Source organism: Molothrus aeneus, chromosome 4, assembly GCF_037042795.1.
Source record: "Molothrus aeneus isolate 106 chromosome 4, BPBGC_Maene_1.0, whole genome shotgun sequence".
NCBI classification, from domain to species: domain Eukaryota; kingdom Metazoa; phylum Chordata; class Aves; order Passeriformes; family Icteridae; genus Molothrus; species Molothrus aeneus.
This window is the reverse complement of record NC_089649.1, coordinates 71536255-71658635: the sequence shown is the minus strand read 5'-3', so window position 1 is coordinate 71658635 and position 122381 is coordinate 71536255. Positions and strand designations below refer to the sequence as shown.

The 122381-nt window shown below is 41.5% G+C and overlaps 1 protein-coding gene across 1 annotated transcript; it reads left to right on the top strand.

Annotated features, from left to right (window-relative positions):
- The first annotated feature begins 23788 nt into the window (after positions 1-23788).
- DNAAF9 (dynein axonemal assembly factor 9) lies at positions 23789-104351 on the top strand. Its single transcript, XM_066549162.1, has 37 exons — positions 23789-23871; positions 37245-37324; positions 44380-44499; positions 45310-45434; positions 48751-48847; positions 50707-50813; positions 53722-53799; positions 55126-55224; positions 55985-56040; positions 57025-57160; positions 59222-59303; positions 60245-60281; positions 62884-62971; positions 63407-63483; positions 63773-63817; positions 64655-64700; positions 65002-65113; positions 68234-68304; positions 69236-69286; positions 70105-70192; positions 72402-72505; positions 75092-75238; positions 77851-77939; positions 78148-78243; positions 78537-78654; positions 79441-79529; positions 81603-81779; positions 83607-83732; positions 85676-85713; positions 90934-91069; positions 91416-91502; positions 92943-93049; positions 93727-93801; positions 93953-94155; positions 95746-95811; positions 96134-96227; positions 97660-104351. The coding sequence occupies exons 1-37, from the start codon at positions 23789-23791 to the stop codon at positions 97770-97772; spliced, it is 3543 nt and encodes a 1180-aa protein (XP_066405259.1). The 3' UTR covers positions 97773-104351.
- Positions 104352-122381: the final 18030 nt, after the last annotated feature.

The following is a 122381-nucleotide window of genomic DNA, read 5'->3' as shown; positions in this document are numbered from 1 at the left end:
TATTACTCATATATATAATATTTAAAATATAATTATATCTATAATATATCCGTTATATATATTGTAGGTGTAATTATATACATAATGGAATAGAATATATGTAATTATACATATCATAGATATAATAATATATATTTTGTTATATATAATTATAGATATTATAGATATAATTATATATATGTTATATATATTGACAAATACATATAAATATAAAAATATTTTATATAAATATAAATATATAAATATAAACATGCATACATACCCACACACACACATGTATATATATATTTACATATTGACAAAATTAATATAGGTAAAAATTTTCTTCAAAACAAAACGCCATGTCTGCTGTATTATATACAGGATTTTATCATATAAGAAAGCTCTGGATATAAAACCGTAGGGTTTGAAAGGGCAAATGTAACTTCTGTATTTATAAATTAAAATGATAAAAAGAAAAAGAAGTCCGGGATGGCGGCTTTACTTCAGTCGCTGCTGCCACCACGTGGTGAAAATGAGAAACTGCAGCCCCCCCCATGACTCAGTGGCACTACAACCAAAAACAACCATAAACCCCACAAAAACCCTCCGAACCGAACAAAAACCGAACAAAATCAAATCATAATAAATCAGAATCCCCCCAAAAAGCCGAATCCCCGTTCCACCCGTAATTAAACGTGGGATGGAACAAAGCGAACAGCGCATGCGCAGTGGAGTTCCCAGCTCAGTGCTGCCGCCCTGTGGCCACACTCCGGTACTGCAAGGGGGCGTTGTGTCCCGTTTATTGCGGATTTTAGGGGATAAAATGAAGATTTTGGGGATAAAATGAACATTTGAGGGATAAAATGAACATTTGGAGGATAAAATATGAGTTACCTGCGCTGGGGAAAATGAAAACATTGATGTAAAATTGAGGAGATTAATAGGTGATATTTTGGGGGGTAAAATTGAGGTTATCATTAGGGGATAAGTAGGGAAAGTTTGAGGGATAAAACCTGTAAGGCATGAAATGAACATTTTTTGGTGGGGGGATGTGAAGTAAGCTATAGGGGACAGAGGGAACATTTTGGGTTTAAAATCTGAGGTAATCTCTAGAGGACAGGCATCAGTGAATTGGTCAAGGAGGCAGGGGTGATATTTAGCACAGAGATTGAAGTATGCTGATATTAATTTTTAATATATATAAAATATATATTTAAATAAATAAAATATAAATATATATAATATAATTTATTTATTATATGTATATATATATTAAATATATATATTTAAAGGAAGCATCTGAAAACACTCCACAGAAGGCTGCAAAATCTGGAAGTCAGGATAAATTGTGACTTCAGTTCCTGGTTCTGTAATTAGGAAATTGCTCAGGTGTACACAGATTAATTTTTTATATCCTTTGGCTCTCCTGATTGAGGTAAAAACATCATTCTCCTCCCTCCCTTAATTGCAGGGTCAGTATTTATTTTTTTATGGCTGGAATTTGCAGAGGAAATTCTGCCTGGAGTGTGCTTCCAGAACATATTTGAGCTCGTGGTTTCTGCTGCCTGACAAAATTCCTGAGCTGCTTTTGGGATTTTTGGGGAGAAATTCAACAGGAAACGTTCAATGACGGCAGAAATGGGACAGGATGGAACAGCTCTGTGATGCTTTAGCCTTGGAAATGGAGATAGTCCTTGGATGTTCCAAATATTTACTATAATGTTAGAAAAAACCGCAAATAATCACTGGGAATTGGAGCCCTCGACTCCTGCAGTTCCCACTGCGGCCGCGAGCAAGGAAATTTCTGCAATTTTCAGGTTTTCCAGCCGGCGTCACTCCTGGGTCAGGCAGAGCCCTCCCAGCCATGAGAGGATCCAGGAGGAGTTTCTGGCTCTGTGGAAGGGCAGCACTTCTTAGTTTTTATAACTAAGTTTTTTTAGATTTTTTAAAATATATACATATACATACATGTATCCATATATATTTTTTATTTATTCATATATATATTTATTTATTTATAGGTATATTTATATTCATATTTATATTCATAATATATTTTTATAAATAAATATAATTATATTATATATATTATGAATAATTATATTTATTTATTAAATTTTTAAAATGTTGCTTTTGTTTTCATTTTTTATTTATTTATTTTCTTTAGAAATTTATTAATACACATATGACATTTATTTTATTTCTATATTTTATAGAAATATTTTCATATAATATAATATAATATAATATAATATAATATAATATAATATAATATAATATAATATAATATAATATAATATAATATAATATAATATAATATAATATAATATAATATAATATAATATAATATAATATAATATCTATTATTATATTTATAGTCTTATTTATTTTTATAATATATTTATATAGAAATAAAATATATTATATTATATTATATACAACTATAAATATTTATTTATTAAATTTTTAAAATTTTGCTTTTATTTTCAATTTTTATTTATTTATTTTCTTTAGAGATTTATTAATACACATATGACATTTATTTTATTTCTGTATTTTATAGAAATATTTTCATATAATATAATATAATATAATATAATATAATATAATATAATATAATATAATATAATATAATATAATATAATATAATATAATATAATATAATATAATATAATATAATATAATATAATATAATATAATATAATATAATATCTATTACATTGCATCTGTGATTATGATATATATGATGTAGTATATATAATATATAATACATAATACAATATATTTTAGATATATATTACAATATATATGCAATATATTACATATATAATGTATATATATACACATTATATATGTAATCTTATATATAATATATAATATGATATATATAATATTATATTATATGATAATAGTATTTATTAATATAATATACATATATATAGTATATTATATATTATATCTATATTTATTTTTAAAAATAACTTAGCTTTATTACCGATTTCATAATCTTATAACCTTTTATAATCCAAAATATTTTGGGGGTAATTTCCCCCCTTTGTTTCCTTTCCCCGATGCTCTGAGGTGCCTCTGTGATACCCTGAGCTCCCTGCTCTGCTCCTGTGCTGTGTCCTTGTCATGTCAGATCTCACATGTGACTTCTTGAAGCACTCCAGAAAGAGCAAAACTTCTTTTTCTACTTCAGAAAAAGCAACTTTGGCCTAAATCTGTAAAAAGTTCCCACAGCAGACTTGCTAAATTAAATTTAAATATTGTTTATTTGTAATTGCCCAAAAGCATTCTATGAAAAATGCTTTGGTTTGGAAGATGTTCCCTGGCTTGGATCTCCAGCTGAACTCTGAGCTCTGTTACCTCTGGAAAAAGCAATTTCTGCTCCTAATCCCATCCACCCAGTCAGAACAGAGCAGAGCCAAATCTGATTTTCAGGTCCTACAAGACCCACGCAGGGCTGGCCCTGAGAAAAGTGTTTGTTTTACAGAAATAAAGAATTAATTAAATTCACTCTGCAACACAAGATCCCTGTGAGCACATGGACTGAAATTGCTCATAATATTTTTGCATTTTAAATTAGCCACTTTATGAATTATGCAAAAGGAAATGATTGGCATTGGCAGCTGATTCTTTAAAATGCAGTGTAAAAGAAAAATTACTAAAAATGCACCTGAAATCCACCATTCCACAGCGCTGACTCTGCTCAAGGTTTGAAATGCTGTTAGCAGTGGGTTTTGCCCAAAATTCCTCATTTTCCAGGTATTTCCCTGTCTTATTCAGAATTATTTATGGTTCCTGGGCACTTGCAGATGTTTTGAAGATGATTTTAAAATAAAGATTTTAAACTTTATGCTCTAGATGAGGCATCCTTGAAACCTGACCCTGTGAAGAGGTGGGGACAGAGTTTGACAATGCAGGACAAGGAAGCACAAATTGTTCATTAACAATTTGGTTTAAAAACTAAATATTGAAAAAAACCTCATAAAAATCACCCTTATTTTTAAGAGAAATCTTTGAATTTCTGCTGGAAGATGCTGGAGGGGTTGGTCACTCCTGGATTTGGTCACCTCTGGTTTAGCTTTAGGTGAAGAGAGCTTTTGGAGAATTCCTCCACCTTTCCTTTTCCTTGAAATTCATTTGAGTGTTATTCAAGGAACAGTGTTGGAGGTCACAGGAAATTTCATGGAATGGAATGAAACAAATTAAAATAAAATTTCACGGAATTATATGAAATGAATTTTTGTGCAATGCAACGAAATAAAGTGAAATTTCATTTCATGAAAGGAAGGAAATTTCATTTCACTTCATGGAATGAAATGAAATGCAAGGAAATTTTGTGGAATGAAATGGAATGGAATTTCAAAATTTCATTTCCTGACAGGAAATTTCATTTCGTTTCATGGAATGAAATGAAATGAAAAGCAATTTCATGAAATGAAATGAAATTTTGTGGAGTGAAAGAAAATAAAATTTTAAGTGCCATTCTATTTCATGAAATGGAATGAAACTGCATGGAATGAAGGGAAGTGAAGTGGAATTTCTTGGAATGAAATTAAAATTTCATTTAAAATGGAACTAAATGAAGTGAAATGAAGCGACATGAAATTTTATGCAATGAAATGAAATGAAATTTTTTGAAACGGAATGAAGTGAAATGGAATTTTATGCAACGAAATGAAATTTTGCAATGGGGCTGCACTGCTTCTGCCTGAAGGGGAGGGCTGAGTCTGAAACTTTCAGTTTAAAGCTGGGTTTTGTCACTTTAGGACACGAAACAGAAAGACACAGACACTGGATTTTCTAAGGCAAAAAAGAGGGAAGTTTAATTCTGACTCCAATATTTACAGATTTCCAAAGTGACAGTGCCACCTCCCCAATCACACTGGACAAACCAAATTTCTCCTCCTCCATAAAAGAACGCGACCCAATAAGTTATTTACACCAAATGCGTGGGAAAGTTCCTTACAAGAATGTAAACGTCAGAAAGCTTAGGAAAAACTTAAAAAATCAGGGGGACAGGGTTTGAAGGAGAAGAAATTCCTTCCAGTGAGGGTGGGCAGGCCCTGGCACAGGGTGCCCAGAGCAGCTGTGGCTGCCCCTGGATCCCTGGAAGTGCCCAAGGACAAACTTGGAGCCACCTGGTGAAGGTGTCCCTGCCCATGGATGGGGTGGGACTGGGTGGGATTTGAGGTCTTTTCCATCCCAAACATTCCCAGATTCTCTGCTGCGTCCATGCTTCCCTGCCCAAGTGATTTCATTATCTTTGTGGCTAATTAAGAGGCTGTTGGTGTCACTTTTGTGCTCAGCCACAGCCAATTCACCTTTTGAGTTGATTTTGCCTCATTTTTGTGCCTGGCTAAGCCAGAACAGCTCTGATCCCATTAACTTCATGCTCTGGAGCACCCTGGGCCAGTGAAGGTGTCCCTGCCATGGATGGGGTGGGACTGGGTGGGATTTGAGGTCTTTTCCATCCCAAACATTCCCAGATTCTCTGCTGTGTCCATGCTTCCCTGCCCAAGTGATTTCATTATCCCTGTGGCTAATTAAGAGGCTGTTGGTGTCACTTTTGTGCTCAGCCACAGCCAATTCACCTTTTGAGTTGATTTTGCCTCATTTTTGTGCCTGGCTAAGCCAGAGCAGCTCTGATCCCATTAACTTCATGCTCCATGTACCTGGGGAAGATAATGAAATTACACCCAGGGATTTAACCTGCCCAGAATTTAATACTGGGAACTGCAGCTCTTCCTGTTGGAGGAAGCAGGAAATGAACAAGAAAACAAACAGGAAAATAAATATATTAGGATATTAAAGATATTTATTTATTTTATTTTAAATTTATTTATTTATATATATTACATTTATTTTTATTTATCTATTTTTATATAAATATTTATTGGCAGGCAGCACATTCCTGATTCTGCTGTAGCCCATGAAGCCTGGCTTAAGGGTCACCCTGTGCATCAATATAATCAGAATTTCCCCTGTGCCAGATCAGGGTTTGTGCAAATCACATATTTCCTTATCACATAAATCACATATTCCCTTTTCCACTGCAATATCAACATCCAGTGTTGTTCTGGGCTGAGCTGGTGCCCAAGCTGTGCCTTCCACTGGGTGGTGTTCACAGGGGTCCCAGGATGAGGGAAGGGATGAGAATCTTAACTCCATGTTTCAGAAGGCTGATTTATTATTTTATGATCTGTATTATATTAACAGAAAATGATCTATTAAAACTATACTAAAAGAATAGAAGAAAGGATTTCATCAGAAGGAATAGAAAGGAAAGGAATAGAATGATCATAAAATCTTGTGACTGCTCACAGCCTCGACACAGGTGGCTGTCATTGCTCATCAAGCAAAAACAATTTCACATGCTGGGTAAACAATTCTCCAAATCACATTCCAAAGCAGCAAAAACATGGAGAAGCTGAAGCTTCTCAGCTTCTCAGGAGAAAAAATCCTGGCAAAAGGATTTTTCATGAAATATGTCAGTGACAACATTCATGGATGTGTTTGGAGAAACAGTGACTTCTTTTGTGCCTCCCCTAGAGACAGAACTCCAGGTGAGGGAAGAATCCCTAAAATACCAGGAGGAATTTTGTTCACCCTCTGAGACAAGGACTTTGCACATTCCAGTAATTTATAATTTGCCATGGAGAGAAATCCTGGCTTTCTTCCCACAGGAGGAGCAGGGCAGGTCCTGGGCGCTGCTTTGTGCAGCACGTGCAGCCTCTGACCCTAATCAGGATCCTGATTTATGGGATCATGTGAGTCCCCTGATTTACTGAGCATCTGTCTGGGATCTCCTTACAAACCCTGCTGCTCAGGGCTGCCTTCACACTGAATTTACCAGTCTGGGGTGAGCTGGCTCCGATAAATTGGCACAGGGTCTTGAAATCACAGTCAAACGTGATGGATGGATGGATGGATGGATGGATGGATGGATGGATGGATGGATGGATGGATGGATGGATGGATGGATGGATGGATGGATGGATTCACTCACTGCCTCCCTTTTTTTGTGGTTATCCCAAATTCATGCCTTTAAGAGCAACGCTCATAAAATAACAAATGCTGTCTCCATGTGGATGTAATTAAAATCCAAGCATGAGCACACAATTATGTGAAACTCCTTTCTTCAGCTTCCAAGCCCCAGGAGGGCAGCCTTTAGGTCTGAGTTTCACTGCTGATTCGCTGTGTCTTGAGTGCCTGGCAGGTTGTTATTAATTTTAATGACTTGTGTTTTCCTGCACTGGTGTTGGCAGTGGTGAGCACAGCCTGCAGCAGTCTGGGTGTAATTGCTGTGCAGATCCTGGCAGCAGAGGAGGAGGGAAATACATGGACAGATGACAAAAACCAAGCAGAAAAGCTGATTGAGCCTGGAGGAGGAAGCAGCTCTGTGAATCCTTTCTCTGTGAGTCCAAACCTCCCTTCCCAAATCACTCCAAGCCCCATCCAACCCAGCCTTGAGTGCTTCCAGGGACATCCCTTTGATTTCTGTGCACATTTCAGAGAAGGGACCTGAGCAAGGGCCTCCAGCAGGTGAAATAACCCCTCAGGTTGATTTTTTTTGGATCATCAGTGTTGGTTTTTATCCCTTCCTGTTGGTCCTGGCAGCTGGCAATGCCTCCTTGTCACCACACACTGCTCTTAAATCTTCTCCTCCAGGTTTGGGGCTCCCCATTTTGGACAGAAATGTAATTTCTCCTGCACTTTTCAAGCAGCTGGGGATGACTCCTGTCACAAACGTCATGGTCACTCCCAGAGATTCTGGGATAATTCCAGGACCTGGAATCTGGGAATTCCTGTTGCAGTTATAGAACATCCCTGTGTGACCATTCCAGGGCAGAGAACCTCCAAAAAAAGGGCAAAAACCTCTTTTGCTCTGGTCTCAGGGCTCCATTCTGCCTCTGGCTACATCTCCTGCTGCAGCTGAAAGCAAACTCCAGGTTTTGCCTGGATGTAGAGGAAAGGGACAGCAGGAGCAGCAAAACTCAGCAGACCCAGAGGAAGAACCTGCTGCAATTAAAACCAGGACCATGTGGTAATGGTTGTTACTTCCCCAGCTCAGCAACAGCCACAGGAGGTGTGAAAATGCCAATCACTTGTTTTTAGAATTTAAAAGTTTAATAGTAATAAAATGATTATAAAAATAGCAATGTAATTTGAGTAATAAAAATCTGGACAATTTGGATTTAGGACAATAAGAGGCAATAAAAACAAAGAGTTACAGACAGTCCAGGTACCTCTTTCTGGGCAAAATAAGCCCAAAAAAGGACCCACGTTAACAGAGGATTAACCCTTAAAAGCAACAGCCTGTTGCATATTCATACACCTCATACATGATGCATCAATTCCATTCAAACACAGGATTCTGTCTGGGCAGTGTCAGCTTCTTCCTCTGAATCCTGACAGCATCTTCATGACTGAGCAAGGCAGGAAGAAGTTCATTTCTGCTGATAATGGAGCAAGAAATTCTCTTTTTCTGAAAGATTCAGGTGTCCTGTGGCTGCTATCTCAGTGCAAGTACTTCATTCCTCTCTTTTAAAAAAAGTCTCTTACATAACATAGTTTCTATTTTAACATTTTGTTATAACCTAAAACTATATTTAACACACCACTTAAGAAAATTAATACAGCATAACTGTCACCATCATATTTTCTGAAAAATCCCTTTGCCAGGATTCTTCTCCTGGGAAGCTGAGAAGCCTCAGAGAAAAAATGAAAACAAGAATTATTTCATTTGCTTCTCCTGTGTTTTGCTGTTTTGGAATGTAGTTGGACATTGTTTATCCAACATGTGAATTGTTTTTATTGAATGACCAATCACAGCCGGCTGTGTTGGGACTCTGGAAGGAGTCACAAGTTTTCATTATCATTCTTTGTAGCTTTCTGTCTGTATCCATTCTCTATTCTTTAGTATAGTTCAGTATAGTGTTATATAATAGAATAGAATATAAATAATAGAATAGAATAGAATAGAATAGAATAGAATAATGAATTAGAACATGGAGTCAGATTCATCATTCCTTCCTTCGTCAGGGCTCCCTGCAAATACAATAAACAATCTCTTGTTCCAAGGTCTTTTAAGATTAAACTATCCAATTAAGAACTGACACCTAGATTATTTTCCCTTTTAACCCAATAACTGATTCCTCAAACCCCTCAATGTGGACTTTTCTGACCAATTACAAAACACCACATGTACAATAATACCAAATGTATTATGTTAGAAAGTTATGCTGTATAAATTTTCTTAAGTGGTGTGTTAAATATAGTTTTAGGTTATAACAAAATGTTAAAATAGAAACTATGTTATGTAAGAGACTTTTTTTAAAAGAGAGGAATGAGGCACTTGCACTGAGATAGCAGCCACAGGACACCTGAATCTTTCAGAGAAAAAGAATTTATTGCTCCATTATCAGAAGAAGCGAACTTCTTCCTGCCTTGCTCAGCCCTGAAGATGCTGTCAGGATTCAGAGGAATAAGGTGATGATGACCAGCCAGAATCCTGTGTTTGAATGGAATTTATGCATCATGGATGAGGTGTATGAATATGCAACAGGCTGTTGCTTTTAAGGGTTAATCCTCTGTTAACGTGGGTCCTTTTTTGGGCTTATTTTGCCCAGAAAGAGGTACCTGGACTGTCTGTAACTCTTTGTTTTTATTGCCTCTTATTGTCCTAAATCCAAATTGTCCAAATTATGATTACTCAAATTATATTACTATTTTTATAACCATTTTATTATCATTAAACTTTTAAATTTTTTTTAAAAACCCAAGTGATTGGCGTTGTTCACATTTCCTGTATTTCCTTTCCAAGCATTCGCATCCTCCTCCTTCAGAGGCAGGAGCGGGCGGGCCGTGCCCGGGGAGCGCTCGCTAATGAGATCAGTGGTTTGTTTTCATTTAATGGGCTGCCGGAGGCCGTGCTGGAGCTGGAGAACCCCGGGCCCCTTTGTTTCAGCTGTAAATTGCCATTTAACTCGACAGCTCCGCTCCCATTGTTGGCCGTGTAAAGATGGAGCGAGGTAAAGGAGGGGATGAAAAGCTGGGGGTGACACCAGGGAGAAAGGGAGACAGGGTCAAAGCCAAGGGCAGGGCCGGGAGATCCCCCACGCCCTTCTCCTGACAATAGAGCGATTTATTTCTGTTGGAAGACACTTTTTTATCCTAATTTTAGCTTCCTTTTAGCTGGTAAACAGGGAGTATGATCGCGCTGGCAAGAATAGGAATCGCGTCCTCGCAACCCCCGCTTGCAGATAATTTCAACCCGGTGTTCAGCCCTTCTTGCTCACGTTATTATTTTACAGTTAGCAAAATCAGAAGCAATCAAATCTCATTTTGTGTGAAAAACGCGTATTTTATGATTGGCTTTTCGCAAATATTAAAATGAATATTATATATGTTATGTTAGAAAGTGATGCTGCGTTAATTTTCTTAAGTAGTGTGGTAAATATAGTTTTAGGTTATAACAAAATGTTAAAATAGAAACGATGCTATGTAGGATACTTTTTTAAAGAGAGGACTCACAGCGAGATAGCAGCCACAGGACACCTGAATCTTTCAGAAAAAGAGATTCTCTTGCTCCATTATCAGCAGAAATGAACTTCTTCCTGCCTCCCTCAGCCCTGAAGAGCCGTCAGGATTCAGAGGAAGAAGCTGACACTGACCTGACAGAATCCTGTGTTTGAATGGAATTGATGCATAATGTATGAGGTGTATGAATATGCAACAGGCTGTTGTTTTAAGGGTTAATCCTGTGTTAACGTGGGTCCTTTTTTGGGCTTATTTTGCCCAGAAAGAGGTGTCTGGACCGTCCCTAACTCTTGGTTTCTATTGTCTCATATTGTCCTAATACAAATAATTATTACTCCAATTATATTGCTAATTTTATAACCATTTTATTACTATTAAACTTTTAAAATTCTAAAAACACGTGATTGGCATTTTCACATTTTGCATCCCCAGCCCTTCCCTTGTCTTATTGTGTTGCCAGCACAACACAGAGGAGCAGGAAAAAAATGAAAAGAGCATCAACACGAGGGGCTTTGTGGAGTTCCTGCAGATGCTCTCCGGGCAGCTTCACCCCTCCTCCTTTTTTAGCTCTTGTCTCGCTTTTTCTCAGTGCCCTGCTCTGCACAAAGCCCTCCTCGGCTCCAAACCTCTCCCAGCTGGTGGGGAAGGAAGGGTTTGTCATCATTGTCCCCAGCTCTGTCCGTGTGGCTGCCGTGCCAGGCGAGCCCAGCGCTCTTCAGACAACAAAGAATATTCACAGAGATTTTTTGCAGGCAGCAATTTGGCATTTTCTTTGCTCTGGTGCAAGACTGGATCATTTCTAATTATCTGGTATTGTGAATTGTGTCTATTTTTGTGCAGGGAGACAGCAGATTTCCCTATTTATTATTATTTATTTATTTTTTATCTTGGAAAATAGCTTTTCCTTTGTCTCTCCAAGAACAAAGAAACGTGAACACACGATTTAAACAGCGCTGAGCTGAGCCCATCCCCAGGGGGAAGGCGCTGCCTTTAATGGGGTTACACGCAGCAGAAATAAATTTGGCCAGGAGTCTGCAATGACTGCCTGAATTAATGGAAAAAAGGGGGTTCTTTGGAGCAGGCTGAATAGCCCAGCTGCAGCAATTATCTCCTCACTCAGCAGAATGACGACAAAATTAGTTCCAGATATAAAACCAGGCAGCAGAGGCGAGACACCCACTGGGGATTTATTTCCCAGTTAAGGACACTGGAAGTTCCCTTTCCATCCATGTCTCCCATTAGGGATTTATTTCCCAGTTAAGTCACCCACCCAGGATTTGTTTCCCAGGTAAGGATTCTGGAGGCTCCCTTTCCATCTGTATCAGCCCCCCAGGATTTATTTCCCAGTTTAAGGACACTGGAGGTTCCCTTTCCATCTGTATCACCCATCAGGGATTTATTTCCCAGTTTAAGGACACTGGAGGTTCCCTTTCCATCTGTATCACCCATCAGGGATTTATTTCCCAGTTAAGGACACTGGAGGTTCCCTTTCCACCCTTGCTGGTGCCACACGCTCATGGCTCCCTGCGGTTTCACAAGAGACAGGGAGCTGCACACCAATTTGTGCAATTTCATTCCTTTTTTTTCAAGGATTTGGCAAAGTTTTGTCCCAAATCACCTCCCTGTTCCCCAGTTCCTGCCTTTAAAAGTTCCCAGTGTGGTTGAGCCTTGTCGTGGTCATAGCTGGGGGTGCAGGGAGCAGCTCCTCACACCTACAGCGATTTACACAGATATTTATCCATCTTTTGGGATAATTATCCATTCTAGGTGGTTTATTTGGTTCTGGGGAAAGCCAAATATGAGACTTTTTGGCTGGACATGCCCCAGCCATGCTGAGCCCCAGAATCCCTCTGTGCTGAGCAGATTCCCCAGTGTGGGCAGCAGGGGAAGGGGGGATTCTGCCCCTGTGCCCTGCTCAGGTGAGATCCCACCTGCAGAGCTGCCCCAGGTCCAGCAGCAGAAGCACCTGGAGCTGCTGGAGCCAGTCCAGAGGAGGCCATGGAGATGCTCCCAGGGCTGGAGCATTGGATGGTGGGCGAAAAGAGACTGGTACATTAATTTTGTGGTTTTATTTTAAATATCTACAGGGAGGACATTTAAAAAAAAAATTATGATAGCCTCAGTAATATATAATATAATTATATATTAAAAATAAAAATATAATCTAAATATAAATATATAAATTGTATAATATAAAGATATAAAATAATTAAATATAACATGTAATTATGAAATATATAAATATACAATATATAATATAATTGAAAAAATATGATATATAATATAATTATATTATTATATATAATGTATAAATAATATATAATATACATTATATATAATATAGGAAATATCTATACTATATTATAATTAAATAAAAATATAATTAAAATTATAAGAGATATTAATAATATATGAAAATAGATATTATATATAAATATAAAATATGATATAATTAAACATTATAATTGCTGGAGCCAGTCCAGAGGAGGCCACAGAGCTGCTCCAGGGCTGAAGCCCCTCTGCTCTGGAGCCAGGCTGGGAGAGCTGGGGGTGCTCACCTGGAGGAGGGAAAATTCCAGGGGAACCTCAGAGTCCTTAAACGAGCTCCAGGTGAGCTGGAGAGGGACTGGGGACAAGGGATGGAGGGACAGGATCAAGGGAATGGCTTCCCACTTCCAGAGGGCAGGGTTAGATTGATAGTAGAGAGAAATTCTTCTCTGTGAGAAGAATTTTATATTTATAATAGATAAAAGATCTAGAATTATAATTAAAATAAAATGATCATTAAAATTATAAGATATATTTTATTAAGAATATAAATATTACATAGAAATAAAAATTATAATATAATTAAAAATTAAAATTGCCTCCCATTGAAGGAGGTTCAGAAGATGCTGGGAAGAAAAGCCTGTGATTTATTTCAAGAGGGCTTTTCCCCCCCTTTTCCTCCTGGTACTCCGAGGCACGCAGAGCTTTGACTGGAATGAAAGCCTTGATTGCAGTTGGGCTTGTGAGCCCTGCACTGCTCTGTGAGCAGCTCCCAGGCAGCACTTTGTGCATTGTGCCCCTGTAAAGAACCCAGCTGCTGCCACCGGGTGTCACACAGGGCTCCAGGACAGGGCTGGCACTGCCCTGTCCCCGAGGAAAGCTGGCAAGGGAGAACCTCAGCGCTGGGAAAAGCCCCCGGGAAGGGATTGCCCAGCGGGCTCAGCGCTGCGTTACTCAGGTGTGAAAAACGCCAGTCGCTTGTTTTTAGAATTTTATAAATTCAATAGTAATAAAATCGTTTAAAAAAAGCAATATAATTAGAGTAATAAATATTTGGACAATTTGGATTAGGACAATACAAGACAATAAAAACAAAGAGTTACGGACAATCTGGGTACCTCTTTCTGGGCAAAATAAGCCCAAAAAAGGACCCACGTTAACACAGGATTAACCCTTAAAAGCAACAGCCTGTTGCATATTCATACACCTCATACACGATGCATCAATTCCATTCAAACACAGGATTCTGGCTGGGCAGTGTCAACTTCTTCCTCTGAATCCTGACGGCTCTTCAGGGCTGAGTGAGGCAGGAAGAAGTTCATTTCTCCTGATAATGGAGCAATAAATTCTCTTTCTCTGAAAGATTCAGGTGTCCTGTGGCTGCTATCTCGCTGCAAGTCCTCTCTTTAAAAAAATATCTTACATAGCATAATTTCTATTTTAACATTTTGTTATAACCTAAAACTATATTTACCACAGAACTTAAGAAAATTAACACAGCATAACTTTCTAACATAACACATATAATATTCATTTTAATATTTGCTGAAAGCCAATCATAAAATACGCATTTTTCACATCAGGGAACAGGAAAATTGGCGGCCTCCATCCCACACTGCCCATCACAGTCACAGTGAGTGGCATCAGGTGACAGCCACGAGCCTGTGGCTCTGTGTGATTTCAGGAGGTGGATGCTGTCTTTGGGGTGAAATACCAAAAATCATCACTTCCTGTCGAGTCTTAACTTCTTTTCGCCAGGGTTGGGATTAAATGTGTGAGATGGTATTTCTTGTTTGGACTCAGATGTTTGTTAGTTCTTATCTATGTCACAGTCCCACAAACCCTGAGTTCTGCAGCACTTCATCAAACTAAAAATGGAGCCCCATCTCTCTCTCTCCAAGGCCTTTTAGGGATAAACTGTTCAACTAAGAAATGATACCTGAATTATTTTTATTTTTAACTCAATAACCAACCACCAGTGCCCGCATTGGCCCGCTTTTTTATCCAATTACACAAAACCACCCAAACCCATGGAGGAGAAGGTGAAGAAGAAGGACCAGCCCCTGTCCTAAAACATCCATCTTGCTTTATATATATTACTGTATTCTAAAACCTTAAACTCTGAGTTTTGCACCCTATGATATTACACATTTCTATTCAAACTCCACAGCCACAATCCCAGTTCTGTCATTCCATTTTGGAAGCTTCTCCACAGCCTCAGGTCAATGCAGCGTTCTCTTTGGGGTCAGAGTCTGTCAGCACAGAACGTCTGATATTTTCAGCATCCAGGGTTCCAACAGCTTCCCAGCAAGCCCCGTCAGCCTTTTCCCAGATGGCAGAGCTCTGGGAATCTCTCTGTGCCTGTTCAGAGAATATTTTAATCTCAGCTGCTGTTATTAGTATTATCACTGCTAATGGTAATCGATAAATTAGGGGCAATGGGATTCCCCCTGCTGAGCCTCAGCACTTTGCAAACACCCGCTGGGAAAGCCACTCCTGCTGGAATCGCTGTGGAGCCACCTGGGATAGCCCTGGGGGAGACAGAGAGCTGTAAATCAGCCTCTTGTAGAGGCTGGTGTTGGTTTAGTGCAAGGATAAAGAGCCCACAAAGGCTTTTGTGCTGTGGGTTAGAGTGCCACAATTCCTGCCAATGCTCGAGGGATGAGAAATCAGGGATGCTGCCTTTATCAAATCAGATTTTTTTTTTCTTGTGAAGAGCCCAAGATGTTTGAATTTGGCCCATAGCGTGTGCCACAACATGGTGAGGTTGGCAAAGGTGAAATAATCTGAAATATTCCAGGTGACAAGGGACATGATGAGAGGAAACAGCATCAGGTTGCTCCAGGGTGGGTTAGATTGGATATTATGGAAAATTTCTTCATGGAAAGGGTTGTCCAGCCCTGGCACAGGCTGCCCAGGGGTGGAACCACCATTCTTGGGGGGATTCAAAAGCCATAGGGATGTGGTATTTGAGGACATGGCTCAGTGGTGAACATGGTGGTGAGTTAGTGCTTGGACTTGGTGATTTTAGAGGTCTTTTCCAACCTCAGCAATTCTATGATTTGATTCATCCCTGCCCAAGTAGTTCCTGCTTGTCCCACAGCACAGACCAGTGGCTGTCCCTGCAGTAATTTGGGGAGAAAACTGATGGGAGCCACCAAAAGGGGCTGGGATGATGCAAGATTTGAAGTTTTTTGAGTCATGGAGAAGTAGGTCCATCAAACCCTGACCCCTCCAACACTCAGCACTCGGTCCCACAGCAGAGAGCAGACAAAAAGCAGATTTTGGGCTCTCATTTCCTAAGATGAGCCAAAACAGAGGTCACAGGAGCCTCTGCAGTTCTCCATGCCCCTGCTGTGGCTTCCCAGGAAGCTCTTCACAGTGGGGTCTTACTTCTACATCTCCCTTAAGTTCTCTGAAGATTTTTTAGCTCATGAAACACAGCAAAGGCTGCTGGCCAATGCTGGAATGGAGTTCTCTTGGATCCTCTCTTTTTCAGTAGTGATTTCCCCAGCACGTTAAGCAACAGGTTGGAACATTTCCCTTTCCAGCTGTCCTAGACAGGGAGAGAAGATTTTATTACTACCCCCAGATTCACAGCTCTTTGTGCCTGTGTGCTTTCCCAAGCTGTGTGTTTCACAAGGATAATTGGGAAGGGGGAAGCTCTCCAATTGGGAAGCTTTCCTTCCCAAGGCTTCATTAAATGAGCTGCTCTGTTTTCCTTGCCTGCAGCTGCGAAAGCGCCGCGGACTGAGAGGTGGAGAGTTGACCAAATCCAACATTTTTCTGTGTGGATTCCCTCCCAAATCTCTGTAACTGCATATTTGATTTGCAGAGGGTGCTTTTGTGGTGGCCTCCAGGCTGACCTGCTCGGAGCAAGCCATAAAATGAGCTGGGTTCCTCTAATTTGTCTTGGTAGTGGAGGGACGCGGCAGCTCGTGAGCGCGGAATGCTGCCAAATCCAACGTTTTTCCATGTGCATTCTCTCCCAAATCTCTGTAACTCCATATCTAATCTGCAGAGGGTCCTTTTGTGGTGGCCTCCAGGCTGACCTGCTCAGAGCAAGCCATAAAATGAGCCGTGTTCCTCTAATTTGTCCGGGTAGCGGAGGGACGCGGCGGCTCGCGAGCGCGGAATGCTGCCATGCAGAGAGGCCTTGCTGAGAACATCCCAGTCTGCCTCTGGTAGAGCTCCAGGATCCATGCTGAGCATCAAATCCATGATTAAATGGCTCCAGGGGACACAATGCGTTCGTCCCCATCCATCATTGAACAAAACCTGGGAGCTGAGCCCGGCATGGTGCTCTGGCTGCTGGCTTTGTCCCAGCTTTGTCCCTGCTGGTTCCCACAGCCCCTCCACCAAGCTGTGAGCTCAGCCTTCCTCCCTCTGGAGCGAGGCAGGGTGGAGGAGGAGGATGGAGTGCTGCTGGTTGTAATTACCATCACCTTTGTTTTCATGGATGAGTGAAAATGAGTTTAATTTCAGTTTCCGCGGAGGGTGAAGGGAATCTCTGCTCGCTGTTTGTTGACCACACTCCTGGATTTCCACTGGGCAAGCCAAAAATCTGAAGGGAAAAAAACATCTTTCCAAGTGATCTCATTGTTGTTTCCTTCCCCTGGAGCCAACAAACAGAGTGCACAGTGAAGTGGTCAGCAAGGTACCGCTCCATCGGATATCCAGGAAATGCTGCAGGGAACCAGCTCAGGATCTGCATTTTGTCATGAACGAGGCTCAAAAGGGGATTGAGAGGCAGTGGTGACTCTGCAGGGTGGAAATCAGTGATGGAGCCTGAGGACATAAATGTTCTTTGGAGAAAAAGGAGAGGTTCAGAGGATTTAGGTCTCTGATCCCACCACAGCGCCAGTGGTTCCCTCCCCTTGCAAAGGAAGTGGGAAGCACTGGAATGAACATGGAGGTGAGTGGGAAGCTCTTGGAGATGAATCAGCAGCATGAAAATCCTGCTTAAATGAAATGCTGACAAAAGGAGATGAAAAGCTTAGATGGATTTTCCCTTCCTGACATGCCTGGCATTCTCAGCTCACATTTCTGAGACAGAAACATTGCAAGCTGAAAATGCAGAGTCCAGGAATGCAAAATTCCCGCTAAGGAGAAATTCTGGCTGATTTCTGGGAAAAATGGTGGGTGAAAGATGAAGGGAAATCCTCTTAGAGGGAAAGAGATTCTGAGGGTCTGTTTGGAAGAGGAAAGAAATTTTCATGGAGAAATTTTCATGGAGAAATTTTCATGGCTCGTTCATGACAAGGGCCTGGAGTGCCAGGACAAGGGGAACGGCAGAGGGGACATTTAGATGAAATATTGGGAAGAAATTCTTTGCTGTGAGGGTGGTGAGGCCCTGGCACAGGTTGCCTGGCTCTGCTCATAGCAGGGAGGTGGAACAAGATCATCTTTAAGGCATCTTCCAGCCCAAATCATTCTGGAATTCTATGATCCATATCTTCATAGAAACCCTATTCACAGCATGAAGCAAGGGAGTTACAGCAAACAGAAGCATCCTGGCCAATTTACTCTCTTGATCATCTGTGGATGCCTTAGGAGGAGCTCAGAGCTCTCCAGGACCACCAGCTGAGGAGCTCTGCCCAGCATGGAGAAGCTTGGAGATGCTCCTCCCTTGCACATCCAGCCTTTGAAGCTGCTGCACTGCCTGAAGTCGCAGCCTCTCCCCAGGCCAACAGGCAGAGACTTGAGAGCGAGCTGGGGAGCTGCAAAATCTGCTGCTGCTGGCTTAAATCAGGTTTTAAGCAGTGGATCCTCAGGCAGGGTTGAGAGGAGGCTCCTGGAAGGGAAGCACAATGCAGGGAGGGATTTGAGCTCTGGAGGAAGCGGGATGGGAGAGGTGGGAAGTTGTTCCTGGAGATAAGGAGATGCAGGGGAGGCCACACAGTAAATGCTCTGGGGCCTGGCTTTCTCTGCTCATCTGGGGCTCAAAAAAAAGAAGGAAAAGGGAAAAAAGATGAGTGTAGGGCTGGTTGGCTCCAGGAGGTGGTGGTCACACCCCTGGAATGCTGAGGGTGGCCAGGGGGAGGTTTTGGGCAAGCAGTGGGAGAGGAGCAGATCCCAGGGAGATCTTTGAGGTTTGAGATACCAGGGAAGGTCCCAGGGAGGTTTCAGTGTCTCCATCCTTGGATGGTTTCAGAAGCAAACTGAAAACAGCTCAGAGCAACCTGGTGTGACCTCATGGGTGCCCCTGCTTTGAGCAGGAGGTTGGAGCAGAGACACCCTGAGGTTCCTTCCAACCTGAATTTCCCTCTGATCCTAAACCATATCCAGACTGTTGCTTCTTTTGAAGAACTTTTCCAGAGCATCCAGGGTGTTGGGGAAGAGACACCAGCACACCCCTCACACCCCTCCAGACAGCAATTTCCTGATTTTTTGCAGACCAAATGCCGTGCTGATAAATCTGGTACGGCCAAAGAAGACAGTCTTCAAGTCCCTTCCAACCCAAGTTACTCCACGATCCTATAGCACCTGGAGATGTCCCTAAACATGTTGAAATGAAGAAGCCATGACATCAAATCATTCTCAGGGGCAGTGGTTTGTTCCCCCACCAGGCATCAAACATCTCTTTGCTCCATCCACTGTTGGAAAAGCCAAAAGGAACTTCAGCAGTGACCTCCACCAGCACCAAATTCCTGCCTTGCATGGAGCCAGTTTGCAAACAGAAAATCCAAAAAAATCCTTTCTATTTGCTGGTCACCCTCAGCCCCCTCTATTTCTTAGCCAAACTCTTCATTTACAAAGAGCAGTGGCTATAACAAAACAAGTCTGGGTAACTCAGGGTCAGCACTGCTATTTTTTGAGACGTTTCCTGTGCTTGCAGGATCTTTGTGTGTTGTGTCTCCATCACCTCCTGCATCTCCACCCTGTGTTTGATGGGTGTGTGGTGCCAGATTCAGGGTGGTATAAACAAGCAGATCTCAGCTTGTTGAAGTAACTCACCCTTTTGTTTTCTTTGACCTGGGGGCTGCTTTTTTTTGTGGTAAGAGTAAAACAATAATTTCAGGGCAGAGAAAATTTTAATATCTCTCCTCCCAAAATAGCACTAGAGAAGAATGAAGATTTTCTAGCCTGAAGAACTTGGATAGATGGAGTAGGAGGCTTTTTATAGCCATCATAATTTATTACTTAATTTTCCCTCCCCAGGTAAAAATGGGAAACTTTTCAAACAGTCTCATTTTATTCCTTTCTCTTGCTATTCATAAATTTTTCAGTAAGAGCTCTGAAGGCAGCAAGTCCATTCTCCGAGTGAACATCCATTGCCTGGAGGGTGGACTCCTCTGAAACATTCATGGGATCCCATAAATACAACAGAATCCCATAAATCCGAGCAAAAAGGAAGAAAAACAGTTCTTATGAAGCACAGCAAGGGACTGCCTTGTTTGTTTACTGTGCAAGCAGAGCACAATTCATATTTTCTCTCCAAGAAATCGGAATGATTTCCTTGAAAGTGCTGTTGCAGTAGGAAAATAGCTCCTTGATGCTCCAGAGGGATAAGGAAAATGCAAATTGAAAGCCCTAAAGGATGCATCCTTGGCTCTTAGGATGCTGAAAGTGGGATTTCTGAGTCATAAAGCTTTTCTGTTTGGTTTTATTTGGAGCTGCTGACTCTGGGGTTATTTCTGGCGTTGCCTTTGCCCATCAAGGATGGAGACAGGTTTTCCCTTGGTTCCACCACCCTGGGGAGTCCTGGATGGTTCCTTAGTGTGCACCAGGATGACAAAGCCATCCCACAGCCCACATTCCCAGCAGCCAATGCTTTCCATGGGGAAGGGTTGTGCAGGTCCCAGTGGGATGGGATGTACCAATCAATTTTTAAATAAAATTCAGCCTCCAGCCTCAGTGAGCAACCATCATCAGCCCAGGATGGGAAGTTTAGTCATTCCTCATGGATGGGGGAATGAAGAACCTCTCCAGGTGCACATCTCAGGGTGAACAGCTAATTTTGGCCTCTCTGTGAGTACAACATTGTTTTCTCCAGCAGGGATTTGCTAAAAATAAACAGGTATGCAGGGAAGAGGGTGTGCAGGCAGCTGTCTCCATGGGGAGACGCCAACTCTGAGGTACCCAAGCTGAAAACACAGCGAGGATCAGCCCTACCAGCTCACACGAGCAGACTCAACCCACATCTGCTGTTTGCTTTTGGACAAAATCTGGGTCAGCAGGACCCACAAAGGAACATCAGCAGCAGCTTTCCCCCTCTTTCCAAACCACTCTGCCTCCTCTCTTCCTCTCGTTGGGAATTGTTGTGGGTTTCATTCAGCTTCTGCAGCCCTCAAAACGTGCAACAATAGTGGGATAGGGAAGCTCAGGAAGCTGGAGAGCAGGAACAATAGCTGATGTCACCTTCTTTCCCCTTCCACCTCACCTCACTCCTTCTCCAGGAAGCCTGACCTCTCTGTTGGGTGTTTTCCAGGTTGTTGACCTGATTTGTCATCCCAAGGGAGACACGAGGCTGCAGGCCACAGCAGTGGTGTGAAATATCTCCTCTTGTTGGTTGAAAGAGTTTTGGGGGTAAAATGTCCCTAAAAATCCCATCCTGGGAGTGTCCCTTTTCCTCTACCACCATGTGTTCCTGGGGCTTTGGAGTGCCTGGGCAGGCCCATGGAGATGAAGAGGAGATGGAAGGAGCCAATACAGCACTCAGATGTTGCAGGGGAAGGACGTGCTGTCAGGACATGTCTCCTTCCCTCTGTGGGTTTTGGATGTAGAGGGGGCTTGGGAAAACCTTCTGGAAGCTGGTGGTTCATGGAGTGGCATGTGACAACCAGCAGGAGCTCTGCAGGACACTGTCCCACTCAGCAAATGACAAGAGGAGCAGGAGAGATGCATTTCAGGATCCTTCTAGAGGAAAGCCAAGGCTTTTTAGCAATCCTATCCACTTTTGCTTCCAGGCCTTCAGCTCCTGTTGGTGATGCTGCCTTAGCAAGCTCAAAGTGTGTCCAGGGGCTCAAAAAACAGGAAGAATTTGGGATTGGGATGGTGCCAGCTCCTTGTCAGCACAACCTGTGCCGTGGGGACTTGTCTGGACATGGAACCATCAGAATTTCATCAAGGCCAGCTAAAATGCTTCCCAGTGGCTGCAGGGCAGCTGGGCCATGGCCCAGAATATTTATTTATCTTGTCTTTGCTCTATGGCACTGAGCAAAGTCCGATTTGGTTTTTGGGGAAAAAAGGAAATAACACTTTGGAACGTGTTCTCACCTGCACCGGGTTAAAAGTGAGGTGGGAGTGAGAGCCCCTGAGTGTTTCCCACTGGATTGGGATCCTTTGGGAGGGGAAAAGGAGCTTGCTCCAGGCAGCCCCGTGTCTCCATCACACCCCAAAGCTGCAGATTTTGGGCTTTACACCGCTGCTGGCAAATACTGGTGTAATTAAAATAAGATGCAGACAAGGGGTGTTATCCCACTCTCCACCAGGGATGAGGAGCTGGGGGGATTAATGGTGCAGGGAGCTGCTCACAGATTAGCACTGGGGGATGGGGATTAACGTTCTGGGGGGGAATGAGAGCCTCCACAGCATATTCAGCTTTCCTTGATGCTTACTCAACCTCTGGTCCTTCCCCCAGGGGTGGGTGGTGAGGCAGGAGCATGCAGGAGGAGCAGGATGTGTCCCCTCAGCTGAGGGATGTGGGATTAATGGGTTTCAGCCATGTGCCCTTCAAAGCCTGGCTCCAGATCCTTCCCTGAGTTGTGATGACCTCAGTCCTTTATAGATCCACGCAGGTTTTCTGTGCAGGACCCAAAATCCCTGCTCCTGCTCCCTGGGAGTTGAGGGGTGCTGGCTCAGTTGTTTGGCAATGGTGACACATCAGTAAAATAGGAAAAGACTGGGGAAAGGGGGTCAGAGGGCAGACAGGGCTGGGATCTCTGGGCAGAGCAGGCAAAACTCCCTGAATTTCTGGTGTAAAGAGAATAAAGGGTGTCTGTAAGGGTGGTTGTGCTGGTTATTAGGACATAGCCAAGCACAGAGGGGTGCTGGTTGGAAAGGGGGGATATTTTTTGGGGATAACACAAAAAGGACCATGTGGGGTGCTGGTGACACCCCAGAGGGGTGGCCAGATGGGGCTGTGGTGGTTTTTTAGGGAAAGACATCTGGGGAGGGATCCCATGGGGGGGTGCAATGCTGAGGGGACACAGGGAGCCAAGGCATGTCTGTGTGCTGTAGGGTGTTTTTGGGGACAATACTTTGGGGGTACCAGGGTACATCACTCTGTGGAGCTCCAGGACACACCATCCCTCAGGGCTCTGCGGAATGTTGGGGGTTTTTGTGTCCCCCTGCTCCTCCAGGCTCTGTGTCACCCTTCCCTGGAGGGTTTTATGTCACCCATTCTTGGGGGGCTCTGTGTCATCCCTCCTCAAGGGTTTCAGGGGGTCTCAGGGGTCCCTTGTCCCCCCTCCCCGGGGTCTCACGGGTCCCTTGTCCCCCTCCCCGGGGTCTCAGGGGGTCTCAAGGGTTCCTTGTCCCCTCTCCCCGTGGTCTGAGGGGGTCTGAGGGGGTCTCTCAGGGGTGCCTTGTCCCCCTCCCCGGGATCTCAGGGGGTCTCCGGGTCCCTTGTCCCCCTCCCTGACATCGGACGAGCCCACGCCTCATCGTGGGCGGGGGGGGGGGGGGACGACATCAGCAGCGGTGGGGGCTGGACGCGCCCAAGAGCGAGCGGGGGGGCGTGAGGGGTGTGTGAGCAGGGGGCTGGACTTGGACGAGCCCATTCCTGCCGGAGGGGTGAAAAACCTCATCCTCGCTATGTTTACTCCCAGCTAGGGCCGCTATCCAAGAATTCCTAACCGCACTTCCTGCGAGAGGAGAAAAAACTCAGGATAAATCCAGCGCGGACAGAAAAGCTGGGAGCGGAGGGAGCAGTGCGGGTGTGCCATATCCTTTCCCCCCCCCGAGCCGAGTGGTGCGCGCGGCGCGGGGCGGGGCGCAGGGCCGCAGTGGCGGAGCCGCCCCGTCGCTCGGGCGCATCGCGGTCGCCATGGCGCTGTGCGGCCGCTCCGCGCTCCTCCCGCCGCCCCCGCGACACCGGCCCCGGCCCCGAGCCCCGGGGCCCTTCGTCAGGTACCGGAGGGGACAGCGGGGAAGGCGAGGAGAGGGGTGACAGCCAGCGCCAGGGCTGCGCTGAAGGGGCTGTGGGGTGGGGAAGCGGTGTGCGGGGTGGGGGTGTGTTGGAGGGGCGCTGAAAGGGGAATCTGGAGGGTTTTGATGAATTTAGAAGGAATTTGATGTGCGAGCATCTGAGGTTTTCACAGCCGTGGCCCTGCTCGTGGAGGAAATAGCGTTAAACGCCGGTTTGGGGGCGTTAGGGTGCGAGGGATGGGGAGCGCAGCGCTTTGGAGGCGCTGGAACAGAGGGGATGGGGAGAGGTTTTAAGCCTTAGGATGGCGTCTTGAGGGCTTTGATGTGGGAGAATTTGGGGTGTTCGCAGAGCTGAGGGTGATGATTTGGGGTTACCATAGGGTTTCACACCTATCGAAGGTGTTGTGGGAAGGATGGGGGTGGGACAGAAGGGAGGGGACATTCATGAGAGGTTTTCCGGCACTGATCTCTGCGGGTGTTGCGGGCGGATTTGGGATCTTTAAAGGGATTTGGGGGGCTGCAGTAGCATGTGAGGGGCTGGGAAGGAGAAGGAAAGCATTGGCCATGCTGGGGACAGGTAGATTTGGCAGGTGGCTGCCGGGAGGGAGGTACAGGACGGCAGACAGGGCCCTGATGTGACCTTGTGGATGGAGGGATTGTCACCAGCAGAATCCTGCAGAGGAGGAGGATGTGTGGGTGAGGAGCAGCAGGACATCCCAGGGGGCTTGGAGCAGGGCTGCTGTGCACAGAGTGGCTTTGGGGTTGTGTTTCTGTAGGGGATAAACCTGGGACTGGTTTGGGAGAGGTCAGCATGGGCTATCTTGGCAATAAAAGAAAAAAAAAAAACCAGGAAAAGTGAATTTTAGTGATTTTAGTGTAGGGATAGCTGAGGTTTGGGAGGGGCTGAGGGATTATGGAGAGAAAGAAGAGGTTGTATTTGTGTGGGGGGTTGTGGATACAAAGGTAATAAAATTTCCTGAGCTCTGAAAATATGTTGGGTAGGGCTTGACAGGAGCTGGGGTGTGGGGACATGTGAGATGGTGGCATTGGCTCTGTGGGAGCTCAGGTGTCAGCTCAGGTATCCTTAGGTTGCCAGAGCTCTGTTTCCTTTTGGAGACTTAAAGTGCACCCATGTGTATGATGCTGCAGCCCATTATTTAAATGGTTTGAATAGAGGAAACGGCCTCAAGGTGTGCCAGGAGAGGTTTAGGTTGGATATTAAGAAATATTTCTCTGCTGGGAGGATTGTCCAGCACTGGAATAGGCTGCCCAGGGCAGTGGTGGAGTGGCTAGAAATTTGAAAAGCAGTTAAAACCCATTTTTGTGGTGCTTAGTGACGAGGTTTAATGGTGGCTTTGGCAGGGCTGGGGTAACAGTTGGACTCGGTGGTCTTGGAGAGCTTTTCCAGCCAAAATGATTCCATGATTCTGTTTTCTGGTACCACAAAGGACAACCCAGGAACTGAAGTGCTTGATGCTTTCAATAGTTCCAGCACAATACATGGAAGTATTCAGCAGTGGGAAGCCAGATAATCAGGGAAGGGAGACCTTGCACGTGAATTGCAGACAAACACTTGGCCAAGCTACCTGGCTCTGTGCTTGCTGGAGATTTTCAATTAAAAAACAAACAAACAACGAAACCAAACAGCTTTTTATCTGAAGTACAAGAAGGGAACAAAAGCATTTTCACTTTTTGGAGGATTTGCCAGTGAAATGAGGAACTCTGCTGTGAGAGAGAGAGAGAAATGGAGGTTGTTCTGCTTGCTTGAAACACGTGAGCACGGCTGGTTATGTTCCCTCTCTCCCTTTCTGAATTGAAAATAAGGCAGAAGGAAAAGTGACCTTTTCAAATAATCTTTTTCACTGAATAAATTAATATTAATTATTTAGAAAGAGCTTGGTATTTTTTTAGAGCTGTAAAGTATCTAAAAATTCATGATGGGTAATGAAATGCCAAGATGGTTAAAAAAAAATGCTGAAAGAGAAAATGGTTTCCACTCAAGCCTTCCTCTTCCTGAGTGATTTTTGTAATCTGAGACCCTGTTTTAGAGTTGTCATGAGAACATTCAGACTCTGAACATCTGCAAGCTTTTGAGATGCAGCAGCAACTGTAATTTGGTGCATTTGTAGGAGTCATGTCATCTGTTAATTTTTTTTCCTCCTTGACATTCATTCTTGTGCAGTTCTTTTTTAAATTTTTTTTTTATTGTCAGGCCAGATGGAGGCCAGTGTTTGCAATAAATTTCCCAGGCAGTCAGCAGATAGCAGGCAGTTAATAAAAATAACTTAAAACAAAACAATCTGTTACCCTCCCCCGCCACCCCCAAGCTCCCAAACAGGAATGGAAAAATTCTTCAGACTATATAAAGACTAGAGAAAGGGCCAGAGATAATTCTTGGAGTTCTTCCACATACTTGAGAGTCTTGGTCTGCCATGTGGCACCTTGGGAGCTGGTGACCCTCAGCATTGTAACAAGGAAAGAATGGGTTTGCAAATAGAAAGAAAAAAATCCCTTAAGTAAGAGAGGAGTGCTGCCCAAAAAAGGGGAAGTGTTTTTGGGAGGTGATGTCATCTTTCCTGTGTTTGGTGGGGAGTGAGTGTTTTCCTTGTGAATGCAGCCATTTCTGAACAAAAATCCTATGAAGTGCTTGTTTTAAATATCTGCATCAGAAAATTAATGCAGATTTGTTCTGTTTCAGAGCACTCTGCACCCACCCAATCTGAATTACCTTTATGTAAAACAGAGTAAGCAAATCCTCATTATTCATTATCCATGGTGCTAACATAATACAGATGAGTTCTCACCATGTGTCCATGTGGGGAAATGCAAAATGAGTCCTTGGGTTAATTTTTCTGTTGTCTCTTCCTCTGTGCTTACCATTCTCCTGCTCTGTTGTTAATCCCATCGTGGTTAAATATGTGTTTTTTTTGTTTTTTCCATGAGTGGGGTATTTGGGAGCACGGGACCAAAGAGTTGTTGTGGTTTCCCAAGCAGTTTTTGTAGGGGACTTGTCTGTGATGAAAGATTAACAAATTTTTCTGTTGCCTGTGTGTTCCTTATGTAATTATGCTGAGGTTCAGGATTTTGTAAGAGCACAGTTGCACTGGAATTAATTTTTTTTTTAAAGAATGTGCTGTATTTTAGCAATGCAAAGAGAGAGCTGATTTAGCTTGAAGGAAAAAAAGAGAAGCAACCCCCATTCCTTGAATATAGATGATTTTCTGCCACCTCAGGGAAATAAGAATGCTTAGGGTCTACTACAGTGAGAATTGAGGGGTGTGGAACCATTTGCTTGATGGGAATAAAGAGGAAGAAGGGAAATTTGCCAGGGGAGGAGCAGAGCTATGGTGTGGATCTTTCAGCTGGAATTCTCCCTTTGTGATCATCTCAGCATCTGATTTGGAGCTTTGTGCCCACGTGGCTGCAGAGGTTCTGGCCCAGGAACGAGCCCTGAAGGTGATTTTAGTCTTGAGGCACTGAAAATCAGCTTTGATTTCTGCCCAAGTGCCAGGCAGTGCCCTGTCCTTTTAATCAGAGTGGATGATGGCAGAATAATCACCCTGGAGCTGCTGCCCTTTGTCACCTTTTTCAATTATTGCCATTTTCTCAGCTGATAATATTTTTTGGAAGGGAATAGTTGATGCTCTCCATAATGTGCTGCAGCATAAGAAAATGAAAATACAGACATGGTGTTTGTAATTCAGCCTGTTAAACAGAGAGAACATCAAGGCTGAGGGGCAGCCCATCATTTATAAATATCCTCCAAAAGTTTGTGATTGTGCAGAATGACATCAGGCAGTTCCACATGTTTAGTAAGGAGAGATTCAGGCTTGTTCCTATGAGCTTTGAGGTCTCTGGATTTGATCCTATAAATGCACACAAAATTAAAATTGATCTATCTATGTCCATTTTTTTTCTCACTGTTCCTAAAAAATTACTTGATGTCCTATTTATAATCAAGATCCTTAAGCAAATTTCTCTCCCTATGTAGAGAAATTTGCAAAATAGGTGGAAAATTGACATATATTTTAAGGTGGGTGAATGTTGCCTTTTACTAGTGCCAAGCGGTGAAAGAGTTATTTTGAAATCAATGAAATTCTGAGAGTCTTTAGCTCAATCTGACTTCTGGTGTCTGTTTTCACAGCTACAGTGAGGTGGGGATAATGTCAGGCTGTGGGAAATCCAGGAAAATCCTGGACTCTTAATACAAGCAAACATTTCTGATAGAAATCATCAGGTCAACAAAAGACTCGAAATAAAAACTTGATTTTTCAGGGACTAAAATGGAAACAGATGTTGACAACAGTGAATTAACAAGAATTGAGACTTGGGAGAAAAAAAAATGTAATTTATCATTCTATTTTATTTATTTATTTATTTATGGTAAATTTGGCTGTTAATGGTAAAACCATTGACTTTGGTGGGATCTATTCAAGGTGAGGATTTCTCCTGATGTGGGGATATCTCTGATTTTCCCTGGCTTCCATCCAGCCTCGGCCACGTGGGGCTTTTTAGGGCTGCCAAGCCTTTGTGGGGGAGGAGCAAAACATCTGCCAAGAGGAGGTGAAACGCGGGGAAAGCAGCGGAATTTCAGCCTTTGTCAGCTGAATTGGGCACAGTGAAACACAGCTGCAACCTGCCAGGCTGTGGGAATCCTCTGGGAATTGGGAATCCACCAGGAATTGGGAATCCAGCCCTGCCAGGCTGTGGGAATCCACCGGGAATTGGGAATCCAGCCCTGCCAGGCTGTGGGAATCCACCAGGAATTGGGAATTCACTGGGAATTGGGAATCCAGTGGGAACTGGGAATCCTGGGGAACTGGGAAATCACTGGGAATTGGGAATCCTTTGGGAGTCCTCTGGGAATTTGGGAATCCAGCCCTGCCAGGCTCTGGGAATCCTCTGGGAATTGGGAATCCAGCCCTGCCAGGCTGTGGGAATCCTCTGGGAATTGGGAATCCACTGGGAATTGGGAATCCAGCCCTGCCAGGCTCTGAGAATCCTCTGGGAATTGGGAATCCACCCCTGCCAGGCTGTGGAATCCTCTGGGAATTGGGAATTCACTGGGAACTGGGAATCCAGTGGGAACTGGGAATCCTCGGGGAACTGGGAAATCACTGGGAATTGGGAATCCTTTGGGAATCCTCTGGGAATTCGGGAATCCAGCCCTGCCAGGCTGTGGGAATCCTCTGGGAATTGGGAATCCACCAGGAATTGGGAATCCAGCCCTGCCAGGCTGTGGGAATCCACCAGGAATTGGGAATTCACTGGGAATTGGGAATCCAGTGGGAACTGGGAATCCTCGGGGAACTGGGAAATCACTGGGAATTGGGAATCCTTTGGGAGTCCTCTGGGAATTTGGGAATCCAGCCCTGCCAGGCTCTGGGAATCCTCTGGGAATTGGGAATCCACTGGGAATTGGGAATCCAGTGGGAACTGGGAATCCTCGGGGAACTGGGAAATCACTGGGAATTGGGAATACTTTGGGAATCCTCTGGGAATTGGGAATCCTCTGGGAACTGGGAAATCACTGGGAATTGGGAATCCTTTGAGAATCCTCTGGGAATTTGGGAATCCAGCCCTGCCAGGCTCTGGGAATCCTCTGGGAATTGGGAATCCACCAGGAATCCCAATCTGGGGATTCTCAGCTTCTTTTTCTGCCTCTGTCAAGGTGGGGCTGAAGGCACTTGAGATGGTGTTTTGTGTTCAGGTTTAGATCTTTATTATTTCTTATTTATATTACAAGTCCTGAGTTCTACAGCATTCATCTAACAAGGCATAAAATGGCTCTCTGTCTTTTGTTACAAGGTGTTTTAAGGCTAAATTATCTAATTAAGAAATGACACCTAAATTATTTTGGTTTTTAACCCAATAACTAAGCACTCATGTCTGACAACGTGGATTTTTCTGTCCAATTACAAAATATCACCCAAACCCATGGAGAAGGTGAAGAAGAACAAGCAGCCACCGCCCTAAAACCTCCATCTTGTTTTTTATATATATATTACTGTATTCTAAAACTTGAAACTCCAAGTTTTCCACCCTGGTATTATATATTATATATTATATATTATATATTATATATTATATATTATATATTATATATTATATATTATATATTATATATTATATATTATATATTATATATTATATATTATATATATAATATTATATATTATATATTATATATTATATATCATATATAATGTATTATTTATAATATATTATATATCATATATTTTATATATTATATGTTATATATTATATATTATGTTTTATACATTATACATTATTTATTATATATTGTATTATATATATTATATATTGTATATTAAGTATATATTATATATTACACACTTCTATGTTATATTATCTATTACACACTTCTAATCAAATTACACACCCAGAATCCCAGTGCTATCAGTCAATTTTGGAAACCTTCTCCACGGCCTTAGGTCAAATAGAATATTTTCTTGTGGGTCTGTGCCTTTCAGCACAGAAATTTAAAATTCTCAGCATCCAGGATTCCAACAGGGATCAATGCTGGTGGTGCTGCCTCAGTTCTGGATTACCACGTCAAGAAAATGCAGCTTGCACTCAGGTTAAATCCAGCCAGCAGCCAGGGGAAAAAGCATTGTGGGAGAAGAAACAAGATGGAAATTCAAGCACCATGTGGCTTTCTTGAGGAAATGGATTTGTTCTTTGTGATTGAGAAAGGCACAGTTGTTAATATTCTCTTTATTTGCCAACAGACGTGCCTTGCAGCGCCGTGGCTGTTACCAAGCTGTGACAGGCTGCCTGTTGTAAAGCGAGCTACTTTGCATAATTAGTGTGAAGACGTGAACAGATGAGCACTAATTCTTAGAAGTTAATGATTGTCAATTATCTCCCCCTTTTTTTCTTCTGGATCTAGTCCAAGATTAGTGGAATATCAAGTACCTCAAGGTACAGTTCCTTAATTGGCCCAAGCACACTTTATTGCCAGCTGTCACCCCAAAATGTGGCTTTGCTTTTTGACCTGCCTCAATCAGCAGTCAGGTCAGCTTGCTGCTGTTTGAAAGCATTATTTTCTTTTTAATTCCTGGGCTGCAGGTTGTTTGGATCCATAAGCTGATCTGACCTGACACATGGCTTCCAGATCGTTAGTGCAGACACAAAGGGGGTGAGGAGGCTGAGACTGTCCCTTGCAGAGCCAGGAGATTTTATCCTGCCTTAAACCCACAGAGAAATCCCAGCTTCTGCTCAAAAATGGTGCAAAAATTCCCACTTCACCTATTTCAACTTCTTACCTGCTCCAGAAGTTGCCTCATAGGTGCATAAATAACTTCCAGCTCTTGTCTTGCCCAAAGCTTGTTGGAACCCAGGATTTTGGAGCTTCCTTAGGACCATGTTTGCAAACACACCTATATTTTTGGTTTTTTCAGCAGCAGGTTCTTTAGGTTTAACTGTGGTTATGTAGATGGTGGATCCAGAGCCACAACTTCCAGGGAAGCATCCCAAGGCCCACAGGTTGGTGTGGAGGTTGTTTCCTTTTGAATTTGTGCTGCTGGAGCAAAATGAAAAGGAGTGCTTGTTTTGGAGATGGGAAAAGTCATGGATTTTTGTTCCCAGGACAGTCTTTTTGTTTTTGGCAGATGACTGTTTAATGTGAAATCCAAGAAAATGCCTTTATTTTCCCCACTCTGACTTTATACACAGTTCAGCCTGTATTGTTTCAAAGCATGTTGTAAGAATTCTAATTATTCTCTTCCCTATTTCTGAATGGCATCTTTCTTCAGGCACACAGCTCTTCTGTGTTTAGTGTCAGCCTTTGAATATAATGATTTATCCACACTTGAAATGACATTGAAAATTTTTCTGTGAAGGACCTTTTTCAAAGAATTCTCTCATTCTCTCACTTCTTAAATAAGGCAAGGAAAATTATTCTGCTAAATGTCTGTTTAATATTAAGAATGAAAGAAATATCTTTATTGGACATAACATCTTACTGTGAAATAATGAATGTATAATTTGCTCTGTGCAAATTACACATTTTATGTCATGACACACAGCACTGACATGCAGATTTACCTGGCAGAAATGTGTTAGCAGCTTAATCTGAGATCTTTAAGTATTTTTAAGAGCTGCACCAAAGTTATAATTTATTTGAAAAATAATGAATGTAATTTGAGGGGAGTAAAATTGCTAACCTAAAAAGCTAAAATAAGGAAGGAAATGCCCAATCTGTGAGGATTCTCCTCCCCCAATTCTTCTTCCCTTTTTCTGCTCAGCACTTGAACTGATCAGAAAATGCTTCCCCAGAGCTCAAGAAGACAAAAACCTCATTTATTTTGCTTTCTCTGCTCTGGTCTTCTTGTACAGGCCCATAGCACTACTTCTTTTAAATGATAAATGTGTTTTTTTGGGTCACTCTTGTGTGGGAGCCTTTGAAATTAAAATTTAAATATCTTAGGAATAGCTAACCTTGTTTCATAGGTAATGCTTTTTAATAAAATGGAAGAAGTCTTTCCCCATGAGTTTCCATAGTTGTTTTTTGTCAAATTGAGTTCTAACCATTTTTCTATAAGTGATCAGTACAGGTAGGGGGAGAAATGGTGAGAAAATCAAGGTGTGTGTTGCTGCTCTGTTTATAATGCATAAGAAGTTCTAAAAATGTTACAGGTCCTTAAAAACCTGTTTTTGTCTGGAGAATTAAGTTTGCCTTCACTGTTGACATGAGTAGCAAAAGAATAATTGCATCTTGGTTTTGAGGAGCTGAAGGAAAATCTCCTTCGTGTGCCTTCAGCATTTTTTCCTGTTGACTGTTTCTTTCTTTCCTCACTTTGAGCAGGAACAGGAACATGCATCCTCTGATATGGAAAATGTTTTATTAAAAATCACTCAGGGAGCTGCTTGCTGTGTCAGTGCAGAAGGCCTTGGACATACTTCTCCTTTCAATTTGTCCTTCAGATCCTTTCAGAAATCATGGAAATAATTCCTTTGCAGGCAGGTCAAGAAGCATTTTGAGAAGGATTTCACTTATGGACAGCTTTGTACAAAAAGTTGCTTTCATGTTTTTGGTTTTTTTTTTTCACAGAGGCTCCAGCAATCCTGCAGCTGCTCCTCAAATAACTGTGGGCTTGTGTAATTTGTGTTGCTGTTTCCATACCAACAAATGAAATAAGTCCAATTTGTGCCCACAGTGAAGAGTCTGGGGATTTTTTTTTTCTGCTCTTTATCTCGTGATATGGGAAGTATAAAAAGATGAGCTCTGAATAGCTTGGAGTGAATCATCTGTCAGCCAGCTGCTCTGGGCTCCTGTTTAATGATGGGATGGAAATTTGCCAGAATAAGATAAAAAATAATTTTGTGTAGCTGTGAGATTCAGGTTTAGGTGAGGTTTGAAAGAATGACTAATTAGGACTTGTTTAAATGTGCAGCATAAAGTTCATTGTGGATTTCCTGGCATCACCCGTGTGGGCAAACATCTGATTGTACGTGATTAAGTCTTTGCTGTCATCAGTGGCTTTAATTTCTGTTTCCATATCTAGGAGTGGATCAAAATATCCATCCATCCATCCATCCATCCATCCATCCATCCATCCATCCATCCATCCATCCATCCCTCCATCAATTCCATCCATCCATCCATCCATCCATCCATCCATCCATCCATCCATCCATCCATCCATCCATCCTCCATCCATCCATCCATCATCCATCCATCCATCCATCCATCCATCCATCCATCCATCCATCATCCATCCATCATCCATCCATCCATCCATCCATCCATCCATCCATCCATCCATCCATCCATCCACCCATCCCTCCATCCCTCCATCAATTCCATCCATCATCCATCCATCCATCCATCCATCCATCCATCCATCCATCCATCCATCCATCCATCCATCCATCCATCATCCATCCATCCATCCATCCATCCATCCATCCATCCATCCATCCATCCATCCATCCATCCATCCACCCATCCCTCCATCCCTCCATCAATTCCATCCATCCATCCATCCATCCATCCATCCATCATCCATCCATCCATCCATCCATCCATCCATCCATCCATCCATCCATCCATCCATCCATCCATCTATCATCCATCCATCATCCATCATCCATCATCCATCCATCCATCCATCCATCATCCATCCATCATCCATCATCCATCATCCATCCATCCATCCATCCATCCATCCATCCATCCATCCATCCATCCATCCATCCATCATCCATTCCACCCATCCATCATCCATCCATCCATCCATCCATCCATCCATCCATCCATCCATCCATCCATCCATCCATCCATCATCCATCCATCCATCCATCCATCATCCATCATCCATCATCCATCCATCCATCATCCATCCATCATCCATCCATCCATCATCCATCCATCCATCCATCCATCCATCCATCCATCATCCATCCATCCATCCATCCATCATCCATCCATCCATCCATCCATCATCCATCCATCCATCCATCCATCCATCCATCCATCCATCCATCCATCATCCATCCATCCATCCATCCATCCATCATCCATCCATCCATCCATCCATCCATCATCCATCCATCCTCCATCCATCCATCCATCATCCATCCATCCATCCATCCATCCATCCATCCATCCATCCATCCATCCATCATCCATCCATCCATCCATCCATCCATCCATCCATCCATCCATCATCCATCCATCCATCCATCCATCCATCCATCCATCCATCCATCCATCATCCATCCATCCATCCATCCATCATCCATCCATCCATCCATCCATCCATCCATCCATCATCCATCCATCATCCATCCATCATCCATCCATCCATCCATCCATCCATCCATCCATCCATCCATCCATCCATCCATCCATCATCCATCCATCCATCCATCATCCATCCATCCATCCATCCATCCATCCATCATCCATCCATCATCCATCCATCCATCCATCATCCATCCATCCATCATCCATCCATCCATCCATCCATCCATCCATCCATCCATCCATCCATCCATCCATCCATCATCCATCCATCATCCATCCATCATCCATCCATCCATCCATCCATCCATCCATCCATCCATCCATCCATCCATCCATCCATCCATCATCCATCCATCATCCATCCATCATCCATCCATCCATCATCCATCCATCATCCATCCATCATCCATCCATCCATCATCCATCCATCCATCCATCCATCCATCCATCCATCCATCCATCATCCATCCATCCATCCATCCATCCATCCATCCATCCATCCATCCATCATCCATCCATCCATCCATCCATCCATCATCCATCCATCCATCCATCCATCCATCATCCATCCATCCTCCATCCATCCATCCATCATCCATCCATCCATCCATCCATCCATCCATCCATCCATCCATCCATCATCCATCCATCCATCCATCCATCCATCCATCCATCCATCCATCATCCATCCATCCATCCATCCATCCATCCATCCATCCATCCATCCATCATCCATCCATCCATCCATCCATCATCCATCCATCCATCCATCCATCCATCCATCCATCATCCATCCATCATCCATCCATCATCCATCCATCCATCCATCCATCCATCCATCCATCCATCCATCCATCCATCCATCATCCATCCATCCATCCATCATCCATCCATCCATCCATCCATCCATCCATCATCCATCCATCATCCATCCATCCATCCATCATCCATCCATCCATCATCCATCCATCCATCCATCCATCCATCCATCCATCCATCCATCCATCCATCATCCATCCATCATCCATCCATCATCCATCCATCCATCCATCCATCCATCCATCCATCCATCCATCCATCCATCCATCCATCCATCATCCATCCATCATCCATCCATCATCCATCCATCCATCATCCATCCATCCATCCATCCATCCATCCATCCATCCATCCATCCATCCATCCATCCATCCATCATCCATCCATCATCCATCCATCCATCATCCATCCATCCATCCATCCATCCATCCATCCATCCATCCATCCATCCAGCCATCCATCCATCCATCATCCATCCATCCATCCATCCATCCATCCATCCATCCATCCATCCATCCATCCAATATAAATTGAAATATTCCAGATAAAAAGAACAATTGAGGGATTCAGAACTGAAACATTTGACCTAAAAAGGAATAAAACAAATGCTGGGGACTGCAGTGACATTGTGCTTATCACTTATCCTTTATCACTGATGTTTGAATTTCACTTAGATTTGCCATAATGGAAACCTTTCATGTGCATTCCTTCTTTCAGAAAAAGTAGAGCATAATAATTGTACTGTTGCTGAAAAGACCTATTTACTTTTTTACTTGGCTAAAATAATGCTGAAAATAGAAATATTTGACCTTACTTTATTGTTTGTTTGAACTGCTCATAAATTTAGCTCTGTTTGAGTGTTTCTGTGAGAGACATTTGTTTCCTGGAGCTGAACAGCTCATATAAACAAGTCTATAAACAAGAAATCCCATTCAGTAATATCAACAGTGAAATTTCTTGTCTTTTATCTGTGTTTAAACAAACTCCCAGAATGTTGCCTGGAAGCACAAATTGTGTTGCTCTCTGTGTGGCTGTTGTAGCTGAAAGATGCATATTGGGCAACTGAATTAAAATTTATAAAATGAACTTTTCACCTTGATTATAAAAAATCTGGCTGTTGCAGATGGAATTTTTGCCTGGTTTAAAGATAAATATTGGACAGGTGAATTAAAATTTGTGTAATAAATGACTAATTTTGATGGTAAAAAACCTCAGCAATACTTGGCATTGTTTCATTTCTCTTTTGAATATTTGAATTGATGATCTTGGAGGTCTTTTCCAACCATAATGATTGTCCTGATGGTGCTGGAGGTGCCAAAACTTTTTACCAAAATTTTTCCCAAACCTTTTTCCAAACTGTTGGTGGGATATTGGTGTACCCCTGGCCCCTTCTGATGTTACTTTGCTTTTTCTTCTCTGATAGAAAAGGGAATTTCTGCTGGCCAGGTGAGAGCAAACCTGAGCAGCAATTTTTGCCAGGTTGGAGATTACCAGAGCTCATGAATTTAAGGAATAGTTAAAATTCCTGTCTTCTCTCAGTGCTGTGGGCTTCATCTTTTAGTGGGCAAAAATATTCAGGAATGGCTTGATTTAAGGTCCATATCTCAAGGGAAAAAAAAAAAAAACAACCCAAATTGAAGTGTGTCCATTTACTTTCAGTAACAAAGAAAACAAAGCTGGCTCAGCTCTTCAGCCTCCCAGTTTGACATTTCACAGCAGTGACCTTGAGGACAAATTCTCTTTTTTTTTTTTTTTTTTGCAGCTGCAGCCGCCTCCGAAATATTCAGAGTATTTTGACACAGAGCAGCAAATCTCAGCCTGATGGAATCCTCTGCATTTTAGGTTAGTGTTACAATTTTTGTTCTCATTGTGCTGATAAAGATACCACGAGTTTCAGAAAGAAGAAATTCATCTTGTTGCTGCAAACCCCAGCCTGGCTTCTCAGCTGATGTTACACTCTCTTCTCCCTAAACAATTCTTCATTCTGTTTACTAATTTTGAGCAAAGAATTTTCAACAGTGGCCTAATAAACCTGGAAAGCAGTTAGGAGTTAGATGTTAAAAATTCATGTGGTTTCAGTGCTTTATTTCATCTGGGATTGGGAGAAAAGGGCAGCAGGAAATAAAGGTGCACGTGCAAGTGTTCTGTGGGAAAACAACAGGGGTTTTGTATTGCTTTAATACCATTTCAGTGATTCTTATTTCATATTATATAATCAGTGTCAAGATCTTAAAGGAAAAATGCAGACATTATGATTGAAAACTTCAGTCCTTAGAGAAAAGGACTGAGGAGTAATTGTTTAAATCATATATTGCAGTTAAATAGCAGAAAGGTGATGTAGCCCTAAAGAAGCTCTGTGTAGGAAGTGATACCACAGTCTGGGTTTTAGGGTTTATTCTGTTTTTTAATGATGTAGCAAGAGAACTTAAAGCTCATTTACTGGACCACAGCATAAAATTTATAAATGGATATAGAGATGTCACCCTGTTCTTCTAAAGTTCTTCTAAGCCTTCTAATGTTTACAATTTTGGAATGGAGTTTCTCACGTACATTTCATGTAAATAATGATTGTTTTGCATTCCTTTCTAGAAGAGGAGGGAATTGATGGAATGTTAGTTTGACCAGTCTGGTTAGAGAGGTGGCAATTCCATCCTCCAATCCATGGTCACTTTTGGAATTCTATAAATATCAAGGTCCAGAAATAAATGTACTTTTTTTAACCTTAAACATCTCAGCATTTGAGTGTCATTCATGTAGTGTTGTATTATGACATACATACATATATATATGTATATATAGATATAGATATATATAGATATAGATATATAGATATATATATCTATTAAATAGCTGATTTATAAGAGATATTAATTTATAAAATGTATAAATATGAAGTGTTAACTGCACATGACCCTGCATTCTCTGGGGTAAGAGGTTAAGTCTCTGACTAAGTAGTAACTGTACAGCCAGAAGCTCTGTGAGGTCACTGTGTCAGCCTTCCAGTGAAACTTAATCATACAGGATAAACTCCTTGGTTTCTGCCTTTGCTGCTAATTTAACTCCATAAAACATGTTAACTAATGATGACACTGCAGTATTTTTTAATTATTTTGAACTCTGAGACTGCAGAAAGTCCCAGGTAAGGAACAGTCGCTGAAAACATGGCCCAGCTTTAAGGAAAGCAGAGGAATTGCTGTGTGTAATCCTCAGTGTTGTGTGGAGGATTTAATTCTCTTCAGAAGAACATACCTCTTCATAAATTCCATCATGAGGTATGGAAATACGGGAGGTGTGTTTTGTTGGGAGATGTGTGCTTTGCCCTGATCTCTCAGCACCCACAATGGGACTCTTGTCTGCTCTGGCCTGGCTCCTGTAGCCTGCAGAATTTCTGGCATAACTTCCATGAAACAGGCATGTCACTGTTGTAAATGCATTAAATCTGTCATCAAACACAAGCTTCTGATGACAAAATCCATGTAGGTTTACATCCTCTTGACTTGTGTGGAAAGTGGATACTCACAACTAAGGTTTTGTACAGGCAGTGCATGTTGTGTTTCTCTTGGCTGCTTTTCATGGCCTGCAGTTAATGCAGTTCCCTCACCTCAACTTCAGTTTCATATAGGGCTGGGAGATAAAACCAGAATAAAGTTCCACAGCTTTACTTCAAGTTCATTAATATTTGTACTGAAATTAAACCCAGCATTGTGAGAGCCCAGAGAGAGATGAGAACTGGCCCACTGTTGATACAGGCATTTAAATGGAGTTACAGCTGATTTTTAAAAAGAATCCTCTAATCTGATTTTGAAGGGGTTGCATGGTGACATTCCTGCATTCTTTGCTGGGGAGGAAAGGCCTCACAACTGACAAGAAAAAGGAATTTGGGGGTTGGCATGTCAAATGGCTTTAAGAAGCTGTCATGTCTCAGCTGAGTGTGTTGCTGATCAAACTGATCTACTGAAATTAAACTGGACATTATTTTCTATGATAATGGTGTTTCTTGGCATCTTAGCTTTCAGCAGAGATTTTCAGCTCCTGGTTCAGTTGCTGTGATTTCTGTGAGCAGGGGGTGTCTGTAGCTACTGGAGCTGTAGCTGCTCTGATTGTGGATTAAATTGTTTCACCATTCACCTCAGCTGAGCTGCATTTTTGCAAATATTGATATTTATTTTCTATTCTCCTCAAAGAGTGTGGGGATAATTTCGAGGCTTTCCAGTATTTATTTTAATTTGGTTCTCTTCACATATTGCTTTTTTAGATTATAAATAATCTAGGTGATTTATTTAGATCATATATATTATATAAATATATATTAGCTATATAATCGAAATATATAATATATATAAGTATAACATGATATGAAATATATAATTATATAATACTATTATATATTTTATAATAAAAATACATAATAGATAAAATTATATATTAAAATATTTAATAGATAAAATTATATATTAAAATATATAGTATTTATGATTATATATGTAATTGAATTATATAGTATATAATGCATATAATTATAATGTTATATAATACATATAATTATGGTATGTTATATATGATTATTATATATTAAATATGGTATATTATATATTTAGATTAGATATAATCTAAATAGATAATATATAATATATATAGTTATAATATGATAATAAATATATAATTATATAATACTATTATATATTTTATAATCAAAATATATAATATATAAAATTATACATTAAAATATCTAATAGATAAAATTAAATATATATAATATATATATTATATATTATAAATTACATATATATATGATTATATATGTAATTGAAATATATAATATATAATGCATATAATTATAATATTATATACTACATATAATATAATTATGGTATGTTATATATTATATATTAAATATGGTATATTATATATTAAGATTAGATATAATCTAAATAGATAATATATAATATATAAAGTAGAATATATTTATAGAATGTATTTATATGATATATTTATATAATATATATAATGTAAATAACTAATCTAGGTTATTTATAATCTAAAAAAGCAATATGTGAACAGAACCAACCAAGATAATGTTCACATAATCTTTTTTAGGTTATTTTTTCTCCATTATCTCCATCTCACACAGAGCTCTCCCTGCTGGGGTTTCTCCCACATTCTGAGAACCTTTAGCCCATCACTCTCATTGTTCATCCCATTCCCTTTCCAAACAGAGACTTTTTAATGATTACTCTGCAGCAATTCCAGAATTTTGTTGCTTTTGGGCCAATATCTGAAGATAATGTGTCCATTCCCTCCATCCTCTTCCTCCTGCTGTCCCCAGGTGCATTTTGCATCCCTGGGTATCTCACACCCACCTGATTTTATCCAGCAGACAGATTTCCCCCCCTGCATTTGGCCAGAATGCTTTTGTGAAAAATGCATATTATATGGTTGGTTCTTTGTAAATATTAAAATGATCATGTTGGAAAGTTATGTTGTATTAATCTCTTTTTGAGTAGTGTGGTAAATAGAGCTTTTAGGCTATAGCATAATATTAAAATAGAAATTATGTGATAAATAGAGCTAAATAGAAATTAAATGTGATAAATGAGATAAATAGAAATTATGTGGATAAATAGAGCTAAATAGAAATAAATGTGATAAATGAGATAAATAGAAATTATGTGGTAAATAGAGCTTTTAGGCTATAGCATAATATTAAAATAGAAATTATGTGATGTAAGAGACTTTTTTGTAACTGACCCAAGACATGGAAAAGATAACCAAGGAATTCTCATTGTCCTCTCTGGATGGAGATACAACAGGATTCCAAGGACAGAATTATTGCCTCCTTATTGGGAAGGCCCAGACTCCAGGGAACCAAGGCAATTTACAAGAGGAAGGGGGAAAGTTGACAATAAACAGAAAAATCCTCAGTTTGAAAGAAATTTTTGCATCATGTATGAGATATATGAATATGCAACAGGCTATTGCTTTTAAGGGTTAATCCTTTGTTAGAGAGCTCTGCTTTTTTGGGGCTTAGTGCTCAGGGAGCATCTGTAGAGATCCATAATTCTTTGCTTTTATTGTCCTAACTCTGCTTGTCCAAATTCTTATTGCTCTGATTTTTTTTTATTACCATTCTTATAACTATTTTATTACTCTTAAACTTTTACAATTTTAAAACAAACGATTGGCTTTTTTCACACTTTCTGCCAGCTTAGCAACCCGAATGGGCTCTCTGAGGGGCAGCTGAGCCCTGCCTGGGGAGCAGGGCAGGAGCCTCAGGCTCAGCCTGACTCAGGGTGTGCTCACAGCCCTGGCCCGGGCTGGGGACAGGAGGGGGAGTTCCAAGCTCCCAGCTCAGCTGGAGACAGGCCTCGGGCTTTCCTAATGAATGGCCTTGCCCATTGTTCTGGGGAGGACTCCTGATATGCTCTTATCTTGGTCATTGTTTCATTTCCTGTTTGTTTTCTGCTAGCTGTATCTGTTCCTTTAACTCCATGTGTTGCTGTAGAATAGCACTAAAGTCTCAGTGTGAAAGCTCCTGTCTGGACAGGATACTTGAAAGGCCCAAGTAAACCACAAATTCCAAATATTCTGCAGAATTCGTGGTTTTATGTTAAACAATTACATTCCCTCTGTGGCTGTCAGTGCTCTTCAAGCAGTAAATTCACCCATGTCCTCTATTATAAGAGTTAAATTTGTCAGCTGTCCCCCTTTAAGATCTTTTGTTTTGTCTTCCCCTCCTTCTGTCATTAACTGAAAAAGCAGAGTTTTGACATTTGGCTTGAAAGATCTTCCCTTCTCTAAGCTGCTGTACCCAGATAAAATCTCAAACTCTTCAAGTGATGGTGACATCAACTTTTTTTTTTTTTTTTTAAGTGGGGGTAGTTTCTCATTTTTCTTCTGATCTTCCAGAAATTAGAATCACAGAATCATAGAATGGTTTAGATTGAAGGGACCTTAAAGCAGTTCCAGCTTGGTGCCATGGCCAGGGACACCTTCCACTGTCCCAGGTGGCTCCAAGCCCCATCCAGCCTGACCTTGGACACTTCTGGAGATCCAGGGGCAGCCACAGCTGTACCAGGGCCTCCCCACCCTCCCAGGGAACAATTCCTTCCCAATCTCCCATCCATCCCTGCCCTCTGCTGCTGGGGAACCATTCCCTGTGTCCTGTCCCTCCATCCCTTGTCCCAAGTCCCTCTCCAGCTCTCCTGGAGCCCCTTTCACAGTGGAAGGGGCTTTGAGATCTTGCTGGAACCTTCTCTTTTCCAGCTCTTTCAGTCTGTCTGTGCCAGATTATTTATTGCTCCTCTGAGCCCTCAGAAGGTGCCTCAGTTAGGCAGGTAATCAGTGGAACAGATTATCCTCAGGGGATTGTGTGTGCTCACTTCCCAAGGCTGCAGCTGATTCCATCGAAGTGGAGTTTCCTAAAACAATGGAACAGTTTCTTCCTGAAAGAAGAGAGTTTTCTTGTTTGGAACTAAAATCCCACATAGGCACAAGGGCTTTGCAGCTATATTTTGTATGTTGAGTCCCACTGAATTCCAGATTACATTGGTGTGCCTGCTTTCATGGGGCTGAAAATATAAATAAAATAGAGGGACGCCTATGAATGAGAGATCAGAAACAGCAGGAGAATGAGGATTCCAAGATTTATGGCTGGAAAAAAACCAAAACCTTTGAGGGCTGAGAAAGCTGGGATAGATGTGAGGCAGCTTTCCACCAAATCTCAGATATCTTGGAGTACATGTGAGCTACCAAAGCTACTGAGCAAACAAAGAGTTTGTTAAGATGTGGGATTCAGTAGCTGGATGCAGACACATCATCTGGTTAGCACCCTAAAGCTGAAACACAACATGAAAAAGGAGCATAAACAGGAGAACCTGAGGTTTGTTCCAATTTTTGCCAAGTTCAGGTGACTCTTGACTGGTTTGGTTTCCAGTTCAAGTGCTGAGACTCAGATGTTCAGGCCATGTCATTACATTACCAATGTCCTGATCTCTCTTTTAGCAGTGCTAAGAAATCCTATTTTGTTGGCAGCCATCCCACTGTATCCTAATGTAATAAATCCAAATTTGTTGGCAAGGATTCCACTGAATTCTAATATAACTTGGTAGGAAAATTTGCCATAAGAGGAATTTTTTTGGCAGTCAGGACTGGTGAGCTCTGTGAAATGTGGGTGGCAAGGATGCTGCTTTTTGTGCACTTGTATTTGTTGGAAAAAACTGGGTTTATTACATTAGAATTATGACTCTGACTGTCATCCAGAGGGATGAAGATTGATGAAAATAGTTTCTAAATCTGTGACCTCATTCCTTTCTTCTTCAATTTATCTTCTATCTCTTCATGCTCCAGATCTTCAGTTCTTTTCATTTAATTTTCCCAAGAACCAGGAAAGGTTTCCTTGGAAGCTCTTTGTGCTCCATATTTTTTGTCAGAACATCTTTTTCACAATTTGTCACAAGTCTGCAGTGGCTCTCTGGTGACTCAGGGATTGCTCTATAACACTGATAAGATAATGTTTAATCATGTATTCTAAAGCAGGAGATTTGGGTCACAGGATTAGTTTGTTAGGAAGCTTCAATCAAGAACATATTAATTAGAATGCATCCTGCATCCAGACAGATGTTTGAATTACTAGAAAAAACCAGAAATTTGAATGCAGAAAACAATATATTTAAATTTTTTAAGGAATACTCATGGATTTAGGTTAAAAGGGGGATGTCAGCATGTGGCAGTGATCTTGCAAAATCTCCTTTTCCCCTACCCTGTTCTCTCAGTGTGTTCAGTTGGGGAGTTGAGTTCATACTCCTGCTTTAAAGCTTAATAAATTGAGGAAGAAAATAAACTTTTCAGGTGTGCAGTGTTGGGACACACACCAATTCTCCTGTGGTTTTGCTTTTCAGGGATAGACAGTCGATACAATGAAGGGTGCAGAGAGCTGGCAAATTATCTGCTCTTTGGTTTGTACAACCAGAACAACAATGACTTTGAAAGGACAGGTTTTCCTGAGGAAGTTCTGGATGGTGAGTAATGTTCTCAACATTTTTTACCTCTTCTGGACAGAAGATGAGCAGAAAAAGGGGCATAAAAAATAAAAAAGAAAAAAAAAAAGGTTATTAAGTCTCAAGTTGTCTGTATATGCCTGAAAATATCTTCTTAGAAACAATGCTGAAGGACTCATTTTTAAACATAAAAAGATAAATTGTGGAGCATAAAACATATGAAATATATCTCAAATGTCGTAAACTTACACAATTACAGCCCGTTAGTTCAGTCAATGTGTGTAGGTACATGTTATTAATATTATGTGATCACACCTCTGCACTTCTGAAATACTGGAGCTCTTTTTTATTTCACCACATTGACTCACCTTTGTCATACTTGGAATGTGCCAGTCCCTGTGATCACAGCTTGTTCTTCTTCCCTTATTTGCATGAAACTTTTGGTTGTTGGCTGTGGTGTTGATAGTTTTTACTTGAGGCAGCTCTGATGTAACATCAGGCAGGAGCAGCTGGAGTTTAGAATTCTGGAAGTGCTCTGGGAAGGCTCATCCTGAGCCTCTGGACTGCACAAAGGACAGGCTGATGCAAGTTCTGTGCAAGCCTTGGGAATTCCCCCCCACTTTTCTGGAACAGTTACAAGTGCTCTTGTGCTTGGAACTCTCTGTGGCTGCCAACTGCTCCTTCTGCTTGTTTGAAAGAAATCAGGAATTGCATTCAGATAGCTGAACAATTTTCTTTTTTAATGAGGTGCATAATAGAAAAAATGTTTTCTCTTCAGTTTCTCTTGTGTGTGGAGTCCTGATGCTGGAATATTTGTTGTGCTTGTTGCAGATATAATCATATTAATAAAACCTGACAGTGTTCATCTGTACTGCAACCCTGTGAATTACAATCATCTTTTACCCTATGTGGCACACTGGAGGAACTTGCATTTCCACTGTCTGACTGAAAATGAGGTAAGTGAAAAGTGAATGCACACAAGATTTGCTAATGAACTTGTTAATGAACTGATCTTTAAAGTGAAACTTTTAAAAACATTCTTTCCAGAAGTCTTTTCTTCTCTTTCCTCCTCAGCAGGGGAGTGATATGTGTGTACATCTGGGTATTAAGCATTTGCTAAAGTGTGCAACAAGAATATGTTGTCAATACTTTCATTTGTTGGAGTGTGAGGACAAATTGCTCCTCTCTCCCACTAATTGCTGTTGTTTTGACCTGAGTCAGTGATCTTTTAATGAGGAGAAAAAATGTGGGTTGTGAAAAATGCAAAATGTGAATCAGGCATCACAGTCAACGCTGAGATTTCCCACATCAAAGCAAAAGCACTGTTTGCATTGGCTGCCAATACTTTTAGAATATTAGGAAAGATGGGCTTAGTAAGTCCTTTAAAATAACAAAACTTCATTATGTATTTTCATTTTAACTATTAAATCTGTCTTGTTGAGAACTGTTGACCTCACTTCCCCTACATCCCATGACTGATGCGAGTTTCATCTTGAACTTAAAAGTCAAAGTATTCTAGAAAAAGCCCATTTATTGTTGTGAAGTATTTTTAGAGGAGTGGAAAATGAAAATACTCTTTGTCTGGGTGTAGAATATGGACCTTTTCATTCCAGTGGAGACTGGAAATGCTTTTTCCTCCATTGAGTTCTGTGTAGTTTCTTTTCTAAGTCAGAATTGTTCTGAATTCTGCAGGGAGTGGGTTTGGAGCCTGTGGTGAGGAGTGAAGCTAGGGGAAAAAGGAGTGGGAAAGTCAGGGAGAGAAACTTTCTGTTCTCTTGAGTTTCCAGCTTGGAAGTGATGGGGCTTACAGTAGACTGATTGTGTTTTTATGTGTCTGGTTGATAGCTTAGATCACAGAATTAGGAAATAATTCAGATTACAATTGAATTGTAATCTGAATTATTGAATCTCTGGAGATCATCTTGTCCACCCTCCTGCTTCAGTGCTGAGATCAGATCAGATTTCTCAAGGCTTTTTTGCAGCTGGGTGTTGAAAGCATCCAAGGATGACTGCAGAACCTCTGCTGGCTGCCTGCTGCATTTTCCCACTGTCCTCCCAGTGAAAAAGTGTTTCCTTTTGTCAAGCCCAAACCTGATTGTTTTAAATCAAAACTTTTCTCATCACCACTGTGGAGAGCCTGACTTCACCGTCTCAGTAATATTTTGGTGGGTTTGGGGTGCAGATATTGAGCAAGCCTGGATCTCTCCTCCTGGGACAAGGGCTGCATCCCACTGATTGTGGTGGCCCTCCACTGATCTTGCTCCAAAGTTTATGAATACCTTGTCCACGGATCCCAACATTTGGTGTGGATACAATTCCAGGAGTGCAGCAGAAAGGGATAATTCTTGTTAGGCTAGAACAGCTGAGCTCCAGGTTAAAACATGCCCCAGCAAAACCTGAAGCCTGGCTTCACAAGGCTTCTTTGTTGCCAAAATCCTTGCTGAAAAGGCAAATCTGATGCTGGGAGAACATTTGCACTTTGGAATCAGGAGCAGAGAAGTTCTTACCACACAGTTGCCAGTGCAGCTGCAATCTCAGCTATTGAATTTTAAGCTTCATCTGCTTATGGGCTTTGATATGATTTATTGTGGTAAAGAACCTTAATCACACAGTGTTGCCTTGAGAAAAATGATGTAACTGGCAAGGTGAACCATGTGCCTTGTTCTTTGTGGAAATGAGGGGAAAGGTTTGGTTTTGGAAGCTGAAAATACAGTTCTACTTCATTGCTGTGTGGTGTGAGTGAGCTGAGCACTTCCAGTCACATTCCCAATGTATAAAAATTGCCAGTTTCTTAGATTACTGCAGAAAGACAAACAAAACCTTGCTGTGTCAGGCTTTAAGTGCATCCTGTTTACAGGAGAATAGCCTGCAGTGACTTTTAAGCAATTACTTTAGTGATAGAAATAACTTCATAAAAATGAAACCAAAAAATCACAAGAAATTTAGAAATAAATAAAGCAGTGCTGTACCTGGCTCTGGCAAAACACAAAGCTTCTCCTTCCTACTTGCTTTAACTAGACCACAGGAATTTAGGAGAATAGCCTAGTTATTGGGTAAAAATATCCCATATTACTAAAAAAATGCCCATGTTCAAAGTGGCCAAATAGGATAAAATACAGAAATTTGCTGTAGTAAATTTTGGGGTACCACAGTTGAACTGGCTGCAACAGCAGATCGTGAGCAAGCCTTTAGCATCTTGCCAAAACCCAAGTTCTTGTTCCAATGACATTTTTAAGTCTTGAGAAACTGGCAGTTGTTTGGGGCTTGGCTTTGAGCTGCAGCTTTGATCTGACTTCATGGGATTGAAGGAGGAACACACCACAAAGGAGCTGGGGCTGCAGCCTAAATTCAGGCTTGGCTTAAAAGAACTTGTCCTTAAAAGAAATGTGTTGGGTGTACCCTGAAGCTCACAAGGAGTTCATAATCATGTCATTTGCCTTGATAAGAAGCTCAGAGCATTGCCCATAAAAATAAAATAAAATAAAATAACATAGGCAAAACACCTCTGCCTTCTGATCTTGCTCCAGAAAACGAGTGGCTCTTGAAGAAGCCAGCAGGGCTAAAGCTGTTGGTTCCAGACTTGCTGCTAAACTGCTTTTCAGCTCCAAGTCAGTGTGTTTGCAGCTTTGTGTTCTGTTAGAAAAATGACTTTAGTGGGATTTGTCTCTCCAGTCTGGTTTTTATGCTTTTCTGGGTTAGGATATTTGCTCTTCAGTCTGCTCAAGTCTTCAGACAGTGTTGCAGGAGGGTTTTTCCTCTTCTTGCTCCCTTCTTTTCTTGCAATTCACCTCTCCCTCAGACCAAAACTGGTTCTCCTTGCCTAATCTGTGACCTGGGGCTTATTCTGTCATTGATTTTCCTTGCTCAGTGCTGTTTAGCTGGTAATACAGTATCTTATTTTAATTTCTTTCCCCTCAGTGGCACGTTTTTCGTGGCACATCAGTTGGTATCCTCACAATGACTTTCATCTTTCAAATCTAGATGTTGAAAGTCTTCACTGAAAGCTGAAAATAAAGTCTATAATTATGCCTTCATATGTCATGATTAAAAACCTTGCTTTGAAGTTTGATTTTTTTTCCCATTTCCATTGGCTTGAGTCCATCCCTGCCATGATGGGATTTCCAAAATCCCAAAGCACCTCCCAGAAATGGGTGCTTGAGCTTCAGGAGGCTGTAGGTGATATTTTAATGCTTTAACTGCTGCATCTTCTCTTTCCTACCAATCAAATCAGGGCATGCCTAATCCAATGTGATTTGAAATGGCTTCTTTCAGTATGAAGATGAAGAAGCTGCAGAGGAATTCAAGATTTCCAGCTTTGTGGACATGGTCAGGGATTGCAGCCGCATTGGGATCCCCTACAGCTGCCAAGGTAGGGTGGGTGATGCTCAGAATTGTTGGGTTTTGGGGGTTTTTTAATCTATTTTTTTGGTTTTCTGGGGGTTTGTTTTTTGTTAAGGTTGGGATTGAAGGTACTTGAGATTGGTATTTCACATTCAAACTTAAATTTTTAAAAAAAATTATGTTACATTTTGATAAGTAGTGAGTTCTGTAATATTTTACTAACAAGGCACAAAATGGCTGTCTTTCTTTACAAGGTCTTTTAAGGTTAAACTATCTAATTAAGAAATTATATTTAAATTATTTTTATTTTTGACTCAATAACTAATGTTTTGTGTCCTGCAATGTGGACTTGTTGTCTAATTTGAAAATATTACTTAAACTCATGAAGAAGAAGGTGAGGAAGAACAACTAGCTACTACTTTAAAACTTCTGTCTTAGCTTTATATATATTATTATATCTTAAAACTTTTAAATTTTCTACTTTGTGATATTACACACTCTTATTCAAATTACATACTTGTAATTACACACTTGTAATTACAAAATCACAAATTACAAATTACACACTTGTAATTACACACTTCATATATATTATTATATTTTAAACTTTAAACTCTAAGTTTTCTACTTTGTGATAGCACACACTCTTATTCAAATGACACACTTATAATCATAGTGCTGTTAATCAATTTTGGAAGCCTTCTCTACAGCCTTAGGTTAAATATAATATTCTCTTGTGGGTCTGTGCTTTTCAAAACAGAAAGTTTAAAATTCTCAGCATCTAGAGTTCGAACACAGAGAGTGGAAGTGTTTTTGCACCCTGCAGCTTCAGGGAATGAAGATTTCCTTGCCTTAGGAGAGAAATAAGGATTAGTAAGTCATTAGTTTCCTTTTAGCATCTCTTCCCTTAAGAGTTGAATTTCTTTCTGAGAGCTGGATGCCCTCAGAGTTCATTTGGGGAGCGAATTCCCCCAGTGTGAGGCAGAGAAATGATTTGCATTCAGAGCAGTGTCTTGAGCTGCTGCAGAACTTCTCTGTTCCCATGGGAGCTCCAGATAAATCCTTCTTTATGGAAGGGGAGAATAAACATTTCTTTATGCAAGTTTCCTTTTTTAGAACTGAAAAAAAACTGCCCTGCACGGCTTCCTGTTGGGATCTGGAGCCAGCCTTGAGCCTCAGCAGTGTAATCTTGCATTCTTTTTTAATTCCTAATTCTTTATTGCTTCCCTTAGGGAAGGCTGATACGCTTTGACTGCCTGAAAAGTCATTAATGGAAGTGCCAGGAGGAAGTTTTAATTTCCCTCAACTTAAAATTCTGATTAAATGGGGATGATGGGAGAAATTCCTCCCTGTGAGGGTGGTGAGGGCCTGGCACAGGGTGTCCAGAGAAGCTGTGGCTGCCCCTGGATCCCTGGAATTGGATCGAGGGATCAGGATCCAAGCCCCATCCAGCCAAGGCCGGGTTGGACAGGGCTTGGAGCACCCTGGGACCATGGAAGGGGGAAAATGGGATGAGCTTTAAGGTCCTTTCCCACCCAAACCATTCTGGGATTCTCTGATGTTGTATTTCAGTATTTACTTAAGTCCAAGTATTTGATGAACTGGAGTAAGCAGAGCTCCCTCTTTATTATCTTGAATTTTAATTGTTAATCAGCATGTAATAGAGTTTGCAAGGAGATGTGGAATATCCTGAGAAAAAGGCACAAAATTCAGGGTGTAGGGGAGCTTCTAAAATTGCTGTCTGCACAAAAACCATTTTTCGCTTCAAGATTTTCAGCTGTACGAAAATGGGATTTTTCTACAACCGAATCTGTGAATCCCAAGAACTCAGGGAGAGCTGAAATGCCAGGATTTGTGAGGGAATTTGTTACTGTGCTTGCTTTGCAGGCCACCTGCAGATATTTGACATGTTCATCGTGGAGAAGTGGCCGATCGTGCAGGCCTTCGCGCTCGAGGGGATCGGGGGCGACGGCTTCTTCACCATGAAATATGAAGTGAGTGCCTCCCTTGCTCGTCTCCTTCCTGAGGCACAGCTTACTCATGGGATTATTTTGTTTGCAGAGCACTTCTGGAGATGATCTAGTCCTGACTCACTGCTCAGGCGAGCTGCTAAATTGGATGGAGGTTTTTGTGATCTTGTAAAGCTGTGGCAGGATGGGGAGCCTGTGGTGTGCCTGAGGTTCTGTCTGGGTTACACAGCACTTTGCCTGGACATGATTTGCAATTCTCCCCAGGCCTCTGCTGTGATTTAGAGCTCATTTTCCCTTTCCTTTTTCCTTTCCTTTTCATCTCCTTTTTCCTTTTCTTTTTTCCTTTCCTTTTTCCTTTCCTTTTTTCTTTTTCTTTTCCTTTATCTTTTTCCTTTATCTATATTTTTCCTTTTCCTTTTCCTTTTCCTTTTCCTTTTCCTTTTCCTTTTCCCTTTCCCTTTCCCTTTCCCTTTCCCTTCCCTTCCCTTCCCTTCCCTTCCCTTCCCTTTCCCCTTTCCCCTTTCCCCTTTCCCCTTTCCCCTTTCCCCTTTCCCCTTTCTCCTTTCCCTTTTTCCCTCTTTCCCTTTCCCTTTTTCCCTCTTTCCCTTTTTCCTTTTCCTTTTTGTTCCTTCCAGAGCCACCTCTACCAATAACCAATTTTTTTACCCCTAATTTTTTAGATGGGTTCTAGAACTTCAAGAGCAGAGCAAGAGAAGTTGGTTAGTGACAAACACCTTGAGATGAGCTCAGAAAATAAGAAAATACTATTTTTTTTTGGGTCACTGGTTTTGACTGAAGAGATGCATCCCCTTCTCTCCCTGACATTTTATATTCCTGGGTCATCATACCCTGCTCAATAGGGCAACAATCAGGATTTAATTGCAACTTATGTCATTGATTTGCCCATTTATTAATTATGCTCTGAACAGCATTTTCAGATGACAGCTTTGCATTTCTGTGCTTGTTTAAAGCTTCTTTGCTTTCATTTTTTTGAATCTCTGCCACAGCAATGCAGATGTTCTATTTTTCTTATCACTCCTCCATTTTTTACAGCCACAATGGGCTTTTGTCTGACTCCTGATAGCTGGAAAACCTCCAGAGAATGAATAGTTCCATTTTTAAAAGTCTCATCATATCTATAATTGTACATGCTTGCTTAGAAATATTCTCTGGGAGTTCCTGTGCCTTTCTGAGCACTGTTCTCTTTCCACTGGGTGGAAAATTTTAAGCTTTCTTCAGGGCTTTTCTTCAGGGTTTTTTTGTCATTTCATCACTGGTGCTGTAACACCTCATGGTGTAAAACCTGCCCAAAGCATTAAACAGATGAGATCTTTGGGGAGGGCACCCTTCTTGATGCATAAAACGAGTTAATGAAAATTTCACTGCCAATTCAGGAGCTGTTTGGATCTTTACCTGCCCTTTAACTACCCCAGTTCATTTCAGAAATCAGTAGAGGCTCTGAAAAATAATGTTCAGACAGGGTGGCACAGGCAGAACCTGCCCTGTGTGATCCAGGGAGCTGATTCTGTCCCCAAGCACTCCTGAGTGCTTCAAAAGGAGCAGGGAAAATTCTTGGACTCCTTTTTTGAGAGCAATCATGTTGGGCTCTGGCAGTCCAGGCAGCTCCAGCTGCAGTTCTTGTTTGCTTCCTCCTTGAAATCATGAGGGGATTTCAAATGGGAAGTGACATTCTTAACTTTGTACATATTTGTGTGGTTCTCTGGCCCTGAGGGGGGAGGAAACCAGGCTGGAAGTGCATTTGGGATCACTGTAAATCATCTAGAAATTTATTAAAAGGGGAGTTTTTTGGTGCATTTTTAGCTCAGACTTTCCCTCTGAGATTTTCCCTCTGCTGTGTGTGTTCTCTTAGATTGGAATATAATTGAAGGATGATAATTCAGGATTTCTCCCAGCCTTTTAAAGGCAGTTCCTCTTTTATTGGAGAAATCAGAGTTGTTCATGATGCTGTCATTTAGAAAATGTCCTGTATTTATAGGAATGGAATGGAAGTGAGCTCTGGGAAATCATTATTACATGAATACCTGTAAAGCAGTGGGTTAAGAAAATTCCAGCCAATGTTGCATTTTTAACTGAGTGAGTGATGGGGAACCCTGTAAATGCAGAATTATTCAGATACCAGTGTCCCTTAAGAATATATTTTTAAATATTGCTCTCCATATGCATCTCTCATATGCATAATCTGTCATTTAGAAAATTTCCTGTATTTATAGGAATGGAATGGAAGTGAGGTCTGGGACATCATTATTACATGAGTACCTGGACTACCTGTAAAGCAGTGGGTTAAGAAAATTCCAGCCAGTGTTGCATTTTTAACTGAATGGATTATGGGGAGTAAATGCAGAATTATTCAGATACCACTGTTCTCTTAAGAATATATTTTTAAATATTTTTCTCCATAAGCATCATCCCGGTACTTGGAAGAAAGTATTACAAAGGTAAAATACTGTCTAAATTTAGTATTGCAAAGTTAAATTTAAATTAAAGTTAAAAAGTTAAAGCCTAAATTTAGTATTGCAAAGTTAAAATACTGTCTTAGTCTAAATTTACATCAGCTTGGAGCAAATATTGGCTGATGCTCAGGATGAGTAACCCTGGAATTGGCTCTTGATTTTCTGTCTTAACTCAGACAACTCATCTTGCCCTTTTGCCTGCACCAGCTCATGCAGTTCTTTGCTATTAAATTGAAAAATCTTGTGAAATGATTTGTTTGGAGGATGCAGAGAAAGCTTTGCACAGAGTCCAGGCCCTCGCTGGTCAGCTCTTTTGTAACAGAGTGGAAATATTTGTGAAATTGGAGTTAAGGAGCACTGGTAGACAGGGCAGGGTTCCCCAATTCTGCCTCATCTTAAACCCTAATCTGTGCCTTTCTTTGTGGTGTTTTTCACAGAAATGTGTTTAAAATCTCTTTCAGTTAATGGATGTCAGTGCTGATTTATGGAAGACCTACAGCAAAATGGATCCTGTGTCCTTGGAGGATTTGCTTTTTGAGGTAATGCAGGTGAAACCTTCTGCCTCAGCTCCTGCTTGGTGTAGCCACAGAGGAAAAGTTTGATTTTGTTTGGTTTTAATTAAGTTTATGGGCTTAATTTACAGGCTCTGCCTGCTGTTGCATGATTTATTCCTTAAATCTACCACAAACTCTGCAAAACACTAAAATAATTTGTGTTGCTTTCTTTGAATTTATTGCTTTGTCTGAAAATCTCCTGCAAATTTTCCTTCATGTCATTAAACCATGTACAAAATACCTGAAGTTGCTGTGGTTTTGTGTGTCAATCCTCCTTTTGCAGCAAGGAGGGTTAAAAAAAATCCCCTTTAACACAAAACCGTTCTTCCAGGAGAAAAAAAAATGCATTTTTCAAATGTTTTGTAGCTCCTTTAAGTGGGGAACAGTGACACTCAGTGGCTGCCCTGATGCTTTGGGAAATACAAACAGAGGGAAGAAGGGATTTCCACATTAATGCCAGGCTCTGATCTCAGAGCTAGAGGAGAAAGCATTGTATCAATATTAATATTTATAATTTATATGCCATTTATCTTTCATTTACATTTATTTATATTATAATTCATTATAATTATTATATAATATATAATGTATATAATATATATATTATATAATATATTATATATAATATATAATATTATAGATATATAATATATATTATATTATATATAATCTATATAATCTATATAATATATATAATTCATAATTATTGTGGATGCATTTTGAATAATCTATTTATATTATAATTTAATAATTTATATTTGTAATTTATTAAATTAATATTTATACTTTAATAGTCTATATAATTGTATAATTCTTGGTATATATTAATTTTTAATCTGTTCCTAGCTTGATGGCAATTTAATATGTGCAAAATTCAGCAGTAATTATCCTTCATTAATAAAATATTGGTAGTTCTCACCAATTTGGTTGCTCAATCAACTGCTGTAAAGAAAATTAAAATATCATAGAGTTTTTACAAGACTCTCAGTTTAAGTAATCATTCTCTGAAATTTCACTTCCCCTCTCTGTGTGGAAGTGAGATTCCTGTTTGGGACTTGTCCTACACTCTGAGCAGACATTTTTATTATACTTTGATGTTTTCAGCCTGAAAGTTGTTGTTAAATTGACTTAAATTTTCTGAAAACAATAAACATAAACCACATACCCACAAAAAGATACCCTGAAATCCAGCAGAATGTCCTTATCCTCTAAAATATATTTATTTTCCTAAGCTTATTGTTTCATTAGTCTGTATTCCAGTCTGCATTGCCTTCATTTCTCTTGAAGTAATGTCAAATATTTTCCTTCTAGGATTTAATGATTTTTGAACATCAGTGGACCAACTTTTTTGCTAATTTTGACACTGAAATCCCCTTCATTCTGGAACTCTCCGAATCTCAGGCTGGGGAGGTAGGCCTGCTTCAGCAATCCTCCACTATCTGTGCAGAAGGAAAAATTACTCAGCGTTAATTTGAGTTTTTTTTTTCCCTCTCCCATCTCACTTTTCATGTTTGAGGGTTAAAACCACATAATTTGAATTTTTTAAAGTCACCACCCACCTTAAAAATCCATGGTATGATGGCTTAGGACTGCAGGGGAAATTCAGTCAAGTGTTTGCTCCCTGATAATTCAATTTCTACCTGCACAGGAGATATTTGTAGGTAGATTAACTTGCATTTGGATGGAATCTGGTATGTGCAGGGCTGAACAAGTTGAATTTGCACATTTCAAACCTCAAACATAACTGAGGGGGTGACACAGAGCATGGGAGAAAACAACAGAGCATTTCTGGGGGTGGCTGTTGCTTTTTGGGGATGCATTTTGAAACCTTTTGATACTTTTTGAACATTTTGATGCTTTTTTGAACATTTTAATGTTTTTTTGAAGCATTTTGTTGCTTCCTGTGGGATGATGGAAGGTGTCCCTGCCCCTGGCAGGGGGTTGGAACTAAATTTAGAGCTTTAAGGTCCCTCCCAACCTCAATCATTTAATGATTTAATGAAATGAGAGATTTTGTGGTGTTTGTGTTTATTTGTGGAGGTTGGAAGCATTTTCTGAGGGTTCAGGAGTTTTCTCTGAGAAAGATAATTCAGGTTTAATTAATGAGAGGCTATTTCACACTTCTTTCCATGTACTTCTTAATAATTTTTTTGTTTTCAATTCTTCCCAGCCCTTCAGAAGTTATTTCAGCCATGGCATGATCTCAAGCCATATAACAGATAACAGGTAATTATTACTCATTATTATTATTATTATTACTACTCATTACTCTCTCTGGTGTCACTACTACCTCAATATTTTATTTCCATATCCCTGATGCCATAATGTTTAAAATTCTTTTTGATATCACCTCAGTAGATCAAATCTCATTCTGAAAAAAAGCCCTGCAAAGTTCCTTCGTGTCCTGAAAGGATAAGCTGAATTTTCCCAGGGTTTAATGCTGGAATTTTTACCTATACCATGAAATTTTGTGCATTATGATCAGTTCCTTCCTTGTTCCATCCCTGGAAAAAGTTGCTTGAGGCTTGGAACAACCTGGGATTGTGGAAGGTGTCCCTGGAATGAGATGATTTAAGTTTCCTTCCAACCCAAACCACCCTGAAATTCTCTGAGAGAGTTTTAAAACAAAAGTTGTTGTTTAGCTGAAGGTTCTGTTGCAAAAGGTTCTGTTGCAAAATCCACATTGTGCTGTTGTGAGCTAATCAAGGTTTGTTCAGCTAATTCAATCTCTCTGCACATTCTGCTCTATTTGGAGTAAAACCAGTGCAGTTTAATGCCCTTTATTGCTGGCAGCATCCTCTGGTGTTTGCATTGCATTAAAGAAAAGAAAATCTTTGACCTCTCCAGCTGAGTCTTGGGCCCAAAGCCAGAACTAAACCCAAAATAGTTTTGTTTGTTTCCAACACAGTCATTTCAGGGCTTTTCAAGAGAGTAAATTTTAAACTAAGCAGCTTTTCAAGGCAGTTTAAGATAAAAGAATATTTTAAGAGCATTTAGGAACAACCTTGAGATAAGTTCATTGTATTTGAAAGAAATGATCAGTTTATAAATGCAAGAAGATTTTTTTCTTTTGAACTTGCTCCTTTCCCCGTGAAGCTTTAGTAATTTTTTATTACAATAATGAGAAATTCAGCAGTTGAAAGCTTTGATTTCATTTGTTGGTAAAATTCCTGCAAGTATTTTGGTGTTGATTCCTTGTCTCCTCCTCAGCCCAAGCAGGCAGCCCTTTGTCCTGTTTGGCAGCCACTCCACAAAGGAAAACTTGAACACTGGGAACTTTAATTTTCCATCTGAAGGGCATCTGGTCCGAAACACTGGCCCTGGTGGAAGCACTGCCAAGCATATGGTAAGGCTTTGGAGAAGTTATCTGAGATTTTAAACTATATTCTCTTTCTCTTTGTATATATTTTGTGCTTGTCTTTCATGAGTTAAATGCCTAATTCTTCTTAACATAAAGCACCTCAGCAATCCATCAGGTTAAGGAAAAAAATGTGATTTTTCTTGCTCTTTCCAAGTGGAACCAGACTGGATTCTTAATCAGAGATTGCTGAATGAGTTCAAATAATTTATTCTCTGGAAAAAGACAAATTTTACTGTAAGTGGGTGGGGGAGAGGGAAATGCTGTTTGTGTCCTGGCCAAAAAGTGAAAACCTGTGATACACTTAACTGTGACCCACAGATTCTATTTTAACCACATTTATTTGACCATTTCTTAAAAAAGAAACAAAAAGCCACTTTTTTTGGATAATTTCTTTCTGAATAAACCTAGGATATACCACCACATATCCAAATTCCACTGTGTGCTTCAACAACTATTGACAAGACTGTGAAAAACCTTTCATAAAATTCCAGGACTGCTCTGCTGAAGTTGCAAAGCTTTACTTATTTCCACTTCCACGTAAAAGCTGGGTTGTTAAACATGCTTTTACTTGTTTTGTTAAACTTGTGCTTTTACTTTTACATTTCCAAGTAAAAGCTGGGATGTTGAACATGATTAACTTGTTTCCACTTCCCAGGAAAAGCTGGGTTGTTGAACATGATTAACTTGTTTCCATATCCAAGTAAAAGTTGAATTGTTAAACATGATTAACTTATTTCCACTTCCCAGTAATGTTGAGTTGTTGAACATGATTAACTTATTTCCACTTCCCAGTAAAAGTTGAGTTGTTGAACATGATTAACTTATTTCCACTTCCCAGGAAAAGATGGGTTGTTGAACATCCTTTTACTTGTTTTGTTAAACTTCTGCTTTTACTTTTACATTTCCAAGTAAAAGTTGAGTTGTTAAACATGATTAACTTGTTTCCATTTCCCAGTAAAAGCTGGGTTGTTAAACATGATTAACTTGTTTCCATTTCCCAGGAAAAGCTGGGATGTTGAACATGATTAACTTATTTCCACTTCCCAGTAAAAGCTGGGTTGTTGAACACGATTAATTTGTTTCCATTTCCCAGTAAAAGTTGAGTTGTTGAACATGATTAACTTGTTTCTATTTCCAAGTCAAATCTGGGATGTTCAAGATAATTAACTTGTTTCCATTTCCCAGTAAAAGCTGGGTGGTTAAACATGTGCTGAGGTCCATCACCCCAGGGATTTGGGATCCTCTGGCTGGGTGGCTCCAGAAGGCAACTTGGCAGCGAAGGAGGAGAGAGGTAGAGTGTGGAGAGAGCTCCCTGCTGCCTCCAGGGGCTCTGGGAGTGCTGTGAGCCCTGAGCAGGTGGATGTGAGAGCATGAGTGAGCCCCTGAGTTGATGAGTTTGTCAGCATTTCATGTGCAGCTGCCTCAGGGATGGATGGACGTGGGGCTTCTGGGCACAAATCACGTGTGCAGAGCCTGAGAAAAGAGTGATTTTGCATTTTGGTGAAATCTCATCCTCCATTTGCTGCTTTTAACATTATTTCTGTCAAAACACTTTCAATTCTGTCTTTCCTTCCCTTGTTAACAATAAGATACCTTTGCAAATGCAAGTACTGTGTTATTGTGATGTACTTGCTCCATCTGTTGTCCTCAGATTCTGATGCTGTTCTTAAAAAGGTGGTTTATTTACAGGTACAGGTGATACTGTTTTAATAGGGTGTCATGAAAATAGTAAATAAGACCAAGTGCCAGCCTAGTTATGGGAACCTGACCCACTTTCCTCTTCATGAAAAGAGCAGTTGACATAGGAAATTGAAAGCACAAGTCAGAGCTCATCTCCTTTCCAAAGTCTTTCAACCATTCAGGTCAAGTCAAAAGTGAAATAGACCTTTGAAAACGTAAGTTGCTTTTTCACAATCCAGTTCTGTGTTGTAACCTTCTGTAGTCTGTCAGTGCTTAGAAGACTTAAGGGGAACGTAGTTAATTGTTAATTCTTGCACCAATTTGTTTTACTGATGTCTTTTGTATCTCATTAATACTGACTGCTAGGTAGTGCAGTGTGTGTCTCCAAAGGGACCTCTGGCTTGCTCAAGGACCTATTTTTTTGGAGCCACTCACATTCCTTTCCTGGGTAAGTGCATGAAATACACCAAGGCAGTTATTACCTCTGATTCCATGAAAATTGGTAGCACTTAAAGGTTTTGCTTCCTTTCTAAGTGGTAGATTCTGTAGCCAGTGCATGAAGTCATAGCAGATTTTGTGGGTAAAATCTGTCAAATCTGAGTTTTGAACATAAAATCTGTCAGATCTCAGTGTGCAGACCCTTTTAAAAGTATTAAACAAAATTTAAGTCCATGTTCCATATGGATTTATAAAAAAAGAGTCTCCAAAATATAGTAATTCAAATTGGGAGTTGTCAAGTAACTGAGAATTTTTAGGATGAAGGAAATTCTTTCACTTCTGTCTTTTATCCTCAGTGTAATGAGTTACAGTAGCTGTATTCCCAAATAAAAACAAGCCATGTAAAATTTTTAAAAAAATTTTCTTATGTATTTTAAATGGCTGGAAAAATCTATGGATGAAGTTAGTCCTTAGGGTTTTCTTGAAAAAAAAATAATGCTATTAAAAAAATATATTATATGTAATATATTATCTATTATATATGTATTATAATATACTTATAAATATATAATATAAAATATTTATATTATAATATAAAATATATTATAATATCTTATATATTATATATTAAATTTATATTACATATATATTATATATGTAATATAAATTTAATATATAATATATAGATATATATAATTTATTCATAATATATAAAATATATAAAATAGATAAATAGATATAAATATATAAAATATAAATATATATATTCTGGGCTCAGAGCAGCTGAAGAAAGGCTGGTTGGAAAATTGGAATTACAGCCTGTGTTTGCCTTAGTAGCATAAAATACTGGATCAGTTCCATGTAAGATGTGCAGCAGAAATGCTCTCAGAGTGCTTAAACCAAACCTTTTTTTATTATTATTTTTGTTTTATTATTTTTGTTTTAATACAGGAAATGACAATGAGATACACAAGCAAGCTGAGCAAGTGTAAGCTGCCAATTTTTGATATTATTCCTTAAGTCTTCCCTCTTCTACCTCGTGGCAGGAGGGGAAACCTGCTTTTAGTGGCTGTTGGCATTTGCAGGGACATTTTTATTCAGAATAATGTGCATGGGGCAGGGTTGCAAAGGCAAAATGCTTGTGGGGAGTTTCAGTGGGTACATGGAGAGTTGTTAGGAAAGGAAATATTAGTAAATTTTGCTCAAATTGTAGTAAAAAACATAATCTTGAATCATTTTTAAAGATACTTTATGTAAACCAAGAGGAAAAAGTCTCTCACACTGTAGCATCTTGCACACATAGAAGAAAAAGTAATTTTTGGAGCAGTTTCATGAACAATGTGGAAGATTTCTGATGCTCAGTGAAAATGCCAACAGGGAACACTCAAACCTGTGAAGGAATTCACTGTGTTCAAGCCAGATCAAACTTAATTTTTCCTCAAATTTGGGAAGCTGCAAAGCTTCTGCACATTTTAACCTTCTCAAAATCCCACTTTGTTTTTCCATGTTGATGTCCACTTTTGTGCATGTTGTAGATTCCTGTCCAGCTTGGAGAATACAGTAGAAAATCTGCTTTGGTCCTGCTCTCTCTCTTGATAAATCAGACTTTTCCTTAGAGATTTTTGTCCTCCTTAGTAGTTGGGATCATTTTAGGAGCCTGTTTTTGCTTCTGGAAAGCTGCATGACCTGGTAGCAAGATACTAAAAATATTAAAGATGTGTCAGTACCGTCACACTAAATACTGTTGACTTTTGGTAATTGTGAGAGATAAAAATGGAATTACTGCACTGAGCAGCAGAATTTCCTTTCCTTTAGAGAAAACTGAACTTCAACAGGTGTTTTTTCTTGCATCTACATACTGCTCATTTTTTGTCCTCCTTCAAAAATCCTTTGTATTAAATGCATTTTAATCAAGATGAGTAGAGAAGCTCTAAAGAAAGCAGGGGTTGATAAAGGCAGTAATTAAAAAATAATATCTTTTTTCTTGGAAGCATCCCTGTATTGCTTCAAATAATCTAATTTCAAACAACAGTAGTATAATTGACTTTTTTGACAAACCTGAACTCATGATTTTCAGCTTAGTTTACAATTGTGTCCTGCTTCTTACAGTTGTCAATGTTTTATAAAAAGTGAAATAAAAAGTATTTTATGAACACTGTTCATTCCAAATTTCCCTGTACTGATTGCCTGGAGTGCATAAACCAAATTTGAAAATTGAATGATAAACTGGGATAAATTTTGTGGGTTTATTTTTATTTAAGAAAATGCTTCAAAAGAAACAAAAAAGAAATCCTGTGCTGGTTTTTTTGGGTTTTTTTTTTCACTGCTAGCTTTAAAGTGTTAAAATGGGAAGAAGAATAAGACAAAGGACACCTCACTGGGGTGTTTTCTTGCAAATATAAATGTGAATTTGAGGGAAAATAGGAGTGGTTACAAAGTCTGGAAGAACTACAATATAAAGGAATTACATTGCTTTAATGCAGTGCAAACATGCTAAGTGCATATGAAAAGACAGGAAAATACAACCCAGAAACCTGGAAATATAGTGAAAAAGCTGAATTTTAAAGTCACTTGCTGCTGTTGGGGATGATCCAAGACAAGCTTTGGTGCATTTTGAGGTTCCTCCACGTTTGGGATCTTCAGATGCTTTTTTTCCATCTTTCAGGAATGCTTTGCCTTTGGCTTAAATGCTGTATCCTCTTTCCTCTCCCTCTTCCCTCCCTCAATATTGGCAGTGGAGTCATGAGAAAACTTAAAATTTAGGGAGTGATTTCGTTGATCTGCTCATTTTTTAATTGTAATTTAGCAGGAAAACAGAGGCTGAGGTTCCTTGGTTTGGTTTTTCCCCTGTGGTTCTGGAGCTGTAAATGTCTCAATAGCTGAAAGTCACTCCTGGCTTCTCCTGACTTTGGTTTATTTCTTTACAATTTTCTCAGTCCCCTATTAAGAAGGGAATTGGACTAAGCTGGGATGGAGATTTCATGGAATTGTGGAATGGTTTGGGTTGGAAAAGATCTTTAAAGATCATCTCATTCCAATGTATTCCAAATTCTGCCAGGAGAGGGAGGGACAGCAGGGACACCTTCCACTATCCCAAGTGGCTCCAAGCCCTTGGACACTTCCAGGTGGCCTTGGACACTTCCAGGGGTGCAGGAACAGCCCCAGCTTCTCTGGGAATTCCATCCCAGGGCTCCCCACCCTCCCAGGCTCCATCCATCCCTCCCCCCTGTCCATGTGAACCCATTCCCTCTGTCACCCCAGACCCTGCATTTAGGATGTGATTCTTAAACCCAACTGCAGCAAAAGGCAACAGTAAACCAGATTTTTTATTCCTGACTAATAAAAGCACCAGGCACATTTATATCAAGAGTTATTTCCTTAAAATATCCTGTAATTTGAGCAATTTCCTCGCTCTAATTTCATTGTCTTAAACAGAAAGCTTAACTATAAAACTACTTCACTTATTCCAACAAAGATCCCTTCCTTATTATTAAAGGAGTTGTGCAATGAGAGGAAAAAGTGCTCCTTTAAAGACAGGAGGAAGAAACCTCTGCCTGTCCAGTAAATGTTGTGTTTGTATTTCTCTTCAGTACGCTGTTGTCGCAAATATATTCTGCTGTTGTAGAGGCTGTGCTTGCTGGCATTGAGTGCTATGCTAAAACTTCCACTGAATCCAAGGTAAATGAAGTTGGTAAATGAAATTTAATTGTTCTCTCTCTGTAATTGTTGATTGGGATTGCTTGCAGTATGAGATTTACGTGCAAACCAAAATGAAAACCAAAATAAATTCTGTGTTTTGCTCAATGGAATAACACAAGGTTCCTACTCTGCCCTCCAAGCAGGCTCTGAATTCTGTTTAAAAAAAAAAATAAAATAAAAGAGAGATTTCAGAGTGTGTCTAATTTTACCCATCTCCAGTTGGTTTTCCATCTTCTCATGAATTTTCCTGACCTCATAGTAAGGAAAATGAGATCTGTGAAAAATCAGATTTTAGCCTGGTGCATCAGTGTGTTACTGTTTAGTGTCTCCTGTTGGTCTTAGGGTGCTCCTGGAGCTGCTGGGATTTGGAAGGGGATGGGAAAGGATATTTGAATTTTTATTTCCTTTTTTCAGGCAAAGGAGGTGGCAGAGCAGGTGCTGCTGTCTGTGTTAGACACCCTTGGCTTAGCACAGCTGAAATCTGCTTTACGGTGGGTATTTCCAGAGTTACTCAGTGGGCTTCTTTGAGGGAAAAAATATCAATTCTAAACTTGAAAAAATATGAATTATAAACTGAAAAATATTAATTTTAAACTGAACTTGCCTGACTGCCAGATTTCAAGACTTCATAATGCATTCATCCTTTAAAAATCACTATAATTATTCCATTTTCCAATTTTCTTAATCACTTCTTTTGCTTTAAGTCTGTTCCTGCTTATTTTTTTTTTCCATTTAAAAATATAAACCACACATTTCACCTGTACAATTTCTATTCTACAGCTCCAAAATTGCTTTTCAAATCCAGGCTGTGAACAACCATGGCAGGTTTGTATCACTGTCTTACAACTTCTTGTTATTAATTACATTATGTAATTAATTATGTAAACAACATAATATATTAATTATATATTAATTATGTAAACAACATAATATATTAATAATTTAATATATACAATATATTAATATATAATTAATTATGTAGTTTACATAATTAATTATATATTAATATATTGTATATATTAAAATATTAATAATTAATTAATCTTGTTATTAATTACTTTATGTAATTAATGATGTAAACAACACAATATTATGTAAACAACAACAACAACAATAATAAATTAATAAGAACAAATATCATAATATCATTATATTATCAGAATATAATAATATCCTAAGAACAAATATCATAATATCATAATATAATAAATTACATTATTATCTTGTTATTAATTACAGTGCTTTACATACACTAATAAATAAATTTTTCTCCTCTTGGAACTCCTGCAAAAACCCCTGTGTTTGATAATTTCACACAAGATTTGCTAAATGCTTTTGTGTATGAGGTAGTTCAGTGATTTCAGATCTGTAATTCTGTGGAATCTTAAAAACATTAAAAGGAATAAAAAGCAGTTGAGCAGACTAATTTTTATTAACTGTTAATGAGTAGAAGCACCATAAGCTCATGAAGAGTTTCCTTTGGAAATTGCTTTTAACTTAGTTGATATCACAAACTTGTGCTTATTTAATCCCCACACTAATTGACTGGAATGACCTGCACAAAGAAGTGTTTATTTGAAAATAAAACAGCTCTTTTGGTTGCTGTGGAGTCCCAGAAAGATGATCTAACTTTTAAATATTTCATTATTATTGTTGTTCTAGAATTACTCCATTAGATAACGAGGACAGCCTGAGTTTGATCAAAACGGTAAGAAATAATAATTTTTATTTATTTAATTAGAAAATAGAGCTCAAGTGCTTGTTTTTCTGGGGCATACTGAGATTTTTATGTGAATACAAGTGTAAGGAGAAAGATGAGAGAGATTTCAGATGCTGGATCAGGTTTAACAAGAAATCAGAATTCAGAATAAAACATTAACACAGATTTATGATCAGGCTTTAACCACAATATAGAAATACTGGTTTAGGATGTTTGAAAAATACATATTTTGCTTTTTCAATTGAAATATTTCAAGTTTTTCTTCCCTCCAACTGCTGGATATCTGCAGGCATCCATGATGGTGTTTGACATTCCTGACCTGCTGACAGGAAGAGGATGCTTGGGATCTGTTGTGTTTTCAGAGTCCTTCCTGACATCACAAATACAGGTCAAAGAAACAGGTGAGTGGTTTAAAATCTAAAGTTCAACACCACTCTTGTCCTTCTGTGATGGGAAAGCCAAAGGAATTCCAGTGGGTGCTTTTGCTGTTACCCTGATGGGTTTGGAGCACTAAGAGCAAAGGAAGAAGCTGTGGAAAGATCAGAATAAATCAGGATTTCTTTGGGACTCTGGAGCAGCCATGGAAGGATCAGAATAAATCAGGATTTCTTTGGAATCCAGGAGTAGCCATGGAAGGATCAGAATAAATCAGGATTTCTTTGGAACCCTGTAGGAGCTCTGTGTGTGTGTCAGAGCACAAGAGCACTGGGAGTTACTCTGCTGTGAAAACTCCATGGAAACACTCAGAAATCCTTAAAATAATAGGATTTTCATATTTACTAAAGAAATTTCCAGTCTTAAAATTAACATACTGGGCATTCTCAAGTATGTGTGTGGTATAAGTTTAGTGGCCATGGTGATATTAGGTCAGAGGTTGAAAATTCTAAAATTCAACACCACTCTGTCCTTCTGTTGGCTTTGCTGTGATTGGAAAGCCAAAGGAATTCCAGTGGATGTTTTTGCTCTTCCCCTGATGGGTTTGGAGCACTGAGAGCAAAGGAAGAAGCTGTGGAAAGATCAGAATAAATCAGGATTTCTTTGGGACTCTGGAGGAGCCATGGAAAGATCGGAATAAATCAGGATTTCTTTGGAACCCTGGAGTAGCCATGGAAGGATCAGAATAAATCAGGATTTCTTTGGGACTCTGGAGCAGCCATGGAAGGATCAGAATAAATCAGGATTTCTTTGGAACCCTGTAGGAGCTCTGTGTGTGTCAGAGCACAAGAGCACTGGGAGTTACTCTGCTGTGAAAACTCCATGGAAACACTCAGAAATCCTTAAAATAATAGGATTTTCATATTTACTAAAGAAATTTCCAGTCTTAAAATTAACATACTGGGCATTCTCAAGTATGTGTGTGGTATAAGTTTAGTGGCCATGGTGATATTAGGTCAGAGGTTGAAAATTCTAAAATTCAACACCACTCTGTCCTTCTGTTGGCTTTGCTGTGATTGGAAAGCCAAAGGAATTCCAGTGGATGTTTTTGCTCTTCCCCTGATGGGTTTGGAGCACTGAGAGCAAAGGAAGAAGCTGTGGAAAGATCAGAATAAATCAGGATTTCTTTGGGACTCTGGAGGAGCCATGGAAAGATCGGAATAAATCAGGATTTCTTTGGAACCCTGGAGTAGCCATGGAAGGATCAGAATAAATCAGGATTTCTTTGGGACTCTGGAGCAGCCATGGAAGGATCAGAATAAATCAGGATTTCTTTGGAACCCTGTAGGAGCTCTGTGTGTGTCAGAGCACAAGAGCACTGGGAGTTACTCTGCTGTGAAAACTCCATGGAAACACTCAGAAATCCTTAAAATAATAGGATTTTCATATTTACTAAAGAAATTTCCAGTCTTAAAATTAACATACTGGGCATTCTCAAGTATGTGTGTGGTATAAGTTTAGTGGCCATGGTGATATTAGGTCAGAGGTAGAAAATTCTAAAATTCAACACCACTCTGTCCTTCTGTTGGCTTTGCTGTGATGGGAGAGCCAAAGGAATTCCAGTGGGTGCTTTTGCTGTTACCCTGATGGGTTTGGAGCACTAAGAGCAAAGGAAGAAGCTGTGGAAAGATCAGAATAAATCAGGATTTCTTTGGGACTCTGGAGCAGCCATGGAAGGATCAGAATAAATCAGGATTTCTTTGGAATTCTGTAGGAGCTCTGTGTGTGTCAGAGCACAAGAGCACTGGGAGTTACTCTGCTGTGAAAGCTTCATTTAAACACTCAGAAATCCTTAAAATAATAAGATTTTCATATTTACTGTAGAAATTTCAAATCTTAACAGTAACATAGTGGGCATTCTCAAGTATGGGGTTGATATTTAATGGCCATGGTGATATTAGGTCAGAGGTTGAAAATTCTAAAATTCAACACCACTCTGTCCTTCTGTTGGCTTTGCTGTGATGGGAGAGCCAAAGGAATTCCAGTGGGTGTTTTTGCTCTTCCCCTCATGGGTTTGGAGCACTGAGAGCAAAGGAAGAAGCTGTGGAAAGATCAGAATAAATCAGGATTTCTTTGGAACCCTGGAGTAGCCATGGAAAGATCAGAATAAATCAGGATTTCTTTGGGACTCTGGAGCAGCCATGGAAAGATCAGAATAAATCAGGATTTCTTTGGAATTCTGTAGGAGCTCTGTGTGTGTGTCAGAGCACAAGAGCACTGGGAGTTACTCTGCTGTGAAAGCTTCATTTAAACACTCAGAAATCCTTAAAACAATAAGATTTTCATATTTACTAAAGAAATTTCCAGTCTTAAAATTAACATACTGGGCATTCTGAAGTATGTGTGTGGTATAAGTTTAGTGGCCATGGTGATATTAGGTCAGAGGTAGAAAATTCTAAAATTCAACACCACTCTGTCCTTCTGTTGGCTTTGCTGTGATGGGAAATCCAAAGGAATTCCAGTGGGTGTTTTTGCTGTTACCCTGATGGGTTTGGAGCACTAAGAGCAAAGGAAGAAGCTGTGGAAAGATCAGAATAAATCAGGATTTCTTTGGAATCCTGGACTAGCCATGGAAAGATCAGAATAAATCAGGATTTCTTTGGAATCCTGGACTAGCCATGGAAAGATCAGAATAAATCAGGATTTCTTTGGAACCCTGGAGTAGCCATGGAAAGATCAGAATAAATCAGGATTTCTTTGGAATCCAGGAGTAGCCATGGAAGGATCAGAATAAATCAGGATTTCTTTGGAACCCTGGAGTAGCCATGGAAGGATCAGAATAAATCAGGATTTCTTTGGAATCCAGGAGCAGCTCTGTGTGTGTCAGAGCACAAGAGCACTGGGAGTTACTCTGCTGTGAAAGCTTCATTTAAACACTCAGAAATCCTTAATAAGATTTTCATATTTACTGTAGAAATTTCAAATTTTAACAGTAACATACATTATATTCTGAAGTATGTGTGTGGTATAAGTTTAGTGGCCATGGTGATATTAGGTTAGAGGTTGAATTTGGTGATCTTGGAGGTCTTTTCCAACCTAAATAATTCCCTGATTTCACTGCTTTGCTTGCCGTGGCTCCCCTGCAGATGGCAGCATCCATCCAGACTCCAGGCACGTTATCCTGACTGCAGCTATTCCAAGATTTGCTTCCTGGCTGGTGAGTGAGAGCACAGAGCCTCAGCTCAGCTCATCCCCAGGGCAAAACTTGCTCTGGGAGTGGGCTTGGCTGAGGGAAAACCTGGAACCTGAGCACTGGAACACAATGTTGTAATATTAACATACCCTGGTTTTTTAGATTTGGGTGAAAAGTGAAAAATTAAGCTCGTGGTTCCATGCATAGCAGGAGTTTTAAATTATTATTATTAAAATTATTTAACAACAACAACAACAACAACAACAATAACAACATACATCAGAATTATTATTATTATTAATATCATCATCATCATCATTAAATTTCAATAATAATAATAATAATAATAATAATAATAATAATAATAATAATAATAATAATAATAATAATAATAATAATTTCATTATTATTATTATTGAAATTTTCATTTATTACTATTATCATTATCATTAATTTCATTTTAATCTCGTCAGGTTTTTATCTTTTTAAAGGTCTGGTTGTTTTTGAAGTGCACAGTGGGACTTTTGAAAATTCTGTTTATTGTGGGGCATTTTAGATCAGCCCAAAAGAAAGCAAAGCTTGATTCAAGACCTTTGATGCCCTGCACTGTGTGAGAGATAGAATTCCAAAGAATATAACAAAGCTGGGCATTGCCTTTGGCAGTGCATGCTTGAACAGTAATAAAACATAAAGCTGCATGCTTTCTATCTAAATAATATTTTAGTCTATAAAGCATTTTAATGGGGGGAATGTGGTGCAATAAATAATTTTGGTCCCGTGGTAGCACAGTATTAAGAGCACAAAATTGTTTTTAAAACACTCTGTGCTCAGGGCTTCTTCTGTCTGTGGTACCTGAGGTTCTTGTTGGCCTCAAAACTTCTTTAATGCTTTTTATTTAATGTTAGACTTTATTTATATAAATCACAATTCAAATGGAAGCTGTTTCTGGCTGCAGGTTGAAGACAGTGATGTGAAACTGTCTGAAAAGGCACAGCAAGTATTGAAGGTAAAGTTAAATATTTGTGTTAAACTAAAGAAGTTACACTTTGATGAACCAGTATTTAAAAAACTTGAGCTACGACCAGACTCTCTTTTTATTCTGTGTGTTACTTCTCTTCTACAAGACTTGCTTGTTCTGCCCTGTCTTTTTCAAAATTGCACATACAAAATAATATATTGTGTGTAAAAGTTTGAGGCTTTCTTTATTTCAAAGAATCATAAAACCCAAGAGCAAAAAGAGTCCTAATAAAACTATGATTTCATGGAAGTCTCACTAAACATTACTCATGGAGCTCATGTGTCTCCAAAAGCCCCTAAAACTTGATGCAACTTTCTTTTAACTTAATTAGCATGCTAATGTCTAAAGGAAAACACTCTAAACACTAGGAAAAAAAAAAGAGTTTGGAATCTGGAAACATCTTAAATCACATGAGTTTCACATTTGTGGTGCAATTTGTGGTTCCCAGGAATGTTCATTATAAATAGATTTATTTTCATGTAATATACTTTTAGCTCAGTAGATGGACAAAGTAAAAACAAAAAAGCTCAGCCTTGTGGTTGTGACAATAACTTGTAACTTCATTGCTGTTGGCAAAACCAAAATGGGGGGAAGGCTTTTAAAAATTATCCTCTTGCCTTGCTCTCTTTCCCTGGTCCTTCTCTGTCCATGCAGGATAAAAATATTTTAAAAGTTCTTGACCGATGCTGTTTGAAAATTAAATATTTTCTCTTGGAGCTAAAGCAGGAGAAAATAGAAATATTCCTGCTTGGATTGGTCCTTGATCCAGTCTGTGATGTTGCTGTTTGGTTTTTTTTTCTGTTTAGGAGGACAAATCTTTCCTGGGCACTTTACTCACTGGGGGTGATGGAGTTTATATCTGTTCCAGCAATCCACAGGCCATGCCTGCAGAAGGTGAGATATAGTTGGGTGGTTTTCTTTATTTTTTTTTCTTGTTTTTTTCTTGTTTTGGTGAGTTTTTAAACAGAAGAGAAGTTCTGGGATTCACACTCTGATGAGCCAAACTGTGCCATCATCTTAAACTTCCAATTTGCCTTTCCAAATCCCTGGTGTTTAATTCCATGTCTGGTTTTTTGGTCCCAACCTCTGCCTGAAAATCCTAGAAGGAGAATTCCTGCAGAGCTTTGGGCTTTGCAGACCTTTGGTGGGAGGAGGCTTTTTTCCACAGCTCACCTTCCCAACTGGCTGCTCCTGCCCTTGCCAGATGTGCTGCCAGATGTTTTCTGCCCTTTCTGTCTCTTTGAACATGAGCTTGGAAGGATTGGCCATTGCAGAAGTGCTGTGGGCTCCCAGCTCAGGAGGAGAAGGCAAATATTCCTCTCAAAGCCTCCTCCTGGAGCTGATGTGTTCCAGGTTTCTGCCACTGCCATTTTCTCTCAGGAATTCAGAATTTGTCAGCTCAGCTGCTCACTGTGGCAGAAAAAAATGCCTGAATTTGGTCCTTCTCAGATCCAGTCCAGTTACAGCTTTTTGACCCAACATCCCTGGCTGCAGTCTTGGATTATTCCTCTTTTTTTTGGTGTCTTTTCCTTCAAGAACTTAAACAACATGAATATCCCAGGAATAAGACTGAAAACAATTTGATAGGACTGGTAGATTTCCCTCCCTCACTGTGCCTTGAATGAATAGATTCTTTTTAAGGCACAATATTTTAATTTTCTATATATTCTGTAATATAAAATATATTACAGAACATATACAATATATTCTATTATAGAATAGGATATATTCTATTATAGAATATATTTCTGTATATTTTCTAGATATATTTTTTACAGAGAAGGTGCTGCTGTCACAGTGCTGATGTGCAGCAGGAGGTGCTGAATATCTGACATTAAGTGCTTGGTGCTGACAGTGTTTAGAGGAGAACCTTCAGCTTTATTGTCTTTGCCCTGGAGTGTGGAGGGTAAATAATGATGTGCAAGGCAATTAAACAGCAACCCTCACATAAGGGCAGCTGCTTTGGCTCTAATTGATCAGATTTCAAAGAGAGGAGGTTAATGCAGAGTGTGATGTTCAGCTGTTTTGCAATTCAGTGCTGTGGGCACTTGTTCACTCAGTAAATAACTGGAGAATGCTGGATTTTATTTTATTTTATTTTATTTTATTTTATTTTATTTTATTTTATTTTATTTTATTTTATTTTATTTTACTTTGTTAAAACTGGCTCTGTGTGCCTCCAAAGGAGCATTTTTTTTTTCTTTTTAAATTTTTAAATTTTTTTTTTTTTTTTAGATTTGTGAAGTTCAGTATTTTGCCAACTCTTTGGCTGGAGAGTTACAAATAGATGCTCTAAAGACCATTAGGAAACACTGCAAGGAACGTGAAATTTTTTTCATGACATGGCAGTGAGGCTGAATTTGTTCCCCAATTTGTTGTGCTCAAATCTGGGCTCTGCAGAGGCTCCAGCCCTGTAGTCTGGCACTGTGAGGTGCAAAAGGTGCATTAAATTCATGGAATAGTTTGGGTTGGAACATTTAGATCCAACCCCTTGCCATGGGCAGGGACACCTTCCACTAACCCAGGTTGCTTCAAAAATTTTAATTATTAGGTTAAATTTTAATTCAAAAGGTTAATTTTAAGTCATTTCTTTTAAGTTTAAATTAAACTTAGTGCTTAAATTTTCCACTTAAATGTTTTTACACTTCAGTTTGTTACAATGTTTGAATTTTCAATTGTTTTGGAATGCAATCTTTACTTAAGTTCTTGTAGTGTCAATTTTGTAGTTCTGGAAGTTTGAAATTTGACAGGATGGAATTTTTTTGCTTTTAATTAAAAAAAAAAGCCTCAGTATTTATGATAAATAGTTCTGTGGGGTCAGATAAACTCAGATGCAGTTGTAGTCATGATTCCTACCCTTGGTAATGAGATCCAGTAAAGACTGATTGGTTGTAAATATTATCTCAAATAAAAGAAATATTTTAATTTAATAAAAATAAAATAAATATCACTAAATATTATCCAAAATCAAATTTGCTGCTTGTTAAATACAACAAAATCCTGCAGGAACATAGTTTTCTTCCTCAGGAAGAAGAGACAGTCATCATGAGAAGCTGAAATGTTGATTTATACCTCATACAATTATTTTTCCTTCAAATTCTAGGTAAACTGTATTTCTTTTCTGATGGAATTCTGTTCTGTGATCCCCACCATGGCAGCATTTCCATTCCCAAGAACCACATGAGCTCCATTTCTCTCTATGATGGAGTGAGTATTTTGTCTCTTCTTTCTGTCATAAAGTTTCCATCAATATTTAATAAAAATGGAATCCTGGTGCAAAGTTTAGATTGAAGTTTTAAGTGTCTGTACAACTGTAATAACTGATGCAAATCACTACACTTTTGGTGCTGATTAACTGAAATTAGTGAAAAAGGAGGAGAGAATTTTGTATTGGAGTTAGCAATGTGCTGTTAACAGTGTGAAAATGCTTTTTGTTAGAAGAAAAATTACACAACATGACATTCATCAAATATCTCTCAGTGTGAAGGCATGGATAGAGAAGAGTTCAAGGTGTGGTGAAGTCATGGAGGGTGAAATTCTGCCTTTTATTAAAAATATAATTGAGTCTCTCCCTTGGCCACCAGAGCAGTGTTCAGGCTCAGTGGGAATTGAGGGGTTAATGATGGCAACTCAGCTCTGTCCACCTCGAGGCAGAAACACTGGCTTAACCATCACTTCTTCAGGGTGGAAAAGAGATTATTTGTGTTGGTTACTGTTTCCTAAACACTGAGGAAAAAAAAACCAAAATCAGTTTCCTTTAGTTTCCCTTTTGTTCAGGTACAGTATTCCCCATTTATTCAGTGACCTCCCTCAGCATTGTGCTGGGTGATTTCATCCCACAATACAGGAAACCAGTAAAATACAATAAAAATGGGATTCAATTGAGATGAAAACACAGCAGCTCAGAGAGTCTTACCTTAGCTGCCTTTTCTTGGACATCAGATTGATTGCCCCTCGTTTCAGAAGCTATTTTAACACTGACCTTCCTGGGATTGTTTGACTCAAGACACTCACTTTCAGAAAAGTTGCTATTTCTGGGACCTGGCCATCATTCTTGAAATGATGCCAGATTTTTGTGTGAAGCTAAGCCTTGACAGGGAGTGTGTTATTGTTCTACTGACTTGGCAGAATATGAGGGTGGAGGGTTTTGAAACTGTTAAGAAGTGACAGGAGAAGCAGGGCAATCGTTGGTTGCTCTTTCCAAAAGTTCCTGCAGCAACATGGATGGAAAAGAAAAAGGAGAATGAAATGTTCTGATTCAAATAAAAGATAGCAAACTTTGAAGTGATGCAAAATGCAGGTTTTTTGGTTTTTTTTTTTTTTTTTGCAGCTTTAGCATGATGCCTGTGAGATATTCTTCTTTTTAACTTGAAAATATCTGGAATTCTGCTGCTGTGCTGTGAGGAACTGGGCACTGAGCTGCCCCTGAGCTCCTGAAATCCCTGGCACTCACGTAGGGCAGGGGAGATTCTGGCCATTCATCAAGGGAACAAATATTACCAAGCAATATTTAGATTTCACAATGACATGAACATCTTGTAAAACTTGGAGCTGGCTCCTTTCAACCTTGTGTCCGTGGGGATTATTGCTGCTGCTGCTGCTGCTGCTGCTGCTTTTCAGCTTTTTTCAATTTGTGGAGCCCAAAATGTTTTCCAGGAGCAGATTTTGTTGGACACTTCTCGTGCTGACAGCAGCATGGATGAGTTGGCCTTGAAGTCACTTCTCAGGAAATCTCTAAACCATCCTGAAGAATCCAGGATCAGTGGAATCTGTTCCAAAAGCCATTTTCTCTTAAAAGAAATTGTTCTCTTTGAGGAGAATATTTTTGTATATTCTTCAGTGACCTCAGTGACTTTGAGAGGATTATTTTTATGATTAATCCCTCAGTCAGCAAAGCAGCGAGATTCTGTTTGCAAATGTCTCTGAGTTGATACCAATTCTTATGTAACAGTTCCCCAACTTGAGCTTTTTCTTCTCAACAATGAGTACAGTGAGTTCTTTGCCCATTTCTATTGAAAGTGAAGGGGATGCCACTAAAATTCAGATTTGAGCCCTACATAATTGAATTCCCATTTCCCAGAAATGCTTCATGCTTCTAAATTGTTCTGATTTTCTAAAACTTTGATGTGAAAAGGGTTATAAGTGAAAAGGACTTGAATATAAAACACTTCAGCATCCTGCAGATTTGTATCTAAAATCCTGACCTGGATTCCACAGTCATGGAATGGTTTGGGTTGGAAGGGACCTTAAAGACCATCTTGTTTCACCCCCTGCTTGGAACTTCTTCCACTTTCCCAGGTTGCTCCAAGCCCCATCCAACCTGGCCTTGAGCACTTCCACCACTCTGTGGAAAAAAAAACCCAAAACAAACTAAAAAATAACCCAAAAAAACCCAAGTCAGTATTTTCTCAGAAAAAAAATGAACCTGAGTTCAGTTCTTCTGAGGGAAACACAACCTGAGGGCTTCAACCTCCCTTGTCACCTTTTTAGGTGGCATTGAATTCATTTTTCATCTGCTGTCTGTGTTGGACATGTGGCTGTAGACAAAAGGTTGTTTGAAGCAGCAGCAGAAGATGGGTCTAAATTTTGGTGTGGACAAGAGAAGATATTAAAATTTAATCTTTGTTTTCAGGACAAGAGTTTAGTGCTTCACTCAAACTCAGATCCTTTGTTTTGAGCTTGTGATATCTCCAGTACCTGCAGATATTTGTGCTCCACCCCTCCTGCTCCATCTCTGTGCTATGCAAAGTAGAAAATATTAATTTTAACTTGCCCTTTTTCTTTCTTTTCCAGGATTCCAACAGCATTGTTGCTGCTCTCTTTATAGACTTCAAAAGTTCTCTGCTTCCTCATCTCCCCATTGAATTCCACACCCAGAACAACTTTCTGATGATTGCACTTTTCCCCAAGAGAAAGATTTATAAAGCTTTTTATTCCCAGGTAAAGTGGGAAAAGTTTCATTGGGGTGGGGGAGAAGCCACAGGATTGCTCTGTGTGTGTTTAAGATGTGTGAGAAACTCCAATTTCTGTAAGAATTTCCAGTGATGGTGCTGCTCCTTGTGTTTAATGCTCCCATGTGCTTTCACTTTGCCTTCTGGAGGCAGCCAGGGCTCTAAAATCTCCTTTGCTGAGCTGCATTTCAGTGTAGCTCTGGTGTCTAATTTGCTGCAGGGATTGTATGGAGTGGCAGAGGTTCCATTGTGTGTTTTTGTGGTCAGACACATTTGGATCTTGATCCTTGGGGAAGTGGAGTTAAAGTTTTTCAGTCTCCCATATGGCATTGTATTATTCCCTAAGTAGATTGGCTTCTTGCATTGTGCTGCAGAGGCTTTTAATAAACCCAGCTTTATAACAATAGTGCTTTTGAGGAAATGAGCCTGGAGATTTTAGGGCTTCACAAGGGTTTTTAGGATGTGCTCATCACACTGGCTTGGAAAAGACCACCTAGCTGAGTGAGTAGTCCCCACTGCTCATATTAATGGTCCCATAAAATCTCTCCTCCTTTTATCTTAAGTGTTTAAATTCCTCCCACTGTTCCACTCTGAATGGTTGGCAATCTGTTGTTTGTTTGTATTTGAATTTTCAGCCTATAATATTAATTCTACTTCTATATCTGTTTTATTTTTCTTTTCTCTACCAGAACACATCCTCGAGATACTCACAAATCTCAGACCTATTCTTTCTGCTTTATTTGGCCTAATAAAACAAAACCAGATTCTTTTCAATCTATGCCTATAAAATGTTCTTTTTTCTTCTGATAGTTGTAATGCTTTTCTTTTGATCTGGTTTTTGGCTGTAGATATCCAAACTGTTTGTAGTATTTGAGATGAGGGTGTTTGTTTCCCCTATTGCTTTTTCTCAGGGCTATTTATTCCTGTCCTCCTTTGAGTTAATTTTTTTGGTGAACAGTTCCACACTGAGGTTCATTTTGGGCAGTTTAAGTTTCTCATCTGGCACCACACCAGTTGCTTTCCTCAAGCAGATAAAACAAATCTTTTGTCTTCAGGATGTTCTCTCGTGAACAAAACTCTTCATCAAATTGACTCTACCTGATTGTGTAAACCATGGAAATCTATTATAGTATTTTGTCAGTATTTACCTTCAGGTGTTTATTGATTTCCTCCAAAATTCTTTCTAAAAGTCTGTGTGCCTCACAGGTTACAAAGATTCACTGAAATTTAGGTGCTGCTTCTACTCTTCTCAATTATCTGGCTTGATACCTCACTCACTGGAGCTGTACTTGGATTATTCCAAGCCTCCTGGAATGAGGGAATTACAACTGCCCTGTTACCCAAATCTGGGTTTGTTAAAAACTGAGATGTTGAAGCCACAGAGGTGAAATCTGCTGTGCACGATGAGGTGATGCCTTTCCCATCCTCACTCTAAAGGATGCAGGAGGAAAATTTATTTAGGCTTTGGCATGTGTTAATTTCTCTCATTTTTTTCTTTGATGCCACAACAACTCTTTTTTAACCTTTCCCTAAGTTATATATAAAAGGTTCTGATACATTTCTTCTGGGCCTGATATATTTCTATATTTCTAACACTTGCTAGCCTGACCTATGTTTTCACTTTATCCCCAACCCTTGGACTCTTATGGAACACAAATTTCCCTTGACCATTCCTTTTTTCCATCCCTCCCAGGCATTTCTTTCAGTCCCTTCTGTGTGTTTTGAAGTGGTTGTTTCTTTAGTTGTGTGGATCCTTCTGCATGAGCAATATTGCCTTTGTTAATATCCAAAGTATATTTTATTTTGATGGTTTTTATCTCCTAGCCTTGTGTTTGGGATGCTGAGTTTTTAATGGAAAGCAGTCGTGTCCCCCCCAGTTGTTTTGTCTTGCAGACAGTTATTGTGAAAAATGACAATGGCTGTTGCCTTTACTTATGAAAAGAAGGGAAATTCCAAACACTGACAGCACTTTGTGATTCATCTGAATCTGATTTCTAGGTTCCCAGTGCCATTCAGATTAATGTGTCTTGGCTGGAGCAATTGGATGGGAGCCAGAACATTCCTTGGAGAAACGAAGGGTTTCCTTTTCTTTTGGGAGGGAACAGAGTTTTTCTTCAATTTTGAGTAATGATTGCTGCAATCTCACCTCATGAAAATTACAGCAGTGCTTCAAAGAGACTTGAATTAATTCAGTTCCTTCTGTAGAGCACTTGGGCTATAAACACCTACATTTCTATCAGGGAAAACGAGGCCAGATCAGTAAATTCCTAAAGCACTTCCAGTCTAACCAAAGAAAAGGTTGCAAAATCTGATCAGTGGATTTGGATTTTAAAATTGGAAGGGACCTCAAGGCACATTTCATTCCACCCCCCTTCCACTCTCCCAGATTTCTCCAAGCCCCATCCAAAACTCGGACATTTCCAGGGATGGGGCAGCCACAGCTTCTCTAGCAGCAAAACTTTTATTGTGCAATATTAAATGGCTTAATAGTAAATGTGAAAGTGTGTCTGTTTTTTTAGGTGAGCAAAACCAATTCCTAAACAAATTCACAGCAAATTTGGGAAAATAATGACACTCATGTATAGATCTGCTTTATTCCAGGTTTTCTCTTCATGGCATAACCAGACAAACTCAGGATTATCTTTAAGGGTTGTCCCAGAAGAATTCCTGTCTGAGGAACAAAAGAGGCTGTAAGTTCCTGCTAGTACAGTTACACAGAAGCTGCAATCAGAAAAATGCTGTTATTTATTGGTTTTGCTAATAATTATTTTTAAAAAATGGTGCATTCGTAGTGCAACATTATCTTTTTTTGTACCATTTAATATGTACCCATGTGGTTTAAAGACATGAATTTTTTAGGTTTCTCCTTTAACTAATTAATTAATTTTCTTCTTTTAGGCATTCCAGTGTTCAGAAGCTCTTCAATGCCTCTTTTGCTTCTGGGGAAAGATGCAGGGAGCTGAAACTGTCTGCTGCCATTCCAGGATTGGAGAGGTGAGAAATTACTTTAGTGTCCAAGGGATTCATTCTGTCAGAAATGAGACAAAATTGTTTTGGTAGATGTGATAGCCATCTAAAAATATTTCTTAAATAATTCTCTCTTTACACTAGGATGTTTTTATTCTGAGATAAATTATTTCCTCTCTAGTTTGACCTTTTCATACTCTTGTTTTAGTAATTTCCCAGTTATATATAGATGAAATATTTTTTAGTAATTTCCCAGCTATTTATATGGATGAAATCTTTTGCTGTCAATTGTAATGAAATAAACCTTTTATTTTTGGAAGGTTTATGCAGCACTTCACGGTCAGCAGTGTCAGCACCAAGCCAGTGATGAGGGCACATCTTCCTGTCCTTCTCCAACAGTCAGAAACCATTTCTGACAGCAAAGCAGAAGGTGATAAGGTAAGGAAACAACTCCACAATAATTCCTAACCCTCATATAGAATATTTGGAATATTCTGTCAGTAGTTCTGTTGTAGTGTGATAAAATACTAATCCTGTTCAGCCATGCTCTGCCTCCTCCTCCACTACCATCAGTTTTTTGTCTTTTTTTCTGGTTATATACTTAATTCTTTTCCATTTAAACAGTCTTTTGGAAGTACAAATGGCTTTTCAACCTGGTGAAATAGAGGCAGAAAATGAGGTGTAGATCTTTAGGTGAAGTATTTTCTCTAATGTCCAGAGAGACTTTGCCCTAAAGCAGCAGCTTGTTTTTATGAATTGCTGAATAATTTAACTGAATTGTTCTCTGGAACATAAAAGTCCTTTAAATAGCATAGAGGTAGCACATGATATTTAACATTTGCTGATATTATCTGTATAACAATCCTTTCTCTATAGGGGCAATAACAATTGTCCAGTTTAAGGTGGGCTTTAAATAGCATTTTCAGAGAAAATATTTCCTTGGAGCTTCCCAGCTTTTGAAATCTGCTGAAAACAAAGCCAAAGCAGCAGGAATGTAATCTTTCCTTGCAATATTGCTGGGGTCTGGTTCAGAGACCTTTCTGACTATTAATAAACCCTCAGGAATGTTTTAAAATCTGATTTTTAGATTGGCTTAACTGTGGATTTTTAAAAAAGAAAGGAAAATCTATATGAATCATAGAAAAGAGCCTTTTTGGTGTCTGCACCAGTGTTTCTGTGGTTATTTTGTGTTTAGACTTTCCTTGTCCTGTTTCTGTGTTGCAGGTGATCATCACCATCCTCACTGGGCTGCCCGGGTGCCGTTCCAGCGACCTCTGCTCTTTCCTTGTCACTTTTACCAAGGAGCACGGGAGGTTGGTGCAGCTCAGCTTACACTGATCACCAAAAAACAGCTTGGCATGAAGGCAACAAAAAAATTTATCACTGTTTCATTGGGTGGTTTTTAAACCTCATTTCAGGCTGACAGGTAGATTCACCCTTAAATTTATACATTTAGACAGAAAAACAGCACAGGAGATTTCTTTGTTACCTATTCCATGTGGTGAAGAACTTCCATTTATTGATTTGTAGTGATTCTAAAATGCTTTTTTTTTTGTTTTTTTGAGAAAAGACTATACTAACAGTCCCTGCCACAGCATTGTTTTTAATTTAGCCTGATTTGAGGTACACTCAGGACATCTGTTGTATGCAAATGAGATAAATCTGCTATAGGAATTTGCCACTCTGTGTCTTGATAGAGCTTCTGAAAAATAAAAAAAAAAACCTACCCTTTTAATTCTTACAGCCAAACACCTTAGCATTTAATCTTAGCCATGTTCTGCACTGTTCTTTTACTTTTAACTCAATGTCTTGATTTTATCAAGTTGATTCAGAACAGTTTTGTGGTTCTGTTATAGGGCAAACATGTAAGGTGACTTTTGAAGGTTGTGTAATAACACATCTCCTCATGTTTTCCTGCAAATGTCATTGTTACTTTCCTTTTTTGCAGTGAAATATTTTCATGCCCAGAGTCTCGAATTGGATTTGTCTAATTTTTGTTTACTGCATCACTGCCAGTGATCAGAATTACTCATATGATGTACAGCTTTGAAAAAAGCTGGTGAACATTGTTTTATTGAAAAACAACAAAAAACACCCACAAACCCCTTTGGCAGCCATGTAAAGAGTGTGCATATGCTGGAAATGATAGAAAGCCAAATAAATTCCCCTTCCCCACATGGAACGAGATCATGATGAGAGATGTGAAATCTTTGGGCTTGTCAAACTTCATTTTGATGCTGCTTGAAACTCAGTGCTCTGGTTTGAAAGCAAAACCAGTGAGAGACTCCAAGTCAGAAATATAATTTATTAGAAAAAGGTAAAAAAAAAACCCAAACAAAATACATGCAATAATACAAAAAAAAAAACAACAACAAGCCCTTGAAAGAGTCAGAATATAACCTGACACCCTGTTGGTAGCAGTGCAGTTGAAATGGTGGCTCAGCCCTCCTGCAGTGCCAGCTGTGGTTCTGCTGGAGCAGGGATCCTGCACAAGGGGGGAGTTTTCCTCTGCAGCTCCAGAGGTGCTGTAGATAGATGGGCTTGGTCTTCCTCTGAAGGTGCAGTGGAAGAGGCAGCTGCTGCTCCTCTGGCAATGCACTGGGCAAAGGCTGCTGTGCTGTCGCAAACCTCAGATTGGATCCAGGTAGGAATGCTTGGCTCCTCCCCTGGGCAGAGCATCTCCCCATGGGATGCTGGAATTGGATCAGCCATGCAGGGACACTCACTGGCCATGGACAGAAGAGAATTAATAATGAATGGCCCATGAACAGAACATATGTCACAGGCATATTTTATGAAAAAATTTTTTGTTAAGATCTTTTCTCTTGAGAAGCTGAGAGGCCTCAGAAATGAAATGTAAACAATAATTATCTGATTATCTGCTGCTGTGGAATGCAACAGGTGCATCTTTGATTGGTCTGATGTGGTTGTTTTTAATTAATGGCCAATCACAGTCCAGCTGTCTTGGACTCTCTGATCAGTCACAAGATTTTATTATCATTCATTCCTTTCCTTGCTAGCCTTCTGATGAAATCCTTTCTTCTATTCTTTTAGTATAGTTTTAATATAATATATATCATAAAATAATAAATCAGCCTTCTGAAACATAGAGTCAAACTTCTCATCTCTTCCCTCGTCCTGGGACCCCTGTGAACACCACCACAAACAATTAATAATGAATGGCCCATGACCAGCAGATATCTCCCCAGAGGGAGGATTGGTTGTGGAAGAGATAAAGAAAACTGCCCAACGAACAGCAGAGAACTGCCCCACCTCTAAGAGATGGCAAATATAATACAGATTGCCTTCAATCTAGGACAGTAGGGAGAAAACAGAAGTGCTGTGTGCCAGCTCCTGACCTGCCTTGCTCCCTGTGTGTGCCCCAGGTGGATTGTGTATCGGCAGACCATGGACAGCCCGCAGTGTTTCAGTGCCTCCCACTTCCAGCGCTTCCTGGCCGGGCTCCTGGAGGCCCAGCAGAACCTTGGGGTCCATCAGCCCACCCTGAAGAGCACTGGGAAGCCCACTGGGAAGAACAACAGGCTCCTGGTGGTGCTGCAAGGGTAAAGAATCCAAACTCTTGGAACTCTTGTGTAGAATAAGGCAATTCTGGTTTACTTACGGACCAAACTCATCTTTTCTGTCCCTGTTGGTTTTGTTGCTCCCGTTGAAATGGTGTGCTTAGCTTTCCTCCCATGGTCTGGGTGCACTCACAGCCCAGAACCCTCTGTGCTGGGCTGGTCCCTCAGTGTGGGCAGCAGGGGAGGGGGGATTCTGCCCCTGTGCCCTGCTCAGGTGAGATCCCACGTGCAGAGCTGCCCCAGCTCTTAGGTCCCAGCAGCAGAAGGACCTGGAGGTGCTGGAGAGAGCCCAGAGGAGGCCATGGAGCTGCTCCAGGGCTGGAGCCCCTCTGCTCTGCAACCAGGATTGGAGAGCTGGGAATGCTCACAAGGCTCCAGAGAGAGCTCAGAGCCCCTTGCAGGACCTAAAGGAGCTCCAGGAGAGCTGGAGAGGGACTGGGGACAAGGGATGGAGGGACACAGGGAATGGCTCCGGATTGAAAAGGGGAGATTTGGGTGGGATATTGGGAAGGAATCCCTGGCTGGGAGGGTGGTGAGACCCTGGCACAGCTGTGGCTGCCCCTGGATCTCTGGAGGTGTCCAAGGCCAGGTTGGAGCAGCCTGGGGTAGTGAAAGATGTCCCTGGGTGTTGCAGGAGGTTGAACTAAGGTGACCTTTAAAGGTCCTTTCCAACCCAAACTGTTCTGTGATTCTGACTCCAGAACTGCCAGCAGAGATCAAACTGTCAAAAACCTTGTTGCCTGATAGAGCAGGTGATAACAGAGGAGGGCTTAGTGATGTGTTTTGGATAAATGCCATTTTCCTTGTGGGATAAAGGTGAAGACTGAGCCACCTACCTGTGTTTGACATTTCCATCTCCAGTGTAGCATTTGAGAGCCAGGATCATCTTCTGAGTCATTAGAAGGTGACACAAACCGGGGTGAGGGAGGCACTACCCTGATCTGGCTGCAATGAATTCCAGCTCATCCTTCTCACTGAGGATGTGCAAATGGAGCTCAGCATTTTCTTCATTATGGTCCATTCTGATAGTGTTAAAAACCATAATTTTTTCCATGTTGGAGCCAGATTGATTTTTTTTTGTGTATGTAATTAGTATGGATGGTGTTAAATCCATTGATGGGCAAAATTACTGATACTCTGGTAGAGCACTGGCTTCAGGAACAGATCACTGGAAGTTTTCCATTCTTTATGGATAGTTGGGTGTTGGTGTAGGCAGCTTTAGAGTAGCTGGAGTTCTTTAAATATCCCATTCAGCTGATAACTGAATAGAAGCTTATAGATAAAAGTTTATAACTGGCTGAGAAATAAATACCTGAACTGAAAACTCAGGTTCACCTAAGCCTTGATGTCATACAGAGATAAAATGCAGCAGTGGTGGTGGTCCTGATAAAAAAGGGATGCATTAGTGGTAGAAACATGTTTAAATTGGGATGCTGATAAGTGAGGAGGCTGTTATTTTATTCATTTTTTAACTCAAATTGTGCTTAATTTGCTTGGCATGAAGTGTTTGTGTTATATTGTGCTTTTTGCAAGCTGGACTTTGCAGTTGTTCAGTGCAAAGTTTACACTGTTTTTCTCTGGATTGTTAATAATTTAATTTTAATGTAACTTCCAGTCAGTTTATTTGCTGGATTTGCTTGATTTGTCTGGATTTGCTTAATTTGTTTGGATTTGCCAAGCTCTGAGCTGCTTTCCATCTCTTTTGAGAGCTCTTTTGGAAATCCAGTTTTCCTCCAAGCCATCAATTTCCTCCTGAGTAGGGAAGTGTTCTGGATCTCTGAACCCATTTTGCATTGTGGATTCTTGCAGGTACACTGATGTTATTGATGTTGTGCAAGCTCTGCAGACTCACCCTGACCCAGATGTGAAATCTTCTTTCGTCATTGGAACAATCAACACCTGTGTGGAGCCTCTGAGCTGCTACATGGAACACAGGTGTGCTTTGAAATATTTGTACACATTTAAGAGCAGATATGTCAATTTTTGGTATCACTTTTATAATAATTAGTTATTTGTGATGGTTAATAGCCACTTAAATCCCATAAAATTGCTTAATAATCCATCTTGGAGGAACTTGGAAGTGCTGTTTGGCTTATCAGGATGGCACTTGGTTTCCACTGGGTATGTAATTATATAGAATATCAGTAGAAGTTCAGCTCCTAGAAGAGTAAACAAAGATTGTTTAAGTAAAAATCCTCTGGTTAAGAGCTTTGTAAATCTGAATAATTTTCTTTTTTGCAATCTTGTAGTAAGGCAGATTAAAAATGGAGATGTGCATCTCATGGGTTATTGATTCTGCCACTACTTTTGGATGTTTAAAAAGACTTTACAGGTTTCAAATATGGAATTGAAGGGAAACAATCCCTGAAATGGGGAAGGGAATGACAAAGCACGGAAGCCAAAGCATTGCAAGTGTTAAAATCTGATATCCTGGGTTACTTCAGAGCCAGGGTGGGGAGGAAATGGTCACAGAGCCAAGTCACTGACCTTTGGAAATAGTTTGGTTTCATAGTAAATGTGTGTGCTCCAAAGTTCAACAAACATGGGAAGAATCATTTCTCAGACCTACCTGTAAAATTGTAACACTCCAATTTTTTAATTATGCCTTGCAGCTGATTTGATAAAAGTAAGTTCCAGCAGTTAGAGTTTTTGGAGTTGGTAGCACTGCTTCTGTTTGTGACCAAACTGTGCATCACAGCTTAGAGGAGAGCTGCCCAAGCAGTTTCTAAAAGTGCATTCCTGACATTTCCTGGCTGTTTTGAAACACTAACCAAGGTGCTGCTTGTGCTTTGCAGTAGTCAATAAATAGACCTTACCTTGCTGCTTCTTCTTGTCTCTGTGACAAAGATACCAACCAAATATTAAAGATTACATAAAAAAAAATGGTGAATTGATGCTGGAGTGCTGTTTAAACTTGTTCTTTCCATAATTCTAGGAAAGACAAGTTCCATTTCTGTTTTATTTTTAACTCACTAACGTGTTCCTAGTCCTGGTACTGTGTAGTGTTTAGCAGCAGCCTGCAATCCTTTCACACTGTTTTTCTCCTCAAGTGCAGAAGCAATTGAAGGCAGAGGCTCAGCCTGTGCTGCAGATTATTTCTATTTTGCTTTGGAGTTTGTTCTGATAAGAATTTCCCAAGCAGCCCCACAGTGCCAATGGCAAACCTTGCAGTTGGGAAACTTTGGTGATTTCGCTGGGAGAGTGGAACAGAGTGGATTTCATGTCTGGCTTGAAACTTGCACTCAAGAAAATCAAACCCATTTCCTGCCTCAGAGTTCATCACTGCAGAGGTCCAGCTCTTCCATGAGCATTGCCTGAAGCTTTTCCCCATTCTGAATTAACAGAGCAGGGCAGGGGAGAGGGGAAGGGAACAGGTAAAATGCTCTTCTTGAGGGTTTGTGTCCAGGATAAAGCTCCTGAAAAGAATTGTCACATGTCTGACACAGCAGCAGAAATTGGCATTCTGTACATCCAGTCTTTCTGTGGAAAGTTCCCACTCTTTGAAAGGCACACTTCTTTAAGGCAAACTTTAAATTCCTATTGTTTAAATAAGAATTAAAATAACATTGAAGCATTTTCTGCTTCAATTCTTAGAGTTCTGCTTCTATTTCATAGAGTACAGAAGAAATTACATGGTGGGAATTAGCTCTTAAATCTGTTGGAGAATTGAAACCATCTACAAAACTTGATTTTTGGGGGAAAAGTCCTGAAAGACATAACCTGTGAGGATGTTGCAGTTTCATGGATTGAGGAAAAGAAGCATGAAAATGGTTTGGTTTTGAGAGATTTTGAGATTTTGTCAGCATCCAAGTGAATGTAAATGTTTTACTTAAATAATAGTATCCATTCTTGATATGTGAACTTTTTGGTTTTTTTAGGCTTCTTTTTCCCAAGTTCTTGGACCAGTGTTCACAAGGTATGTGTCACTTTTCCTGACTTTGAGCTCTAGAGAATTGGTCATTGTTGAAGGAGAAACTGCAAAATGCCCAGGACAAGAGTAACTGATTTTCTTACAGTCAAAATGCTGCAAGAATTCCAAATAACTGAGCCATGTGGCCAAATAAATACCTGTATTTATTATTTTGTGCTATTAGTACAGGTAGCCAAAGAGTCATGATAAACTTTTGGAGGTAAGAACAGACAATTTCTGTCAAACATAGGCAGAAAATGAAAAAATTCCGGAGTATCATCCATTTTGAAGTCCTCATGTGCAGGATGGGTTTCTTAAAATCATGAATTAAACATTAATTAAACTGCTCACATTGAACTGTTGTAACTGGGAGTGAGGTGGGTTGGATTGGAGTTCCACCCTCCTTTGGGGATGTGTGAGGAAATGGAGCTTTCCTTTCATTTCTGCTCTATCAAAAAGGGAAAAATGAGGATTTGTTCCCCAAATCCTCCTCTTGGTGTGGCCTGGAGGCTCCTTGCAGGGTGTTCAGTTTTCTGTCCTGGAATCAATCACTGGCTGCACTGTCCTCCTTGCCAGACTTGGGAATTAAAGCAGGATTTGGCATGAACGGGAAATGATCCTTGCTCACCTGCCCTCAAATCCCTGCCCCAAGTGTTCAAGGCCAGGTTGGGTTTATTTTTGGGTTTATTTTGTCTTCATATTTAAATGGAGTTGTTGGGAAATCAGAGTAGGATTCTGTGCTCTTCTGGTGGCTGCTTAAATTCTGATTGCTCTGCTTGGCTGCCAGAGTGCTGCCACCTCTTTTCCTTGTGTGAAGAGAACCTTAAAGAATGAAGTTGTGAATAAGCTGGACAGAAAGTGGGTGCTGTTATATAAATCAATATTTTATTTGGAGAAAAGTGTTGGTGCTCCAAATTGGAAAATGATCATGTGTACAGCAACTGGTTAAATTGAAGAGAGCAGGAGAATGTTAAGAATATTAAGAATTATTAATAACTACAGAGAGCTTAAAGGTGCAAATTGTTTTATGAAAGAATAAATAAAACACTCAAAGTTTTGTTTTTCTTCAAGTGAATTTGTGCAGACTGGATTGGGTGACAATTGGTCATTGTTGAAGGAGAAACTGCAAAATGCCCAGGACAAGAGTAGCTGATTTTCTTGCAGTCAAAATACTGCAAGAATTACAAATACTGGAGGTTGGAGGAATGTTCTTGTGGCAGGGAATAATTTCTGCACATTGCCAAGTGTTGTCATCCAGGTCTGTGATACAGAATGTGACATCAGATGGCTGAGAGGTCCCTTTGTGGAAAGAAGTAGTTTCACAAAAATAGGGGTAATTTTTGTGTAAAAGGTTCAGGAGGAAAAGTATGCTTTGAAGTGAGATGAGGCCCACTTAAACTTTCCAGACAGAGGCAGAATTGTGCCATGTGTGCAATAGAGAATTTACATCTGCATAATTCATAGAATCACAGACTGGTTTGGGTTGAAGGGACCTTAAAAAGCATTTAGTGCCACCCCCTGCCATGGCAGGGACAAATTCCAGTGTCCCAGGGTTCTCCAAGCCCTGTCCAGCCTCTCCTTGGATGCTTCCAGGGATCCAGGGGCAGCCACAGCTTCTCTGGGAAAAACTGAGAGGGAATTCATTATGGTTTCACTCACCTGGGAATTCATTTCTGCTGCATTAACAGCAAGATTTAATGAGACATTCACACAGAGATATTAATTCATATTTTTGGAATGTTGTGCACCCCAATATTGTTTGTTTTGCTGTGTTACCAATGGGTCAGGACTGTGTTGTGTTGGGTTTTGGATTTATTTTTGTTTTGTTGAAGTTGGGATTGAAGGTACAGGAGTGACAGGGAGTGCCCTGGCCAGGCACACACAGAGCAGAGATTGATGGAGAAGGTACCAAGACTGTGGTTTGTTGGTTTTTGGATTTATTTTTTTTGTTGAAGGTGGGATTGATGATTGAGATGATATTTTGTGTTTAGATTTAAATGTTTAGTTTTTAAATTTATATTACAGTTTTATAGGTAGGGAGTTTTGTATTTAGTATCTTACTAATAAGGCAACTATTTTTTGTTATAAGGTTTTTTAAGGTTAAACTAGCTAATTAAGAAATGATACTTAAATTGTTTTTACTTTTAACATAATAATTAATTACTTGAAATCCACAATGCAGACTTTTCTGTCTAATTACAAAATCCTACTCAAACTTATGAAGAAGAAGGTGAAGAAGAAGCTTTTGTTCTAAAACTTTTATTTGTTTTATATATATATATTACTGTATTTTAAACTCCTAAACTCTAAAAGATTTTTACTTTGTGATATTATAAGCTACTTTTAACTTAATAATTAATTACTTGAAATCCACAATGCAGACTTTTCTGTCTAATTACAAAATCCTACTCAAACTTATGAAGAGGAAGGTGAAGAAGAAGCTTTTGTTCTAAAACTTTTATTTGTTTTATATATATTACTATATTTTAAAACCCCAAACTCTTAAGTTCTTTACTTTGTGATCTTATATGCTTTGAACTAAACTATACACTTGTAATTTTAGTGTTATTAATTAATTTTGGAAGCTTTCTTTATGGTCAAATGTAGTGTTTTCTTGGGAGTTAGGGGCTGTTAGTACAGGAAGTCTAAAATTCTCAGTATCTAGAGCTCTAACAGTGTTGTACTGGGCTTTGTAGAGATCTGAAACCAGAACTTTATGGGTGTAAAAAAACCAAGTAGGAATTAATTAGTAGGAATTAATTAGACTTTGGATCTGTGCTTTTTCCTTCTATCTTCACATGTGGGGAGTGAGTTTGTTTTGCCTTTTAGTGCCTTTCTCTGTATCACAGAGGATTCTGGACACGTTATCAATGTGAAATTTTCCAAAATTTCTGTTTGGAGAGCCCCAAGACTGACAGAGGCAGATGGGGATTGGGGACAACTGACAAAGCCAAAGACCAACAGGAGTATCCTGTGCATGCTTCCTTAAATTTCTCCAAAAATTCCTGCCACCATCTGTGTGCTGTAATTCCCTTTTGTCTCTCTTTTCTTTCTTTGTTTTTTTTTTTTTTTGTCTTTCTATCCTTTCTTTCTTTCTTGCACAGGAGCTGTAAGATGATACCTTCCTAGTCCAAGGGCACTCTGGCATCCCTTGTGAAACAATTTCATATAGAACACAAATTAAGACATCACCATTGTTAAATATTCCCATTGTAAGTTTGGGAGCAAAGAGGAGCCATTATTTTCATACAGCATATGTATTTTTAATCCATCCCTCCTGTTCCTTTCCTGCTTCCATTGAACATGCTATTCCCCAGGCTGCAAGGGTTCTTTTCTTTAGAGGAGTGTATAAATAAAGATTTAAACAAAACTGGGTGGTCTTCAAAATGCATCTCTTAGAAACAGAGATGGCAGTGGCAGTTTAAATAGAAAAGGTTAAATTTGTTCATTACTGAAGCCTTGGAGGCACCTTCCAATTCTCAGGAAGTTGTTTTGTTTTTCTTTGGATTACACTCCCTGTTGTTTTTTTTTTTTAACTTAGAGCTTTTCCAGTTTATATTTGACAGTTATGGATCCTCTCTAGGGCTTGGTGCTGCCAATTGTCACCTGGACTCAGTGGCAGCCCTGTGGCACAGCCCCACGGTGGTGGTGGCTGATTCAGGAATCCCAGAATGGTTTGGGTTTGGGAAGGGACCTCAGAGCTCATCTCATTCCAACCCCCTGCCACCTTCCACCATCCCAGGCTGCTCCAAGCCCCATCCAACCTGGCCTGGAATAGTCCAGGGATGGAATTGTTATCTTATTCAAGGTATAATAATATCCCCAAACTTCATTTGGGGATATTATTTGGATTTGGATATCATTTCAAGCCTGCACATGGTTTAAATTCCAAAGAGTGCTTTGCTGTTCTCCTTCCTTTTTCCCCCTCTTCCAAGAGCAAGTGTGTATTGAAGACATGGATGTTGCTGAAATTGGAGTGGAAACTTTTTTGCAAGGTTAAAAGAGAAATCCAGTGATGGAGATTTGTGCTGTTAATGAAGTTCTGCCTTGGAAGGGTCAGTGATGCAAAGAGCAGTCACTGGGAGTGTGTGGTGCAATTCAACAGCTCCAGAAATATTTGGTGCAGGAATTTGTGTGTGAAGCAGCCTTTGCATGGATAAATGTGGTTTAAGACTTGTGTAAAGACCAGGAGTTGGTGTGATCAGTTGTTTCATCTTTGCTTTGAGTAGTTGGAGGCAGAGGAAATGCATCCTGGCTCAGCTGTTCCTGGATATTGGAGATTTTCTGTTCTTCCTTCCACTCCACTTGGAGTCATAGGAAAGTGTCCGAGCAGGGCTGCACATCTTGAGCAAAGAAATAACATTTCTTGTGAAATTACAGAATTGTTTAAGTTGGAAAAGACCTCTAAGACCATAAAATCCAATTATCAACCCAGCACCACTGCCCAGTTCCCCATTACCCCTGTCAAGAGCCACATCCAAGTGTTCTTTGAACACTTCCAGGGATGGGGGCTCCACCACTGCCCTGGGCTGTCCAGCCCTTTCCATGAAGAAATATTTCCTAATATCTCATCTAACCCTCCCCTGGCACAACTTGAGGCTGTTTCCTTTCCATTTCCTCTCCATCCCTCCCATTCAGGACAATGCAGACATCCTAGGGAGGCACCAAGTGTTGACACTGCAATTTCTTTGAGGAACTGGGCTGAAAGTCAAACCATGTAGAATTGGAAAGCAGGGATCCTAGAACTCAGTGAACTGGATGCTTTTCTGTTATCTTTTTGATGCTTCATGGGTTCAGTCTTGCTGTCTGAATAACCTTTTGGAGTCTTTAAAGACAAAAAATAAGCTTAAACCCTTCTCTTGTGGCAACTGAGTGTCCAAAATACTGATTTTAGCTGTTCAGTCTCTTACTGCACATTGAATTCATCACACCTTAATGTTCTTTTTTTTTTTTTATTTAACTAGTCCTGCTCAAATTGATTCTTGTATGGATTTGTTATTTTAATTAATTAGTTCTATGGATTGAGTCTAAATTGATTCTGTTAGATGAAAGATTCTCTGCTTGGTTTTTTTTTGTTGTAGTGGATTTTCTTTTTGTCTTCAATGAAAGAATGCAGTGAAAGGGAAGGAAAATAAGAGAAGAATGGTTGGAATATCACTGAATGGTTTATTAGTCACTGTTTATATGCCTGAACTGTGTAAAATATCCCCTGATTTCCTTCCACAGGACTGGTGAGTAATGTGGTTTTCACAAGTCATGCCACAGAGCAGAGGCACCCACTGCTGGTGCAGCTGCAGAGCCTGATCAGAGCAGCAAATCCTGGAGTTTCCTTCATCCTGGCAGAAAATGGGATTGTAACAAGGTAACTTCCAGCAGGATTTATTGCTTTTGGCACATGGGCCACCAGCACTCAGAAACTTCTGTTCTCATGTTTTTACTCTGGTGATTTATAGGAAGGAAATGCAGATTTTTTCTTAATTGCTTCTCGTGCAAAAGGGATTTTCCCTTTACGTTTATGGGCATATAAATACAGGGATTAGGAAATGTGTTTTGTTGGCAGAGTGTGATTTATGTTGCTGTTACTGCCATACTAAAGGAAAAGTGCTCTTAATTTTACTGTCACTAGCACATTATGTTTTATGTACGTAGATAGTGGCCATTTTATTCAACTTAGAAAATTAAAAATCTTCATTTTTATCTCTTTACAGGAACGAGGATATTGAACTAATTCTCTCAGAAAGCAGTTTTTCAAGTCCTCAGATGATGAGAGCTCGATATTTAATGTACCCTGGCTGGCAAGTATCTAGACTGAGAAGTATTAAAACTATTTTTCTAATTAACTTGAAGATTAAAATGTTTCACTAACTTCATTTATATATATTTTTTCCCTAAGACTACTCATTTGGAACAGGCAGCAGCTTTGTAAATCATTTTTAAGAGAGCTGATGATTATTCTTAGTGGATACAAGATTGCTGCCCTTTTATGGGGGGGAAAAAGCTCCTTTTTGGCCACCATTTAAATCAATGGCAAGATTACTGTTGCTTTCCAGAAGAATAGGCAAGAACCCTTTGGGAATAAACTGGGAAGGATTGGGATGGGTGAGGTCAATAATGACTGGAGTAATTTCATCCTGACAGCTATTCAGCATTACTGGAATGAACTTGCTCTGTTAGTCTGGCCATTAGCAGAGCAATTATTCACAAAAACCAGGAACCTCAGTGACAGCCCTGGCACAGCTCAGCCACAAACCCACGTGGCACCAAATTTCCACTGAGCACTGAAGGAGATTTCTCCTGGCTCAGGGCTCTTCACACATCTTGTTGCAATTCTTTCTGCTGCACCTTTTTGGCAGAAATGTGCAGCTCTCAGCAATCATAACTCCTGGCTGACCAGGCTCTATGCTGGAAACATTTATTTATCATACCTTGCTGTCCTCTGTATCTCTTTATTAATAAATTTGGTTCTGAATTGGATGCAAGTAGCCAAGTAAAGCTACTGGAGTGAAGCACAAGGCTTGGGGTGAGGATGTTGAATTAATATCATCAGAGCTGCTTGTGGATTGCATGGAGCCAAAGAGAGAGCAGGAAAAGAAAATATTTCAAACTTTTGGGCAGCTGTTAATCTGTTTGATGACAGTATGCAAAAATTGGATCTGGGTAGTGTGAAAGAGAAGGAGAGCAGCAGGAAGAGCATCAGAAGCATCCAGGAAGATCTTTTTGCAGCCTTGCAGTACCTAAAGAGGGCTCATAAAAAAGAAGTAGAATGAGTTTTGACATGGGTAGATGGTGACAGGACATAGAGAAGGGTTTTAAGCTAAAAGAAGAGAGATTTAGATAAGATGTTAGGGAAAATTCTTCCCTGTGAGGGTGCCCAGAGCAGCTGTGGCTGCTCCTGGATCCCTGGAATTGTCCAAGGCCAGGTTGGAACCACAGGGCTTGGAGCCACCTGGGTTTGTGGAAGGTGTCCCTGCCCATGGCAGGGCTGGGAATGAGATGATTTTTAAGGTCCATTCTGACTCAAACCATTTCAAGACTCCATGAAAAGGAGTCCTGAGTGCTTTGACCAACCTAAGTTTCACAGAGAAGAAATCTCTGTGTTTTCCTTCCTCTCTGAGCAAGGCTCATCTGTGGTGAAAGAACAGATTTTTTTTTTTTTTTTTTGTTTTTTGCTGGATGAGAAGCAGAAGCTGCTGTGATTTCTGTGTGTTGAAGGTGTTTGTTGTTTTTGTGTGCAGGTATGAGGGCAGATATGGGGCTGGGCCCGTGTTCCCTCCCATGGTTCAGATCTGTGTGTGGTTCAGCCGCCCTCTGGAGAAAACAAGATTTGTCACCAAATGCAAAGGTACCAATGAACTTTGCCTGACTTGATTGAAATCCAAGTTTGGGATGCTGAGGGATAGAGGGGAAGGAAGGCACTGACGTAACACAGTTATTTAATCACTGCTGAAGTTAATTTTTAATTGAAAACTCAGCTTTCCTTCCTAAAAGTACAGTAAATTCTGTTCCTTAGTGTCAGCTCTGGAAAATTGTCCCATGATTTTTGTTCAGATGAAAATCTAATTGAATTTTTGGTTTCTAGGACTGAGACAACTTCCTGTGTTTGCTTTTTTATTTTATGTCTCATTGTATTTGGGAGTGTTGAAATACAGTTTTATAAGTGACCATCAGCTTCTACTTTTTATGCCAAATAATTCTTTGTAGCTCCTGGAAAACAGACTCAGCTCTAGAGTAGATACATTATCAAACATCTCCTCTCCTTAGCCAAGTAGGGTTAAAGAGGATTTTACCTCCCACACACACTGTGAGAGTTCCTTATGCCAAACACACCTTATTTCCCAAACTCCATGGCAAAGAATGAGAAAATAGATGTTATTAGTGAGACTCCAAGGCACATGGCAGCTTTTCCTTTGGAAGCATTGGGATGTGGGTTAGGGATCAGTTGCACAGGTTTTACCTGAAGCTCCACCAAGGAGAAGAAAGATAAGTTGAGACAATCTGTTTCTCTTCTGTTTCAAACAGCAATTAAGTCGTTGCTCAAGCCAAGTCCTTTTTCTGGAAACATTTATCACATCATGGGCAAAGTGAAGTTTTCAGGTAAGGGCAAATTACTCTGAGGTGTTGTGATCCCTCTGCACCTTATGGGTGTTTGAAAAAGTATTTCTGTCCTGGATTCTGTCTGCACCAGTGCTGATGTTAGATTAGATTAGCAATTATCAGACCTTTCCTTCTGTCTTCTCCTTGTTAGATGCTGATAAAGTCATTGAAGTGTGTCACAACACAGCAGCAAATTCCCTCAGCCTGGTGCCTGTTCCAGAGGGGCCAACTCCTCCTGATTCCAGAAATGATCCCAGAGACTGCAGCAGTCAACAGGAATATTTCCTTGTGTTCATTGGCTGCTCCCTGAAGGAAGAGGATATCAAAGATTGGCTCAGAGAAACTGCAAAACAGGTTTGTGGGCAGGTTTCCTTTTGTTCAGTGCTTGGCATTTCTTAACACCCAAAGGAAAAATCTGAGTGGCTCAGTGAAACATTTGGGTTTCTTAATTAATCTCTTTTTTTTTTTTTCCCTTCTACCAAGGTATTGACATTCTAGGGTGCAAATGGATTTCAGGAAGGGGACTAAGAGTTTACAAATGTGTGTTGTAATCTCTGTATTGTTTTAGTGCTTGCTACAGTTTATTCATGGATTGATTTGCTCTTGAATGCTTGAGCAAATGGATTATGTCCAGGATAAACACAGGATGATTTAGCTGAGCTGTGATTGCCAAGGGCTGAAGTGTGCTGTGAAATAAATCTTCTTCCAGTACCTGAATGCTGGCAAAACTGAAAATTTGTTTTGATTCACTAAATTAAACCTCCTTGGAAGTAATCCACTGAAATGGAGGGTAGAGTCCTGTTCACTTTGTCATCTTTAATTAGTGTATTTCTGCATGGCTGATGTATCCATGCAATGAGGAGTGAGGAACAGGGAATGTGGCTGTAGTAGGGAGCTCAGAAGGCAGAGTTTGCACAGGGAAACTGCCACAGCTGATTGACAGAATCACAGATCCATAAAATCCTGCAATGGTTTGGGTTGGAAGGGGCCTTAAATCCCATCCAGTTCCACCCCACTGCCACGGGCAGGGACACCTTCCACCATCCCAAATTGTTCCAAACCCTGTCCACCCTGGCCTTGGACACTTCCAGGGATCCAGGGGCAGCCACAGCTTCTCTGGGCAACTTTTTGGAACATTTTTAAGTTAAAATTATTTTTAAGTCTATATGGATTAAGATTTGCACAATGTCTCCCTCCAAAAATTTGTGTAGGAAGGGAAAAGGGTTTTCTGCAGATTGTGGCTGGAGCAGTTGCTAAAGTTCCAAGATTTCTGAGGTTTTTGAATTTCTGAGATGCTCAGGTTCTCATCTTCTGTTCCCCTGTGTTAATTCAGGGAATTAATCCATTTTCTGTGCTGATTATCTCATGCTCTGTGCTTACCACAGGGGTAATATATGGAGACAAATGCTTTGCCATGTAAGAAAGCTCTTGGTGAAATACTACTTAAATTTTATGAAAACTTGGAACTTAAATGCTTATCTCAAGTGTGAAGTGTTTCCTCTTTGAGCAACTCAGGACTATAAACACTTTTTATACAGTCATGGCTAATTGAGGGTTTCAGATAGCTCTAAGAGTTACCACATGCTGCAAGGAAGAAAGGGATTACAGAATTTCTCAGGCTCAAAACTAAGTTGATTTCTGTTCTTGTGCCAGCTTTCTTACAGTAAAGCTGTATTTAAATTGTCTTGTTTAAAATAGTTACAGAATTTTAAATTTCTGAGTGTTTTCTGTAAGATCAGTGAATTTTTACTTTTGTTTTCAGAGCATAGTTGTGAGTACCTTCATGGAACTTCATAATTTTAGAAATTAATTTTTTAAAATACATGTTTCTATGTGGTGGTTTGGCTTTTTTTTTTTTGGTTTTTAATTTATTTTTTAACCAACTAAGCTGTGGTATCACATTATCACTGTAGTCACATAACTGGAATCTCCTTCTTCATACAGAAACCTCAGAGGAAAGCCCTGAAAACCAGAGGAATGTTAACCCTTCAGGAAATCAAAAACATCCACGTGAGTAGAAGCAATAATTTACAAACCCTTCTTTTGGCTGATTTCCCTTAAATCTCCATCTGGATGACAGAGCACCTGCCACAACAAGTGTGCTGAGCACTAAATTATTACAGCACTTTTGGAACTGTCCAGGAGGGATTTGAGACATAAATCTGATCTCAGAGCTCCACATTCACTCAGGAAAGTAGGAGAAGATGTAAAATTGGCCATCTTTGGTTGCTGTAATGGCCCTTCCGTTTTCTTTTATCTATTTGAGTTTCTAATAGGTGTTTAATATTTGAGTTTCTACAGGTGTTTAATTTAAATTCTTTTCCTGCTGCAGGTGAAACGCCACTTGGATCCACTCCCAGCTGGTTATTTTTACAATGGGACTCAATTCGTGAATTTTTTTGGTGACAAAATGGATTATCATCCATGTATCCTTTAAAATGGGGGATTTTGGGGAAGGTTTTAGGTAGGCAATGAACTGTGCAGCTCTGAAATGCTAAGTGCCAAAGCAGATATGGTAAAGAACCAGTTCCTTGCCAGCTAAAGCTTAGTTTTAAAGCCTTTCTTGAGAGATAAGATCTCAGAAACAGAATAGAAGCAACAAAACAAACCCCAAACTGCCCATGAGCTCATGCAGGGAATAATTTATGGACCACAGCTTGTCAAAATTTTTTTTCAAACCAAATAGTGCTGTAATAGCGCTGAATGCCTGGGCACGACTGATAAAACTTCCAAATGAATGTAATTTCATGTGTGCACACACTCCAGTGAAAACAATCATATTTTTGTCCTTAGTTTTACCCTGGAATTCCTTGCCAAGGTTCCTCTTGTCCTTGGTCACCACCTGGGGCCCTGGCTCAGTGGTGGCCATGGCAGTGCTGGGTTAACAGCTGCCCTTGGCCATCTCAGAGGGCTTTTCCAGCCTAAATGATTCTGTGATTCTCTCATTTTCATAACTCCCTTTTGCTTTTGTCTTTGGTCACCAACTTCCAAATTGGTTTTTTATTCCCAGTTTACTTTTCACAGTAATTTCTCCAAACTTGGTAAAAATCCAGGTGGTGCTGCTTTGGAATAAGAGCAGAGTTATTTTCTGTGCCCTGTGGGACAACTTGAAAATTTTAAGCAGATTTCTGTCTGCAGGACACCAAACCCAACAGCAAACTTGGACTTCACTGGAAAATTCTTGATGCTCCATCCCTGGAAGTGTCCAAGGCCAGGTTGGATGGGGCTTGGAGCACCCTGGGATAGTGGGAAGTGTCTGTCCATGGCAGGGGGTGGGATGAGATGGAATTTAAGCTCCTTCCATCCCAAACCATTCCAGGATTCTTCACTCCACCTCCCCCTTGGTGTTTGGCAGGGAAAGCTGCAGGCCTGGTTAAGCCTTTTTGGGGGATTTGAGTTTTGGGCAGAGTTTTAAACTTTTAAACAGCTGGAAATGTGTTCACAGAGTCCCAGAATGGTTTGGGTTGGAAGAGACCTTGAAGCTGATCTCATCCCAGCACCTTCCAGGGATGGGGAGTCCAAAACCTCTCTGGGCAACGTGTGCCAAGGCCTCACCACCCTCCCAGGGAGGAATTTCTTCCTAACATCTCATTTAACCCTGCTATGGTTTTGCTGTTCTTAGATCTTCCTCCTGGCTGGGAAATATCCCTTGTGCAGTTCCTTTATTCCCTGAGTTGAGGTAGCTCTGACTTCTAGAGCTAGAAGTTCTAGAGAACTTCTCTAGAACTTCCAGAAAGTAATATATTGAAATTCTGCTTTCACTGAGTGTCCCAGAACTGGCACTTCCTTCAAACCTGGATGTTCTTTTCTACTAAATTCCATTTGCACAAATGTTCTTCCTTCACCTTTCCCAACCAGTAATGGACCAGTTCATGAATGATTACTTGGAAGAAGCCAACAGGGAAATTGAGAAGTACAACAGGGAGCTGGAGGAGCAGGAGTACCACGACCTCTTTGAGCAGAAGATTTAAGCACGTGGATCCTGAGTGTTCCTGTCCTTGTGTCAGGAACCAAAAATGCTGTTTTGTCCTTCTGGCTCACAAGAAATCGAGTGAAATGTCTGTTTTCAGCACTCCTTCCCAAACAAAGGGATTGTTCCCCTAAGGTTGGCATTTAACATGGTAACTGCTTAGCTGTTTGTACTGTCAGGATTGCTTCCACTTCACCTTAATTCCAGACTGTCCAAAGCATCACCTGGAATCTCTGGCTTGTGGTGGAAACGTGGGAAGAAAGAAGAAGAAGGAGGAGAAAAGAAGCAAAACTGGATTTATTTCCTAAAAAAGGTCAGAATGTAATTGTGGAATTGGGCCATGGTGCAGATATCAAACAATTCCTGGGTGTCCCTTGGAAATCGTTGCACAGGAGCATCGATGGTCAGGGGGGAGCTCAGGATGTGGGATTGAGGTTCCCAGAGCAACAAGTGGGGGAACAGACTCGGAAGAGTCCCCAATCCCAGAACTCTTTGGGTGTTCCTGAAGCAAAAAATGGGGGAATAATTTAAAAAAGTAAGAGAGTCCCTAATGCCACAGCTGCTGTTGGGATGTTCCCAAAGCGAGAAATGGGGGAACAAGGGGAACAACTCAGAAAAGTCCCTAATCCCACAGCTCTTGGTGTGTTCCTAAAATGAGAAATGGGGGAACACTTTCTTGGAGTCCCTAATCCCACAGCTGTTGGTGTGTTCCCAAAGCGAGAAATGGGGGAACACTTTCTTGGAGTCCCTAATCCCACAGCTGCTGGGATGTTCCCAAAGCGAGAAATGGGGGAACAGTGGGGAAAACTCAGAACAGAGTCCCTAATCCCACAGCTCTTGGTGTGTTCCCTAAGTGAGAAATGGGGGAACAATGGGAAGAACTCAGAACTGAGTCCCTAATCAACAGCTGTTGGGGTGTTCCCTAAGTGAGAAATGGGGGAACAGTGGGAATGACTCAGAAGAGTCCCTAATTCCAGAGCTGCCAGGGTGTTCCCAAAGCAAGAAATGGGGGAACAACAGGAAAAATTCAGAATTGAGTCCCCTAATCCCACAGTTCTTGGTGTGTTCCCAAAACGAGAAATGGGAGAATGGTTCAAAAATTTAGAATCCCTGAATCTGCAGCTGTTGGGATGTTCCCAAAGCGAGAAATGGGGGAACAGTGGGGAAAACTCAGAATTGAGTCCCTAATCCCAGAGCTCTTGGTGTGTTCCCAAAGCGAGAAATAACAGTGGGGATAACTCTGAAGAGCCCCTGATCCCAGAGCTGCTGGTGTGTTCCCAAAGCAGGAAATGGGAGAATGATTCAAAACTTGGAATCCCTGAATCTGCAGCTGTTGGGATGTTCCCAAAGCGAGAAATGGGGGAACATTGGGAAAACTCGGAATTGGTCCCTAATCCCACAGCTCTTGGTGTGTTCCCAAAGTGAGAAATGGGGGAACAGTGGGGAAAACTCAGAATTGAGTCCCTAATTCCAGAGCTGCCAGGGTGTTCCCAAAGTGAGAAATGGGAGAACACTTTCTCAGAGTCCCTAATCCCACAGTTGTTGATGTATTGCCAAAGTGAGAAATGGGGGGACAGAGAGAAAAGCTCAGATGAGCATCTAATCCCACAGCTGCTGGGATGTTCCTAAAGCGAGAAATAGGGGAGCAATGGGAAAAATTCAGAACTGAGTCCCTAATTCCAGAGCTGTTGGTGTGTTCCTAAAGCAAGAAATGGGAGAGTGGTTCAAAACTTAGAATCCCTGAATCTGCAGCTGTTGGGATGTTCCCAAAGCGAGAAGTGGGGGAACAATGGGAAGAACTCAGAATGGAGTCCCTGATCCCAGAGCTGTCAGAGAGTTCCCAGAGTGAGAAATGGGGGAATGGGAAAAGCTCAGATGGGCACCTAATCCTACAGCTGTTGGTGTGTTCCCAAAGCGAGAAATGGGGGAACAATGGGAAAAATTCAGAATTGGGTCCCTAATCCCACAGCTGTTGTTGTGTTCCCAAAGCGAGAAATGGAGGAATAGTGGGAAAAACTCAGAACTGAGTCCCTAATCAGCAGTTATTGGGGGGTTTCCCATAACTAGAAATGGGGAAGCACTTTCTCAGAGTCCCTAATCCCACAGCTCTTGGTGTGTTCCCAAAGCAAGAAATGGCAGAATGGTTCAAAAACTTAGAATCCCTGAATCTGCAGCTCTTGGGATGTTCCCAAAGCGAGAAATGGGGGAACATTGGGAAAAACTCAGAATTGGGTCCCTAATCCCAGAGCTGTCAGAGCATTCCAGAGTGAGAAATGGGGGAATGGGAAAAGCTTGGATGAGCACCTAATCCCACAGTTGTTAGGATGTTCCCAAAGTGACAGATGGGGGAACAATGGCAAAAACTCAGAAGAGTCCCTAATCCCAGAGCTCTTGGTGTGTTCCCAAAGCGAGAAATAACAGTGGGGATAACTCTGAAGAGCCCCTGATCCCAGAGCTGCTGGTGTGTTCCCAAAGCAGGAAATGGGAGAATGATTCAAAACTTGGAATCCCTGAATCTGCAGCTGTTGGGATGTTCCCAAAGCGAGAAATGGGGGAACATTGGGAAAAACTCAGAACTGAGTCCCTAATCCCAGAGCTGCTGGGGCATTCCCAAAGTGGAAAATGTGGAAACAGTGGGAACAACTCAGAAGAGTCCCTAATCCCAGAGCTGTTGGTGTGTTCCCAAAGTGAGAAATGGGAGAATGGGAAAAGCTTGGATGAGCACCTAATCCCACAGTTGTTAGGATGTTCCCAAAGTGACAGATGGAGGAACAATGGGAAAAACTCAGAAGAGTCCCTAATTAACAGTTGTTGGGATGTTCCCAAAGCGAGAAGTGGGGGAGCAGTGGGGAAAACTCAGAACTGTGTCCCTGATCCCACAGCTGCTGTTGTGTTCCCAGAGTGAGAAATGGGGGAACACTTTCCAGAGTCCCTAATCCCAGAGCTGTCAGGGCAATCCCAAAGGGAAAATTGTGGAAACAGTGGGAACAACTCCAAAAAGTCCCTAATGCCAGAGCTGCCAGGGTGTCCCCAAAGAGAGGGATGAGGGAACACTCCCACCCCCAGCTTTGCCAGGGCTCAGCCCATCTCAAACCTCAGCACAGTTTGAGTCTGCACTCGAAATTCTGACTTTAAAGAAAAGCTAGTTACACATTTCAGGGTGAAATCAGTGGAGAAATCTTAATTTCTTCCCAGTGCTCTCATTGGGATTCTGGAAAATATTTCCTGGCTGGCTGCAATGTGCACCTTGCTTAGATTATCCCTGGAGGATTCCTATTGCAGTCCTAAAAATGAGGCAAGGCCAGGCAAGGGGGAGATTCTTCAGCTGAGGAATTCCTTTTCGTGAAGATAAATGATTTCCAAAGGTAAAAAATAGCAAAGGATGCTACTTGAAAGAGGCAGGAACTTGTTTGTGGAGCTTCCAGAAGAGTTTGCACACTGTAACATTTCCCTGTGCTGGTGGGAAATCAGCTTTTTAAGTACTTGCAACAGAATTTTTATAGTTCCTAAATGATAGAACAGGAATGCTGGCAGCCTGTCCTGACTTAATTCAGTATCATTTTAAAGGAGGCTTTATAAATCCCTGCCTGAAGGATTCTAAAGTACCTTAGCAGCTACTTACAGGTAATTATTGGAGTTTATTTGAATAAGCAGATTATTGTAGCATGCATGTGTTCAGAATTTAGGTGAGAGCAGCCTAGCAGGAATTTTTTTATTTTCATATTCTTTTGCCTTAGGGACAGCTCAATCTTTTACTGCAACTGCAGCTTTTCTTTCTGACCAGATGTTTGTGATACAGCAAGAAATGGAATGAAAAATCTCTTGCAGGACACTTAAAATACTTCAAATGTATCTGCACAGCCTCATCCCAAGGCAGGAAAATGAGATTGAACCCCTGTCATCAAACTTGAGGCTAAATTAGAGTTTATGCTTTGCTAAGAGATGTATTTTTTACCTTTGGAATATAAAATAAGTGAAATTTCAGTAATGTGAAGCACATTTTAGGTGGTTTTGGTCTTCATTGCTGGGTGCCTGTCCTGTGAGTGTTGCACAGTGCAGAGGTGGAATTCCAGGTGCTGCAAGCTGGGATAGAAATATTGATAAGGTTTCATTCCTTGCTTTCCTCCTAGATTTAAAAAGCTGTCTGAATTGAAGACTTTAGTATTTTATTTTTATTTTTTTTTTTGCACACCACGAGACTTTATATAAAAACTACTTGTATCCTGTTAGAGGCCAGTAAAAGCCAGCAATTAGTTTGTGTTTTTAGGCTTTCCTGGGGTATTCCCTGGATCACAGGTGTGGAGCATCCTGATAAAGCTCGTGAGTTTTATCTATGCATGGCTAAATTTTAGTCTTAATATCCTGTAGTGCCTGTAGAGCAAAGGTAGCTAGCAGTGGGTTTGGGAGGGCTGCCAGGGGTTTACAACTAAATCCAGTTGGTTGCATGAAATGATTTCACAGCCCAGAATTTTTAGGAATCCCAAAATTCTGGTGGTGGGGCTGCAATAAAAAGGGGCATTAGGAAATGGAGCTCCAGTTGGAATTGTTTTGCCAATGAACTCAGTGTAAACCCAGCTGTTCCAGTCCCAGTTCTCTCACCTGCAAAGCCATATTTTTAGAGTAGTGGGATGTGATGTGGGAAGAAATTCCAGTGGTTGGGACAGCAGGCACGTGCTGGAGGCTTTGTCTCAACTCCTGAGTGGATAGAGAGTAGATTTAAGTGCAATTGATTGAAAATAGATGAAGATGCTGTAGCTGATTATTGCTCTGCTGAACTCTTTTTAAGAACTCCAATTTGTGCAGCTCTCAAATCAATGTGGATGGGGCTTGGTCCAGCTGGAATTCCAAGCCCTGTGAACAAAAAAAAAAAAAAGGAAATAATTGGGTTGTGAGTGTGCAAATTGAGGTGTTCCTTAAAAACTGGAGCAGAAGAGCTCGGATCAAAGGCCTAGAACCCTCCTGTGCTGTGCTGCATGTGCTCTATGGTCATAGCTGTGTATTACAAAGACCTTTCACCAGACTGGTACTGGCTCAATTCATGTATTTTGGTATTGAAAGAAATTGATTACCTCAATTTTTATCTCCTTTATTTTTAAACTGTGACTTTCAACCAGAACAAAATAAAAAAATAAAAATACCGAAATAGTGAAACTGTGACAATGGTATCCTTTAAATGTAGTAGTGCCTTGCAGATGACACCATTTATTCCCCAAATAAATGGATGTCAGGGGTTGCACCACCCCTTTCTTTTTTTTAAAGGAAAATAACGGTTTTGGTGAAAGGACTTAAAAAAAAAATTTAACCTAGTGACAAATATTAGCACAAATGGTTAAACTGTTCAAAAGAAAACTCTTTGAGGACTGAAATGCCTGATGCTGCTGCTGCTGTTGAAGAGCAGTTGCTGATTTTTTGGGAGTCAATTCTAACAATCAGCAGTGCTTTTTGATTTTTTTTTTATTTTTATTTTTTAAGAAGAGTGTAACTTTTGTACTCTGGTCAGAGCTGTTTGTACTGTATGGAATCCCCAGCCCAGGGGATTTGGTGTCCTCACTCCTTGGAAGTCGAGGTGAGGATGAAGCTCGAGGTTTGAACAATTTTTTCTACTGTAGAATTTAAAAAAAAAAGCACCATTTCTAACCCACTGATGTTTGGATACAGCAAAAGTGCCATTACACCTTTCCTTTTCTCTTTTTATTATACTTGGAAAAATTTGTGTCCAGGCATTCCTGAGCTTGGGAAGTGCTGAAGAGTCCTCAAGGGGTTTCCACGCTTTGCTGACCTTTGTTAGCAGCTTGTGGTGGTGTTTTTTTCTTTCTCCTCACCGAGAATGAGTGTGATCAGAAGTTACTGAAGTTATAGGATTCAAATGTGACAAACTTAGCAGGGGAACCTTTGCAACTTGAGCTGCTCTGCAATCTGGGAGTATTTGAATTTGAAGCTGTGCAATTTGGGATTAATCCAGTTTTACACTTTGCAATTAACACACTGGATTGCAGGGAGGAGTTGAGTTGCATGTGAGGGTTCTCTAATAAGTTGAATTTTTTTTTTTAATTATTGTTATTTTTTAATTGAAACTTGTCTGAATTTGCACAGATTTAAGCTCTGGAATACTTTGGTATTCTTGAAAAGGGAAAAAAAAAATTGTGACTAGTATAGTGAATTGTGAACTGTGAGTTGGTAGAACCACAAGGTTGATCTAATCTTAGGTTGTTAAAAATGTACCTCAGAAAGCTCGTGAGAAATTGCTTCATTTTTACCCAACAGCCAGATCCTGGTGTAACACTTCTCACTTTACAATGTGCCAAAATTCACTTTTATACTAGTTCTCAATGCTTTAATATTTGCAAGTCTAAGTGAAAAACGTGTTATTTACAAACACTACTGTAACTTCAGTTCAGCTGAATGGTGTGATTGAAGCTTTTTGCCTCTCGTATTTATTACACAACTTGATTCAGTAAATATAAAATTACCTTTCCATTTATTTTTGTATTGTTTTACATGTTTATACCTGCAGTTTGTGTGACTTTTACACCTGTAACTCAGATGTGATGGAAAGAACCAATAAACAGTCTCCATCCACTGCCTGGCTTTGACTCCTTTAATAAACTCACAGGTTCCTAAACTGGAATTTTTAAACTTTAAGTGGTTTTCATTTAAAATTTTTAAACTGGCAGAAAGGTGAGTTATTTGTGTTCAAATTAAAATAGAAAAATTTAAGGTTTTATGGGGTATTTTTTAGCTGCTATTTTAAGTTTAGACCGCCTTCCTTGAGCTTTTAATTGGGTAAAATTTGAACTAGAAGGAGATTCACCTGCTTTGTGCTGCTGTCTCTGTTTTCAGCAGCTGTGTGTGAGCATAAATTAATATTTACAGATTTACAAATACAGGGAGGTGCTAAACCTTCCTCCTTGTGCTCACAGAAACGAGGATGCAGCTTCAGGATCCGTGGATCTCAAATCTGGCTGCCATGGAGAGGGCAATCCCACCTTACCCTGCTTTCCCTGAGGGGCTGAGCATGAATCACATTTTTGCTGGTTAAGCTGAGCCTGCAGCTGATTTTGTGTCTCTGTTTTACATCACTTTTGCATTTCGAGGGGAGGTTTTGTGCTTGATTTGGTTTTTATGGACAGTTTATGTAAATCCAGCCTGCTTTGCATCTTCCAGGTGTGCACATAAAGCAGCAGCTTCTGGGGCGTGGATTTTGGATTGAAATCCAGGAGTTTTCCCTTGCTGTGCAGCTGGGTTTGGAAAGAGCTCCCAGCTGTAAATCAGGAATTTGGGTGGCAGCAGGACCAGGGCAGTGCCTGTCTGGGGGCACCTCCAGTGCTGGGGGTGGTTTTGGGGGCTGGGGAAGGGGCTGGAGCCCCAGGAGCAGCTGAGGGAGCTGGAAAAGGGGCTCAGCCTGGAGCAAAGGAGGCTCAGGGGGGCCCTTGTGGCTCTGCACAGCTCCTGACAGGAGGGCACAGCCGGGGGGGTCGGGCTCTGCTCCAGGGAACAGGGACAGGAGCAGAGGGAACGGCCTCAGGCTGGGCCAGGGGAGCTTTAGATTGGATATCTGGGAAAGTTTCTTCATGGAAAGGGTTGCTACTCATTGCTCAGAAGCTCTCCAAGGTTACCAAGTCCAGCCATTCCCCCAGCACTGATCAATGTCCCCAAGTGCCACATCCACATGGCTTCTAAACCCCTCCAGGGATGGGGATTCCACCACTGCCAAGGCTGGACACCCTTTCCATGAAAAAAATGGGAAGTTAAAAATGCTTTGAGAGGCTTTAAATGATGAGGAACTATCTGAGTTTCATTTCCTAACAGAGATGAGGTGGATTTTCCTGAGCACATCCCAAATCAGGATTTTCAGTCCAGTTTCTTGCTCTTAATTATCTCATTTTCGTCAGTCTGGTTGTATCTGGAGAGGTTTCCAGCTCTCCTTGGCTTTTCATGAGCTCCTCTTCCTTCCATGCGAACTCATCTGGAATTTCTTTGCCTACGTGTCCACCAACAAATGGTGCCTCTTTAGCTTCATAAATTACCAGCCTAATTAAAGGAATGAATTCCCAACAGGAATTGCATGGAAATGGGAGCACTTGTTAATTGAATAGCCCTGGGTTAGGCTCCCATTGTACACGTCCCACAAGGTGCTTGTGTGATCCCTCCTATTGAATTGGCTTAAAATAAACCTTCAGGGCAGTTTGATGTCTTGGTAGGAAAGAAAACACCCAACAGGCAAGGCCTGGAGGATTTCAATAGCTGTACTGCTCCAGGACAGACAGAAAAACAACAACAACAAAAAAAAAAGCATGGAAATTAAAGTGTGGGTGACCCATTCATGGCTAGGAATTCAGCAGGCACACAATGCATTGTATAGATCACTGCAAAACCTCCCCACACGAGTGAAACAGGAAATTTCTAATGGTTCCAATGGAGCCCTCGCTCAACCCCACCAAAAATCTTCCATTTTTCTGTGTTATCAAAGTTAGTTCAATATTTGCTTTATATACATCCTGTTCCGGACTTTGATTCCTCTATACAGCACCTTCCTGCCTTCTAATATCTGATTTATTGCAGAGCCCTTGTTCTTCCAAAGGTTTGGCTTTGCCTGCTTTAACTCTTTATCTTGTCAGCCTTGGCCACAGCCTTGCCTTGGGCCTCTGCTGCCTTTGGGAAGCTCTGGAGAAAGGATAAGAGAGGAGCTGGAAGAGAAGGAGAGGCTACAGGGGCTGTAGGGATGGGTCATGGGATTTTTAGGACAGAAATCTGGAATATCCAAGGTGCTTGAGTGCATCAAACCAGAAGTTGGGACCTTAATGATCATCCAGTTCCAACCCCTTGTCCTGGGCAGGGACACCTTCCATCATCCCAGATGGATCCAACTTGGCCTTGGGCACTTCCAGGGATCCAGGGGCAGCCACAGCTGCTCTGGGCACCCTGTGCCAGGGCTCAGCACCCTCACAGGAACAATTCCATCCCGATATCCCACCCATCCCTGCCCTCTGGCAGTGGGAGCCATTCCCTGTGTCCTGTGCCTCCATCCCTTGTCCCCAGTCCCTCTCCAGCTCTCCTGGAGCCCCTTCAGGCCCTGGAAGGTGTTTGAAGGTGCCCCCAAATCCCTTTAGGCCCTGGAAGGTGTTTGAAGGTGCCCCCAAATCCCTTTAGGCCCTGGAAGGTGTTTGAAGGTGTCCCCAGACCCTTCAGGCCCTGGAAGGTGTTTGAAGGTGCCCCCAAATCCCTTTAGGCCCTGGAAGCTGTTTGAAGGTGTTCCCAAATCCCTTTAGGCCCTGGAAGGTGTTTGAAGGTGTTCCCAAATCCCTTTAGGCCCTGGAAGGTGTTTGAAGGTGTTCCCAAATCCCTTTAGGCCCTGGAAGGTGTTTGAAGGTGTCTCCAAATCCCTTTAGGCCCTGGAAGGTGTTTGAAGGTGTTCCCAAATCCCTTTAGGCCCTGGAAGGTGTTGGAAGGTGTCCCCAGACCCTTTAGGCCCTGGAAGGTGTTTGAAGGTGCCCCCAAATCCCTTTAGGCCCTGGAAGGTGTTTGAAGGTGTCCCCAGACCCTTTAGGCCCTGGAAGGTGTTTGAAGGTGTCTCCAAATCCCTTTAGGCCCTGGAAGGTGTTGGAAGGTGTCCCCAAATCCCTTTAGGCCCTGGAAGGTGTTTGAAGGTGTCTCCAAATCCCTTTAGGCCCTGGAAGGTGTTTGAAGGTGTCCCCAGACCCTTCAGGCCCTGGAAGGTGTTTGAAGGTGTCCCCAGACCCTTTAGGCCCTGGAAGGTGTTTGAAGGTGTCCCCAAATCCCTTTAGGCCCTGGAAGGTGTTTGAAGGTGTCTCCAAATCCCTTTAGGCCCTGGAAGGTGTTTGAAGGTGTCCCCAGACCCTTTAGGCCCTGGAAGGTGTTTGAAGGTGCCCCCAAATCCCTTTAGGCCCTGGAAGGTGTTTGAAGGTGTCCCCAGACCCTTTAGGCCCTGGAAGGTGTTTGAAGGTGTCCCCAAATCCCTTTAGGCCCTGGAAGGTGTTTGAAGGTGTCTCCAAATCCCTTTAGGCCCTGGAAGGTGTTTGAAGGTGTCCCCAAATCCCTTTAGGCCCTGGAAGGTGTTTGAAGGTGCCCCCAAATCCCTTTAGGCCCTGGAAGGTGTTGGAAGGTGTCCCCAGACCCTTTAGGCCCTGGAAGGTGTTTGAAGGTGCCCCCAAATCCCTTTAGGCCCTGGAAGGTGTTTGAAGGTGTCCCCAGACCCTTCAGGCCCTGGAAGGTGTTTGAAGGTGTCCCCAGACCCTTCAGGCCCTGGAAGGTGTTTGAAGATGGCCCCAAATCCCTTTAGGCCCTGGAAGGTGTTTGAAGGTGTCCCCAGACCCTTCAGGCCCTGGAAGGTGTTTGAAGATGCCCCCAAATCCCTTTAGGCCCTGGAAGGTGTTTGAAGGTGCCCCCAAATCCCTTTAGGCCCTGGAAGGTGTTTGAAGGTGTCCCCAGACCTTTCTCCAGGATCTGGATCCTTCCCACCCCTCCCAGCTGTGGTGCTGCATTGGGATCCCTGCCCTCCCCATGCTCTGGGGTTTTTGCCCATCCCAGGGCAATGAGGAGGGAGTTCTCTGCTCCAGGTCAGGGTGGATGTCACCAGCCCTCAGGGAAGGTCCCAGAGGCAGGCTGGATGCTGAAGACTCCTGGAGATGTGTTTCCTGTGCATCAACAGGGAATTCTGTTCCATTTCCCTGTGGAACCTCTTGAGGTAAGTGCTGAAGTTCCTCCTGTATCAGACACATCCCTCCTGCCTTTGCTGGCACAAAGGAGACACAAAGACAGAATTGCAAATTGTGGTGGCTCCTGAATGCCTTGAGCTGTCAGAGCTGACCTGCCCCATTCCCTGTGTTCCATCCTGAATGGACCATGGGAGTACAGGACACAGGGAATGGTTCCCACTGCCAGAGGGCAGGGATGGATGGGAGACTGGGAAGGAATTGTTCCCTCTGAGGGTGCCCAGAGAATCTGTGGCTGCCCCTGGATCCCTGGAAGTGTCCAAGGCCAGGTTGGAGCAGCCTGGGCTGGTGGAAGATGTCCCTGTCCATGGCAAGGGGTGGAATGAGACAATCTTTAACATCCCCTCCAACCCAACCCATTCCATGATTCCCTGCATTCCCTGCAACTTTCTTTCTTCTGAAGATAGAGTAAAAAAATCTCCTTCAATTGTTCAATTTTCCCCTAAAATCTCCTTGAGTTGTTCAATTTTCCCCTAAAATCTGAAAGGCTCTGCTGTCCCCTGCCCTATCCCTGGCTTTGGGATGTGGTCATGACAGAGCAGGGCTGCTAGGAGATTTCTCTTCTCAAAGGCAAGGCTTGGGGTGTGCTGCAGATTAAAATCACTGCTGCAAAGCCAATGAAACACAAATGTTTTGGGCTTGGCTGGCTTTGGGAAGGGTGTCCCTTCCTCTGGCTGCTGTTTGTTTGCTTAGGTGAGGTGGGTGCAAGTTCTAACAATAAACTTTCCTGGGAACACCATGGGAGAGGTCAGGGAAGAAGGAGAAACCAGCAGCAGGCATGGGATGGGATCCTGGGGGGGGATGTGGGAGGATGGAGTGGGCACAGAAAGGGTTGGGATGTGCTCCTTGCTGTGTTTGCCTCATCCTCCTCACAGGCAGAGAGGATCATCCCTTTGGGCCTTGTGTCCTTTCAGCCCCTCCTGCCAAGGTAAGTCATTAAAGGGGTTAAACCAGTGTGGAGTGAGAGAAGAAGGGAAAAGCAAAACAACAAAACAAAACAACAAAAAAAGCATGGAAATTAAAGTGTGGGTGACCCATTCATGGCTAGGAATTCAGCAGGCACACAATGCATTGTACAGATCACTGCAAAACCTCCCCACACGAGTGAAACAGGAAATTTCTAATGGTTCCAATGGAGCCCTCGCTCAACCCCACCAAAAATCTTCCATTTTTCTGTGTTATCAAAGTTAGTTCAATATTTGCTTTATATACATCCTGTTCTGGACTCTGATTCCTTTATGCAGCACCTTCCTGCCTTCTAACTTTCAGGGTGGCTATGGATGATCCCTGGAAGTGTCCAAGGCCAGGTTGGACAGGGCTTGGAGCACCCGGGACAGTGGAAGGTGTCCCTGCTCATGGCAGGGGGTGGGACTGGATGATCTGTAAGGTCCCTTCCACCCAAACCATTGAAGGAAACTTGCAGTTTGAGCCTGGTTGAAACAGGGAGAGAAAAATCCCATGGTCAGGTCAGAGCAGGTGGCTCCAAGCCCTGTCCAACCTGGCCTTGGACACTTCCAGGGATCCAGGGCAGCCGCCCTGTGCCAGGGTCTTACAGCAAAGAGTTTCTTCCTAGCACCACTTCTAGGAGCCAGCCCCTCTACCTGGTGGCATGAGGAGAGACAGCTCAGCACCATCCAGGATCTCCTGGGACAGCTCAGCATCACCCAGGATCTCCTAGGATGGTTCAGCATCACCCAGGATCTCCTGGGATGGTTCAGCATCACCCAGGATCTCCTGGGACAGCTCAGCATCACCCAGGATCACCTGGGACAGCTCAGCACCATCCAGGATCTCCTGGGACAGCTCAGCATCACCCAGGATCTCCTGGGACAGCTCAGCATCATCCAGGATCTCCTGGGATGGTTCAGCATCACCCAGGATCTCCTAGGATGGTTCAGCATCACCCAGGATCTCCTGGGATGGTTCAGCATCACCCAGTATCACCTGGGACAGCTCAGCATCATCCAGGATCTCCTGGGATGGTTCAGCATCACCCAGGGTCTCCTAAACTCCATCCTGCACTCGCTGCTCCCTCTGGGATGCAGAATTCAGTTCCTGGGAAGCTCCTGCTGCCTCTGGCTCCCAGACAGAGCTGAGCTCACCCATCTGCTCAGTCTTGGCAGCAGGGGAGGGGAGAAACAACAATCCTTTTCAATCCAAGCCTGGTGTGTGCACAAAGAGCCCTGAGGGTTCCTCTGGCACAGCCCCTGGTGGGGGAGGATGGCTGCTGGAGTGGGCCAGGAGGAGTTTTCCCCCTGTCCTGGCTCAACCTTGTGTTGGAAGCGAACATTTCTGACTGTCTGCAGCCAGCCTGCCGTGGCCCAGTGTCTCTTGCTCTCCATGGAGGTGTTCTCATCTCTTTTGTGCCTTTGGGAGTCCATCCAGCATTTCCAGCACAATTCCTGCACTGTTGCAGAGAGCCTTCAGAGGCTGAGCCATGAGGACACTGGTTTGGGACTCGTGGTTTTCTCCCAGCAGGTTTCCCATTGCTGCCCAGGCCTGCAATCCACATTCCCACCCTACCAACAGGGCAGTGAGGAGCAAATCAACATTTTCTTTGTGACCTGGACATTGGAGGGGTTTTGTGATCATTTAAATCCCTGTTTTTCTGCTCTGGGTGTGGAGTTGTCCGTGCAAGCTCATCCAGACCTGTTTTCCTTCCTGTTCTCCCCCAAGTGTGGGCACAGAGAAGCTGTGGCTGCCCCTGGATCCCTGGAAGTGCCCAAGGCCAGGCTGGACATTGGGGCTTGGAGCCACCTGGGACAGTGGGAGGTGTCTCTGCCCATGGCAGGGGTGGGATGAGATGATCCTTAAGGTCCCTCCCAGCCCAACCCATTCTGGAATTCTAAAGCAAAGGTGAAGGATGCTCTTAGCTTTTCCTAAGGACAAAACATTGCTTAATGGGTTGGAAACATCCTCAAGGCTGTCAGTCAGCACTTGATGAGTTCACTGACACCTGCACAACATTAAAATTTAGGGAAAACCTGTCTCAACCAGGGCATCACACCAGATAAATTATTGTGACTTAATTGAATGGCCTTTTTTTCCCTGGTTTTTTCCCTTTCTTTTGTCTCTAAGTCAGAGGCTTTCAGTTATTTACGTATCATGTGAAGCCAGATTTCCTCTCATTTCCAGTGGAAGAAAAGGGAGCTGGTGAACCCTGTCCAGAAAGAAAAGCTGCTGGGCTTTGGGGGAAATGGTGGTTTCTGGTTCAAAGCCCAGCCCTGGTGCTGAGTTGTTTGTGTCTTTGTTTCACCAGCAGCTTTTTGCTGCTGTATCACTCCTGGTTTGCATGGAGAGAGCCCTCTGGATTCCTCCTTCCATGGAGTCTCATCCTTGTTTTCCTTGAAGGGGTCACTTGATCCACAGGGGGGGCTTTGAACTTTTCTGTTGTGTTAAAAATCCATTCTCGGCCTCAGAGCTGTTGTGGAGCTGCCTCATGTGGGAGAAAAGTGGGGGAAAAAAGAAAAATAATGGGAAAAAGATGCAGAGTGAATCCCCTCTCAGGCTTGGGAGGAAAAGCTCAGCTAAAGAAGACTCTGAACACCAAAATCCTCCCATCTGCTCCTGCTTTTTAGTTGATCCTACAGATGATGAAAAGGAAGGGGACAGCCTTGATTCAGCTGCTTAAATCCAGGTCAAAGTGCTTAAAAACCCCAGTGTGAAGTTCCTGTGGGGCTGCAGACCCCTGCATGGAGCCCCTGCCCCAAATCAGCAGAGCAAGGAGCAGAAATTCCTCTGGTTTTCCTCCCAAGTGAAGATAAAAAGAAGGTAAGAGAAAGAAAACCAAGAGCAGAGCTGTTTCCCTGCTCCTGTGTTGCCTCTGCTCAGGGTTATTTTGGGATCTGAGCTGTGTTTTGTTCCCTTTTTGGGATACCTGAAATGTTCAGTTCAAAATGTCTCAGGGGATGGCTTAGAGGAAAAAAAAAAAGAATGGATTCAGCACATTTCTAGTAAAGTTAACTGAAGTAAAACCTGAATTTAAATGTTAATAACATGACCTGGAAACAGACCTCCAGCCTGGCTGTCCCATCTTGTGATGTCACCTCGGCCACAGATGACCAAGTTCTCCAAGGAAAGGAGAATTTCTGGAGACAAAAACCCCTAAATACCTAAAAAAATATTAAAAATCCATTCTGTTGTGTTTATAAAGCACAGGTGAACAAAATTCTGGGTGCAGCAGCTGGATCCTCTCTCAGCTCAAGGAAAGGGGAAACTGGACACATCCTTGGAGCCTGAGGCTAGAAAGTGTAAATGAGGAATTTTGTTGATCACTGGTTCCCTTGCTGCTGTTGAGATCTGCAGCCTCTTCCCAGGGGGTTCAGGGGTTCTTGATCCTCACCTGGCTCGTGGTCATTCCCAGAACCAGGAGTGCAACATCCTCTCCTCCAGCTGGATAATCAGGAATGCCACCAATCCATCACTGCATGTGGGGACTGGGTCAGTTCCCAGCCATTCCTTGCAGCAGGAGCTGCCCTGAGATAAAAAACCTACATTAAAAATCTCAATATTTTCCAGCAGGGCTGGATTGAGATACCCTTGGGGTCCCTTGGGCTTCTCTTGGGAGCAATCTGCAGTCCAGCCCAGGAATTCCTGCTGTGGTGCAAAAGAATTGGAGAAGAACTTCTCCTTCAGGAGGCAGTAAGGAAAATGGAAAGGTAAATTTGGTGTGTGCCAGGGTGGGCATGCAGGATGCTGGAAGCTGGAAGGGTGAGGAGAGGTGAAGGAAGCTCTGGTGGTGGAGAGCAGGATTTGGGGAGACATTCCAGTACCCAAAGGTGTACTGGAATCTCCACTCTTCCAGACAGGAAGACTGGAGAGGGACTTTTGGCAAAGGATGGAATTACAGGACAAGGGGGAATGGCCTTAAACTGAGGGACAGCAGGGTTAGGTGGGATTTTGGAAGGAATTCCTGGCTTTGAGGGTGGTGAGGCCCTGGCACAGGGTGCCCAGAGAAGCTGTGGCTGCCCCTGCATCCCTGGAAGTGCCCAGGGCCAGGTTGGACAGGGCTTGGAACAACCTGGGACAGTGGAATGTGTCCCTGCTCATGGCAGGGAGTTGGAAGATGGTCTTTAAACCCCTTCCAATCCAATCCAATCCAATCCAATCCAATCCAATCCAATCCAATCCAATCCAATCCAATCCAATCCAATCCAACCCAATCCAATCCAACCCAACCCAACCCATTCCATGGTTCTGTGATTTATTGGCTGCTCTGTTTGGGGTGTGGGATCTGTTTACCCATGCTCAGGGTTTGGTACAGCAGAGCCCTGCTCCATCCCATCAGTGCACCACCAAAAAGAGGGAGGGGGAATTTTGCTTTCTCTGGCAACAAAACTCACAGGAGCAGAGCCCCAGTAACCCTGGTGACCATATTTCATTTGTGCTGAGCAGAAAGGCTGGGAGGAGAAGTCCTTTCCTCATGGATGCACCGAGCACTCCGTGTGCCCACAGAGGGGAAGCAGCAGAGCAAGGAGGCAAGGAGGACTCTGGTGAGACAACAAAAGTGTTGTCACTGTGGTGTCATGGGGTTCTCATCACTCCAGTGCTCTTGGCAAGTCCCTCCTGAGCAATTCCACTCTTTGATACAAGGAGAAGTTGTTCCTTCTCCCCTTTGTTCTTGCCCAACTCTATGTCCCGTGGAGATTTGTTTTTGTAGCTCCTGGACATGAAACAACCTCTGAGTGAAAATGCTAACGAGGTGTCCATGCTCAGATGGCTTTGTAAAAAGGGGGTTGTGCTTTAAATCCTTAATAATTTTGGATTTGGGAGGTTTTTTTGCCCACTCTTCAGCCTACCCAGGACAATGCCTGGATTCTGTTATAAAAATGCCCCTTTGTGGCTTTCCTTTGGTCTGGCAGAAATTCCAGTGCCTGTGCAGAAATTCCTGCTCATAATTTCCTGCCTTTTCCTGCTGGAAGTGGGACTTCCACAGCCAGAGCTGTGACTTGTGCTGTTTCCTCCTTCTCCTCCTCAGGGAATTCCCAGACTCCTCTTTCCCTGTGCTCCCAATGTTGTGTCTCCAGTCTGGTGAGGAGGATGGCACCTCCAGATGTCTGTTTATCTCCAGCCCCTCCTGTGCTCTGGGCCCTCTGGAGACACATCTCACAGCCAAGCTTTCTCTGAAAAAATATTTTTAACCCTTCCTGCCTCCCACTCGTCTTCCCAAGCCAGATCCCCTGGGAACTCTTGGAACAAGATTGTTCTCACTTACAGAGTCTCTGGTGACTGCACAGAAGAGCTCAGCTCTGCTTTCAGAAATAAACTTCTTACACCTATTTTTCTTGTCTATACCCAGTTTTTTTCCCTTACATTTTCACACGAAATCCCAGTTGTCAGGCCAACAAGGGGAAGTTTGAAGCCTATTTGAATTTTAACTTGAAGTGGATGATTTTTTTAAATTTTTTTTTTCATCTTTCTGTATTTTGAAGTCCTTTGGGCAATGTTAGGCCTGTTTTTCCCAGTGCATTCTCTGACCTGATTGACCAAAGTTTTTGTGCTGTTCTCATACTAATTTTGGAACTTTTTTGATGACGTGCAGGCTTTTATTTAGTCTGGTATTTTAAAGCTGTGTGTCCTACCCCTCTGCAGATATTGTTGCTGTTGTATCCCACACTTGATGATTGGACTGGATGACCTTGGAGGTCTTTTCTAACCTTAAGGATTCTGTGGGAGCAGCACAGGGGAGTCTCTCATCCAAGACGGACCACAGAGTGAGGTGAAACCTCCTTGTTTTGGGTCTGTGTGGCCAGGTTTTGCTAGCCAGGGGCTACAGGGCTGGCTTCTGGGAAGCTGCTGGAATAAATTAAATTAATTCCCCCAGCTGAGTCTGTTTCACCCATGGCAGTAACTGATGAGTGATTCCTGTTCAGTTTTTGGCCGTGCACAGCTCGGTGCCTGCCTGGAGGCCTCCTCCTCCTGACTTTTTGAACCGAGTTTGCTCGGAACAAGGTGTGTTTTATAGCTGCAGGTATGTGCTGTAATCTCCTTCCCCCTGATTTAATCCTGCTGGGCAGAGAGGAGCAGAGATGTGTGGGTTTGTTCTCATTGTTGTTTCACCAGTGACGCTCAGCCCAGGGCTGTTATTTTTGGAGAGTTTGGTGCTCGTGTTTATTGCGGAGGCTCCTCGAGCTCTGGGGCTTTGAGGTGCATAAATCTAAATAAAAAAATAAGGATGACATTTTAAAATAGGTTGCATGCTCTCCCTGAGTATGCAGAGAGGAAATATGAGTAGACTGACTTCAGATACTTCAAGTTAAAAAATCCCCCATTTGTGGGGGGGAGTGTCATTAAAGTCCTCAGCACCTCCAGGTAATTATATTCTGACATAAGTTGTTTGCACTACAATTCAAGGTAACTCTAATCTGGACCTCATTATGATGGATAAAGAGGAATTAATCACTGAGCTGGAAGCAGGATTGTTCCCTGGAGGTGTGTGGCCATGACCTGCCTGCTGAAATTTGGGCAAAGATGGGACAGTTGGAGCTAAAATCCTGTGTGGGAGCACAGACACAGGAGAGGCTCAGGAGGGCTGGGCAGCACAGCTGACAAAAGTTAATGGGAAAGGATTGGGAAGGAAAAGGACATGGAGAGGGAGATGGAAGTGGGAGCTGAGTGTCATGGAATTGGGTTGGAAGAGACCTCAAACATCACTCAGTGGCATCTCCTGCCATGCAGGGACACCTTCCACTGTCCCAGGTGGCTCCAAGTCCTGTCCAGCCTGGCCTTGGGCACTTCCAGGGATCCAGGGGCAGCCACAGCTTCTCTGGGCACCCTGTGCCAGTCTATTTCTTCTCCCATACAAAATTCTTCCATATAAACCAAGAGAAATTACAAGTTTTTGGGAGCCTGCTGGGTCTGCAGGTACGATTTCCCTTCCAGAGCTGCCCCTGGACAATGAACAGCTGGGAAGCTCCCAGGAGCTCTGGACAGTGGAGGAGCAGCATTCCATTTCTCCTTGGAAAGGAAGGCTCATGCACAGGTACTCAGCTGATGGAGGGAGTTTGGAGGACAACAGCCAATTCCAGCAATTTTCCAGGCTCTGGAAGGGTTGGATTGACTGCTGAGCCTTGTGGAGAGCAGAGGGTTTTTTTGTCTAGGGTTATTTCCATCCCTGGCACAGCTGCTCAGAGCAGTGGTGGAGTCCCCATCCCTGGAGGGATTTAGAAGCCATGTGGATGTGGCACTTGGGGACATGGTCATTGGTGGCCTTGGCAGTGCTGGGGGAATGGTTGGACTGGATGATCTGAGTGGAATGATGGAATAAATGACTCTGTGAGTCTGATTCTGAAAGACACACACGGGGTCTCAAGTCCCACGTGCTTCTCTTTCCCTTATCCCTTATTCTGATATGGAAAATTGAGAACATGGCTGAAAAGAGAAAGATCTGGGGAACTTCTTAACTTCTCCAGCACCACAGGCAGGAATTCAGCTGATTCTGACTGATACAAGCTCTTCCCCTGGGTGAAACTGGTCCTTGTACTTTGTTCTTCGGGGAAATCTTCCAACACAGCAGCATGGCCCCAGCAGGTTCCATGTCCAATGTGGATCCTGGTATTTTACCTGTAATAATTATTTCCTGGCCCAGAAAAGGTTCAAACCTACTTGAGCTTTTATTACAACTCAAATTTAAATTGCCAGACCTGAAGAAAGCAAACCATGTCCCCCCACTACCTTTGGTGCAGCATCCAAAAAATAGCCCAATGTTTTTTCCTTCATTATTGCAACCAGAATCCCCCATAGAAGCATCAGTCCAGACCAGGTGTGGAGCAGTGTTCCCTCTGTGCATCTTTTAACCCACCAAAGTAGGAACATGGGGTTGTCCTTCAGGAATCTGGGGGTTGTCAGAGTTTAAGGGCAGAGTTGTCAGTGCTTTCTGTCCAGTGATGATTTTGCTTCCTTGCCTGTTCCCTCTCTTTATTTCAATCCTTTTTATATGAATCCTCAAGATTTCCACATCATCCTCGATAATGAAGGCCTGGAAGATAATTTAAAGATAAGGATGATAAAATACTGCATTTCTACTTTCTTTCCCCTGTCCTCTGCCCAAAAAAAGAAGTCTTTACTTGTTTTACTATATATTTACATTTTAAAAAACCTTGCTGCCATCTGAAGCTGTTTTACTATATATTTACATTTTAAAAAATCTTGCTGCCATCTGAAGCTGTTGGCTCTAGTTTGGGCTTTCTTGGGTGTTTTTTTTTAATTCTTTTTTTGTTGTTGTTGTTATCCTCTGGAGAGAAAAAAACCGTGCGGGTTTCCAAGTTCCTTGAATAAATGTCAAATAAAACATTCCAAACAATTATTCAAGCTGGTAATAAGCAGTGAGACATCCTTCCTGTAGAGAAGCTGAACAATGGTTTCCTCTGACAGAAGCACAATATTAGGAGCCTTCCATATGTTGGTGCTGATTTGAACGGCGGCAGCGACTCCGAGAGGGACCCGAGGCCCCAGTGAGTATCTGGATATCCTGTGGGAAGAAAAGCTCAGTGGGTAACACCCTGACTGCCCCTGAAAAAAAAATTCTGGAAGTTTTGTCCCTGTCTCTTCAACATCCTCCAGTTTTAAGAGCATTTGCTTCCTTCCCTGGGGTTTTTGATCCTTCCCAGCACATCCAGGGAGGCAGGTGAGCCTTCCCTCACCTCCAGCTCCGGGATGGCCTCCAGGGAGGAGCAGCACTGGCTCCCAGTTTGACCAGTTTGACCAGTTGGATGTTTGTCCCTGCAGCCCTGGTGAACACATCCCCTTCCCAGTTTTGCTCCAGCATCACCCCCTCTCCTCCATGGGCTGTATTCCCTGGGGAAGGGATCCCACCTGGGATGGGAGAAGAAGCAGATAACAGTCACAGATATCGACAAACTCCTTATTTTCCTTCTAAATTCCTTATTTTCCTTCTCCTCTAACTCCTTATTTTCCTTCTAAAAATTTGGCTTCTCCCAATTTTTAGATGCCCAAATGTGGGACCCCAACGCTCACACTGACTTTCCTCCTCAGGTGGTGACCAGGATGGGCCTCTCCAGGTGAAGCTGGCACTGGTGGTGCTGTCCTTCTCGAGCTGGTGGCCACCTTGGCACTGGGGACACATGGAAGGTGACAGTGGAGGCAGAGTGGCTGTGGCTTTGTCCTTGCTCAAGCTGGTGGCCACCTCAACACTGGGGACATGTAGAAGGTGACAGTGGAGGCAGAGTGGCTTTGTCCTTGCTCGAGCTAATGGTCACCTTGGCACTGGGGACATGTGGAAGGTGACAATGGGGCAGAGTGGCTGTGGCTTTGTCCTTGCTCAAGCTGCTGGCCACCTCAACACTGGGGACATGTAGAAGGTGACAGTGGAGGCAGAGTGGCTGTGGTTGGCTCCTGGAGCTGGTCCCACTCCTGCAGTCCAGGCTCAGCCCCCAGAGCCTGTTCTGGTTGATGGACCCCAAACAAGGAGCGAGGAATTTGGCCACATTCCTGATGTGGTACCTCCTAAATCCTGCACAAACATGGACAGCTGGGAGTGACCCTGGAGAGGCCAGAGCTCCTCAGGTATTTTTTGCTCAGAGCAGCATCTAAATCTTTATTAACCAGCTCAGACATGGCCAGAAAAAGGTTGGGATGTCTGGAGAGTCAGGAGCAAAGTTCCCCTTTGGGCTGCTCTCCTTGATGCCAAAATCTATCAAATTTTGGTGAAAACCCCAGAAATTAAAAGGGTTTTTGGGCAATTTTTCCCTGTTGTGTGGCCCCAGGCATTGGATCTGGTAGAAGCACACCCAGCTGTTGTCCTGGGAGTCAGTGAGGTCAAAGAGTCCCTTGGTTGGGGGAGTCACCTTGATGGTCACTTGTTCTTGGACACCATCACCATCCCGTGAACATCCTCTCCACTTGTGGTGTCCTGGATTTTGGAGAGCTGGAGGTGAACCCTGTTTCTTGCTTGTAGGAGATCCCAAATAACTGCCATGTTTTAGGAACTAATTTAATTTTTTATTATCATTAGTAGTGTTATTAAAGTAATTTTTCTCTAAATTTTGGCCTCCCCAAATCACAGAAATCCACAAGCTTCTGGCTCGGGGGTGTGTGTGCTGACCAGGGAGGAGGGGAGAGCAGGAGGTCCAAAGGAGAGGTGTTGGTGGTACAGCACTGTTGGGGCTCTTTCCCAAAAATTTTTGCTCCTTGGGTGGACATAACCAACCTCCAGCTCAGGATAATCACTCACCACCCAATGGGCACCAGCAGCAGCTCAGTCTGCTCCTCCAGGCTTTAAAGCCCCCCTGGACCCACCTTCGCAGCAGAAACAAAGAGCCTGTGGGGAGGTCACCATGGAGGGGAAGTGTTGTAGTGGCCTTGGTTTCACCCCAACCCTCCGTGTGCTGTGTCCTGCTCCTCACAAACCCACCCTGCAGTACAAGGGACCAGTTTTGGGTGCAGGGAGCCTTCTCAAGGGATTTCCCTCTGCTCCTGGGCAGAAGGGTTATCTACCTGATTTTGCAACAGGGACAGAAAAAGGTTTCACAAGCCCTGAAGAAGCTGAGGTTGAGCACCTCACGAGCTCCACATCCCACACGAAGCCACAGGTATGGAGCAGCCTGGCTAGAAAACTCTTGTTAAATTATATTTTCAACCTCTTTATTTCCAAGTATAACCAAAACCATGAGGAAAACAGGCACAGAGAGCAAGGCTTGGAGTCCTTTTACCTCTGCAGAGCCTGGCAGTGGCACAGAGCTGAGCTGACCCGGTACCCTCGAGGCCGTGCAGATGAAGCCTGTCCTGCATTCCCCAGGCTCCCCCAGTGCCCAGGGATGGATTGTCTCACATCCAGCCTGTGGCTGCTCTGCATCCTCCCATCCTCACCACGGTTTTGCTGGAGAGAAGGGGAGGAGGGAGCCCCGGCCCAGCGGGAGCCCTCGGCCAGGCCCGGCACCCGCGCTCTGCACAATGTCCATTTGTTCTGGGTGCTAACACGAAATGACAAAAGACTCCAGATTCATGCTGAACAAAATTGTCCCCTTGCTAATTATTAGATTATGAAATGTGTTTCATAATGTAATGAATAATGGGGGGGGGGACGTTGGCTTTTTTTTTTTTTCCCCTGCTTGAATCTGGATTTTTTCATTGTTTGCCCCGGAGTTTTTGTTGGTAGGTTGAAACAGAGATGCAAAAAGAATGGGAAAGGCTGGGTTTTATTTGTGCTTTGCCTGTTAAAGCTGTGACTTGGCTCACACAGTAAGTGCAAACAATTCTCTCCTGGCAAGTGTTCAGTGGAGACATTACTGATGACAGACTTTATTAAGTGCAGGTTTGCTTGTTATTAAATTCGCTCTGTGCTTGTTTCTGAAGCTGCTGGCCCGGCCGGCTGCATCCCATTAGGATCTTTAGGAAGAAAGAAAGGAACAGAACATTGTCTGCAGCACAGCCAGCAATGAGGTGATAGGGAAGCCAGCACTGGGAAAGGAGACCCAAGGAGATAATTAATTGCTACGTTTTAAAACAAACATTTGTTTGGTTTATTGAGTTAATTTGAGCTGTCCCGTGGAGATTCCTGGTTTCCAGGTGAAGCTGGGCATGTGTTCCCATGTCAGCACACTCAGGGCTGTGAGAGGTCAATGTATGTTGTATTAATTGTTTGAGGGAGGAGAAAAACCACCATTAAAGCAGAGGCATGTTTCTAATTTCTCAGAGCCTTGTTTAAACTCTTCCCTTTTCCCATCCCAGCTATTGTATGGACAGCATGCCGCCAATGACAGCCTTTCTATACAAAATAAATATCTTATAAACTCTTAATCTCATGATTGATTGCCTGCATTGCTGTAGTTCCCAACCCTAATTGCCCAGGCCATGATAAAAATTAAAAAGTTTGAGCATCCAGCAGGTGGGTGCCAGGTATTTCCTGAAAATCAGGTCCCTTTTCAAGGTGTCCCAGCTCCAGATCCCATCAGAGAGGGTGATTTGTGTGAGGAATCTTGGCTGATAGTTTGGAAGCACTTGAAGCAAATGGGAGCTGCTCAAATTTAATAGAGCAGGAATTGATCCACAGTAGTCAAAGAGGAAAAATAGGCTGATTTTGCACTGAAGATCTCAAGAGGTTTTAGACTGAGATTTTTCAAGTGTACCCTCTGAGGTGATATCTTGCTCCCATCAGCCTAGATCAATATAACCATAATTTTGGATGAACAACTGGTTTGGTGAAGACATCTGGGGTATTTTTTCCTCAGTCCAAGTTTGCAATTTGTTCTTTAAGGCACATTTCTGGTATGGAGTTGGCTGTTGAGCTGCTTGCAGGGATGAAACAGCTCAGGTTAAATCCAGGAATTATGGTTCTTTCCCTCCACAAGGTAGGAAATTCACAAAGAAAAACAGAAAAAAAGTTGAATTTCTCTTTTTTCCTGCTTCTAATGGAACAATCTCCTTTCACCTCAGTTTTGGGGGGAGAAAGGAAACTGTGGCTGCCACCCAGTGAATTTTGTAGTTGAGGGACAAGAGCTCCTCCAGCCAAAGGGGTTCCAAGGAATGATGAGGTTGGGATGTGCCAGGCAGGTTTGCTCCCCTGGCATCTCTTGCAGCCAGCAAGGACCCAAAGCCTTCAGCTGCCTCTGGACTCCATCTCTGTGTCCTCTGACTATCAAAAACCACGAGAGGGAGGGGACAGAATAACAAAATACTTCTCTTCCTTCGTTCTTCCCTTCAGGCTTTTGAGGCACCACTAATGGCAGTGGGTGAGAGTCTGAGTTTTGCAATTTATCACTTTGGCACTCGGATGAAGGGACTGGCTGCACTCCTGGTCCCCTCTTTTCCCTCTGAGGTCACAGACATTGTTGTGTTGTTTGGGGTTTATTTTTGCCTGGGATCCTCCCTGGAGACCTGGGTCTGGAAGGAGTTTCTCCAGGTCTCCTGCTTTTGCCCCA

Bases quoted from the DNA above. Each gene is read 5' to 3' on its own strand.
- DNAAF9 (XM_066549162.1), top strand. From the start codon at position 23,789: ATGGCGCTGTGCGGCCGCTCCGCGCTCCTCCCGCCGCCCCCGCGACAC. The intron at 72,506-75,091 runs GTGAGTATTTTG...TTTCTTTTCCAG, and splicing joins CCATTTCTCTCTATGATGGA to GATTCCAACAGCATTGTTGC. The intron at 81,780-83,606 runs GTAAAGAATCCA...GGATTCTTGCAG, and splicing joins CTCCTGGTGGTGCTGCAAGG to GTACACTGATGTTATTGATG.